The 142,026-nt window shown below is 48.8% G+C and overlaps 5 protein-coding genes across 7 annotated transcripts in view; 3 read left to right on the top strand and 2 right to left on the bottom strand.

The window, feature by feature from the left end:
- Nucleotides 1-4,061, top strand: part of CSPG4 (chondroitin sulfate proteoglycan 4) — an 82,110-nt gene extending 78,049 nt beyond the window's left edge. The window contains exon 10 of the mRNA XM_074966035.1: nucleotides 1-4,061. This exon is cut by the window's left edge and continues 473 nt beyond it. Coding sequence (XP_074822136.1) covers nucleotides 1-1,482 — 1,482 coding nt within the window. The 3' untranslated portion in view covers nucleotides 1,483-4,061.
- Nucleotides 1-12,091, bottom strand: part of CIMAP1C (ciliary microtubule associated protein 1C) — a 123,365-nt gene extending 111,274 nt beyond the window's left edge. The window contains exon 1 of the mRNA XM_074964735.1: nucleotides 11,913-12,091. Coding sequence (XP_074820836.1) covers nucleotides 11,913-11,920 — 8 coding nt within the window. The 5' untranslated portion in view covers nucleotides 11,921-12,091. The remainder of the gene's footprint in view (nucleotides 1-11,912) is intronic.
- Nucleotides 12,092-32,666: 20,575 nt separating this feature from the next.
- SNX33 (sorting nexin 33) lies at nucleotides 32,667-52,315 on the bottom strand. The gene is made up of 3 exons (XM_074966034.1): nucleotides 51,252-52,315; nucleotides 48,889-50,420; nucleotides 32,667-34,801 (listed from the first exon to the last, which is right to left on the bottom strand). The coding sequence occupies exons 2-3, from the start codon at nucleotides 50,321-50,323 to the stop codon at nucleotides 34,548-34,550; spliced, it is 1,689 nt and encodes a 562-aa protein (XP_074822135.1). The 5' UTR covers nucleotides 50,324-50,420; nucleotides 51,252-52,315; the 3' UTR covers nucleotides 32,667-34,547.
- A 5,253-nt stretch (nucleotides 52,316-57,568) lies between these two features.
- On the top strand, nucleotides 57,569-69,377 carry SNUPN (snurportin 1). Of its 3 annotated transcripts, none has more exons than XM_074966030.1 (9): nucleotides 57,569-57,655; nucleotides 58,987-59,152; nucleotides 60,062-60,218; nucleotides 61,814-61,918; nucleotides 62,321-62,417; nucleotides 63,164-63,261; nucleotides 63,470-63,547; nucleotides 64,951-65,031; nucleotides 68,366-69,377. In XM_074966030.1, exons 2-9 carry the CDS (start codon nucleotides 58,995-58,997, stop codon nucleotides 68,693-68,695), a joined length of 1,104 nt encoding a protein of 367 aa, XP_074822131.1. In that variant the 5' UTR covers nucleotides 57,569-57,655; nucleotides 58,987-58,994; the 3' UTR covers nucleotides 68,696-69,377. The 3 variants fall into 3 exon arrangements, with proteins under 3 accessions (XP_074822131.1, XP_074822130.1, XP_074822132.1); XM_074966029.1 differs by lacking the exon at nucleotides 57,569-57,655 and adding an exon at nucleotides 58,321-58,508; XM_074966031.1 differs by lacking the exon at nucleotides 57,569-57,655 and adding an exon at nucleotides 58,321-58,546 and having other exon boundaries at nucleotides 58,991-59,152.
- Nucleotides 69,378-74,163: 4,786 nt separating this feature from the next.
- Nucleotides 74,164-126,614, top strand: PTPN9 (protein tyrosine phosphatase non-receptor type 9). Its single transcript, XM_074966028.1, has 13 exons — nucleotides 74,164-75,076; nucleotides 101,658-101,801; nucleotides 103,143-103,232; nucleotides 104,210-104,334; nucleotides 109,879-109,984; nucleotides 111,398-111,508; nucleotides 113,690-114,018; nucleotides 114,835-114,928; nucleotides 117,196-117,265; nucleotides 121,684-121,762; nucleotides 123,158-123,308; nucleotides 123,901-124,108; nucleotides 124,832-126,614. Exons 1-13 carry the CDS (start codon nucleotides 75,044-75,046, stop codon nucleotides 125,044-125,046), a joined length of 1,755 nt encoding a protein of 584 aa, XP_074822129.1. The 5' UTR covers nucleotides 74,164-75,043; the 3' UTR covers nucleotides 125,047-126,614.
- The last annotated feature ends 15,412 nt before the right edge of the window (nucleotides 126,615-142,026 follow it).

The following is a 142,026-nucleotide window of genomic DNA, read 5'->3' as shown; positions in this document are numbered from 1 at the left end:
AGTTCCCCTGAAGAGGTTGAATACAGAATCCTCAAGGGGCCATCCAATGGCTTCCTGGCCAACACACACAACAAACAGGTGCCTATCGGCCAGTTTACCCAAGCAGATATCAATGCCGGGCACCTAATGTTCATCACCAATGGGAGTGGTTCTCCTGGGTCCTTAGAGTTCAGCATCTCCGATGGGCATAATCCACCCATCTTCACTTCTCTGGAGATTGAGGTTCTGCCTGAAGTGACCACAGTGATGAGCCAGATACCCCTGGAGATTCCCCAGGGCCTAAACATTGCATCGCTGTCTCGAGAGCACCTCCTGGGAGCATCACACCCAGGGGAACAAGAGGTACATTACACAATCACCAGGGATCCAAAATTTGGCCAGTTGAGGGTCAATCAAAGCCCAGCAAGAAGCTTTTCCCAGAAGCAAGTGGACAATGGTGAAGTGACTTTTACTTTCACAGATTTCACCTCCACCAGGGACGAATTCCAGTTCCTCTCAACGTCCAAAGGAGCAAACACATCAGGGGGAGTGAATGTGACAGTCAAGGCCTTGGTCAGGACACGGCAGGGGATTCAGTGGCCGAGGGGAACCACCGCCCTTCTGGACACCAGTGTCCTTGATGCCAGTGAGCTGGCCAACAAGACAAAGAGCATCCCAGCTTTTACAATCCTCAGAGCCCCGAAGGGCAGCCATTTTGTGAAAGTCTCAGGAGACAAAGAGAGTCAGCATGCACCCATTGATACCTTCACTCAGCACGACCTCGAGCAGGGGCTGGTTGGGCTGGAAGTGCTGGAAATGGAAGATGCTGGCCACCGCTTGTTGAATGACAGCTTTCTGTTCAAGCTGGCAGCTGATGGGGTGCCACCCGCCCTGGAATTTCTGGGGTATACCACAGAGCCATACAACTCCTCCACGCCATACAGAACCCCGTTGCTCAGAGCCCCCCACCTCCCGGAGATGAGTGACAGGCGAACGCCCCAAGAGGTGAGCCCCTCCTCACAAACACTGGCCACCCAGCCCCAGGGCTCTGACCAGCTGAGCCACAACACCAGCCAGCACGACACGCTTCCAACAGCCTGGCGGGGCCGCGAAGCTACCACGAGCCCCTCTCCCTTGGAGGGGGGCACATTCCTCGGCTTCATCGAAGCCAACATGTTCAGCGTGATCATCCCAATCTGCCTGATCATCCTCCTCCTGGGATTAATCCTTCCCCTGCTCTTTTATCTCCACAAACGCAACAAGACTGGGAAGCACAACGTCCAGGGGACAACTTCCAAACCCAAGAACGGGGCAGTGGTCGACCAGGAAACCTTCCGCAAGACTGACCCGAACCAAGCCATTCCTTTAACGACTGTGAACGCTCTGGAGGCCAAAGGATCAGGGCCTACGGGCAAAGGGCCGGGAGGGCAGCAGGACCCCGAGCTACTTCAGTACTGCAGGACATCCAACCCCGCCTTAAAAAATAACCAGTACTGGGTCTGAATGCTGGGCCGAGAGGCTAAAAGGCAAGACTGTCTCCAAGCAGAGCTCCTCGGCCTCCTGGATTGTTATGAAGTCATCCTGCCTCTTCCTCCTCCTCCTCCTCTCTGACAAACAGGAGGCAATCCCATTGACACAAGAGGACTCCTGGGGATGCTGGGCCTCCCAGATGGTTCCAGAGTCTCAATGGTATGACAGCAGGGAATCTCCCTGAAGGGAATAAATATCCTGACATCCCAGGTCTCCCAGTTGTTTGAGTGGGATGGGAGGGGGGAGGGAAAGGATGGCTGAAAGCCAGATAAATCCTGTGGGTGAATTAACTGTGCAGTGTAATGGACAAGGAAAGGTTGTGGGAATACAGTGCGCCCCCAGTGAATCCTTTCCAGGCAGATATTTGACAACCTCAATAGCTTATCTGCTCTGGGAAGGAGTTACAGATACCAATAAATCATAGGACAGGTAGGTCCTGGCTGGCCCATCTCGCTCAGCCCATGCACAGGAGTGTCTGCACTTAATCATTTCAGTGAGGCTGGTGGGAGGTGAGCTCTCTGCCAGGGTGTTTCTCTGGCACACAAGGCAAGATTAAGAGCAATTTGCACTCAGTCAGGGTGGACACAGAGCCCTCCAAATTCCCCAGGGCTAGGCGGGCTGAGGCACTGGCCCGTAGGGTCAGAAAATCTCCACTGCCGAAGCCAAAGGAATTTAAACGGTCCCCACCCATTCGGAAAAGCAATCTCTTTTTCTTTGAATATTTGTCATGTGTTGCATCAGATGGATTGAACAGTCATTTACCGTATTGCACAACAGGTGGAAGGAATGTCACAGATTACAAAACTGGAGCATGTTTGCAATGATTAGGGTCTATCAGGATGCCACTATCTGGGACGTCTGTTGGTGTGTGGAATATATTTTATGAAACAGATAACAAACGTATGGGGCCCAATCCTCAGCTGATGTAAGTCAGCAGAGCTCCACTGATTTTCACCAGCTGAGGATCTGGTCCTGTGCTATATCGGACCTGATTCTGCTCTCCCTTATGTCAGTGTAAATCAGGAGTAACCCCACAGAAGTCAAAGGAGATACATATGAGAGAAGAATTAGATCTGTTATAAGGACACTCCAGCAGAAGTACCCACAACAAAGTGCCTTTTCCAGGTGGATCATATGATCATATTGTTCTAAACAAACATTCTGATATTCTCCAGGGGGGATGCCCTCCAGACCTATTCTCAGCCCTGCTAGTTCTAGAACAACATTTGGAAAGAATGGGTCAAATCCTGGGTCTTCCTCAGTTTCTACGCAGGTAGAATTCCCATTGACATCAGTGGAAATTAACCTGAGTAAAGACAGAGGAAAAACTAAGTTATGAGCTCAGGCTCTGACCCAATAATAGTCCTTTGTAATGCTACAGCTGAGAATCTCATCTCTCATTGAGATTGGTGTAAAACTGGTGTAACTCCACTAAAGCCAATGTACACCATTCTAACTCACAGTAGAACTTGGCCTTAATTTAAATTTACTTTTACTGTTCCTTCCAAAACGACTGTTTGGTCCTGGGTCCCCTGTGATGTTCTATTATATCTAGTGTCAACGCAAAAATGAGACGTTTATTTTGCTGATGCTGAAGTTTACTGTGTACGTAGGGGTCCGAATTTTTAGAACTGTGGGTGCTAAATTGCACGTCGGACTCTTGAGATCCTAAACTCCAGTGTGTGTGTGTGTGTGTGTGTAAACCCTGTTTTGTGTGCACAGCTACCCGTGTGCAGAGACGAATCAGAGCATGCATACACTGGTATTTGCATGCTTAGAAATGCATGCGCAGTGTAGCATGCACCCTTCTGAAAATCTGGCCTCGGGGTTTCTATAATAACCAATACCTTGTCTCTGAGACTGCTCTTGTGCCATAGGACATGAAGGGCTGTAACAAACTGCAATGGAGTTGAGGGCTAGGTTTCATTCCAGCGGGAGGAAGAGGGAGGCAAAGACTCATTTCAAGTTCTCTTCCTCCTCATTTGCAGCAACGATGCAAGCTCCCTGCATGACACTAAAAACTTAGCACTCAAGAAAGTAAGACTGACAGCACTGCCTGGAGCAGGGTAGCGCAGGCTTCTCACACACAGCTCTACCCGTACAAATATCTTTGTTGTTCCAGTTCTGGCCAGGTCTGCGTGCAGTTTTGCCAATGCATCTCATTTCTGTCCTGCAGCAACCCTGCCATTCCAGTCCGACTCCAGGTGCATCTCTGCCAATACACTCCCATCCCAATAGGAGACACTCCTAGACCTCCACACAGCTCTGCCTACACTTCCCCATCTAGATTTTTATCAGCACATTAGTCCATTATCAGGACCCCACACAGTTCTGCCAAAACACATCAGCCCTGACCTGCAAAGGCCTTCTGCTGTAGGGAAGCAGTATGGCCTAGCGAAGAGGGCACTGGACTGGGACTCGGGAGACCTGGCTTGGCCATTGTCTTGCTGGGTGACCTTGGGCAACTCACTTCCCCAATCTGTGCCTCAGTTTCCCCATCTGTAAAAATTACAATATTGGTGCTTACCTCTTTTGTAAAGTGCTTTGAAATCTACTGATGAAAAGAGCTAGGTATTACTATTCCAGCAATGTCACAGCTAGCGTCAGAAGGCTTCCTCATCCTGCTCACATTCACATAATAAAAGCAATGCAAATTCTCCCCCTACTCCCATATTAGCCCCAGATTGGAATTTGGTACCTCACCTGTCTAATAACAAAGGAATCACTGAGTCAGAGACGGAGCCTTTGGGTGGGACGAGACATGTGAATAGTTCAAATAGCAGCAACAGTGTTTAAAGCTATCTTAAAGTGTTTGGTTTTATATTTTCCTTTCTATACATTTTGCTTCACAGCAGTGGATTGGATAATTTATAATAAAGTGACCAATTTTGTAATGATCATTGAAATAAACAAATTATTTTTAAAGCACATGGTCATCTGGAGACTTCCCTGTCGAAGGAAAAATCGAGCCACAGGACACATCAGCTCTACTGTAACCTGAGCCCAACCATATATCGGGCCAAATTCTGCTGCCAATTACAGTGCGATGTAAATCCAGTACAAGGCCATTGTCTTCACTCGGGTTACTCTGGATTTACGCCAGTGAATCTGAGGGCAGAATTTAGCTCAGCGCATGTCCCTGCACGGCCAAATCTGCACTCCTAGCAGCACATGCACGCCGATGCCCTTGCTACAGTGTCTCTCACCAGGGTGAGTCTTCCAGTATTTTTCCAGCATGGCTGATCTTATCCCACCTTAGAGGTGTCATTTACATAGGGAGGCCAGGTGCTCAGCTACTGTCAAACATCCGGAGCTGGGCGGCTCCCGGGTTGTTGTGCAGTGTGGCCGCTCTTCCTCGAGCGAGACTAGCTCCAGAGCAGACACGAGCATGGATAACTAACCCTGCAGGGAAGACAAGCCCAGACAGCTTCAGAACCCAACAGAGGAGCTGGGGGGATCCCGATCCCTTTCGTCTCACTGCTTGCCCTTTCTCTGATCGGTTGCCCAGTTACTGTTGTGTTGTGGAGGAGAGCTAAGCCGGTGTCCTACCTCCTGCATGACAGGACTCCTCCACACTAAGCACATGGCCAGGACAAGAGAAAAAGCAGGGGCGAGGAGACAATCTGGGTGGCATACATCAGGGAGGAAGTCCAGTGGACCCTGCTGAGAGGGAAGCGCCGTTCCCAAGCTGTGATCAGACACAGCTCACAAACTGTGGCCCTCTCTCCGGGGGTTGGCTTCATTAGGACAGAAGTTAACAATAACACAACCTGAAGAAACACACATGGGAATTCTGTAGACACATGTGCAATACTAATGCTTAGCACTTACACAGCGTGCTCACACAGGCACATGCCTATGTACGTCCCTACCCACACAGAACTCCGGTCATTCTAAACTCAGCGGGCCCTGTGATGTCGCAACAAAACACTGACTAGACCAGTCTCGCCCCCCACAAGGACATCAGCATTGTGAGCACCCACAGAGCAGCGCTCTAGAAATGACAGCATGCAGCATGCGCTTCCTCCCAGCAGGCCCTAGCATTGCCAGTTGGGATTCCGGCAGTGTGGGCTTCCCCTCCACAGTGCTCTGGCATTGCCAGCTGGGACATCAGCTGAGATCCATGAATGTGAGCAAGGATCACAGATCCCCATCCCCTTGATGGAGCCAAGCAGCTGCCCATTAAAGATAACCCCATGTGGCAGGGAACTAATGGGGCTTCTGTATTTCTAAGGCTACTTACAAAGGGACGGAGTGAGAAAGGTTGAGGTGCGTGGTGTGGGGAAGGAACAGTTGGGACTGTGTTCTGTGAGAGGGGGCACTCTGGGAAACGGGGTCCTGCAGGTCAGCTGTGGAATGAATGGAGTGTTTATTCCCAAGGGCTGACACTCCACAGCTGTCTCTGCCTAGCCACTCCACGGGCAAAAGGACAACAGCACGGTCCGAGCATCAAGTGACACAGAGCCCTGATGAGATCACGCAACGCTCGACATCCCCTTCCTCTGCTGACAGAGGAGTTCAATGTCCCAGATTACACACCCTCACCCTGCTCCATCAGTGGAGCTCAGTCTCAGCCAGCCCTGGCATTCACCCATGTGCGCTCACCACAGGGTCCACTCCCTTGCCTTGTGTCAAAGACTGGCCCCTCCTGGTGGACAGGGGAATTTAGTCTCCACGCTCCTTCATTCCAAGACACAGCTCCACCAGCGGATCCTATTTGGAAGAGACTACCTCCTGCTGGGGAGAGAGGGGAATGCAGTCTCCATAGGCATCCACTTCTGGCATCCTTCTCAGGCAGTCCCAGGGGTAGATCACAACCCGAACCTGAGCAAGACAAGCTGGTTGGGGAGGCAGCGTGGCTTTTGTTCCTTTGAAACAAAGGGAAAACCTGAGCAGGAAGCTGGGTGTCAGATAAAAGGTATTTGTTCTCCCTGTGGAATACGAATGCACTCGAAAGAAGCAGGACTATTCCAGAAAACAGGTGGTGAAGGGGGGGACGCAGTCTGCCGGTCCTTGCCCTCCTCCATGTTTTAACCCTGCCTACACGTCCAGTCTAGGCATGGAGGCCAGATACGCTCCTGTCTTGGCACTGCCACACACCTGCTGCATTATTGTCACGCGCCTGCACTAGCCTGGGGTTACAACATTAGCATCAGCCTCTCGAGATGAATGCTACCAGGCCCTTAGCTGCAAAACCTTTAATAACCAGCCTTGGCACCACTGACCCAAGGGCCTCAAAACCCTTCCCAACAGTCCCGTATGCCTTCTGTGAGCTTGGTAAGCGATATGGGTAGGGGTCACTGTCTCCCTGCGGGGTGCGCCATAGCACACGGCACCACACCCTATCTGAGGGCAGGGAGGGATGACCGCTGTATGCCATTGGAATTGCCTTGGGGATTGCAGGGAGGTAGAAAGGAGGAAACGGCCCCTGGCAGAACAGGGCCCCAGCCCAACAGGCCTCTGTAGACACTAAAGAAAAAGAAGAAAGGGAACCAAGTTGGGATTTAGACAGAACACCAGGGTTAATGTCCTCCTCTTGCCTGGGATCTCTACAGGCACACTCGTGGAGGAGCAGGCCACAGTGCTACTTCATACTGGAAAGACAGCACCTCCAGAGCCCCCTGCCAGCAGGTCGGAGCATTGGTTCAGAACTGGTTCAGAGAGAAGATTAGCATCTGTTCGGTCATCCACACCTCCCCTGTGGCACATGGGCTTTCCTTGGAGCAGGGCCCTCCATCTGCTGACCCAGCCAAGCTGCGCCTAGCTCGGCAGAACTGATCGGATCACAGCTCAGCGGGGTATGGCTAGAGGACCCCTTGCTTCTCACAGAGCACTTCCCCTGGACCTGCTGACCATCTCCTGAATAACACTAGGGTAATTCCTTCAGCTCCTGCCACATCTCCACTGGCAAGACATCTGGATGCTCTGACATGCCCTACTCTACCTGCAGGCTTGTCCTGATGCCGCCCTGTTTGGGATGAGTAGCAACACTAGCACGTGCACTGTGATCATTCCGTGTTTTAATTCTGGGCCAAGCAGGTGGACTTTAAAAATTAGCAGGTGGCCTCATTCGGTGTGTGAGTGTGTCCTGCACTTTGCAGCACTCAGTCCACAGCCAGCTGGCCACTGGAGACTGCACTGAGTGGGTCGCCACCGGTCTGTATTTGGCATAACTTACACCCACCCACGCGTCCTGCACAAATGTCCGAGAAGGTTATCCTGAAAGGACTCGGGTGCAGGATCTCCCATGCACACTTCTTATAGGACACTCTCCACTGGCCCAGTGACTGGGATCAGAGGGACAGGGCACCCAGGACATCCATTGCAGGAGGCTCCCCACGGATTTGGGGTGGAATTTCCACCCCACAGCAGAGCAGGACAGTTGGAGGGGAGGTTACACATGGCTGGAAGTGCAATCGTGGGGTGGAGCTGCATCTAGAGGAGTGGAGCCTTGAAATGATGCCCCCAAGACCCCGGTTCCGAATCCTCGACAGAAGGAGCCACTGCGCAGCAGAGGAGGAAGGAAGAGCTGCAAAAGGCTGACGTTATCACTGCTCCTTAGGCCGGCCTCTTTCAGATCCCAGGCTCTAAAGCTCAGGGCTGCCCTCCCAGTCCCCAGGGGCTTTCAGCCAGGCAGCTGGTTAGCGCGGACTTCTTTTTGCCAAGCCAAATTCCTTGGCTGCCAGCAGAGCCAGGGAGTGATGGGACTGCACCTTTAACTGGCAGGGAAACTCCAGCTTCAGTGCTCAGGCCCACTTCAAAGCTAACTGTGAATCTGTCCCCATAGAAACGGCAGGGCAGCATTCTCAGGCTAGAATGGGGCTGCGCTTCCCACCCGCCCTGGATCAAGCCGCAAAGGGAGGAGCTCACTGCTCGGCCCTGAACTCCTGCCAAGGAGGGGGGCTCTTAAAGGAGCAGCGAGCTGTAATCTTCCATGGCTGCCATGCAGAAAAGTGGATCTACTAGGCCTGCTGGATTCAGTCCCACACAGGGACACCTTTGTATTTCACATGCTGGAACTTAGCAGGGTTGTTCCATTGCTGCCTAATTAGGGTGACCAGACAACAAGTGTGAAAAATCAGAACAGGGAGTGGGGGGGTAATTGGTGCCTATATAAGCCAAAGCCCCAAATATCGGGACTGTCCCTATAAAACCGGGACATATGGTCCCCCTATGCCTAATCCAGACCATAACCTTCAGAATAATTTGCATTCATACAGCAACCTTCATCCCCTCCATCTACCTACGTACAGCACCAGGGAAATGCAGCCGCTGCACCCGGGATGGCAAAAAGGAGTCCGCAAAAAGTACACTGCACAAATCAGTGAGCTGGTGGGAGGAGAAAACCTGACTGAGAAACTTAGCAACTCCCTGCAGAGCTCTGATCTTTGAATGGGAGCCCAAAGGACTTGTCTAAGGCAAAGAAATAAATCAGCAATAAGAAAGGCATGACGGGGTCATTAATGTCCACCCAGAGCAGATGGGAGCTTCTGTGTTTCTGATTTCCTCTGAAAGATTAACAGCATTAATGGTGATGTTTAAGAAACCAGGGGCCCAATTCTCCATTGAACAGCGCATTGCATAGTCACTTAAGTCCAAGTGGCATCACCACGGTGATTTGGGAACATTTTAGACCTCCTTTGCACTCCCTTTGCACCAGCACACATTTCACATGCATATAAAAGAAAAAGATGGGGGGGTGTTTGTTTTTGTTAAGGAAAAAGCATATGGGGGGGCAAGGGAAGCACCTTCGCAAACCTCTGAGCTCTGCAGATGTAGAAAGCTACTGAACGATAGCATGTTTGTCATCTGCCTCATGTCACCCAGATGCCATGCGCTGGTATCCAGATACCCGAGCTGTGGTCGCCTGTCTGAAATTTGAAGAGACAAGGAGAACCACTTGAGCTAGATTCTTTACACTGTAAACTCTTTGGAACAAGCAGGGGCTGCCTTTTTGTTCTGTTTTTGTACAGCACCTAGTGCAACGGGTTCTGGGCCAGGATTGGGGCTGCTAGGCACTACGACAATATAAATAATTAATAATAATACTGTGCCCAGCAGTCTAGACCTACTACAGCAGAGCCTGCTGTCTTCATGAATCTAGTAGGAACAATGCATGTGTGATCCCACAGCTTTCGGAGTGCTCTGGGCCTTTACCTAGCTCCTAGCCTCTGGGATAGAGGTTTGCAAACTCCTACCCCATGAGGAAGCCGCAGGTGAACTCAGAATAGAAATGGGAAATGTCTTGAGTTCCTCACATTAGATTTGACCTCCAGGCTAATCAGCAGGAATTAGTTGTGCTAAGTTATGGCACCTTCCACCTGAAGATCTGAAAGCCCATTACAAGCAATAACGATTTAAGACTCATAAAACCCCATGTGAGGTGTGTACAGGGTCACTCGAGGTAGAGAAGAGACAGGACTTGGTTGTAATGGATATAAAGAGGATTATTTATTGAGGCTGCTGGACACAGACGAACCCTGTTGTTCTCTCTGTTCCCCAGACTGACTAATGCAGCCTTGTGCTGCCCAATTTCTCTCTAGAGCGTCTCCCTGAGTCCTGACCAGGGCTAAGCAGTTGTGGAGGGGGCTGCTGTCTATGCAACAGTATCATTATCCTCATTTCACAGATGGGGAAACTGAGGCACGGCGAGTAAGAAACTGCCAAACATCACAGGGTAAATCCATGGAGGAGATAAGAATAGAGCCAACAGGCCAAATTTACCCCTGTGTAACCCAGCTGTCTTCAGTGGATGAATTGGGCCTCAGATCTCCTGACTCCCAGCCCTGTGCTGTAGCCACAAAGTCATCTTTCCCCCCCTAAATTCCTTAGAATCGGTTTCCTCACAAGCCTGCCTACCAGCCCCAGTTACCATGGGTTTCGTTTAATCCCAGCAACTCAGCTAACATAGCCCAAGGACTGAGAAGCATTTGGACACGGATTTCCTCAAGCCATCCATTTGCGGACTGTTTCCACTCCACTTCCTGAGTTGGGGGGAGGGGAGGATCAAAATCTGATCCAGTGAAGTCAGAGGCCACATTCCCAGCATTTCAGGCAAGAAGAAGAGAAACTTGCATGTTCTTCTCTCAGAACTGAGCAACAAAGGCAGGGGAGCAGTGGGTGCAGCATGGACTGGCACTGGCATTTGCCTGTCTGGACTGAGAAGGAGGCAGGGCTGCACTGAGTCTGATGTGGAGGAGAGCTCTGTACACAAACCATTTCCTGCTCCATGTCCCAGCTTCTTTCTCCATTGGGCAGCTCAGCTCCAAGGCAGAGTCTCAGTGAGATCCTGCTGGGGTAGGGATGCGTTTCCAGATCTTTTCCATCTAATGCGGCCCTGAGTGCATGGTGAGTTGGTGCCACAATCCAGATTAGAGCTCAGTTGGGCTCCCGGTTGTTTGCTTTGGATAGTACAAAGTTTGCAGCCTCCTGGAGAGAAATGCCATGGTTCGAGGCAGCATCTCCAGGCACTTCCAGAGGGTTGATGAATATTCCGATCTGCATCTTCCTAAAATGTCGAGATGGAAGTTCAGGTCTGGACCCAGACCCAAACTCCCACAAAGGATCAGGTCCCATTTTAGCTCAACCTGTTTTAAAAACAGGAGCCAGATTTGAGGTGGAGGGGATTCGGATTTTGGGTTCAGACTCATCTCTGTTGGAATACCAGTGAACGCTTCATTTATTACTTCACTGCCTGGGTTTCGAAGGTGGTTTCTAAGGTCTTGCACAATATAGTTTGGTTTGGACAGGAACCTTGCAGCTGTCCCACCTTGGGAGCTCAGCAGAGTTAACAAACTAAGCAGGCTTGGGCTGGACAGGGCTTGAATGAGAACGCTCTAGAGAAAAGAGCGCTGCAGGAAGTGGTAGCGGTGCCCTCCCTGCAGTCAGTACAGAAGCAAAGCCCCAGCACAGAGTTAAGGGGGCACCGTGCTGCCAGAGGAATCTTGCAGATGGGACACAATTCCATCTATGCCTGGAATACGTGAGTTATTGCATAACCACTTGGCCAAGGAGCTGCTTGCCAATGCAAAAAACAACGGGGATAAAAGACAAAAATGAGGCTCTGGATTTCTATCCTCATTGTGCTTTGCCTCAGCAATCAGCCCCCTGCCTCGTCTGATCTGCGATAGCTCACAGATACAAGGCACAAATACAGAGGGAGAAGAGAAGAGAATTTTGCTTTATTCAGATGACATTCTGCTGTTCATCATGAAGCCAAATGCCTGCAGGCCAAGCTGAGGTCTTTCACCTAAAACAGAGATTCAACCTAATCTCCGTTTTCATAATCAACAAACCAAAGACAGTAGCCATTATAGTCAGAGATTGCCCACCCACAGGAATCTGTGATCCTGAGCCCAGCGTGAAGTAAAGAGGGCTTCCACTACACTGAAATAATAACTCACCCAAACATGAACTGCCCTGTAGCACAAAATCGACCTCCATCGAGCTGAACGCATTAAAACCAGATGTCCAGTTCCCCGGCTAACCTGAACACGCAGAGTAGGAGCAAAGCAGCACAGTGTAATAGTTAGAGCACAGCATAGGAGCCAGGAGAATGTTGGTTCTGACATTCCCCCTGCAGCATTGCACAGATCTTTAGAGGGGCGGGGTAAAGCACTAGACTGGGGGGAGTCAGTTTTATTCCCACCTCGGCCACTGACCTGCTTGAGCTCTTGGGTAAGTCAATTCCCCTCTCTATGCCTTTGTTTTACCCTCCATCCCTGTGTCTGTCTGGTCTTTTTAGATCATAAGCTCTTCAGCTGAACAGACTGTCTATTACTATGTGTTTGTGCAGCACCTAGCACAACAGGACCTGATCTTGGTTAAGGCCCTTAAGCGCTACACGTTGCACAAATAAGAAATGTCATTGCTGGGGCAGATATCAGACTACACGGGCCACTGGTTTGAACTGGTGTAGCAATTTCGATGCCCCCTTTATTCCTTGAAATGAAAATAACCTGCAGATTCCCGTCCCTTTTCCAGCACCTACCCCCAATACTCCCAACTTCTTTGCTCTGATCTCTGGATGTGCATTTCCAAGCTTCTGCAGGCCAGTAAAGCACCCAGAGGAACTGCTTTCTGAAACCTCAGCAAAATGCTATCAGGCAGCCCACCTGCATATCAGAGACCACATGCCCATACAGGAAATCAGCTTTCCAGGTACATCAATGAAATCAATCCCCTCTGTGCATGCCACAAAGATCAAAGTTCAGATGAGCACCGGGGTCAAAAGCACCGTAACTATTTGCGAACACACAAGAAAGAAATTGGGTAATAACAAAACATTTCCATCCTCTCCAGATTTTGCCTCCTGTGATACCCCAGCTACACGGGCACTGAGAATACTGACACACCTACAGCAACTGTCTCAGGTGTCCGGTAGTGCAACATTCGAAGAGGGGATGGGGCAGAGATTGCAGCAGCCCATGTCCGCATTTGAAAACAAATCACAAAAACCTCAGCAAAGCAGGCGGGCCTGAAGGATAAATCAACCATTCTCCATGCTACTCCCAACACCACAGAACAGCACCTAAAAGAAAACCAGGACGCAACATTACTGGATTTTATGCAACATGGATGCCTCTTCTAGGCGAGACAATATCCTCCACAATACACCTGCATATCCTCCACAATACACCCACTCAACCTCATGGAGATTATTCTCACAAAAGTCTTCTCTGCCCCAGCACTCCCCACCAAATGAATTCACAGGCAAGATGTTTCAATGGGACTAAGGGATTTTGGAGCAGCCAACTTGAGATCCCTGATTTCCAGCAAGTGGGTGCTCAGCACTTTCTGAAATCAGGCTGTCGCCAGCTAGGCACCCAAAAATCACTGATCCCTTTGGAAAATCTTTGGCCACCACCCCTGCTGGCGAGGACGTGGCTAAGCAAACTGGCCCCAGCACAAAATCTGAAGCTGCCCGTTTGGTCACACATACATCAAAGCCTCCAGAAAGCCACCAACATGCCCTTGGAAAAAAAAGAAAAGAAAAGCAGACAGGAGGCCGGTATATGCTGTCAGACCTAACCCTGACATTTACCAAACCGCAGTGAAACAGCGTTTCTCAAAATAGTAACACAAGCAGCGAGGAATGCCCACCACGTTACAACTCGCATGAGAAAAACCTTGCAATTACAACATGGCTACACAAAATACAGGGCAAGAAATGCCACAGAGGGATAGATCAGAGCCCGGATTACACAGTCCCAAGGCTGGGTTGAAGACCATGGGGCTTCAGCCAATGAATCACTTGTAGTGTGCAAAAGATCAAAGACACCTGACCTTGGGCTACAACTATAATGTGCTTTATCTAGAAAGAGGCCCATTTCTTATTTGCACACAGAGCAAACAGCATCTGCACGCTTCTCCAGGTGCCAACTCTTGAGATTTTGGTGTTTTATTATCGTAAAGCTTCAGAATTGGGAGAATCTCAGCTTTCATTTACAAAAATAAGTACATTTCTAGCTCTCATGAAGAAAAGGTGGAAAATGTAAACCAAGGGCTCTGGAAAGACTCAGAGACCAGAAGGCAAACAAACACAACCCAGAATTTATTATTTTGTTCTCTTATGATTTTTAAGACACGCTCATGATTCATTGGGGCCTGACTCCTGGGTTTTGAATACTTGAGGTTGCTAATACTGCTCATCCAACTCTAAAAATACCCATCACCGGCTACTTGGGACCCTGTCGAGCGCCCACCGGGCCCCCTGCATTTCTGTTCATCTAGAGCTGCAGAATTTGCACAGCCCCCACTCTTGGTTGCACAGCTGTGCTCTAGAATCCAAAGCTGTGTTACAAAACAACCCACGGCTGGGCCAGGCATGAGAGACACAGGTGCAGAGCAACTGGCTCTGAGCGTAGCTTAATTGCAGGTGTTGCCAAGGACCAACCACACTCAGCACTGTTTCAAAATTCATGGGTAGAACTTCCTGATAACCCCAACTGACTCTTCTTACCTAGTCATTCCAACGTCCCAGACTAGCAGCTAGAGCACTAAACCAGAAGTTCTCAAACTTTTGTACTAGTGACCCCTTTCACTTAGCAAGGGTCTGTGTGCGACCCCCCTTATAAATTAAAAACCCTTTTTTATATATTTAACACCATTATAAATGCTGGAGACAAAGCAGGGTTTGGGGTGGAGGCTGACAGCTCACAACCCCCCATGAAATAACCTTGCGACCCCCTCAGGGGTCCCGACCGCCAGTTCGAGAACCCCTGCAGTAAACTGTGACTCAGGAGACTGGGGGAGCCTAATCTTAGCTCAGCCCATGGGACTAGGATAGTAGCTTTTTGCAAACCTTTGCTTGTGCCAGATGATGGGGGGAGTGGGAGGGTGAGGCTCAGGGCTCTCAGGTGACACTGAGCATTCTCTTTCTTGGGTGCTTGGCTGACTGGTTCTTGCTCACATGCTCAGGGGCTCACTCATGGGCTCCAGGTGACCCGCTGTCTTGGGGAGGCTAGACCCTGGCCAGCCCCGCCCGTCCCGCCCCTCTTCCCCCAATGGAGCCCAGAGCCACCACCACCACCTCCGCCCACCTGCCTCTCCTCCCCCGCAATGCACTGGGCGGGTGGCACATGGCCCCCCATGGCTCCCGAGCACTGGATAGGCAGCACGGCCCCAGCGCTGGGAGACTCCAGCCACCCCAAGTCCTGACCGCAGGCCGGCTCTGGCCACCCTAGCCATCGCCCTAGCCCCAGCCACAGCACACTTCCCTGAAGAGGAGCCGCTAGCCTGCCTGGGCTGGGGCCAAGGGGAAAGGGCAAGCAGGAGGGGGCCTTCTTCTGGGCGGAACGTGGGCGAGGCCACGCTGGGCTGTTTGGGGACGCATAGCTTCCCCCAGCCTACGATATGTGCCGCCCATGGGCTCACTGATTGCCATAGGTGGGGTCAGGAAGGAATTTCCCACCCACATCAGATTGGCAGTGATCTTGGGGGGATTTCACCCTCCTCTGCAGCATGCGGGTGTCGGTCCCTTGCCAGGATTATCTGGATATATCTCACTGAATCATTTCCCTGCCATTGCAAGTGCCTCAGGCACCGGTACACCTGAGTCCATCCTATTCTCTGCCTGTGGCACGTAACAGTCTAGTCTCCCGTGAGCTGTAATGCAGTTTTGGTTGTTGACCATGTTGTGTGGGTGCTGGGTGGGGTGCGTGGCCTGTGATCTACAGGAGGTCAGGCTAGATGATCTCGTGGGCCCTTCTGGCCTTAAACTCTATGACTAAGTCTGGGCCCTTGGATGAGTCTGGCTCGGAGGCAGGTCATGTTTTATACCAAGAGTCGCATGCATCATTGCAGAGCATCCCTTTACGTAGCGGACAGCTCCCTGCACAAGTATGTGTGCTGCCTCTGTGGCTGAAGTGAACAGTACTCCAGCTTGGCCCAGCTAACGAAGAGAAGTCTCCCCACGCACCCGGTGTCTGTTAGTGCACTGAACTGGCACGGTACACCCCTTCCCCACGCCGATTGTTTCCAGCAAGAATCCTGTTGAGCAGGCGTATTGTGGGGCCTGGCTGGCGGGCTGCCTAGAATTACCTACCTGCCTTCTCTCTCTTTGGCAACCTTCCTCCATGTGTCAGAGGCCTCACGTTGGCTTCCCCCTTGACACACACAACCAGAGGGTGCCATCGCCCTGCCTGGGAACAGCATAAAGCCCCATTTGGAAAGCAAGGGGATTCTCTGGGGGTTAGCTAGATCATCTGAGTCTGGGACAGGGGATGGAGTGGGAAAGAGAGGTCACCAAACTGCCAAGCCTTGGGCCTCTGTAGCTTGATAATTAGCCAGCAAACAGGACGGAGAGAGGGCTCCCTGCACCTCCAGAGGGAGCACACCCTCTGAGGCTCAATGGAAACACTGGGAAAGAAAATGGCCCCTCTCTGAGAAGGGTACCTCGCCCCTTGATAAAAACCAAGCATTTTCCTGCAACCCAGGATGACAGATACAGCTCCTGGAGGGAGCCAGTCAGCCTAGGACACAGGATCCTGCATTATGTCTTACCTCCTGATATGCAAGGCCACCAGGACATCTCCCTACCCCAGCAGAGTGCTGGATGCCCCCTGGGGCATCTCGTCCTGCAGATCATCTGATCCAGAGATCTACCTAGAGTGTCTGATCTCCTACCCTCCCTGAGTGCAGGATTCCCCCAGGACATCCCATACCTTATCTGTCAGCTCGTAGGCAGCCTCATCCTCTACAGTGCCTGGTGCCCTGAGATATCTCAGATACCCGGATTGTTTTACTCCCACCAGCATGTCTGATCTCCCCCACCCCTAAGATCCTTCTTCCCTGGAGGTCTCCTCTCACTGGTGTCTGATTTCCCAGGACATCTCATTCACCAAGAGTTCTGGATGCCCCAGGGGATTCTCTAATGTGTCTTGGGATAGTCCACCCCTCTCGTCTCTGCCCCCGAATGTGGGATGCCCGAGGACTTCCCCGCCTCTGAGTGACTGTCCAGCTCTCCTAGGGAGTTGATCTCCCAGAGAACCTCAGCGTCTGGACCATCAGATGGCCAAGAGCACCTGATCAACAGCATTCCTGCTTCCCCTCCCATAACTCCACCTGGCTCCTTACAAAATATGCATACAAATTGCTCTGTTTTTTTTTTTTAAACATCCACTGTCCAGCCAGGGTGTTTGAACCAGTCCTAGTTATCAGAGAAAGCGAACGTCAATCCCAGCCACTGGGGTTGCCTGGATGGGCAGCTGGATACCAGGAAAGGAGTGATGCTGCAAAAAGGCTATTTCTGAAAGAAACAGATGGCACCAAACTGAAATAAACCCAGATTGTGGGATCGGGCGGGGGGAGGGGGGGGTGCAGAGCTTTTTCATTTGAACTGATGCAGCTTCTCTTCTTGGTGAGCAGGGTGGAGGTTCTGGTTCTGGACCCAGTACAGAGGTCTCCCGAGTCAGCATGCAGCACTGAGCACAGAACTACAGGTGTCCCAGCTCTGGCTCTGTAACGCTCAGCTGCTCGCGGATGTGGGCACAGCTCAAACCCTCCAGCTACTGCCAGCAGGGGGTTAAGCCTTTTCTTTGCCGAGGGTGTAACGCTCCAGGCCAGCTTGAACTCTTCTTTGTCTAACAGAAATCGCACACAGTGCAAGTCACTCCAGACTTGAATGCTGCAAGGAGCATTACATCAGAGGCTAGGCATGTAAGCAAGCAGGAACACAGCCACAAGCTCCTACATGCGCCACTGCAGACACCAACACTGGCAGCAAACCTGCAGCGCATTCTCCAACCCACACAAACGCCCCTTCCCATACACACACACAGGTTACCATACACCCAGGCAGACCTGCACATACATGACACTCCCTTCAGCAGCACACAGCAGTCCTGGGAAATCAGACACTGGTGGAAGGAGACCTCCAGGGAAGAAGGATCTTGCGGGGGGTGGGGGTGGAAATCAGACATTTTGGGTATCTGAGACATCTCAGGGCATCAGGCACTGTGGAGAATGAGGCTGCCTGCGAGCAGACAGATAAAGTCCAGGACATCCTGAGGGAATCCTGCACTCAGGGAGGGCAGGAGATCAGACACTCTAGGTAGCTCTCTGGCTCAGATCCTCTGCAGAACAAGATGTCCTGGGGCGGAGGGGGAGGGGGGAATTGAGCGCTCTACTGGGGCTGGAATATCCTGGGGCAGGGAGATATCTCCTCCTGCCCTGACTCCTAGCCTCCACGTCTCAGTGACTACTCCTGGCTCCACCTCCAACCTCTAACCCTGATTCTGGCATGCACTGCTACAGGCTGGGGACCGACTGGCTAAGCAGCAGTTCCACAGAAAAGGACCTGGGGATTACAGTGGATGAGAAGCTGGATATGAGTCAGCAGTGTGCCCTTGTTGCCAAGAAGGCTAACAGCATATTGGGCTGCATTAGTAGGAGCATTGAAAGCAGATCAAGGGAAGTGATTATTCCCTTCTATTCGGCACTGGTGAGGCCACATCTGGAGTATTGCATCCAGTTTTGGGCCCCCCACTACAGAAAGGATGTGGACAAATTGGAGAGAATCCAGCAGAGGGTAACGAAAATGATCAAGGGTCTGGTGCACATGACTTACGAGGAGAGGCTGAGGGAACTGGGCTTGTTTAGTCTACAGAAGAGAAGAGTGAGGGGAGATTTGATAGCAGCCTTCAACTACCTGAAGGGGGTTTCCAAAGAGGAGCTAGGCTGTTCTCAGTGGTGGCAGATGACAAAACAAGGAGCAACGGTCTCAAGTTGCAGTGGGAGAAGTCTAGGTTGGATATTAGGAAACACTATTTCACTAGGAGGGTGGTAAAGCACTGGAATGGGTTACCTAGGGAGGTGGTGGAATCTCCAACTTTAGAGGTTTTTAAGGCCCGGCTTGACAAAGCCCTGGCTGGGATGATTTAGTTGGTGTTGGTCCTGCTTTGAGCAGAGGGGTGGACTAGATGACCTCCTGAGGTCTCTTCCAACCCTAATCTTCTATGATTCTATGACCCTTGGTTCTAGCATTTAGTATTTGACCTCGGCTCTGACCCTCAGCTTCGATTCTTGGTTCTGACTCTGGCTTGAGCCCTAGCTCTGATAACCGACCCACAAGAACCTTCCAACACTCACAGGAGACACAACTGCCTTGCCCTGAGTCTGCAGAAATCAGAGGCAGAGTGTGTGAGCTCTTGCAAAAGGGGCTTTGTAATTCAGATGCAGGTTGTAAACTCCTGGGACAGGGACCTGTGTCTTGCCCAGAGCCAGCCGTGCTGCTGGGCCTGACCAACTAATCCCATGGAGTCACTCCTGAATCAGTCCAAACGAGGTTCTCTCTGTCTCTCACACACACTCCTCTCACTCACACACACACACATGCTCAAGTGATGGAAGATAGGCCATTGTCACCAGGAAGGGCTCAGTGCGGGAGCGGGGTGGTTCCTAAACCATCTGCTCCCCAGCATCCCCCCCAAGGCCATCAGTGCCCATCACCCAGAGACTCATGTCTGGGCAGTTTCAGCAGAGACCAAGGATGCCAGTGGTCTATGGAAGCCCCTAACCCTACTTAAGGAGGCCCTTCCCAGGTTGGGCGAAGGCACATTACTGGAGGATGAAGGGGAGGGCTGCTACTCCCCATGCCTGTCCATGGATAAATCAAGGAGTTCAGCCTCCAAGGCTGTGTCAGCCCCTAATCTTGCTTGCTCATGTTTCAAAAACTGCCCAGGAATGAGAGCAAAGGCAACACACACAGCAATTTTCACGAGCACAACAGTCCCCCAGGACATCATAGGAAATCATTAAAAACAGAGGAAAGGCTCAGTCATTTGGGTTACTTGGAAGAGGTCCAGCTCTGTCCACCGGCAGGCTGCAGTGTCGCCGCGAGCTGCAGCCACTCTCTGGGCTTCAGCTGTTGTCAAAAGCCAGATGAGTTCAGCGCGCCTCGCACACAGCAGAGCTCTCTCTTCTCGCCTGGCTAGATGATTTGCTTTTCCTTTGCTCTAACAGGAATTGGCCATTAAGCTATCTGGAACCAAATGCAGCCTTAGGGAATTTTGACTTCTGACATCACCTCTCCACGGTAACTAGCTGTGATGTCATCGATGCTAAGATTGTGAGGTCATAAATTTACCCACATGGAAACTGAGGATAGGAGGAAATAGAGCCATCCCATTAATTTCTGCATAACTGACTGGGAGGAAAGGTGATCTTCCTCCAGCAGTGCCCTCCTATCAACTGGCCTTGGAAGTGATTCAGAAAGGGTGATCCTTTTCACAGCAGAGCCTTCATACCAGGCAGCTGGGACTCCAGACTCATGAGCAGCTAACATTGCCGCAGGGAGCCTATCTTTAGAGCTGTCTCAGGCTTGAGCAGTGGAACTTCTGCCCTGCCACAGTCAGCTGAGACTCCAGAAAGGAGAGGGCCCTCTCCTCAGGGGCCTGGCAACGTGAGTTCAAACTCCAGGACTGCAAGCTTCCTCGCAGCAGTGTCCTGTCAGTGCCAACTACCACACCAGCACTTTGATCTGCCTTGCACCAGCGCCAGCTGGGTCAGTCCTTAACCTTGCTTGCACATGTTTCAAAAACTGCTCAGAAATGAGAGTACAGTAAAGGCAACACACACACACACACACACACACACACTCACTCTTCTGCTTCTTTTGCAAACCATCCCACTGGGCAAATGCTCACAAAGCAAGTCGTGTCACACAGGTGGGTTAATGAAGAAAAAGGCTCACGCAGTGACTTAAACTGTTCCACCCTAGATTCAGAACGTGAACTCCCCCTCACCCCACCTGTTCCTGCTTCCTCGTAACGGTGTTCAGTACACACCTGTGCCCAGGGAGCGGCTAAAGCAAACAGGGTAACAACAGTGTAACTCCAAACCGGCCAGCTAACAATCGGCAAAGCAAAGTTCAGCTGCTCTGGTTCCCTTGGCTCCCCCAGCACACAGTTGCCTAGCAGTATTTCTTTCAGTGCGGAAAACCAGAAGCCACTGATGGTGAGAATGTGAAACTGGGGCCCGTGGGCTCTCATCGCCTCCACACTCGCCCTCGCGACTATGTGTGGTCAGGCAGGTGCTCACCAAGGCAGTGGGGATGGCCGAGTTTTGCTGGAAACCAGTCACAGTTGAAGTAAGATATCTCAGCACATCCAAAGAAAATTCTAGGCTGGGGTAATCAAGTCTCATGCTTCAGGGCATCAGCTGATCACTACAAAAGTCAGGAAGGAACACTGCACAACTGACCAAGTGCCTTCAGGCAGTTGGGGATATTGCCTTCCCCTGAGACTATCTGTGCCAATGGCTGTATCTGGTGTAGCAACTCCAATGGGCCTATGAAATAATTAGAAACCGGACTCTGCAGTTTAACTCAATGCTCTACAACCTTCCACCTGCTTTGAACATCCATTTGAACATTTGCTCCAGAGTGCCGATCCCTGCTGTCCAACCATGTTTGGAAGGGCAGTGACGGCTTCTGGAGGGAGCTCCCAGCAAGACTTCATGGCCAGATTGATGCCTAGTGATGATGGGGTGGGGAAACAAAGGCACTCAGAGAAGCCACACCCCCACGGTGCTCAGCTGAAAACCATCAAGGGTATGACAGCCCAGGTCAGGCTGGGACATGTGAGAACCAGGTTCAATTCCCTGATCCACCATAGAGCTCCTGGTTACAATGTACAATAGGAATACACTGCGCTGTTTAACAGTCTATGTGTCTTTCCCCACTCCCACCTTCCTCAAAGAGGCTTTCCTCCTGGAGGGGGAACTTTAGCAGCCCTGCTCACCCGGTGTGGCTTCAGCCGTTTCTCGTGCTATATCCTGGCTGTTTGATCTCCTTCATGGCCCAGCTGCCCCATCCCCTTTATTCATCCAGTGCTGAAGTCAAAGCCCCACTTCATCATCCCCTCCATGCTGATCCACTATGGTCTTCATCTCCTCTCAGCCCAGGAAGCTACAAACTGCACTTCCCTGAGCCAGTGGTGCCCTGGCGGGGGGGATTCACCCCTGGGTGGGTCACCTGGGAGCAGGGGGATAGAGGGGCAGGTGTGTCCTCCTTTCAGCACTGAGAAGCAGAGGGAAAGCCCCGAGGGCAAAGGGGAACTGCTTTTGTCTCTGCCACTGTACCTAAGTTTTATGTTGAAGAATCAAACTGTTCCTGGAAAGACAGTTTGGCCTGGCAGTGAGTGCATCAGATCAGCAGCCCACATGTGGCAGAGAATGTAGGCAAGCGATTGGCCCCGAACTAAGGGGGAAACTGAGGAAGTAGCTGGCCCAAAGCCCATCCAGGTAGGTAGCACTGCTACACCCTCCTCCGTGCACAGAGTAGGAGCTCTATGTTACCCGCACGGAGCCTTTGATGACGCTGTGGTGCCCCAGAAGTGAACACACAGTAGCATGGGACTATAACTTCCCTGGGCGATCCAGCTGAGTAATAACAACAGTTAGCTCTCACACAGCGCCAGAACTGGGAACAGAAGCCAGTCCTCCTGCCCCCGCATCCTTGCCCTTAACCTCAGGGCCTGCCTCTCGTAGAAGAAGCTGCATGCGTGCGCGTGGTGTGGGGGAATCTCTAATCCAAACACACGTCTCTGCACTAACAGGAAAGCGAAATGCACTGGCTTCCCGGCAGAGTCCATTGCTTTGTGAATAAAGAGGCTCATTTTTCAGCCCAGCCTCGGCACAAAAGTCCCTCCCTTGTGCGTGGGGGGTCTTTGGAGAGATTCATTCCCAGAAGGCCTTTTGAGGGGTTACAACAGTTGAACTGGAGAATAAAAGCAGCTGAGCTTGAGTTTTTTGGCTGGTGGGGGAGCTGAGCGCAGGAAACAAGATAACAGGACATGGGGACTGCCAGACCGGATTACACCAATGATCTTGCCAGGCCGATCTCCTGTCTCCAGCCATGTCCAGTGCTGGGGGCTTCTGAGGAAGGATGCATCCGATAGCTGTATCCTCCCTCTTCTCTCTGACCTTGCCACCCTCCCATGTGTCACTCTGGTGCATTTTGTTCCAGCGGAGAATTCTTCAAGGAGGATTTTCACACGAGAGCAACCTTGGGAAGCTGATTTCACTTGAAGGAAATGTACTTGCCCCGCGTTCCCTGTACTTCCTTTGCACTCAACCTCATTAGTTTTATTTTACTTTGTGCTTCACTCCTTCCCTCAAGGATTTCAAAGTGCTTGACAAACATTATTGACCCTCCCTGCCCAACTCCCATGGTGCAGGAGTTAGCTCTGCTTTTCAGGTGGGGGAAACTGAGGGAGAGAGAGGTTACATGAAAAATTTAAGCGTGGCTAGAGCAAGGAATGAAACCAAAGTAACCTGTCTCCCAGGCCTGGTTATTAGCCCCCAGACCATCCTCCCTTCAGCCCATTCCATCTACTCCTCCTCCTAGCTTGCCAGCCCACTCCCAGGATCTCCCTCATGGGGATTCCAGGGTGCATGAAATAGTCTTCATGGGGGTCCCCCTGTGTCCAGGGAATGGGATAGTGTCATGGACATGGCTGAGCCAGGCCCCCTTCCACACAGAAGCAGGGAGATCTGCTGGCCAAGGGTCTCCATTTGCAGATCTAGGAAAGGAGGTTTGAACAGGAGCTTGGTCCATTCCTTCTGACTTGCCCTGCGGTGGAATCATAATTCCCTGTCTACACATAGAATCATAGAATATCAGAGTTGGAAGGGACCTCTGGAGGTCATGTAGTCCAACCCCCTGCCCAGAGCAGGACCAATCCCAACTAAATCATCCCAGCCAGGGCTTTGTCAAGCCTGACCTTAAAAACTTCTAAGGAAGGGGATTCCAACACCTCCCTAGGTAACGCATTCCAGTGTTTCACCACCCTCCTAGTGAAAAAGTTTTTCCTAATATCCAACCTAAATCTCCCCCACTGCAACTTGAGACCATTACTCCTTGTCCTGTTATCTGCTATCACTGAGAATAGTCTAGATCCATCCTCTTTGGATCCACCTTTCAGGTAGTTAAAAGCAGCTATCAAATCCCCCCTCATTCTTCTCTTCTGTAGACTAAACAATCCCAGTTCCCTCAGCCTCTCCTCATAAGTCAATAAGTTATACATTACAGTGTATAACTTTGCATCTCACAACTAATTATGTAAGTCCCCCGTGCCTTGGTTTCCCTGTATGCCACATGGTGATATTTACACAGGAGCTTGCGGGGAGACGGAGTAGTTCACGCACGTGAGTTAGCGCTTTCAGATCCTGAGATGGAAAGTGCTGTAGAAGTATTTATAATTGTTGTTATTTCTGCCGGGTTAAACAGGAGACAAGGAAGGGCTTTGTTTACTCACAATCACCTTGGGTAATTAGCCAGTGTGTAAAACCAGTTGTGAGGAACTTGAGCAAGATAAGCCCAGCCCCAGATGTACTGGGCTGCTTCAGCCTATCAGGGTTGCAGCTTCCTCCCTCCCTGCCAGCCTGATTAGAGCAGAAGCCAGGCAGCCAGATACTCAGGGGCTGCAACTCTCCACAGCCCAGGTGACTTTGATGAAGCAAAAGATCTAGCCCTGGAAGCTGGGACTCCAGGATTCTGTTTCTGGGTCTGCCAGTCACAGACTGTGTGAGCTTGGGCAAGCCACTGGTTAACATTGCTGGGCCCTCTGTTTCTCCCACTAAGGGACAAGGACATTTCCCTAACTCCCAGCTGAGGTTAGGAGGTGTTGTAGGGCTTGTCTACACGATTCATTAGCGCACACCCGTGGGGTGTAAATTCTAGTCTGTGCCAAAGGGTCACACACTAGCTGGCATGTATGGGCCTTGCTGGCACCCACTACAAGTGCCCCAGTGCATGTTGCATGACAGTCTCCATTCCAACCCCCTTTTCCCGTGCACTGATAACTCTCTGAAACTTTCACCTTTTAGACAGATATTTTCTAGACTTTCATCCATGCCCAAAGGGGAACTCTTTCGGAAAGTTTTGAGCCAAAACGAGGTAGGCTTTTTTAAGAACATGGAGCCTGGAAAATAAAACAACCCTTTTCCTCATTGTGAGAAAAAAACTGGATACTCTGCCTCTCCAGCACACCTTACCCACCTCCTCCACAGGCGTAAACTCAGTTAAGGAAGGCCAGGCTATGCATGCATGTGTGTGTCTAGCTGAGCTGTGACTGTACATGAAGCACATGAGGAACTTTGCAGCCCTTGCCTCAGCCACTGTGAGGTGCCTCATCCATCCCCTGAGCAGGAACCCCTACTGGGCTGTATCGCTAGGTCCCTTGAGGTCAATGGGAATCTTTCCAATGACTTCAGTGGGCTTTGGATCAGGCCCATACTACATCCCTTATAAGGACGGGCAGGCAAAAAGCCAGGGTTGCTTGGCGAGACCGTTCTTGGGCAGACTGGAAATTAGAGGAGCCGCTGAAATTGAAAACAAGCTCACACTGCCCTTACGTAGAGTTCCCTAAACGTCCAGCTTTTTGTGCAAAGCTGGATTTAGTTTCACTGGCTTTGGGGCAGCAAACTGCAAAAGTAGCTGAGCCGCAAAGCTAGGTGGGGCCTGCACACACCAGCATGTTTCTCCTCTTTACCCCATGATGTTACACTCCTCCTGGAGTGGGCTGCGTACGTACAGCTTACTGTGCACTTTTCCACACACATGCCTTAGATGGACTCTGACTGACGTACCTGGGTCCAAGGCTGTAGAAGCAGCATGTGATGTATCAAGAGGCAGTCTGGGCTTACGTAGTGAAAGGCAGTATCGTAAGGACACCTGTGCTCAAGGAGGGAGAGTTCAGTTTTAATGATCTCAGATTTCAGAGTGCTTAAAAGTGCAAGCTTAACATTCATGCAGCATTAAATTTACTCTGTGCAGAGGCTCAGCACTGTGCTTATGTGCTGCTTAAGTCCCATTTAAGCCTCATTTGGAGGGCTCAAGTGGGACTTGTGTGACAAGATGGTCTGGTTGTTAGGGCAGTAGCCTAGGACATGAAATTCCCTGCTCCTCCACAGACTTCCAGTATGACCTTAGGCAGGTTATTTAATGGAATTTTGTCCTGTTAATTCTCATCTAACCATACACGGGAGACCAAGCATCCTTTATTTTCACCAACTCCCCAGTGTAAAAGATCAACCATCTCACTTTCTCATCTCATTCCTCCTTTCCCCCACCTGAGCTCCCTCTAGTGTTCTAAAGTGTGTACTGCAGGTACTCATTCCTGCTCTATTCAGTAAACCTTAGCTAAAACAGGAGGGGGTGGCATGGATTAGGTTGGAAAGTGTGAACAAGCTGAGCTCTTGGGCCAGTTGAGCCCAACCTTGATATGCGAATCTGAGCTGGAGTTACTGATCTTGCACATCAACAGCTATTTTGCACTGTGCTGGTTTTAGCCACATTGAAATGTAATAGTTTCTAACCCTGCCAACCCAAACCAATGGGCATTCCCAGTTCCATTACTATGTAGGTGCAGACAGGTGAGATTCCAGGTGGAGTGGGTAGGGGTGCTACAAAGATGCACAAAGAGAAGATATCAGATTTTGTGGCAAGGATTTCCTGGAGATCACTAGATGGTCTCCCTGCACTTCCTACCCAAATCCCCTGCCCGACCTCTTCCCCCCACCCCCAAGGCAGCACATTCCTTTGCAGCGAGCTTTGAGGGGTGAAGAGAAGCAGAAGTGGATTTGTTTATCGTTTAATCAATCTGTTAAAATGCACACTCACAGGGCAGGGAGGGGCCACAGTCCTCACCCAAAGCCAGGCCGCAGACAGGGAAAAGGCAGGAATGTTAATGGGAACCAGGTTCGCTCTTCAGTTTCCTTTTCGTGGTCGCTGCTGGCAGCGCGGGCCAGATTCCTTGAGCAATCTGGGGCATATTCTTTACTGGAAGGTGGATCTTAGCTGATCCCTGAAGGGAGCTGGCTTTAGTCTTTACCCTTGCGCACAGACTAGGGAGCTTTGCTGAGGCCCAGAGGAGACACTCCTGGCACTGAGTGAATTAAGATTTCTCTGAGTGAGCAAGAGGCTACACGGTAAGGACAAAGATGAGGGGCAGAGCCAGACTTTGCAAGTGCACAGGCTTTCCTTGCCCATGGCTCCCAAAATCCTTTACAAAGTGGGTAAATATCATCTGTCTTGTGACAGCTACAGGAGAAACAGAGGCACAGAGAGGGCAGGGTCCAAATTATTAGATGTGGCCTCAGATTTGGAGTATGCCAGTTTTTGGGTGCCCAACTTGATCGTCTTTGGACTGAATCATCAGAGGCAGTGAACCCCTGTAACTACCATTGGCTTCGACATCCACAAAGCCACCATGTTATTTGAAATCCCTTCTCTAAACAACGGCACCCACGCACTATCCCTGCACACCTTCTTGTGGCACGGTACAGCACAGCAGGGCCGCTGCTTCTGTTTCCCTACTGGTTCCTCCCTGCTCCGCCCAGCCTCCAACACCTTCTGCATTGATGGGACCTAGCCAGAGAGCTCGGTCACAGAATAGTTCCACGCCTACCAATGTGCCCAAAGTCCAAAAGCAACACAAACACGTCCCTTCTCTCCCTCCCAGCCCACAGCAGCTGAGCTGGGCTCTTCCTTTTTAACTCCTCCCTCGAAGACACCAGCTTCAGGTGCTGCAGGGCAGTGCTGATTGGTCCCCAGCAGCCTATTAACTCTATCATGCCTTCGTACAGCCCATCACACTTTCCTTTGCTAAGATGCCCATGAATCACTCCCAGCTGGTGTTGGTCATGCTGGCAATCTCTTGTGATCCCTAAGGCCACTGGAGCCACTAACTTATGCTGTCACACCTGCTTCCACTGTTCCCTGGTCTCTTCCCTTTTGTCTGCTTAGTTCCCTGTTGCATCCTGTCTAAATCCTAGATTGTGAGTCGTCAAGTGCAGGGGCCATCTTGTGTTATTTGTTTATACAGTGCCTAGCACAAAGGGATCTAGTTCTTCTCTGCAGTCTCCAGGACAGGTCCTACCTCAAATAAATAATAATGGGTGTTCTGCACTTCCGAAAACCCAGAGCCTGGATCTGGATTTAAGAACTTAATTTTAGTCCCCCATTTTTGCAAATCTCAGCCCACATCACCTGGGAGAGTGTGTGTGTCCCTGGAAAGGGGGAGGTTGCAAGCGATCAGCAGGAACTGGGAACAATTCACAGGCAAGGTCTCATTTCCCAGAGCTGTACTAGGTCTCAGTTCCCACAGGGAGTTTTTCCCACAGCCTCTGCTGGGAGGTGGAGCTTATCCCTCCCCTCTTCCCCCCATGGAGGAGACAGAAAATCTAAATCAGAGGAGCCTTTCCGAGAAAGGCTGTTTCAGAATCAGGAATTGACGAGAATTTGTAATCTCGAAACCCCACTGGGTGGCCTGTGTGTGGAAACCTAGATCTTGAGTTACAGCCAGGCAGGACAAGCCACTGAGCTGAAGACCGCCTGTGTCAGGACTCAAATTAACATCAGAAACAGATGCCACACTAATGGCACCTCCAGCTCTCCATGGACCTGGCCCAAGTCTCACTGAAGTCAGTGGAAAGTTTCCTGGGAGCTGAATCAGGTCACGAGTGGGGAGGCACCAACGATATCTGTCAGCCGCGCATTGAGAAAGAAAGATGCCACAACGGAGGCATCTCTGTCTCTTTGCACTGGGACTGTGTTGGAGATGCCCAACTGGTCTAGAGCTCATTCAGCATCACTAGCAGTCTGCCGACTGGGGCAGGGGTACCCAGGGCAAAGGCGGTCCTACAAAAGCGGGACTATCAGTGTGTTCTGCTTCTCCGCCAAGGACTGCACCAGAATCAGCCATTCAGCAGAGAGACCCAAAGAAAAGGGACTATCCGCGAGCTCTGCTAGCTCAGGGCCGCTCAGTGTTTAAAGGGAGCAAAAAAACCTGGGGGGTCCTACTCTTTTCTACCAAAGTGAAAGTGACAGCATATCTGCCTGCCCCCTCCTGTTCCCCCACATCCGTTCTGACCCCTCATCTCACCTCTGCCCCCTCCAGCCCCCATCTGTTCCCCCCACATGTGTTCTGACCCCCAGACTCACCTCTGCCCCCTCGTGCCCCCACCTGTTCCCCCCACATCTGTTCTGAACCCCAGTCTCACCTCTGCTCCTCCTGCAGCCACCGGGGTTCTCCACCCCCACCCCCACCTGTGGGGTGGGGCAGCTGCTCCAGGAACCTCTTCACCCCTGGCCCAGGCTGAGTGCTGCAGGGGGGGAACAGGGGGGGAGCAGACTGACCCATTGGGATGAGGGGGAGGAGGGGACTGACCCATTACTCACAGGAGTGGGGAAGAGGGAGTGGAGCCACTCTGAGCTGTCAGGCTTCTTCTGCTCCCTCCTCCCTCCAGTTGAGAACGGTGTCAGCTCCTGAGGGGAGGGAGAGAGCTCTGCTCACTTCCTGGAGGCAGCTCTGATTGGCTGCTCTGCTGGGGGCGGGGAGCAGTGGGGAAAGCAGCGAATCAGAGGGGGTTTCCCTGGCAGGGTGAGGCTAAGCGCTGGTCAGGGCTCCGCAGGGCGCAGAGTGCCCTCACGGCGGGGCACCGTCCCACCCTGCCCTTGGCTCCCGCGGCCGGGGCAGCCTGGTGTCTCTGGGCTGGGCGACAGGGAGAGCAGCGCCTGGCTTCCCGCTCAGGGCTGAGGGGCAGAGACGGGGGACCGTCATGCCAGTGCCCCGGGCTCCCCAAGCCCCCTGCGACGTCTGCGTGAACAGAGCGAAATGGGAGGTGAGGGGCCCCAGCAGACATGAGGTGCTGAGGTCCCACGTTTCTCTGGACGGGCCAGTTCACGCTCCTCTTCCATTGTTGCACTGTCTGTGCTGTACCGGGGAGTAGCAGGCTCTCTGCTGTGGCCTCCGCTCTGAATCAAAGGGAGGGAGAGACCAGCCCATTGTGTGCCCGCAAGGATGAAGAATGTGATTCAATAGGAGGCTGGACTACGTGGTCTGGTCTCGGGACATCTGGTTTCAACATGTAGCAAAGACAAAGCTTTCAGCCGGCCCCTGCAAAGTAACTACCTCACACAACTCTGCAGCCAACTGGGACACAAACAAGTTGTTAACCCTCCTACCACATTAACAGCACAAGGCCAGTAAACAAAGCAGAGGGCAGCCTGCTGGATCCAGGGGTGAAAAATGGAGCTGCTATAGAATTATGTCACTGCTGCTCCAGGCCCAGGCTCTCCCTGCAGGAAATGCTGCCAGAGCAGGGGCAGGAGGGTGCTCAGAGCTACAGTAGTGCAGTCCAATCCCTGGAACGGTGCGGGAGTGCCAGCTCTAGGGAGGGACCCAGTAACTCCATCCTAGCCTCTCCCAGTAGGAGTGCTAGGCCCTATACTCTGGTACTAGGCTGCTGTTGCAGGAGTCAGGAAGGGTGTCAACCCACTGTGGAGAATGTAAGTGCCAGGGATCGCTGGATGTGAGGATGCAGCAGGCATGAGGGCATGTTCGCTGCACAGTATACAGCACTCACCAAGACGTTCATTTTTATTGAAAATTACGGATCAATCCTAACTGTCAAGAGGATGCAAAAACATGAACCAGCAGAACTCAATCCAAATGGGGACCAGATGCAGCCCCTCTGGATTCCCAAGGATGTTATTGTTTTAACAATATGCTGCTGGACCACATGACCCGAGTGCTATTTTTAACCCGGGAATAACTCCAAGCAGGCCCAACTTTCTTTCATTGCTGTAATTTATTCTTGACATTTCCCTTTAAAAACAAGGGCCCAGTGCCAGGTCCGTCTGCCGCCCAGTGCAGCATCATGGTAACTCTTCTCTCCTGTCTCCTAAGCCACATGCTGTTCTGGAGTGGCGTATGGTGCGTGGATTCTCCCTGGAAGTAATAGGTACCTACAGCTATATTCATAGCCCCTGCTTCCCAGAATTCTGCTGCTTAGACAAGAAAATTCAAAACTACCCCCTTCCCCCAACATGGGACATTTCTTTGCTGGCCTGAAGTTCCCCTTTCTTTCTGTTTGGCCCCAAGCTCTGCCCTGCCAGCAAAGGGTTAGCTCCACCCTGATGCTCCGCCCCTGCAGCAAAAGGATAACTCCGCTCCCAACCAAGGTATTTCAAAGACAAGGGAAACTCAGAGGAAAAAATTGTAAGAAGTGGGGGAGGGGGGGAAACCTGTGACAGCTGCTAGTGGAAGCAAAAGTCGCCACCATTCAGAGCCAGATTGCACTACCTCTTTGGACAGATGCGGCTTTCCAGGAAGGTGACAGAGAACAGGCCAACTCCGCTCTGCATCTCTTTGTGGCGTCCGTATTACCACAATGAATGTGGGGCGGGAGGGTGGACGCTGGTATTACTGTTGCAGCTTCTCCACAGAGAGTGGTGTCGATGCTCTTGGTGCCTTATAAAGGGGACTCCACTGACTGGGAGATGAGGTGCTTGTACCCCTGTGCTCTGCTACATGAGAGGATGGCTTCCACAGCAAAATGTATATGGTCTCAAGGCCTGATTGCTCAAAGAGCTAGGCAGCTGGAGCTCCGGTTGAAATCAGTGAGAACTGCAGACACTCAGCACCTCTGCAAATGAAGCCTTTAGTGAGGCGTGTACAGACTCAGCTCTCCAGCATCAACCAGGAATATCAACTGAACCCAGGGGGACCCAGGAACTGCAGCCTCAGAGCTATTGGGCCTCGTGGAGTCTGCACACCCTCTCGGTGCTCCAGGCCAAGCACTGGAGAACCCAGCCCATGCACTACTCGTATCCCTCTCTCAGGGAAGATATCAGTGCAGGCAAACGTGACAGTTGTTTGCATTTATTGTCGATACAAAGGGAGCATGTGGAAAATGAGACGAGATGCAGGCCTAGGGCTCCAGGCAAGGCCAGCATGGCCCTTGGCACCAAAATGTTTGAGCACATCGGCCTCCAGCACTCATCTAACAGGGTTAGTGTTGCTGCTCTTAAGTGGGAATGAGATCTATTGCAAGTGTGAGGCCAGCAGGACTCGTCTTCTGGCTGGAGTGTCCCAGCCCAGTGCTGGGGGAAGTGGCCATTACCTGCTGGCATCCCTGGACAGGAGCTGCAAAGTTCCCCTGGGGAAAGGTAAGCTAAGGCATCTTGAGTCACCAGGGACTGATGTGTTTCATACAACCAAGAGGGACTTGTTGAGCCATCTTGATGTCCTAAGGGTATGTCCTAGACCAGGGGCGGGCAAACTTTTTGGCCTGAGGGCCGCATCGGGTTTCGGAAATTGTATGGAGGGCCAGTTAGGGGAGGCTATGCCTCCCCAAACAGCCAGGCGTGGCCCGGCCCCTGGACCCATCCCCTCCCTGCTTCTCACCCCCTGATGCCCCCCCCCCCGGGACTCCTGCCCCATCCAACCCCCCGTTCCCTGATAACCCCTCCGGGACCCCTGCCCCATCCACCCCCACCCCCCACGCTCCCTGTCCCCCGACTGCCCTGGAACCCCCTCTCCTGACTGCCCCCCGCCACCCCATCCAACCCCTCCTCTCATTCCTGACCACCTCCCCCCCGGGACTCCTGCCCCATCCAACCACCCTGCTCCCTGTCCCCTGACTGCCCCCGGAATCCCTGCCCCTGAGTGCCTGCCCCCCGCCGCCCCATCCAACCCCCCCGCTCCTTCCTGACTGCCCCCCTGGGAAGCCTCCCCTTCCTGACTGCCCCTATTCAACCCCCTTGTTCCCCACCCTCTGACCGCCCCAACCCTTATCCACACCCCCGCCCCCTGACCACCACCCCGAACTCCCCTGTCCTCTATCGAACCCCCCCCGCTCCCTGTCTCCTTATTGCGCTGCCTGGAGCGCCGGTGGCTAGCGGCGCGACAGCCATGCCGCCCAGAGCACCAGGACAGGCAGCTGTGCAGCCCGGCTGGAGCCAGCCACGCCTCAGCGGAGCACAGAGCACCGGGTCAGGCCGGGCTTTTTTGCAGCTGTGCTGCCCGAGGAGCTTGCAGCCCCGCCACCCAGAGCATTGCGCCAGTGGTGCAGTGAGCTGAGGCTGTGGGGGAGGGGGAATAGCGGGGGAGGGGCTGGGGGCTAGCCTCCCAGGCCAGGAGCTCAGGGGCCGGGCAGGAGGGTCCCATGGGCCGGATGTGGCCTGCGGGCTGTAGTTTGCCCACCTCTGTCCTAGACCATAGTGCTGGGGAAGAGGTAAGGAACAGGCAGGGAGGATGGTGTCATGGCCAATATGACTCCGGGAAGCTTCATCCTTGCATGAATGCCTGGGAGGCAACTCCAGCTGTGGATGAAGGGCTCAGAGGAGGTGCGGGAGCAGAAGATGATGGGGACACAGGTTTAAATTCAGCTCTCGGTTACATCAGTGTAAATCCAGTGACTACAATTAAATTACTCCAAATTTATGCTGGTGCAACCAAGGGCAGAATTTGCCCCAGACTCTCTTACCAAGGCCGATAAAGAATTCTTTGCTTTTGGTGCTTTAAACCTGACTCAGATAACATCAAGTGCAGCGACGTAGAGATAGTGGGCCTGATTCTGCCCTCCCCGGTGTAAACCAGGGATGACTCCATTGAAGGCATGTCAGAGTAAAGCCTGTGTGAGATGAGTCTCAGTCCCAGTGGATTCTGGGGTGGGGAGCTGTGGCGAGAGGATTGGGGAGGGGATATTATTTTGTACCATATGTGTAGTCCCATCGCAACATTCACCTGCTTGTCTCGGGACTGAGCCATATAAAAACAACACTGAGATGGCTCCATAACCTTCCTCACTCTGGAGGCAGAATGATCTTTCCTGGGGCATTTGCTGTGTTGCTCTCTTATTCTGAGAGCGGGTCAGTCCAGGATTATTACACTCCTAGGGCTGAAAATGACTGGAGGGCAACCAAGCTAGATGTGGAATTTCCAGGAGTCAGTCTGAACATTAGCACTCCAATGCCAACTACCTTGTTGCTAGAGCTGGTCAAAAAGCTGGAAAAACAGTTGTACAGGAAATTTCACAACTGGTTCCATTTCAGGGGGGGGTGAAATGGGCCCATTTTCCACAAAAGTTTTGCCGATATTTATATAGTCAACCTTTTATTGAAAGCACTACAGAACATTTTTGGTAAACAGACACAGTCAATAAAGATTTCAGTCCCAATTTCCATAATGGTTTCTAGTAAAAAATTATTGGTAAAAAATCTCACAGAAACTTTTGTGAAAAATGGAAAATTATGACAATTTTAAAAAAAAGTTCCAGTTTTGAATAAAGGCCTTTTTTTCCCATCAGAAAAGCTTTGTGTGTGTAAACTTTTGACCAACTCTACTTGGGATGTAGTGTATTAACCTCCCTACTGTATGGAAACATGTTTCCAGAAGCTAAAGCTTATTGCAAAGAAAGTTAGCATCATAGAGTCAGTGTCCATTTCGCTTGTGAAAAGTACCTATGTCCTGCCCATAAACTCTGGGAGATGGAGTAGGACTGGTGGTCAGTCTATCAGAGAAAGAAGTGGAATGGTCAGCCGGAAGACACGAGTATAACAATTTCCTGCATATCTCTGCAAATTAGTTCCAGGAAAATGGGGAAAAGCCAAATGGAATTTGGACACTGGCATCATGAGTTTCCATTTGTTCTCAGTCCATTTCAAACAGGAAGGTCTGCAGGGCTCCAAGGAGCAAACCACGCAAGTCCAGATGAACAGTGGGAAGCAGATGCATCAGGCGTGGAAGGCATTAGAGGTTGTCATACATGTGTAAAGTTTTTTCCAGCTGCTGGCTGACCCTCTGGTAGAAGATGATCTGTTGTTTCAGGTAGGACTGCATCATTTTCTTGAAGTCCGCTATGCGTCGCTCATGGAAGTGGTTCATCTCTGCCTGGAGGGAAAAGCCGACCACACGGCAGCGCTTCCGAATCCCATCTGCCTCCTCCTGATCCATCTTCCCCTCGTCACTCATCCGCTGGCTCTCCTTCACCTTGGCAAAGGCTCCTGCGAGGGGGAGAGAAATGAGACACCAAGGGTTAGTAACATGTAAAGAGCGTGTCCCAGCACTCCCTCTCTCCAGGCTGTACTGTGTCCTCCACCCCAGCATCCCAAGAGAGACGAATGCTCATTGTGAGCAGCAGGAGAGCTACAAATGCATCATGGCCTGGTTCTGTTCCCCCTTGGCTCTAGACCCAGGTCTTTCCCTTCAGGTTCACATACCTACTAATGCCTACACATTCCTATGGTCCTGGAAAAATCCAGCACTCCCTCTGCCAAGCCACACAAATGATGCCCTCCCTCTTCATCCTTAGTCCTTTCCAGTCTCCCAAACATCTGACTACGCGGGACTGAATGAAAACAGGCATCTGGAAAAACTGCATCAATGCAAGGCCCTGAGTGTCGCTTCACTATACAGCCAAGGTACTGGGAAGGCACCAGCGCACTCAAATGTTCCACAGAGAGCTCTGGACAGCCGTGCTGGGAATCACACCCCAGGGGGGCAATCTCTGAGTAAGTATGGCTCCCTGCACAAGAGAAGGAATGGATCCACTGAAGGCCCTGTGTGCTTTAGAGAAGCACAATACTCTAGCACCATTTGCTCTGGCTTTGTGGATCAGACAGAGGCTACATTTTCATCAGGGTATGACACAGTTTGGCCCTGCCATGTGGCTAGATCGACATGTGTTAAAACGTTGCTGGGCCACTACCAGGTTTAACAGCCCACTGTTTTCAGAACATACATGGGGCTTTAGTGGATCCTGCACCATCCAGTACATAGTGCATCAGGTTGATCATCAAAAGACCTGTGCTGTGTCTCCAGTTTTCCCATTGTCTTGCTATGTAACCTTCAGCAAGTCACCTAACCTCTATACAGAATCATAGAATCATAGAATATTAGCACTGGAAGAGACCTCAGAAAGTCATCTAGTCCAATCCCCTGCTCAAAGCAGGATCAACACCAACTAAATCATCCCAGCCAGGGCTTTGTCAAGCCGGGCCTTATTCCACCACCTCCCTAGGTAACCCATTCCAGTGCTTCACCATCCTCCTAGTGAAATAGTGTTTCCTAATATCCAACCTAGACCTCCTGCACTGCAACTTGAGACCATTGCTTCTTGCTCTGTTATCAGCCACCACTGAGAACAGCCTAGCTCCATCCTCTTTGGAGCCCCCCTTCAGATAGTTGAAGGCTGCTATCAAATTCCCCCTCACACTTCTCTTCTGCAGACTAAATAACCCCAGTTCCCTCAGCCTCTCCTCGTAAGTCATGTGCCCTAGCCCCCTAATCATTTTCATTGCCCTCCTCTGGACTCTCTCCAATTTGTCCACATCCTTTCTGTAGTGGGGGGCCCAAAACTGGATACAATACTCCAGGTGTGGCCTCACCTGTGCCGAATAGAAGGGAATAATCACTTCCCTCGATCTGCTGGCAATGATCCTACTAATACAGCCCAATATGCCATTAGCCTTCTTGGCAACAAGGGCACACTGCTGACTCATATCCAGCTTCTCGTCCACTGTAATCCCCAGGTCCTTTTCTGCAGAACTGCTGCTTAGCCAGTTGGTCCCCAGCCTGTAGCGGTGCATGGGATTCTTTCTTCCTAAGAGCAGGACTCTACACTTGTCCTTGTTGAAACTCATCAGATTTCTTTTGGCCCAATCCTCCGATTTGTCTAGGTCACTCTGGACCCTATCGCTACCCTGCAGCATATCTACCTCTCCCCCCAGCTTAGTGTCATCTGCGAACTTGCTGAGGGTGCAATTCATCCCATCATCCAGATCATTAATAAAGATATTGAACAAAACCGGCCCCAGGACCAATCCCTGGGGCACTCCGTTTGATACCAGCTGCCAACTAGACATCAAGCCATTGATAACTATCCGTTGAGCCTGACAATGTAGCCAACTTTCTATCCACCTTATAGTCAATTCATCGAATCCATACTTCTTTACCTTGCTGGCAATAATACTATGGGAGACTGTATCAAAAGCTTTGCTAAAGTCAAGATATATCACATCCACCTCTTTCCCCATATCCACAGAGCCAGTTATCTCATCATAGAAGGCAATCAGGTTGGTCAGGCATGACTTGCCCTTGGTGAATCCATGTTGACTGTTCCTGATCACCTTCCTCTCCTCCAAGTGCTTCAAAATGGATTCCTTGAGAACCTGCTCCATGATTTTGTCAGGGACTGAAGTGAGGCTGACCGGTCTGTAGTTCCCCGGGTTCTCTTTCTTCTCTTTTTAAAATATGGGCACTATATTTGCCTTTTTCCAATCATCCGGGATCTCCCCCAATCGCCACGAATTTTCAAAGATAATGGCCAATGGCTCTGCAATCACATCAGCCAACTCCCTCAGCACCCTTGGATGCATTAGATTTGGACCCATGGACTTATGCATGTCCAGCTTTTCTAAATAGTCCTTAACTTGTTCTTTCACCACTGAGGGCTGCTCACCTCCTCCCCATACTGTGTTGCCCAGTGCAGCAGTCTGGGAGCTTACCTTGTCTGTGAAGACCGAGGCAAAAAAAGCACTGAGTACTTCAGCTTTTTCCACATCATCTATCACTATGTTGCCTCCCCCATTTAGTAAGGATCCCACACTTTCCCTGACCTTCTTGTTGCTAACATACCTGTAGAAATCCTTCTTGTTACCCTTCACATCCCTTGCTGGCTGCAACTCCAATCGTGCCTTGGCCTTCCTGATTACACCCCTGCATGCTCTAGCAATATTTTTATACTCCTCCCTAATCATCTGTCCAAATTTCCACTTCTTGTAAGCTTCCTTTTTGAGTTTAAGCTCAGTGAAGATTTCACTGTTAAGCCAAGCTGGTTGCCTGCCATATTTGCTATTCTTTCTGCACATCGGGATGGTTTGTTCCTGCGCCGTCAATAAGGCTTCTTTAAAATACAGCCAGCTCTCCTGGACTCCTTGCCCCCCCATATTAGCCTCCCAGGGGATCCTGCCCATCAGTTCCCTAAGAGAGTTGTGACAGGGTCGGGCCAGATGGCTACAGGAGAGTAATCCTATTGGGATCCGGGCTACAGGAGAATAATAGAAGGCAGATATATTAGCCCCAGGTTAAGTAGGTCCCTTTTCCCTGGGTAAGGTAACAGGGAAGGTTCCAGAACAATCAGGAACCTTCTGTAGACAATTAAGACAGGCTGATTAGAACACCTGCGGCCAATCAAGAAGCTGCTAGAATCAATTAAGGCAGGCTAATCAGGGCACCTGGGTTTTAAAATGGAGCTCACTTCAGTTTGTGGTGTGCGTGTGAGGAGCTGGGAGCAAGAGGCACTAGGAGCTGAGAGTGAGAACGCGGACTGTTGGAGGACTGAGGTGTACAAGCATTATCAGACACCAGGAGGAAGGTCCTATGGTGAGGATAAAGAAGGTGTTGGGAGGAGGCCATGGGGAAGTAGCCCAGGGAGTTGTAGCTGTCACACAGCTGTTCCAGGAGGCACTCCATACAGCAGCATTCCACAGGGCCCTGGGCTGGAACCCGGAGTAGAGTTGCCTAGGTTGCCACCCACTTCTACTTCCCCTACCAATTCTTCCCTGTTTGTAAGCAGCACGTCAAGAGGCGCACGGCCCCTAGTTGGTTCCTCCAGCACTTGTATCAGGAAGTTGTCCCCGAAACTCTCCAAAAACTTCTTGGATTGTCTGTGCACTGCTGTATTGCTCTCCCAGCAGATGTCAGGGTGATTGAAGTCCTGCATTAGAACCAGGGCCTGTGATCTGGAAACTTCAGTTAGTTGTCCAAAGAAAGCCTTGTCTACCTCATCCTCCTGGTCTGGTGGTCTATAGCACATGCCCACCACGACATCACCCTTGTTGCTCTCGCCTCTAAACTTAACCCAAAGACTCTCCACAGGCTTTTCTCCAGTTTCATACTGCTCTCTTACATACATTGCAACTTCTCCACCTTTTCTCCTGTACCTGTGCTTCCTGAACAATTTATACCCATCCATGACAGTGCTCCAGTCATGTGAATTGGCCCACCAAGTTTCTGTTATTCCAGTCACATCATAGTTCCTTGATTGTGTTAGGACTTCCAATTCTTCCTGCTTGTTTCCCAGGCTTCTTGCGTTTGTGTACATGCACCTAAGATAACTAGCCGATTGCCCTACTTTCTCAGTATGAATCAGGAGACTTCCCGTCTTGTACCCTCCTCCTTGTGTTTCCTCCCGGTAATCCCACTTCCCTACGTGTGTACCTACGTGTGAAAAGGGGATAATCATTCTTACTCACCTTTGTAAAAAGTGCTTGGAGAACTACTGATGAAGCGAGCTACATAAGGGCCTATTATTCGATTATCATAGACTAGGAATAAATCTACATCACAGCGACCCAGAATGTTAAAGCTGCTAGAAGAGGCAATAAATTAACAGAAGGAAGAAGCGTCAGGTTTTATACAGTGTCTCAGAGATCTCAAGACACCCGACAAAGCAAAGGGTTCAGTTCTAGTAGTGCAGTGACCACAAAGGTGAGATCTGCACATAGCAATAGCTTATGCACCTTTGGATCTGTGGCAGGAGGGATGGGAAAGAAGGATACTCCTGCTGCTTCTTCCTCTTATTGCAAAATGACATGGGGCACTTATCTTCCTCCTGGACAGTCACCACAGAAGGATAGAACAGACCCCAGTTCATAGATTCATAGATTTTAAGGCCAGAAAGAACCATTATGATCATCTCATCTGATCTGCTGCATAGCACAGGCCATAGACTCTCACCCAGTAATTCCAGCATCAAGCCAAATTCTCCTCTGAAGGACAATCTCTATAGCAGTGGAGCAGCTCCCGCATATGCAGTGTGATCAGTGGGTACAGCAGGCCCAAAGTCTTCAACAACCTTTCATCTCCCAAGTGCCAGGTTCAAACATAGATTAGGTTGCCTGCTCTAAATACAGTAAATTCACCATTGTCCATAGCGGAAGTTTGTCCTTATCACAACAGGCTTTTCTGCTAGATCCCACCATTCAGGTGGGCCTCTCAGGGATTGTTTAAACCTATTCCCAATCATAGTAAACTCTGCTGATATAAGTCACTCATAAACCAAAATAAGATTATGCACACAGGAAGGAGTTTGCTCAGTTGAATGTAACTGGTTTAAAAACCTATTTAAGTTAAACTAGTGCAACTTTCTCATGTGGACAACCACTTCCGGCAATTTTACACCAGATTAATTCCATTGATTTCAGTGGAGCTACTGCTGATTTACACCAGTGAAAGTCAAAGGACATTCAAGTCCTGTGTGTTGTGTATTCTGCTATGTTGTACCTGCTGTGCCTTTATTATTATGTATTTCCATAAACATGCACGTGACGCAGAAACCAGTCATGTTTTGACACACTTCACCTGTGTACACCAATGGCACTATATAAATAACAATTACCACAAAAGCACCACACGGTTTGTTATAATAAATAGACCATGGCAGGAGAGGCCAGAAGAAGATCAGCACAGGCTGCTTAGTCAACACCGAGGTGCATTAGCAGAACAGTGCCCAGAACTGAATAGCAGGAACTGCATGTCAGGATGAAGATGCATTGGCGGAGTTCTGTGGGGTCCCAGAGCAGGAGGACTGAAAGGTCAGGATTCGTATGTACTGGCAGAGCTGCATGAAGGCAGCTTCCACACCACCTGTGTGTCCTATGCTTGGCTCTAGCAATTGCTATCAGGAATTTCCACAGGTACTCTATTCGCCTAGGCAAAAAAAATTAAAACCTCTACTGCCCAAAGAGCAAGGTTTGCGGGGAATTAAAGACTTAGCAGCTTAGGAGGACCAGGCATGCCTTTTTGAGACCCTGCTTGAAATCTAACTCGTGTAAGATGTCAGGGGAATCACATCAGCTCCTAACAGAATTTGATACAGTTGTGAAAAATGCTCTGTATGTCTTTGCACTGCTCCAGTACTGCTGAGGAGCATTGCTCTCAGGGGATAAGCAATGTTTCCCCTATCTTATGTCCTATATCATGCTTGTTCTTCCTCTCCTGTGCAACCCCATGTGCTCCCTAGTGTCAGAACTTGCCACAGGACCCACTCACTATGCTCCAGAATTTCATATTTCATGGGGAAAAAAAAAAGGGGGGGGGAGATTTTCAAAGCCATGAGAGGGGGAATTGGATGGGTGCCCAATTCCCATTAATTTTAATTGGGTGTCCAAATCCCTTAAGCAGCTTTGAAAACCTCACTCTGAGTTTCTGGCCCTTACAGTTGTGAAGAAAACCTTCCAAACGTGAACAGAGCGGAGCGGAGCCAATGTGTCTGCTGAGTCTTCACAGAGCCTGAAGCAGTAGCTCAGAGAAGAGTGAACTGGCCCATTTAAATGTCAACATTATTAACTATTTCACTGCTGACTTTAGCAGAAACAGCCAGCTAGAGTGCTCATCCTGCATTCAAAAACCCTTCAACCCTTCCTCAGCTGCCAAAGCTCCCAGATTCTTCCCCAATGAGTGTTGACATTCACCTGAGGCTGCCATACCATTTCCAGCCTGCAATATTAAACCGCCACGGAATCAGAGCCCTTGGCACAGAATTTAGGGCGAGTTTGCCACAGACTACATGGGGTCTGGCTCACATTCCCCACAGATCCTCAGACAACCAGTTAAAACACTTCACTCACCCTGCCCCACCAGCAGAGTCCAGCCATACTGCAGAGAGGGCCATCAGCACTTTAGATACCAAGTGGAGGGAGGGAGGGATTAGGCTGTGCCTTTACTCGGTGCCTTTACATGGAGATAGCTATCTCCGTGTAAAACGGTAATGGAGACTAGGCACTATGGTCTTTACCCCAATGGAGCTAGTTGAGGTAGACCCCAGCTGGAGGAGGAGAACTTAGTGTTGATCCCAGATATGGTTCATCAAGGTACAACTCCCTGTGCCTTTGTCTCCACTAGGATTTTACACCCCGAGAGCGATCTTGAGTTAGCGATCTTGAAGTAAAAACACACCTGTTTCTGCAGTGAACACCTAGCACTAGACAGATCAAGCCTGTCCAGGGATCAGAGGTTAATTTAATCCAAAGATTCACAGCACCTCCCCACCCTTTCCCAAAAATGGCCTCAACCCAACCCTGGAGGGAAGGCATCTAACTACACTCAGGATCACTAAGTCATCCCAAACCAGATCCAATACCATCCAGCTCCTCCAAACACCCTCCTGTTTTTGATTGCTCAGGTATAGCTACCTAGGAAGGAGAGCAGAAAACCACGTGTTCTCACTTGGGGAAAGAAGCCAAGAACCAGGCAGGACTGTGGCTAGTCAGAGCCTCCCTGGAGGGAAGGCAGACCGGACACTGGACTGTTTGGGTGTATTGGAGACCTGCTGATGCCATGGTAGAGGGTGCCTCACCTGAGGGGAAGGGTGGGGTCTGACAGCTCAGCCACAGGACAGGTGGCCCATTAACCTCAGAGGGACTGAGAACTAGGACAAAGATTCCTTTATTTTGTGATTATTTGGGGACTGTGACTTTAGACTCTGCTACTTCAGGCGCAAGGGAGCATGGGGCGGGGGTGTCAGTGTTTGAACTTTCATAGTGAAATGGACAGAGAGCTGAGCCACCAGAATGGGCTGAAAACCCCATTGGGGAAACTGAGGTGGAGCGAGTGCAGCACAGGGGACAGTGATCTGATAACAAAGACAATCCCCCCAAACTCCTCAGACTTTGAGATGTGTTAGGTCCCTAAAGATCATTTCCACCTTGTCCCCAGCTGAGAGCAAGAATTTATCTGGAAGATCCTAGTCTCCTCAGACACATAGGGAAATCCTTCCCAAGCAGCAATACACACACACAGAATCACCACCATTTCTCATTGTATCCTTTGTTTCCAATGAACCTGGAGGACTACTGCAAAGGAGAATGCATGAACCTCCATTGGACTGCCCAATGGCTAGATGGTTTGACCTTGTTTGTCTGCCCTTATTATTCACTATTAGTAAATGCTCTGTGAATGAGATTTTGTTTGCATGAATATTAACAGATTCAGTGCTCGTCCTGTAAATACGGTTATTTGTATGGGAATGGGGTCATTAGTAATTCACTGATAGTTACGCACTGTACAGGGGTCAGCATCACCATGTTGCATGATGGACACTTGACAAAATTACTGGACTTAGTGACGGACATTGGCGGGGGGGGGAAGGGCGCTCCCGGCTGAGGTAGGGGGTCGGGGTGTGGGTTCCGGGGTGGAACCAGAAATGAGGGGTTCAGGGTGTGGGAGGGTGCTCCGGTCTGGAGCAGGGGGCTGGGGTGTGTGGGGGCTCCAGCTGGGGGTGTGCAGGCTCTGGAGTAGGGCTGGGGATGAGGGGTTTAGGGTGTAGGAGGGTGCTCCGGGCTGGGACCAAGGGGTTCGGAGGGTGGGAGAGGTATCAGGGCTGGGGCACGGGAGTGGGGCACGGGGGTGTGTGTGCAGGCTCCGAGCAGCGCTTACCTCCAGCAGCTCCTGGAAGTAGCAGCATGTCCCCCCTCCGGCTCCTATGCGGAAGCGTGGCCAGGTGGCTCTGCGCGCTGCCCCATCCACAGGCGCTGCCCTCACAGCTCCCATTGGTCGCGGTTCCCGGCCAATGGGTTGGGAGCCGCAGAGTCAGTGCTCGGGGATGAGGGGCAGAGGCAGCATGCCTGCAGAGCTGCCTGGCGCCTGGCCGCACAACAGCAGGGATGGGGAGTCACTTGTGGGGAGCCGCCCGAGATAAGCACCCCCACAGATCTCAAAATTTTTACCACAGACACTTGTGTCCGTGTATGGACACATTGCCGACCCCTGGCTCTGTACTCCTGTTTAAGAAGTTTCAGTCCTTCTGATCAAGGGAGCAGAAAAAATCCCATGTGACCAGACACCATGATTAGTCAAACAGAACAACTTACAAACAAGCCACATGTTTGCACAGCCTGTTCAAAGAATCCCCAGTTGCATATGGATTCGAAAAATCTAAGTCTGTTTAGGAAAAGAATAAAAGGGTAAATTTTCAATGAATTCTGGGCCTTACTCTCCGCTGGCTTCTTGTGCCAAGTGGATGTAATGTAGAGCTCAGCAGGAACCAGAGTTTATGTTTTGTAGGACATTCCACAATTTCAATTTTTCTCCCCATTCTAAAATGGACAACAAACTAAATATTTCCTGTGAAAGAAAATCCCCCTCAAAAAATTGTTTTGGAGTCAACAGAAATGTTTCCTTTCGATAAAATCAAACTATTTCCTTCCAATTTCAACCATTTAATTTTTTTTAATTTTTGTTTTTAATATGAAAAACAATAAATTTTGTTTCAAAATGAACAATTGAAATGGACCATTTGGGAAATGTCAAAATGAGACATTTCGATGTCAACGAGAACCTTCATTTCATTTCTTTCTAAAGAAAATTTCATCAAAATGACACATTTTTCAAAACATGTTAATTTTAACCAAAATAGCAATTGTTTGTAAAAAAAAAGACATTATGATTAAAAATTTCCAACCAGCTCTAGTGTAAAGTGCTGCCAAATCAAGATGATAGTGTTTCACCCTCACTTTGCAGTGGGGTAACTTACTGCAAACCAGAAGAGTCAGACTCATTCTTAGAAATGAACAATTCTACCGGCCTTGATTTTAAAATGCAGTGATTGCAAAGGATAGTGCTCTGTGTCAGAGGCAAGTCAAAATGGGCTTCACAAGGCACTTTATTATTTATATCACAGGAGTACCTCGACGCCTTGATCAGGACCCCATTGTGCTAGGCGCTGTACATGCATATAACAAAAAGTCAGTCCCTGCCCCAAAAAGCTGACAGTCAAGTAGCCGCTTCACGGGCAAGAGTCCTCTTTCAATTTTGCTTTAGCTTCTGAGGGTTGAACTAATAGACAGAGCTTTTCCCTCTCTGATTTCTGACTTTTAGGCCTTGCCTAGCTTAGAATGTTTGGTCATGTTGTAGCTCTGTTTAATTGATCGCCAATTCACCTGAGCTAACTAAGGCCTTGTCCATACACAGAAGTTGTACCAGTTTAACTGAGGCCTTGTCCACATGCAAAAGTTGCAATAGTTTCACTGAAATCAGTTTTCAGACTGATTTAAATGAATGCAAACCCCTTGGTGAACCCTCTAATTTTGGTTTAAGGTGGCTTATTTCGGTTTAGCTTAAAGCTGTTCCTAATTGACTTGAGTTAAATCAAAATAACCCTGGTTTAAGCCAAAATTAGAGCATCCACATAGCCTTTTGCACCAGTTTAACTAAATCGGTTTTAAATACACAATCAATTCAATTGCTGCAACTTTCTCATCTAGACAAGCTCTAACATGAGTGTAAATGCAAACGACGGCACTCCACCTATGTTTAATCTTGTGCATGATTCACCCTAAGGCTCCGGGAGGGTCAAAGGAAAAATGATGCAGGCAGAGAAACAGGTCTGAAAGTCATAATGAGCCATAAAGTGAGCCACAACCAGGAACACTTTCTGTGGAATAACAAATTTAGCATTTACACTCAAGTTGACTGGAAATTAACTAGCTTACATGACACCATGAACAAAAGTCACCATCTAGACAAGTCTTTGGGGGGGCGGGGGGTAGCTGATGCTTGTGGGAAAGGCTGTTTCTATTTTTTTTTAAATTCTGTGAGAAGGAATTCTGTTCAGCTGTTTGCTGCATTCCTCTCCCCCGTTCTTGAGCTCTAAGTCTATTTGCATGAAAACAGAATCTCTCCTTCCTAAGAGTTTCTATGAAGGCCAGCTGCGTGCGCCTGACCTGAGGTTAGAGACCTCTGTTTGTGACAGCACAGTAGGCTGCCAGTGGAAGTTAACGTGATGTCACAAACAGGATTATGACTCCTGGTCAGGATGTAGCAGGAACAGAAGCTCTCTTTAGAAACAAAGGTTCTAATCTAAGCCAAACCCTGCCCTTGGTTACAGCCACAAGCCTCGCTCAGGGCAGATTCTGGGCCCTACTTTCATACAAAAGTCCTTAGTAATAAAGAATGAGTGGAAAGAAGTATAGAAAATCTTGAAGGTTAAATTCCATCTTGGGGTACAGCTGAACAGTGGGATACAGTGAAGGCAGCTGAGTGACACCGAAGAGGAATTTGGCTCCCAAGGTTTAAGAAGAATTGTTTCTAGCTGAAATCTATTATCCAGGTTTTCTGGGGGGTGGCAGCTGCTCTCCCAGGGGTAGATTCTGCCATCCTCACACACAGAGAGTAGCACTTTACTCCGTTAGTAGTGCCATTCATTCCAGTGGAGCTACTTACAGTAGCAAGGTTCTTCTGAAGCCACATCTACACTACAAAATGTTGTCAACCTGACTTACGTCGGCATACAGCCACCGCAGTTATTAAATCACTTGTGTGTGGACTTGGCTGCTTGTGTCAGCCATGCACGTCCGCACCAGGAGCGCTTGTGTCGATTGTATTGTCAATGTGGGGTATTGTGGGACAGCTCCTGAAAGCCAGTAACAGTCAATGTAAGCAAGGCAGTGTCTACACTGACACTGCATCAACCTAATTACGTCGACCATGACTCTCTGTCGCTCGGAAAGGTGGTGTTACTAAATCGGCACAACTAGGTCGATGCAAGGCAGCTTACGTCAAACTAACCCTGTAGTGTAGACCAGGCCTCAGTTTAAGGGTGGCTCTCAGCATTTAGCAGGACACTTCCTCATGAACACATAAGCATTTTTTTTTTTACCTGCAAGCCAGGTGTGACTCACCGTTCTGGTAAGATAAACCAGATCCCACCCATAAGCCGCAGCCCTTCTGTCCGTGCTATGGCTTCCTGGATACTTACAATGGCATTGTAGAAAAGCACCTAACAGCCCAGCCTTCCTGCCTGTACCTTTTACTGGCAAAATATTTGCCCTAGAGTGAAATCAGAGCTGGATCCTCTTGCCAGCTTCCTCCCCTTGGATGGAAATGCAAGTCAGGGGGGCTGGCAACCCCGAAGGAAGACAGAGAGTCTATGGGTAGATTTTTCTCCAGTGGGAGTTAGGTGCCTGTGCTTTTGGAAATCTATCCCTCTGTGAAGGACAAGGCTGTTTTCTCTTGAGCAGGCATTTTGTTCCTGCAGCACGTCCAACCTGGGCCTCCTGGAGTTGTTTACAATGCAGTACCTCTTGTTTTGCCACATGTCCCCGAAACACCCAAATGTCTCACTTTCGCCAGGCCACATATGAACAGAGGAGGGAGCCTGGCACAAGCAGTTGGACTTCTGAGATTGAAAGGGACTGCCTTTCCCCAAGTGCACTACTTTCTATAGTGATTCTCACAACTCTGCTGCTAGCCAAACACAGACAGAAACAGTGTATTCAGGAATCCAGGCCTCACCAAGACTCTGACGCCCGCTACTCTGACAAGCAGCATGCCAAGACTTTGTGCTGGCCTTGCTACTCCCACCTCGCCAACGATCGTCTCCTGTTTCCTGCGCACTCTCTGTCCTCTTCTGGGATAAGACAAGATTCTCCAGCTCTCTGGCCCAACGGGGCAGCCAGCTCTGCACTGACAGACATGGGGCAATGAATTTCCAAGAGGTCTTGCTCTCTGTGCTCTGAGGCTCTCTGAGAGGAGCTAACAGAGGCCTTGGGCTTCCCTAGAAGCAAATGACTGCGTAGGCTCAGAGAAAACATGATCCTAGCCACCTGCAGAAGGTGCCCTGGGCTGCTCCCTGCAACCAGCATCGCAAATCCGAATGCATCACAATCAGCTCTGCCAGTGTGGGGAAACGGGGATTTATCTGTCACTAGATTTCCTTTCCACACATTACTGGAGAGACTGAGGATACTTAATCAAGGTCTCATTATCTTAATGTAGGAAATGAGAAAGGAGGAGGAGGAGCTGTCTGGTCCTGGTCATGAGGTGATTCCTAAGCAGGGTTCATTCAAGAAAGTCCCTGTCAGGGCTGAACTCCCCTGCGAGGAACCAATCACAGGGCTGCCAAAATGCACTCTGCTTCCCCTTCTAAGTGTGAGTCGGCGGGAGGGAAATTAGGCCTGGTGCCACAGCAAGAGTCAGGTAAAATGTCAGGCGGTCACATGGAATGCCAAGAAATATAGGGCATTAAGCAAGAGCACATCTGACTTCTGCATAAGGCGGATCCTGGCCCATATCCTGGTCCCAGAGATTCAAACAACCCTTTCCAGAGGCAGCATGGTCTTGGACAGTGGTTCTCAAAGCCAGTCCGCCCTTTGTTCAGGGAAAGCCCCTGGCGGGCCGGACCGGTTTGTTTACCTGCTGCGTCCGCAGGTTCGGCCGATGGCGGCTCCCACTGGCCGCGTTTCGCCGCTCCAGGCCAATGGGGGCTGCGGGAAGGGCGGCCAGCAAGTCCCCTTGGCCCACGCTGCTTCCCGCAGCCCCCATTGGCCTGGAGCAGCGAACCGCGGCCAGTGGGAGCCGCCATCGGCCGAACCTGCGGACGCGGCAGGTAAACAAACCGGTCCGGCCCGCCAGGGGCTTTCCTTGAACAAGCGGCGGACCGGCTTTGAGGACCACTGGTCTAAGAGACTGAATATGAGGCTGGGAGAAACAACACTTGAGCTCTGCCACTGACTCACTGTGTGCCTTGGGGAAGTCACTTAGGCCCAAATTTCCTAAAGTGGCCTCTAATATTAGCTGTTCAACTTTAGACACCTCAGCAACTTGCAAAGTACGGCGCATCCATGACTCCAGGTGAAGTCCCCAGGGGCAGGAGATACTAAGGTCCTCTGAAAACCAGGCTCTGGACCTTTCCAAATTTGGCACCCAGAAAAATGAAGCACCTAAAATTCCAGGTCCCCGTCGAAACCTTGGACTCCAATTTAATTGTTCTCAGGTTCCCCAGATGTAAAATGAGAGCAATAATGTGCACCTGCCTCCCAGGACTAACAGGAGATTGAATTAGTTAATGGGGGCACAGCACTTTTAAAGGCAAAGTACCGTGAAACTTCTATAAGAGGCTGCCTACCTCCTGTCTTGAGAGGCCACCCCAGATTGTCCCCAAGGGAATGCAGTCCAATCCTGCTCCACCTTCAGGAGAAGGGCACCTCCATTAAACAGCCAAACCTTGCCTTTCCCTTGGGCAGTCTCCTGAGACAGGCTTATCATGGCAGCAACTGAGGCCCAGAGAAAGCTACATCTGGGCATGGCTTACCTTTCTGAAGATGAATGATGTCTGGGAAGTTGGAGAGGAGACCTTGGTATAAGGAGAGAGTGTCCAGCATGAGGAAAAGGTCGTTCTTGGGCTGCTCGGCGAACATCTCCCCAACGGTCTCGTACGTCTTGCCTGTGTGCGAGATGGCGTTGTTGAGCGCGTCCGAACTGTAGGGCGGGTCCATCTGGAAGGAGTAGCTGATGGCTTGGAAAGCGTTGCCTAGCTTCTGGAACTCCTTCCGGAACCCCCCCACATGCTTGCGCACCAGCTCCGAGGCCACGTTGGTCAGTTGCAGGACGCTGTCGTCCATCTTCTTGCTGAAGGCCTTGAAAGAGTCCACCCGGTCTTCCACGTCCTGCAGGTCCTGGTGCTCTGTGGGGATCTGAAAGGTCAGCAGGAAGCTGGCCCCCACCATCTCATCCTTCTCTGCCCGCCGCTTGCCCATCTTCCACTGCTTGTCATCGCGGCAAGTGAGGAAGTGCTGGAAGCCCTCGTACTGGGACAGCACCGGGTGGCTGGTCATGTGATCCATCCACAAGATCAGCCTCCGCTTGCGCTTCTCGATGAAGTCCTCCTCGAAGCGCCCAGTGGCCTGCTTCTCGGGCAGGTGGGGAACTGAGATCACTGTGAACTTGTTCAGCAGGCGGTTGTACAGCCAGTCAAAGTGCTTGTACCGCCGGTAGACCGGCGCTTTGATGCTGCTGGGGGTCAGCTTGTAGGAGATGTAGCTCTTGATGCCCTTGAATTTCGTTTGCTTGGTGGGCTCCTCCACAGAGCAGATGAAAGGGTGCGGGTTGGCTCTCCACTGAGGGCCCTTGGAACCCATCTCGATGGTGTAGGTCTCAGCGATCTTGGACATCATGGGCACATCTCCCAGGATAAAGGCCTCCACCCCAGAGCGGACGAAACAGGAGAAGCGGTTGAGGTTCCGCCCCACCACGCTGCCCCTCTTGGAGGAACTGATGCTGTCCTGCCTCTCCAAGGCCGGCTTGGGACGATAGCCAGCATTCTGGTGGGGGTACGCCGCAGGGTACTGAAGGCTAGGGGAGGGGTGCCCATTGGTGCCAGGGCTTCCCTGCGGCTCTTCCACCACTGTGCAGCCATCATCCCAGTCGTCCCAGTCATCATCATCATCATCCTCAAAGCTGCCCTGGTGGGAGGTGTTGGTGTTGGAAGGGGGAATGTAGAAGGACCCATTCCCAGGGGAGCTAGCTGGACTGTTTGAATAGTCTGTATAACTGGAGCTCGACCGGGACCTGAGGATCTCGACGTAAGAGGCGGGGAAGATGCCAGTTTCTCCTCGGCTGTTCTTGCCCTGCAGCCACCCGTCCAGGGAGTTTTCGCTGAAGATCACCAACTCCTCATTCTCCTGGATGCTGATCTCTTCTTTGTTTTCACTCTGGAAGTTGTAAAGTGCTCTGGCTTTCAATGCCATGACTGCTCCCTGGAGGACTGTATAACTTGACACCCCCCAGCACCACCACTAACCAACACCTCAGATGCTTCAACAGTCAGAGACACTGTCTTATAATCTGTAAAACACCGGTTTATAATCTGTAACAGTGATGTGGAAAGGAGTTTAGTTGAATTCACCTCGAAGTAACAAAAATATATATGTTTATATTTTTTTCTAAATTTTTTTAACTTCAAGGCCTATACATTCACACTGCCGTCTAAATTCATCGGTTAAAAATGGAATTCCTAGGGCAATCAAACATGTTTTGCACCCTCCATTTAGGTGATATAGGCCTCAGTCAGATGGACACACATCCATAAAGTTGTCAGCTCCATGTAGATTTTATCTAGCTGGCAGTCTGTCTCTGCGCTGTCCACCTTTCGTGTTTGAATTTACATTAAAAACATCCCCAAAATAATCTTGCTCAAATGCAAGAAATCAAAAATCCCCCCCCCTTTTTTTTGCTGGAATTCTCTTTTTTAGGGATTAAGAAAAAAATTATAAATCTTGACCCATCTTCCAAAAAGCAAAAGTACCGTGAAAAATACCTTTAAAAAAAGGCAAAACAAAACAAAAGCACAACCTTAAATGATCCCAACACAAGTATTTTGCAATTCCTGATGGGGCTGATTTTTTGAAATCCACAAACCTCCAGGGGGGTGGAGGAAACTAAAAAGCCAAAAAGCAATCCAAGCTTGAATGTGTCACGCCTCTCACACAGTAATAACAACACAGTCGCCTAAAAAACCCCCACCCTCTTCAAGAAGATGTTAAAAGTTCACGCGAAGTTTAAAAACTGAGACAAAAAGAGAAGTAACTGTGCTCTTCCGGGATAGGGAATCTTTAAATCACGTTTACAACCCAAATTGGCAAGTGCTAAGTAAAAAGGGAAGGATTTGCCACTCACCCACCGACACAACGTTAGACAACCCCCTGATGAGGGCTGAAAGATTTTAGAGTCAGATCCATCGATTCCGTCTGAATCCTGTTTGGCAAAGGGGTTTCTTTTGTTGGGATTATTTCCTGACCAGTTCCTCTCTGCGCCCTGAAATTGATAGCCAGAGCAAATAATAATCCAGCCCTTTGGGGAGGAAACAAAAACCAACCATCAAAAATGTGGCAAATTCCCTTCTCTTCAAACGAGCTGCACACAAAACCCACCGAAGTTCCTTCCAAACGCTGCAGTGTTTCCAGGATGAAAAAACAAAGCGCCAGGCAGGGAAGCAGCGATCCACTGGATCCCTCCTTCGGAGCACTCCCTGCAGCTTTTGGGGGGGCAACAATGAAGTTTCCCAAGTCCAGTGATTGCAGGGGAGTGGGGTGGGGATGCGACTCCGTTTTCTTGTGTCCGGGAGATGAAGAGCGGGGAGGGGGCGGGGAGGAAAGCTGCCTGAAGAATTCAGCAAAACAGAGGCACTTCCGTTTGGAGAGACAGATAAAGCCAGGAGACACACTCTCTCCAGGCTGCGCTGGGCGAAAAGATCTCTACTCTGGTCCCAGTTCTGGCTGCTGGAGAGCTGCGCCTTGCGGGGAGACCTGGAGGCCCAAATAACCACATGTGCCCCTTCAGACCCCCTTCTCCAGGGGCAAGGACCGGTCACCTCCAGGAGAGCTCTCCTCCCTTCTCTCCATCTTGCCGAGCCGCCAGCCGGGATCAGCTCCAGCCAAAGCTCTGCGCGCACAAGATGATCCCGGCCTCCGCAGTTCTTGCGCAGGGCGCTTATTCAGGAGAAGCCCCAGCCTCTGGGCTCCTCCTCCCGGCTCTGATCTCCCAGGTCCCGCTAGTGCCGCGGAGTTTTCCTTGTTGATTCCTTCCTGCGCCTGCTGTTTTGGGGAGCTGCCTGTTGCAGCCTGGGGTCTCCCCCTTTCCCTGTTGGCTCTGCCCCACACGTGCCCCTGGATTCCTCTGCCCCGCTCCACAGCTGGGTCCCTCTCACACTCCAGCCTTTTCCATGACGCAAGGGAGGGAGGCGAAGCTCGAAAGTTTAAAAAGCCTTCAGGCGAACACAGAGCCAGGCAGCGGGGAGCCCAGCTAGGTCACAGGCTGCCCTCTACAGGCAGCCAGCACAGCTGGCCCAGCGGGGCTGGGTTTCTTATCAATAGCGGGCATTTATCTTCCTGCGCATCAGAGGGGCTGATGCACAGCGGGATCGGAGCTCTTCCAGAATTCAGGGGTGTTCAGAGCTGGGGCGGGTAATACTTAGCTTTTCACCTGTAGATATCAACCTGCTTTACAAAGGAGGTCAGTATCATTACCCCCCCATTTTACAGATGGGGTAACTGAGGCACAGATGGTGACGTGACTTGTGTAAGATCTCCCAGCAGGCCAGTGGCAGAGATGGGAATAGAACCCAGGTCTCCTGACTCCCAGTCCAGTGCACTAGCCACAAGGGCACACTGCCAGTTCCCTTATTATAAGTCAATAATTTTAATAATTATTGTTATAATAAAAACATACAACCTAGAGCTTGATTTTCTGTCCTTTGCACAGGTACAAACAAGGAACAACTCCATTAAAGTCAATGGAGTCACACCGATGTAAACCTGGAGTGAGTGGAGAATTGGACCCCTAGTGTGTCATATCTCCTCTGCCTAATTGGGACTCCAGTCCTGCAAGTTGCTCCCCATAAATGAACGTGGTCCCACATGGAGCCCCACTGGAACAGCGTGCAGGATCAGGGCCTTAGATTACATTTCACTGGTGCAGGGAGTATCTGTATTTGAGGGCTTGTATCATGCCTGGCACATTATCGGTGCTTAAAAATAGTAATTAATTAATGTCTACATTTCCCCAAATAGGTACTGGACCCAAGGGCGTCACTACAAATAACTGCAGGAAACACTGGTATTTCCATGTGCCCTGTGTGATCGCAGGAACAGAACATCACGTGAAGACTGAGGCTCCTTCTACTTAGTTTTTGTTTACTGCTTTATCATTTTTATTGAACGCAAAAGCTGGTGCGTTCACTGAGACACATGGAGCTGAATTCAGACCGTGTGCAGGAGGCAAAATGCAGAGCCAATGCAGCTGCTCCTGCTGACTGGAGGTCTGAATGCGGTCCATACTGTGTTAATTTCTAGTGAGATACCTGAGACTGTAAATACAAAGAAACAGGGAAAGGGGGGAGTTTCTCAACTTTCTCAGCTCATCCACTCATCCTACTTTATAGGAAGTAAACAAAAGTGAAGTCTGTGAGGACCTAGCCAAGAGAAACAGTGTGCTCTCCTTTAATCAGTCCAACACCTATGTTTTAATACACACATTTTCTGGCTTTATACATCCTAGCTTCAGGTACTAGTTGTTCTTTTGTTTGTTATCACCTTCAAAAAGCTTTATTTTTATAGGGTGGTCTGTGCTGGTTGCTTCGCTATGATTTCCACAGGCAGATTCTACATTAGATATTTTCATACAGTATCATTGCAGGGTGGTTAATAGCTGATTTTTAGATCTCTGCTCCCAAACTTCAATCCTGTCAGCTTTAAAGGGCCAGATTCAGCATTACCCAGCACCTTGTTTAGTCATTTGCACCTTATGCAAATTTTACACCGATTCTGCGGTGGTGTAAATAACTACAGAATGCCCTTTGTCTCTTTCACCCGCTCCCAACTTCATGCCTTCACCACTGGACCAATCAACTTTCACTCAGGGCCCAATCTCACAAGGTACTGAGCACCTTCAACTCCTATGGAAGGTAGTGTGAGTGGTGGCATCCAGCATCTCCCAAGAGGAACTCAGCACCTTACAGAATCCGGCCATTTCTTTTATCATTCAAATCACTCCTAAACAAGAGCTGGCCAAAAGTTTTTGGTTGAAAATTTTTGCTGAAAAATGCAAATTCAGCTACACCAAAACATTTTGCGAATTCATGCCAGTTTTGAAGTTTGTTTCCAAGAAAAACTATTCTGAAAAAATCAATTGGTATGAAAAAAAAATTGGTAAGAAATGACTTTATTGTTTCAAAATTTCCTTTATTTTTTTCAAAGTTCAAAAGTGTTAAAACATGTCTGAATTCTAAACAAAACATTTTGCTTGACCTGAAATGAAATAGGTTTTCACATAAGAACGGCCATACTGGGTCAGACCAAAGGTCCATCTAGCTCAGTATCCTGTCTTCCAACAGTGTCTTCCGCCAATGCCAGGTGCCCCCAGAGGGAATGAACAGAACAGGTAATCACCAAGTGATCCATCCCCTGTCGCCCATTCCCAGCTTCTGGCAAACAGAGGCTAGGGACACCATCCCTGCCCATCCTGGCTATAGCCATTGATGGACCTGTCTTCCACGAATTTATCTAGTTCTTTTTTGAACCCTGTTATAGTCTTGACTTTTCAATTTGCCAAAAATTTGGAAAATGTTTGTTATTGGTCTGACCCGAAACTAATTTTTTTTGGACTTTTTGAAATTGCCACCCAATTGAAATATCCCACAGCTCTGCTCCTAACAATCCACTGGTCCCACAAGGCCAAAATGTGCAAGCATTGCAACCCAACGCTGCTGTCTGCTACCAGAAAGGAGTACTTGTGGCACCTTAGAGACTAACAAATTTATTTGAGCATAAGCTTTCGTGAGCTACAGCTCACTTCATCGGATGCATTCAGTGGAAAATACAGTGGGGAGATTTATATACATAGAGAACATGAAACAATGGGTGTTACCATACACACTGTAACCAGAGTGATCACTTAAGGTGAGCTATTACTAGCAGGAGAGCGGGGGGGGGGGGCATTGGCAGAGGGGCATTGGTCAAACTGGACAGTCTCTATGTAAAAGAATAAATGGACACAAATCAGACGTCAAGAATTATAACATTCAAAAACCATTTGGAGAACACTTCAGTCTCTCTGGTCACTCGATTACAGACCTGAAAGTGGCAATACTTCAACAAAAAAACTTCAAAACCAGACTCCAACGAGAGACTGCTGAATTGGAATTAATCTGCAATCTGGATACAATTAATTTAGGCTTGAATAGAGACTGGGAGTGGATGGGTCATTACACAAAGTAAAACTATTTCCCCATGTTTATTCCCCCCCCACACACACTCTTCCTCGGAGATTCTTGTCAACTGCTGGAAGTGGCCCACCTTGATTATCACTACAAAAGGTCGTCCCCCCCGCAGTAATAGCTCACCTTAAGTGATCACTCTGGTTACAGTGAGTATGGTAACACCCATTGTTTCATGTTCTCTATGTATATAAATCTCCCCACTGTATTTTCCACTGAATGCATCCAATGAAGTGAGCTGTAGCTCACGAAAGCTTATGCTCAAATAAATTTGTTAGTCTCTAAGGTGCCACAAGTACTCCTTTTCTTTTTGCGAATACGGCTACTACTCTGAAACCCACTGTTCCTCAGAGATTCTTGTCAACTGCTGGAAATGGCCCACCTTGATTATCACTACAAAAGGTCCCCCGCCCCCGGTAATAGCTCACCTTAAGTGATCACGCTGGTTACAGTGTGTATGGTAACACCCATTGTTTCATGTTCTCTATGTATATAAATCTCCCCACTGTATTTTCCACTGAATGCATCCAATGAAGTGAGCTGTAGCTCACGAAAGCTTATGCTCAAATAAATTTGTTAGTCTCTAAGGTGCCACAAGTACTCCTTTTCTTTTTGCAAATACGGCTACTACTCTGAAACCTGTCTGCTACTAGTGTCATTTACACGGTATCTATTTGTGCCTTTACAAAGTCTGCACTGGAGGCCCAGGATTATGTTTGCTGTGTATTTTTCCTCCTGCAAAGGAGCATATGTCTGTGGTGCTGTACATATAATAAAGTAAAGAAGGGCAAACCTGTGTGGAGAGGCATGACAGGCCAAATTTGCTTTAATTATGACTCATTTAACTTGGACATTTATTATTAATCATTATTATTATTCCACTTTTGTGGAACCTGGGGCACATCACTGTCTCTTCCCTTAAGAGTTCAGCCTATGGGCCAGATCCTGAATGTTCTTATGGACATATTTAAGAGTAACAGCCGTGTTAGTCTGTATTCGCAAAAAGAAAAGGAGTACTTGTGGCACCTTTGAGACTAACCAATTTATTTGAGCATGAGCTCATACTCAAATAAATTGGTTAGTCTCTAAGGTGCCACAAGTACTCCTTTTCTTCTTATGGACATAAGCAGCCTTGAGTAGTCTCACTGACTTCAACGGGAGAACTTGCACAAGCAAAGCTACTTAGGTGATTAAGCATTTCCAGGATGAGGCCCTATAAAATGAACCAGAAATGGGACACATTAAGGATGCCAGGGTAAGTATTATTTAGGTCTCGATCCTGCAAATGCTTTAATGGCAGAATTCTATTTTTTCTTTATAATTTCAACAAGTAATATGCTTATTTTTAAGCATTTTTTCAGATTTGTATCGATTTAAATTTTCACAGTTGCAGATTACGGGAGGCTTGGATGATGGGGTGGGGAGGTCAGACAATTATCTAATGACAGTAAAGGCTGAGATTCAAAAAGAATGCTTTAGAACCCTTAAAACACAAACTGTCAACATCGCATGTCAAAATACACAAATTAAAGATCCTTAAACACAAGTTCTCAAGCGCCATTCGCCTCACTTTGCCTATCTGCAAATTTCCATAATTGTTGATGGGAATATTGTGTTAGCAGTTTGTGTGTGTGCGGTGAAGCGGACATTTAGTGATCACAATGTAACCCCTTTCCAAGCCTATTTAAGCTGCACCCGTGGCCTACTCACGCGCTCTACGGCCCAGCGCCCCAAAGGGATTTAGGTGCTAGAGCCAATGGGCGTAAGGCGCGTGAGCACTTCGATGGGGTTGCAGGATCGGGGCCTGACGCAGCAAGCGCCGTGGGGCCAGGTCACAGCAGCAGCCGCCGCCCCGATTCGCGGCTGACATCCGAGGCTGTTCTTTTCTGCGGCCTCTGCCCGCTGCCACCCCCGGGCCGGCTGGAGCACGGTGCAGGGCGGGCTCCGGCTTGTCTCCTCGGCTGGGCCCCTGCAGCGCCCTGCGCACAGCAGCCCTATGGGGGGGCGGGGGCGACACGGGCACCCACAATTCAGCCCCCTCCCCCGAGTAATTAGCCGCGGAAAGCCCGGGGAAGCGGCGGCTCCGCACCCGGCCCTGTCCGTGCTGGGCCTAAGCCCGGCCGCCGGCCTCCCTCGGCTCCGGCGCGACAGGCCTGGCAGCGCTGCAGCCTCCCCCGCGGCCCGGCGGAGGCTCCGCAGGCAGCGGGGCGGGGTCAGGCACGCCGGGCAGGAGGCTGCTCGGCCCCGCCGGAACCTGCCTCGGCGGCCTCGTGGCGGCGGCGGCTCGGCTCGGCTGGAGCGCGGCCCGGTGAGCGGAGCTTCGGGCTGGGGCGGGCCGGGCTCTGCTGCCCTGCGCTCTGCGCCCGCCCCGGCCGGCCCCTGATCCCAGCCCTCCATTCCCCGCTTCGCTCTCCTCCCGTCCCTGCTTTGCCCCTACCCACCACCCTGCTCTGATCCCATCCCTCCCCCGCTCTCTTCTTCCCCATCCCTCCTTCCTCCCCCTGCTCTCCTCCCGTCCCTCCTTTCCCCCTACCCATCCCCTCCTCTGATCCCACCCCCCCCCGTTCTGTTCATCCCCATCCCTCCTTCCTCCCCCTGCTCTCCTTCCGTCCCTCCTTTCCCCATACCCATCCCCTCCTCTGATCCCATCCCTCCCCTGCTCTCTTCATCCCCATCCCAACTGTCCCCCATCTCACCCCTCCTTCTTCTTCCACCCCTCCATTTTCCACTACCCACCCCCCTCCTTCCCCACCTCTGTTCTCCTTCTCCCACCCCTCCATTCCCTGCTACCCACCCCCCTCCTTTGATCCCATCCTCCCAGCTCTACTACCCCTTTCCATTCCCTACCCCTGTTCCCATTTCTCTCCTCCGCTCCCACCACCACCTCTGTCCCCCACTCCCTGTTCCCCTCTCCTCCTCCATTCCCCCTGCTCCACTTCTCCCCTCATCTCTCCATCCCTCTCCCCCATAGAGCCACAGCATGGTCCAGTTTAGTGGGCAGGGCATGGGGACTCCTGGGTTCTGTTCCCAGCTGCACCTCCTGAGCCCACATTTCCAAACTTCCATTGTCCTCCATACTGAAGCACCTAATTAAATGGTCGGGTGTCCTGAGGGGCTGAGTACCAAACATAGTCTCCCATCGAGATCCATGAGAGTGGCAGGTGCTCAGAACCTCTGAACTCTCTTCACCTTTATGTAGGTGCCTGACAGTGTTGGCTTTAACCTCTGTCCCCACAATTTCCTGTGACGTGGGAATGCTATTTCCTTACCTCCCTGGGCTGGCTGGGAGGGTTAATTAATATTTGCACACTGCTTTGACAACATGAAGAGTTAAATACTATCCTGCCATCTCTCCTGGCCCCATCGCCAGCTCTCCTCTTCCGTCTGCTACACCCTCTCCATCTGTGTGTTGTGCTCCCCTTCGTTCTGTTTGTCCATCCCCACCCCCTTCTCCTAACCCATCCTGCAGTCCTTTCAGCTGGGTTGTAAAACACCATGTTCTTTCCCTCCTCTCCAGCCAACCGTTCTTCTTTCTGCTTCCTTTGGCTGCTGAGGGTCTGGGGAGCCGTTTCAAGCTGCTCAGGCGGGAGGAAATAAACTCTGCCTAACATGCCACTCAGTTTGCTTTTTCTCTCCCAGGTAGTAAAATGGAGGAGTTGAACCAGGCACTAGCTTCCAGCTTCGCAGTGTCTCAGGACCTGAACAGCCCAGCAGCCCCTCACCCCCGACTGGCACAGTACAAGTCCAAGTACAGTTCCTTGGAGCAGGCAGAGAGGAGACGGCGGCTCCTGGAACTTCAGAAATCGTAAGGGTCCCATAACTGATGGCATTTTCCCCTTGGCTGGTGATCCTTTTAGAGCTACTCTAGGGGCTTGTCTCTGTCTGCCCCGATCTTGTAGGCCAGGTGTTTTATCCATGGTGTTTTGATATGTGGCATCTACTCCCTGTAGTGTCCTGTGAGTGTGAAGGCTGGCCTTGGTGTGCCTCCAGCACTTACCCAGGGGTTGGCGTGTTCGAAGGGTGGCACTAGTGCTATCACGTGTAGCTGCTGGGCTGGGAGATGGGGGAAGGCTGGTACCAGTGGGTCAGGAACGGTCCCTTGGTACTGCTGTGAGAATGTATAGTTGCTTAGAATCCACGGAGCTAGAAGAATAACTCCACATGGCGTGTCCGAGTGCGTAGCCTATATGGCAGTTTGCATGGAGGGGAGGGGAGAGCATACATGGGAATCGGAGCAGATATGGAGAATGGGGCATCCCTGTGCCGTCGGGAACGTGCTCTGAGGTGCAGCTTTGAGGATGACCCACTTGGGTTCCTTATAGCTGTGTCTTTCCAGAATAAGAATGCTCTCTGACAGGATGTGCGATTACTGTGTGTTCTACTCATGCTTTGGGTATGTTAAGGCAGAGGCCAAATAACTCCGGCACTGAGCTGTGTAGGGGGGGATAGACGCCGGAGCTCCACAACCCACAGTCTGTTGTTAAAGTTAGAAAACAGTTGTTGTTCTGGTATTCTGGCTGGCTCGTGTGCGGATGGTCTCAAAGGGCACAGCTGAGAATCCTGATTGGCTACGTGTATGATTCCCTTAACAAGCGCATGTATTCAGCGCCTTGCTCACTGGACCCAGATGCAGCATTCCAGGGTGCGTGGGAGGGCGGAAATGGCCATGTCTCCTTTCAAAGAGGGAAATGGGTTTCTCTGTTCTCTCCTGCAGTAAGCGATTGGACTATGTGAACCATGCCAGGAGACTGGCAGAGGATGACTGGACTGGAGCTGAGGAGGAGGAGGAGGAGGAGGAAGGTGAAGATGCAGGCAATGAGGATATGGACGTTGACGTGGGCAAGAAGTTGCCAAAACGCTATGCTAACCAAGTGAGCAGGGATACATAGCACAGGGAAACGATGGGCCTGCTACTGGGAATAAGTGTGTGCATGTGTCTGTGTGGGAAAGTGCACGCATGGGGTGAGTGTGGTCTGCATGCAGGGGTGAGCACTGCCTACATTCGTGCACAGTGCTTATGGGCAACAGGTGAAAGCTCATCTGCAGTCAGGGCAGAACTGCAGGGTTGGGGGAGGTGTGTGTGAATGAAAACTGCAAGGGTAAGTATGCGTGGGTGGATGCCCAATCCAATGGTGAAATTTTAGTAGGGATGGTACGTAAGGTAGAGTGAAAGTTTTAAGAGTAACAGCCGTGTTAGTCTGTATTCGCAAAAAGAAAAGGAGTACTTGTGGCACCTTAGAGACTAACCAATTTATTTGAGCATAAGCTTTCGTGAGCTACAGCTCACTTCATCGGATGCATACTGTGGAAACTGCAGAAGACATTATATACACAGAGACCATGAAACAATACCTCCTCCCACCCCACTCTCCTGCTGGTAATAGCTTATCTGAAGTGATCACTCTCCTTACAATGTGTATGATAATCAAGTTGGGCCACTTCCAGCACAAATCCAGGTTTTCTCCCCCCCCCCCCTTTTTTTTTTTTCAAAAAACCACACACACACAAACTCACTCTCCTGCTGGTAATAGCTTATCCAAAGTGATCACTCTCCCTACAATGTGCATGCTAATCAAGGTGGGCCATTTCCAGCATAAATCCAAGTTTAACCAGAACGTCTGGGGGGGAGGGGGGGGGGGTAGGAAAAAACAAGGGGAAATAGGCTACCTTGCACAATGACTTAGCCACTCCCAGTCTTTATTTAAGCCTAAATTAATAGTATCCAATTTGCAAATGAATTCCAATTCAGCAGTTTCTCGCTGGAGTCTGGATTTGAAGTTTTTTGTTGTAAGATAGCGACCTTCATGTCTGTAATTGCGTGACCAGAGAGATTGAAGTGTTCTCCGACTGGTTTATGAATGTTATAATTCTTGACATCTGATTTGTGTCCATTTATTCTTTTACGTAGAGACTGTCCAGTTTGACCAATGTACATGGCAGAGGGGCATTGCTGGCACATGATGGCATATATCACATTGGTGGATGTGCAGGTGAACGAGCCTCTGATAGTGTGGCTAATGTTATTAGGCCCTGTGATGGTGTCCCCATCCGATGAAGTGAGCTGTAGCTCACGAAAGCTTATGCTCAAATAAATTGGTTAGTCTCTAAGGTGCCACAAGTACTCCTTTTCTTTTTAGAGTGAAAGTGTTTCCCAAAGTAGCAACACATTTCCTTACCCCTGTTATAAATCCACTCTTATAAATGTTTTAACTGACTGACATCCACAGCTTTCAATTCACTGTGAGACCTTCTGTCATTCCCTATGGGACTGTTCAGTGCTATTAAAAAGAGGTCGGATAGCCACGTAAGTGTCCATTTAGATGCATGGGGCTGTGAACTATAAGTCACTGATGCAGTTCTAGGCCTAGTTGGAGAAAGCAGGGCCATTATTTGTGTTTCTTGACCTCTAAGTATTTGTTCAGTTCCCAAGTGTCGTCATGAACAGTGTTGTTATGTAACCCTACAGCTAATGCTATCCGAGTGGCTGATTGATGTCCCTCCCGATCTGGAACAAGAATGGATCCTGGTGATGTGTCCCATGGGGAAAAGGGCACTGATTGTGGCATCCAGGGTAAGAGATCATAGTGTGTATGAACCACACAAAGCACAGTAGTGGAACTCTGTGTGTGCGCACATGTGCGCCCATCCGTCCATCCTAATAAAATCAGATATTTGTCCATGAATTCTGGTAGTCATCTTCCTGCCAATGCTGCAAAAAGCCCAATCCTGCTCCTAGCGAAGTTTTGCTACTGATGTCGGTGGGGGTATATCTAAAATCAGCTATGCTGTGGGGCCTGGTTTCAATACAGTGGTCCCCAGATGCTGTTAAAATACAGTACCGTCTTGTAAGGTACATGGGACAGGTCTGGGGTTGTACCTGGATCTGTGTTTTAAAGCCTTGAGTACAGTCAGACCCGTGGCTTGCAGTGTAACAGCAGCAGGGGCAGTTTTGACTTTCTCCATTTCCCTGCAGGGCTCCACTGCAGCTTACACCAAGAGTGGATTTTGTGTCAACAGGTTCCCCTCCCTCTTGCCAGGGGGAAACAGGCGCAATTCGGCAACTGGGAAAGGTAATGATTTGAAGAGGCCTTCAAAATCGGTATGAGAGACCTGGCCTGCTTCTCTGTGTGTACTAAGTCATGGGCTGCCCCAGCAGGACTAGGCTTTCCTTGTGGCTAGAGGGTAACCCAGCCTCCGTGTCTATCCATTTACATCATGATGTGAGATGTACGGGGAATATTTTGAGTATTTTTTCACTATTTTGAGATCAGTTTCTCTGGGAGAAGTGTGATATTGGTTGAACTCAGGCTCACAACCTCCATATCCTTTTCCCACTTAAAAGCCAGAGCTATCTCTGTGTTAACACAAGTCCCTCTGCACTGGTAGGCTGTCTCGTATTCCCATGGGTAAAGTGTGTGTCCGTCCCCGTAACTTGCCCTTCGTAATATTACACGAAGTTGCATTGATCCTGTTATTTAAGAGGGGTTGTGAATGCATGGAAGTCTTTTCCAGTGGATCCATAGCTTCCTCATTACAGTTTGGTTCCTCTGCCTAGCAGTCTGCCCTGCATGTTCACTGACTCCAGTCAGCAGAATGGTGTCTTTCCTGTGCCCCTCTGAGCTAGGTCAGTGCTGGATTCGATTGCAGTAGCTTCCAAAGCTGGAATGGGAGCGAAGATTGCTCTGCATATTTTGCTGTGTTGGGCAGAGTTCTTCCAGCCCAAGCCGTAGTAAAAGTCGGATAGTGTCAGAGCTGTAGTATGTAGTCCTGAGTCTGTAACACTCCATGCATGGATCACCTGTGTTTGTATGTACAGACTACACGATCTTGGACTGTATCTACAGCGAAGTGAACCAGACGTACTACATCCTTGATGTGATGTGTTGGAGGGGGCATCCTGTTTATGACTGTCAGGTACTGGACCTTTCCTCACCCTAGCCAGTGCATTCAACCCCCCTCCTTACTGGAGGGAGCCTCATTGTATTGTTTGTTCTCTGAACCGTGTCAGATATCAGGGATTCAGTGGAATCTGCAGTAGGTGGATGCCGTGAGGCACCGTAGTAGACTCCCTAGTGTTTGGGATGGATGATCACTACCTCTGTGTGTCTTCTCCCTTCTCCAGACAGATTTCCGATTCTACTGGCTTCATTCTAAGATACAAGAAGAGGAAGGGCTGGCAGAGAAAAGCAGAATTAATCCAGTAAGTCCTTTGTATCCAGAGCGCAAGGAGAGTGTGGGTTTAACTCTCCTATTCAGAATGGGCTGTGTTTTGGTATGTTCGTTGGTTTGATCCTCCACATGTCACCACTCGGTCACTGAAATGTTCTTCTGATGAAATGAGATACACAGTCAGGATATAAAGAAAACATTTTAAAAACACTAAACCTGCACTTTCCACCCTAAGTGCTGGAGGAGATCTGGGCTGCAGGGTATTAACTGACTGCAACGACACTTTTAGTCTCCCTGACTGAAATGCAGATGTAAAGGAAAACCAGCAAGGTTTCCCTAGGGACAGCATTAGTGCGCATTTCCTCTCCGATAGGAATCCTCTTTTGATGTTAGCAGAGAGCCTCACCTGCTCTCAACAACTTGCTTTCTGTCTGAGGGGTTGAGTTTGAGGCAGAACCAGAGATTCATAAAGCACCAGCCCTTCCTGTACTGAGCTGTGCTGAATGCATGAAGTTGAAGGGACTGAGGCTGTGATGAAGCCAGTTTTTGTGCAGTACAGAGTGCCCTCAACTTTCACTGACTCCAATGAGAGATGATGACAACACATCAAAGGCCCCTGATCACTGAGCTGTTATTTTGAACAGTTGTTCCTGAATACCCTCACTCTTGAAATCCAGGGAGCTACTCATGAGTTTAAAGTTAGGCATGTGGTTAAGCACCTTGTTGACAGAAGATCTGTTCCCTGTTCTATTAAAGTGGTTACTGCTGCATTTGTGAGCCATGGTCTAAAGGAGGTTAAAAAAAACCCAAACCCTCCGCCCGCCCAGGTCTCTGCTGAGCAAACAGAAACATGGAGCTTGTTCCTATAAACCCTTGCTACGGGGTGTAGTGCTCACCGCCATGAGTAATTCACTTCAGTAGGGTTTCTCAGGGGGAAGTATTGTACCCGGTAGTAAGTCTTTCTAGGATTGAACCCATAGAGTGTAAGCTCTTCAGAGCCGGGAGTCTGATTTATATGGTGCCATGCACCCCTGTGGGGCTATGAAACTAGTAACCGTCAACCAGGCGGAGCTGGTTGTGCGATCAGTGATATGCTCAGAGAGCGATTTGGGGCTAAACTCACTGCAGGCGTAAGTGGGCACATCTCTGTTGATTTCACTGGATACGCATCTTATGTCAGTGGCAAATATGTTCATCGACATTCAAGAGATGCTACTTGTGCTCATGCTGAAACAGGAGTAACAAAAAGATCATTGGGCTGGTTTTCAGAAGTGGTGGGCACCTGCATGTGCTATCGACTTGAACTGCAGGTAATCGACACCTCTGAACAATTAAGTCCTGTCGCTTTATCTCCAGAACCCAAAGCTTTGCAACACTTAGATGGCCAGTGGAAGAGAATGCACTAACTGCTCTAATTTTCTCTTACTCTTTCAGTTTAAATTTGTGGGCCTGCAGAGTTTCCCCTGCACCCCAGAGAGCCTATGCAAGGTGCTGGCCATGGACTTCCCCTTTGAGGTAAGAGGCTTTCTGCCTTCGGTGGAGGGACTGGAAACTTGGGACCATGCTGTGGCTCAGTGACAATGGAGCTGTGTGTTGTATAGGGGTTTGGGGGGGTGGCTTTAAGGATGTATTGTAAGAAGAGAATCTGCATTTGGGGCAGCATGTCTAATTTTACTTGGGAATTGTGGCTCCTGCAGATATGCTGGAAGCCAACTCAGCTGCAGCCTGGCTCCCATACAATGGACCAACAGTAAAGAATGGTCTCCTGGTTAAAGCACTAGACTGAGACTCAGGAGACTGCAGTCATTTCCCAGTTCTGCCACAAAGACCATGTATGACCTTGGACGATTCACTTAATCCATCTGCATCTTTTCTCCATCTGTAATCAGGGATAACCCTACTTCCCTGCCTCGTGTGGTGAGGACAGATTCACCTGTGTCTGAGATGTTTAGATGCTACAGTGATGGTGACCATATATGAACCTAGATAGATAGGGAGACAGCTGCTCTTCTCAAGTACCCCAAGCCAAATGCCTCACTGACTCTCAACTGCATCTCTTGAGCTCTCTAGGCCCATGTAAGCAATTACAACAAATGCAGACTGAAACATACTGACAAGCAAATGCTAGATTTGCTGGTAACAATTGACTGTCTGATGCCTTCTTGTTAAGGCAAAGATAGTCATCAGATTTGGTCAGCAAGTCTGAGTCCTCTGAATGGCAGTGCCAGGTCTTGTGCTGGAATTGTACTAAGCAAAGAGCAGAATGCACAGAACATCTATTAAGCCTTTATGATTCTTCAGCCAGTAGGCTCTCTTGACTGCTGAAACTTGAAGAAGCTGGCAGCCTCAGGGACATTTTTGGCCAGAAAGCTTAATTCTGCCTTTAGACATCTCCCCCTGGAAAAGAGCTGTAGAATGTAACCCCACCGAAGGAGGAGTAGAAAGTACCAGGAAGACACTGAAATTCTCAATAAATCCAGAGAGGGAAACTGAGTCTATCAAACTCTCATGTACCCCAGTCACAATTTTCCCCCAGGTTTCCAGCCGTGAAAGGCTAGTGCATCAACATGCTGGGTCATCAAGCTGACTCTTGTCTAATTTGGCTCTAACTGTAGCTCTGAGTTCTCTTCCTAAGCCAGTACTGACACAGAAATAGGTCACCAAGCATTCACTAAAGAAAACTGAATGAACGACTATGTTAAATTTGCCACCAGAGGGAGCTCATGAAGTCGCTGTAATGAAGCATGGATACCATCCATGGGACAAAAATAATTAAAACTTGCATAAGGGCTACAGGTGGACCAAGCCTTCTTATGGACTGCATCCTGTGAAAACCAAATTAATTTGCTATGTTTGGCTGCTTCAAGAAAGGAAAGGTGAATTTTCCCCATTTGTTAATTATGGAGGAGCATATAGTGCTCATGCTATTTGAATGATTTCTTGAATGTGATGGCAGTGGGTTTAGCCAAATTTTTCAAACCTCTGTCCCTGAAGTGAAGCTTCTGACCCCAAATTTAGGGCCTGATCCAAAGCCCAGTGAGGTCAGTGGGAGTCTTTCTGTTGATTTCAATGGGCTTTCGATCAGTCCACTGGCCTCTTAAATAAAAGTGATTTATGAGTCTGTTTTTCAGAGATGCTGAGCCTGCACAAATCTGATGGAAGTAATTGAAAATCCTATTGAAGTCAATTGGAGCTGCAGGAGCTCGGCTCTTTGGAAAATCACAAGCTTCTTTTACTTGAGTGCCTCAAGTTAGGTTTAGACTTTGACACCTAAGTTTGAAAGTGTTGGCCACAAAAAAATAAAATCTCTCCTTGCCAGTTTCCTATCAAGTTCAGTCTTGTGCAAACAGTAACATTAACCTTCTTTCTGAATTGGCTGGCGTCAGGACAGTGATTCAGTGTAGAGACAGACAGCAAATTAAATTGGCTAGAATGAAAATAGAAACTGAAATAATTTACAGAAAATACTCTTGAGAGGACATGACTTGTCTCAATCTGTCTGATTCTTGGCCCAGCTTATTGAGACTCTCCCCATGTGCTGCAATCTTGAAATAAAAGGAATGCAACTGAAGGAGCTTCCCTGGGTCCCTACCTAGCAGAGTCCCAAAGTTACTTAAAGACTCTCCTACTTTGGGTGGCTAGTATGGCCTCTTATTGACAGCATGCTGTGCATTATCTGGAACGTTATCTGCATGGCAAAGTGTGGTCACAGCAGGAGCTCTCTTTTTCCTGAGTCATCCCTTACTTCCCACATGTGTGGGTTTGCAGTCGGAATATTCAGGGATCTTGCCCAAGCAGAATATGAATCTCATTGCTTTGGTTCATGTTTGATTAACACAGAAGTCCCCTGTCCATGGGATTTTTCTGCCAGAGCCCCCACAGTGATCGATAACCAAGTAACCCTCTCTCTTCCCCAGTTATTCTGCACAGCCTCTTTGCTCACACACAGATTGCCTTTTAGAGCTCAATCGGCTTTGCTAAAAGGAGCCCCCCCACCCCAAACATTAAGAAATCCCAAGGTAAGGTCTAATCTGACCAAGTGCACCTATGGGAATCAGTGGAAGGAATAATCGAAAATCCTTAGTGTGCAGGGTAAATCTAAATGGAAAAGAGGCTAAAAGGTAACATCAGCCAGCTTCAGTGCTTGAATTGCAGTGGTAGCAAAAGACTTAGGGCCTGATCCTTCAAGTACAGAGGGCCCTTAACTGCCATTGATTTGAGTGGGAGATAAGGACATTCATTACCTCCGGGATTCATTAAGAATTTATTGAGCATGAGGAAGCTGAAGGAACAGGAGCGGAGGACAGATCAGGACTGGTTGGCATCACTGCCTCTGACTAATCACTTCCAAGATGTCCTATTCCTTAATTTAAAAACAAAACAAACAAACAAAAAATGCTGAAATGTTCTTTCTGTGAGGCTGCTTTCTTAAAAATCAGCCTGAGTCTCTTCAGTGCAGGAGCATAGCAACCAAACCAAAACCACTGATATTAGCTGATCAACTGACATTAGCCTAGCTATTTGTTGTGTTTCTCTAATGATCTGATGGACGTGACCCATTCAGCATTTAACTGTATTCCTATCAAAAGGGGCGCTAATCTGATAGTATTGGAACTCTTCAGTTTCCACTTTCCTCTTCCTTGGTTTATCTCATTGTCTGAAATAATCAAATAAAATGTCTGGTGGTTTTAGCTTGAAAGTGAAAAGAGATCAGTAAAGCTGGGAAGCATCAAAGTCAAATGTATTTGCACACAGAGAGATCTGAAAGCATACTTACACCTGAAATGCCTCTGTCCCCTGATGTAAATGCTGCCCATTCCTTGTCTCTCTATCTCTCTGCCTCTTACAGATAGATGGGCTCCTCTTCTACCACAAACAAACACACTACAGCCCTGGCAGCACCCCACTGGTGGGCTGGCTCCGACCCTACATGGTATCAGACATCCTTGGGATGACTGTGCCAGCTAATCCACTAACTGCCAAACCAGACTACGCCGGGCACCAGCTCCAGCAGATCATTGAGCATAAGAAGAGTAAAAAGCTGGCAGGAGAGGAGGGATGCTTGAGCTCCAAGGAGGTGGCTGAGAACGGACGTTACGAGTTGGAACACTTGTCTACCCCTCGTCCAGCAGAATCTCCCAACAGCCAAGTTGAGACAGCAAGCCAGATGGAGAGCTAGACTACTGTAATGAGTTGGTTTTATTGAGACGGTGAGGGGCCACAGCGCAGCTTTCTTGTTTTCCATTGCTGCTCATACTGGCTGGGAGGAGGATAATGATGATCATTGGATGGCTCTGTTTTAAGTGCCTTTAAGGGAAATAGGTCAGCTTTAACACAGTTTTTGCAAGGACTGTCAAGTCTGTGGAGATGCTAAGGATTAGTCCTACCTGCTGAGGAAATCTGCTCTTGGGATTGCAGCCTGTGCCAAACTGCATGGTTACTCATTTAGAACCTGATCCTGTTCCTATTGAAGTCCATGGCAAAACTCCATTCTCGGAACAGGATTCTGATGCCTGTTTGTAAACTGAACACCAAATACCAGGCCGCAGACACACCTTATTAGGCTGAAAGTCTGGGGCATTTCCACCTCCAATCCAGTGGTTTGCACTTAAGGCCCTTTCGATGAAAGTTTTGTGGTCAGTCTGATTCTAGTTTCAGAAGGTTGCACTATAAGCCTAAAATCTGAAGGCTTTATGTTTGACACCCACATGTTACTGAGAAACAGAATTTCCTTGCATCGGAACAGGCCCCTGTATCCAAAAAATGGCCGTGTGCAAAAAGAACTCAGCATAATTTTATTCTCTGACCCTTTTTTGCAGTAGGGGAAATGCCCGAGTCAGGCTGAATTTTTTTGTGTGTGTGGTTGAATGTGTAGAATAAAATGTTTCACAAAACAATTAACTCTTCAGTCTCTCTTACAGTACGGATTATCATTTAGATAACTGGTATCTTTTAAATTTGTATTTAAAAATTGATTATCTTTGGATCAGGCACTTTATAGCACTAACTGAAACCAGGAAAATACTATGTATGGTTGAGTTTCACAACTCTGTCAATGCACCTTAGTCCTTATCTCATGCTCTCACTGCTATTTCAGTCCCAGCCCTCTCTTGTATACAGACTTTCAACTGCATTGATATGTACCAGGGTATGTCTACACTTGGTACTGCAACAGAAGGGTGTTGTCTGTCGCTATATTAAACCAATCTCCTTGAGAGGTAGCAGCTAGGTTGATGGAAGAATTCTTCCATCAACCCAACCGCTCTGCGGTAAAGGTTAGGTCAACATAACTACGTCGCACAGAGTATGAAGTTTTTCACAGCCCTGAGCCATGTAGCTAGGTGATCTAATTTTTAGGTAGACCAGGCCCTAGTTTTATGATTAAAATGAGTATCTGCTAGGGTGAGACCACCAAACTCAACTGACTGGTTATCCAAACTAGGTTTTCACTGGCGATAAAAGGCCAGTATGCTAACCCACAGGTTTGAACTCTTTATTATGTTATGTAGACAGCAAACGAGTTATGGTTCCAGCCAGCCCACTCAAGTTAAAAGAGGTGGATGAAATTTCATACTCTAAATACTACTGCAGGTGATGTACCTGATTCTCCATGATGATAGTTCTGCTTGGTTATGAAGAGAAATCGCATTATGGACTGTAGGTGATGAGCACCCTGATGCTAGGAATGATTCTTTATGTGTAGATAGTAGATCAATTTATATACTCCCCCACCCACCCCCATTTTCCCCAGAAAATGCTGGTTTCTATGCCAAGAGTGTAGGTGGCTTGTAGTGGTTTGATTGTACAGCTGATATTGATAATACAAGTGGGCAGCAGGAACTGTAATAACTATACTGAAAACTCAGCATGGAAGAGAATGTTGGCCTATTATCCCCCTTCATTCACACACACACATAGGAAATCACGCTCTGGATGTGTGAATGAATTTGGTTGTTAACATGTGGCTTGAATATGCTACAGACTTCTTCAAACTGCTGTTTGTTATTAGTGTGAAACAACTCGGTGGGAGGGCTGTACTATCCCCTCCTTCCCCCCCCTTCCCTGCACAGTGAGGGATGGAGAAAGTATGTGAGGTAATGTGTCCTAAGACCTGCTGTAGCCTAAATCAGTGACAGGCTTATGAAACATAATGCCGTTGCTCTCTGTGAATCTCAGATTCTGATGGCAAAATCCAACTGGTTGGAGGACATTGGTGCAAGAGTCACACTGGAAGCCTGGGTCCCTAATCAGGGTGCTTTTCAGATGCAATAAAGTGCTAATTTATTTAATCATCCAGAAATCTGAATCTAAGGCTAAGCATCCCTGGCTGCTTGCTTTGGGAAGGGGAAAGCTGCAGCTCCAGTTACTATCTTATATGCTGTCCTTCACAGAGCTTTCCAAGGTCCTCCAGCAAAGAGGGGAGTCACCAGTATAAAATACAGTAGGAAGAAAAAAGCCTTTTCTCTGATAGAAGGGGGAAACTGAAACTGTCTTTATATGTTGTAAAGGATCCCTTGCCGATAGTGCTGCATAGTTCTGCTTTAAAAATATTAGCAGACTCCAGGAGTAAATCTTTACGTTACAATTAATGCTGAAAATGAAAGGGTGTGTTTGAGGAGAAGGTGTTAAACGAAAGTCCCTGGCTGCAAAGCATTCTGTTTCCATAAACTCACAGCTGTTGGGTGAGATGCTGGTAACAGAGCGCTCTCCACCCTGCTCCAGGTGGAACAAGCAGCTGCCTCCGCTCCTTGTATCTGCGCGTGGCAAAGTAAGTTACTGCCAGGTGCAACAGGAACCTGCTGAGGCAGCGACAAGGAGATAGCTGGGCAAGTGGGGAGAGCTTGTGAGGATGTAATGCCAAAGCCCAGTATAGCAGAACTAGCCAAAGCGTGGCCTGTGGGTTTCTAGAGGTGTGCTCATCTTTAGTGTGGAAAGGCGGCCTACAATCAAGCCCCAGCTCAGACCTCTGTAAGCCTGCAGGATCTTCAGCCTCCACAGGCCTTGCTTCCATGGAAAAGATGGAGATAGCTGCCCTGTGCTCCATTTTCCTGCAAGTTAAATACCAACCCTCCGGCTGCAGGCAAGTTGCCAGTGCAGCCCTTGTCAGCGGAACAAAATGTCCACCCCTGCCACAGCCACTGAGGCCAGTTGGGGTATAGCTTTCTGAGCAAGCCCTGTTGCAGTACCCAGACGTGCCCCCCAGAGGCAGTGTGCAGCGATTAGCATGAAAACTGCTCTGAATCAAAGCTTTGAAGACATTTTTTAAAAGCCCTTTAGCACTCGGCTGTCCCACTCCCCACTAGCAGCAGCTACTGTTCAGCTATATAAGCAGAACTATCTGCCCAGACTTTTAAGTGGCTGTCGCTGAGGTGGAGGTAGATCTAGTTAATGGATTCGGGGAAGTGGTGACCACACTCCCTTTCCTTGGAAATGGGACCTGTAACTTGTGACATGGTGAAATGGTACAGAAAAAAATGCGACCGCTGATTTAGTTCATTACTGGTCTTGTTCCCCTACAAGGGAATCGATCATCTATCTATCATTCTAGATATGAATATTGTGCATATCAGTGTGGTAACTTACACAGTGTAAGTGAACTGGAGAGGAGGATTTTTGCTTCTCTCCATCAACCCCTAAGCCAGTGAGAAATTTAGTAGGTAAATATTTATTTTTATTTCATATATAATAATAGTGACCACCCCCCATCAGAACATGCTACAAGGAGGAGGTGTGGCTGATCTCTTTGACCACTGCTTGTTGTGGATCCTGATATGTCAGGTAATTGACAAAGTGTGTCACTCCGACCCCAAAGGGCAAGTGCCAGAGAGGTCAGTGTAATATACAACACAAAAATCACCATTAAGGGCCATTGGTGGGCAAGGCATTATACACTTAGAAGACCAGGCCCCTGCTCTGAGGAGATGAACATCTATGACAGATATTATTTACTTGTATACTGTAGCTCCCAGGAGCCCTAGTCATGAACTTGAACTCTGTTGCGCTAGTGCTGTACAAACACAGAACAAAAAGATGGTCCCTGCCCCCAAAGAGTTTACAATGTAAGTAAAGACAATGGATTGTGGTAGACAGGAAAGGGGAAGAGATACATATAAACAATGGGAAAGAACTAAAGCTAAGCTCTTGTAATCACAATACTTTTTAAGGACAACATAGTCTGTCTATCTGCATTGTCTCTATAATGGCCAGATGCAAGAGTGGGAGTAGATAAGAGTGGACTAGGGGAAGGTCTCTGATATCTGGTGAGGGGTGATCCTCAGGGATGTGGAGTGACGCAGACCTTGGAGTCTGGGCCATGTCAGATCTTGGATTGCTGAGTCTGCAATAGTCCACCCTAATCACATCTCTTTGTGAACGTATTGGACTGCTCAAGCAAGGGATTCGAAAAAAGAAGCAACTACATTCTGGAAGAGAATTTGGACATGAGGAAAACAGAAGGGGAGATTTACTTTAAAAACCGTAGTTAAATCCAGATTGGATTACAGGAAACAGCCACAAAGCAGGCATCTGAAGTTGAGATCAAATGAGCTAGCTCTTTAGGCCCAGCATGAATTTCCCCTGATCAGCAGTTCTTTAGTTTCTCATGACCTTCCACTCTTTCCTCCTCAAAAGGCACTTTTTCACATCTGTTCAGCTCCAGGGGAGGTAGGAAAGGAAGATGGGAGCTCTAGTGTAGATAAGGTAGCAGCAATCACTGCCATTTTAACCACCATGTCATGTAGATTTGCTCTGGCTTAGCCAAAATGGTAGTTAAAACACCAGTGGCTACTGGACTGTTGTTTACCCCATGCTAGTGCTCCCAGGGCTGCTACCACAGATAGGGCTGCACTGGAAGGAATAAGAGTGGGAATTATTTGCAAGGAGGCCTTTTAACCCTACACCATTCACCTCCACACCCATGGGGCTTACTTGAAGAAAGCATCCATAATTGTAAAACATACTACATTTACCCACTCAGTCACACTGTCTTTTGTTCTCTTCATCTTGCTCATCATCCCAGCATCTGAGCACCTTTTGTAATTCCCTTCCACCTCCCTTTGACTGCATGTTGTTTATCTGTGGCCCGATCCTGCCACTGGATCCCCTCAGGCAGATCTTTCCACCAGTGATCTGCAGGGGTGCAGGAGCCCCACCTACATTAACCTGATTGCCGGATCCAGGCCTTAGATTGCGTGGGCTAGTTCTTGCAAACAGCTGTGCCCACAGTGTATCAGGCACTTTACAAACACATAAGAGAACAAAGGTCTTTTGGGGCAAGAATGTTGTTTTCTGATCTAGCTATAATGTGCTTGGTAGACTAGAGGTGATAAGGAAAGAATTTACACCTCAACTGGGTCACTTATAGGCAATGAGGGAGAGGTTGTTGAGCTAATAGACTGTTCACAGGTATGCAGAAGTTCTCTTGCAACAGGGTGACTTCTAATATCCTCTGTTGTATGAATCTCTCTCCCTCCCTTGCCTAGATTCCTCTTTCTGTTCGTTTTTTGCCCCCTCCCTGTATCTCCCTTGCCCCAATGGATAGCTTCCTGTTTCTCCTTCTTTTGGACGAATGCCTCTCTTCCTTCCCCCTCCCCTTTCTGCTATGCAGATCTCTCTGCCTTCCTCCTTCCCTTAGATTCCCCTCCCTGGCTGTCCTCTGCCGCTGTTTGTGAATGAGACTCAGTTTCTGAATGGAGTTGCTGGGGGCTCTGGCTGGCTCATCAGGGGAAGCAGTATTGGCCATGAGAAGGGGAGGGGGACGGGTTGTCTTTGCTTCCTTCCTCCCTCTCTGCTGCTTTTGAGGAATAAGGACTGTGAGACAGACAAGCGAGAGATGGAGGCTGCAGGAAAGAGCTTCATTCTCTAAAAGGAAAATACAAATGAAGAGAGAGAATTGATGGTCTCCTGCTAACTATATTCAGGAAGCAACAGCAGGGGGATCTTGCAAAGGCAGAGAAGAAAAGCCCAGGCGGACTCAGCCACAGTCTGGAGAGATTGCAAGCAGATCTTGTGGGGGGAATGAAACTTCCAGAGCAGCTGGATTTTTTACCCCCTTCTTGTGTGTGCAATTTTCTCTAACCTGCAAAAGCTTTTATGAAACCGAGGAAGAACTAAAAGAGCGTGACGTTTGCAAAGAAACCAAAAGAATCGTTGCAATTTAAAAGGGAACAAAACTGAACTTTAATTTATTTTTTCTTGCAAGTTGCATCAGCTTTTCGGGGGAAGGGATCACTGCATTAACCTTTCTCCCTCCAAGTGTGTAGCTAATCTACAAGAGAGACTAATGGGTGCTCCCTGGGAGCTCAGGAGCAGCGTCCCCAGTTGAGCGGGGTGTTTGAGGGGCCCCCGGCTGGGAGGGAGGCCAGCTGCCTTCTCCGGGGTGTTGGCTGGGGGAAAGGGGGCCGGTTTGCTGCTTTTGAGTCAGACTGGTCGATGTTTGAAAGCCCTGGTTTAAAAACTCCAAAGAAGCAAGCAGCAGCCGCCGCCTCCTCCTCAGCAGTTTGCAAGCAGGAGGAGCTGCGGCAGCAGGATGGCCGCAGAGCTGAGCCCGGAGGAGGAGCAGGTAAAGCCGTACCCCCACACCGGGCGCCCCAAAGCAGGGCGGGCAGGGGGTGGGCGCGCGCACATCCGAACTGGGGGATGAGCCTTGTGGGAGCAGGCAAGTGGGGGGCACATACTGCTCCCCGTGTTTTCTCTCTGAGCTCTGTGGAGATGTGGGTGCCAGCGGGGGGCTGGTGCCTCGAGCGGCTGGATTAGTGCCCCCGATGCCCCCCACGTTCGCTACATCCCCTTCATTCTCCCCTCTCCGCCTTGAACTGGGGGGCTCCCCAGCCCCTCCGATTGGGAAAGGGTCGGGGTAGGGGGGACCCCATAGTCTAGCCTCCCCCTCCCTTCCGGGGGGCTGGTTCCCTTCCGGCGGTCCCGGGGCTCTCTCCCCTAGGGGTGTTATCCCCTCCATGGGAAGCAATGGGGGGATCACCCCGATTTGGGGCCAGGGGCTCCAGGGTGCGCGGGGGCGGGGAGGAGGCGGCGCGGGGATGGTCTGGGGGAGCCGCGGCCTAGTCCCCGGCCTGGCGGCTGGGCCCCATGCGGACCCCAGCGCCCCCACCCCATAGGGCTCCACGCAGGGGGCGCCGCCCCGCCCCAGGACGAACAGCGCGGGGGGAGGAGTTGGGGGCCCCCCTTGTTCCGGTGGCAGCCGCCGCCCAGGGGCCCGAAAGGCAAAAACGATCGGGACCATCCGCAATCGCCCGTAGACCCCCAGGTCCCCCGTTGTGCATGGGGTGTGTAGGGGGACGATGGGGGGCCAGCCCCCCACCAGGGGCTGCTGTAGGAGGGCTGAACCCCCAGCCAGATGGGGGCCTCAGTGTCGGACCCGGCGGGGGGACAGGCCCGGGGTGTTTCTGGGGTTTCCAATCTGTGCCCCTTTCCACCTTTTATCCCCCCACCCCACCCCCAAAATCATCCCGGCCCTTTTTATTCTTTTGAGTGGGGGCGGGGACGTGAAACTGAAAATTGTGCAGAGAAGTTTCCCCCTCCCTTCTCCCTCCTTCTTCTTCCCGTAATGTTTTAGGGAGTGGGGCGGGCGAGAAAAGACTCAACTCTCCCCCAGGCCGTGTGTCCCCAGCTGCTCCAGGGGCTGCTGCTCAGTAGAATCTGCCTCCTGTCCCTGTCAGCTCCCGAGAGATTCCGCAGGGCAGCTTGTGCTCAGGGAAGCTGGTATCTCTTCCTGGACTTGCCTCAGTGTGTGACCTTGGGAGGGAGTGGCTATGCCTTTGTGCCTCAGTTTCCCCGTCTGTAGAATGGGGCTGTCCACCTCGTCAGGTGTGCTGCGAGCCTTACTGGATATTTGTGCTGTGTTGCGCCCCCCCCCCCCAGCAAATATGCTGTGGCAGTGGTATGGGGGGATGACTGGGATTATTGCCTCACTCATTTTAAACTGGGGCCACCCTCTTTTCCTGTTTTGCCCTCTTCAGTTCACTCTCTCCAAGGCTGGATTTAAGATTTTATGCTTCCCACGCCCCATTCCTCCCTCTGACGTTTGTATCTTCCTGTCACTGGGTTGCATCACTGCAGGAGGATGTTGCATACTTATAAATATAGGGACTGTGCTGTGAATTTTATGGGGGGGGTGTTAACCTCATCCTGGTTATGGGGGGAAGGTGGGGAAAGCTGGTGGGTATGGGTCGTGCTGCTGATTCAAGCCAGCTCTGATTTTCCCATGCTCCTGTGCTCTTTAAAGATGAGAACTCTTATAGTCTGTATCTTTAACACTTCTATGTCCACAGCTTCTGCCTGCTGTGCCTGGTGCTCTCCCCTTCCCGTACCCAGCTGTCTTCGCCCCCCCCCCCTTCCCCACTCTTCTCTGCTACCGTTGTGGACTCACAGCAGCTCCTTTTTCTGCCCAAGCTTAGACCAGTGTCCTCTGAGCAGTCCAGAGTGGTCCTCAATCCAGCCAAGGAAATATCTCTATCTGGTATTCCTGGGAGCAGAGGAAGGGAAATGCAGCTTCCAGCACAGATCTATAGATCAGATCTGCTTGGTTTGGAGCTGTAGAAAATCCAGGGCTCTGCCAGGTTCTGGTTTCAGTAAAAATAAAGCCCGGTGCCCTACACTTGCAGTGAGCTCCAGGCAGGCAGGTAGACCCACTGTGCTGAGCCCCACTGAAGTCAAGGGCATGGGTCCTCATGGACATTCATTACAAGACCACTGATCATTACAACATGAAGTTAGCCTCAGCAACTGGCTTCTGTATAAGATCAGAGTAAAACACGATAGCTAGGTTTTAAACAGTGGGGAAAGGGGGCTTGGATTTTTTTTTTTTAAAAAAAGATATACTTTGCTTTATATTTTAAAAGTGTCTTTCATAAATCAATCCTCAGAACACCCCTGTGAAGTAGGAATTGTAATCACCATTTTACAGCTAGGGAAACTGAGCCACAGAAGGTTTGAGTGACTTGGCTCAAGGCCGCAGGAATCAATATAAGAGCTGGGACTAGAACTCCACAGTTCCTAGCTCCCAGACATGTGCACTCACCACAACGTTCTCTCTCCTTATAGGTCACATGAGAGATTTGTAGTGATGAAATCTAAGTGAGGTTAATCAGATCCCATGCAGGTTGTTCCTGCAGGGGTCAGATAGGAATTAATTCCCCTTGTCACATCATTGCGCAACTTGTCTGGGGCATTATTATTATTGGTCATCTTCTGAATCCTTCATTAGTGCCTCCTGTCTCAGACAGGGTGCCAGACTTGAAAGACCAGTGCTCCAATCTGATTTGGCAGATCTTTTGTTCATAGAGTCATGATTCTAAGGCCAGAAGAGATCATCTAGTCTGAGCTTGTGTATAATACAGGCCAGAGAACTTCCCCAAAATAAATCCTAGAAGAGCATATATTTCAGAAAAAACATCCAATCTTAATTTAAAAATGGTCAGTGATGGAGAATCTACCCTGACCCTTGGTAAATTGTGCCAATGGTTAATTATCCTCACGTCTTACTCCTCCACTATCTCCGAGTTCCTGGCTGGTTCATCACCTGTCTAAACTTCATATTCTCTTAAAATATCATGAACTGCTCTACAAATCAAGATGATTCTTGGGTTATTATTGGCAAAGAAACTGAAGTAGACATCGATCCTGTGTAAATCAAGGCTCCACATTAAACTTGATATAGATTCCTTTTTCTTAACATCAAACTCTACTGTTGCGGAGGAAGCCTGGTTTGCACTGAGAGTCACAGGTAAACTCCTTTATCCCAATCTCTCTGGTATTACCAGATTTGCCCGTTGCTTTGGGATACACTAATTTATTAGGGTTACTCTTCTGTGGAGGGGGGAGGTTCTGTAATTCTATCAATGTACTGCTTGTGTCACTTGTGTTCTCATACGGAGCTCTACTTCTCCCTGCTGCAAGTTCCCTCCCAATGGAGCTATCTTGCAGGACTTGAGTTCCCCAGGGCTGGGTTCTTCCAGCCCCAGAATCGGACGGACGAACACACACATTAACAGTGCACGTCTGACAGGACCGGGTTAATCAGCACTCCCAAGCTGACCCCTTATATGTCCCTGGACTCAATAGGGTGGGTCGAGCAACGCTTCCATGCTGTCACCCTCCTATGCCATGGGCACTGCACTGGAATAGAGCACGCCTGAGCAGGTTGAGTCAAGCAGCACTTTCAATCTGCCACCCTCATATGTCCCAGGTTCAGCATGTCCCTATCGCCACTTTCACATTACAAGGGTACTGGTAGTAACCCACTTGATGAGCAAACCCCACAAAATTTTTGGGCGCTGCAGGGATCTTTAGCTTAGGTAGGAGGAGCGTTGCTGCAGAGCGAATGGGGAAGCCAAAAAACATCCATGGGGGGAGAGAGAGAGAAGCTATCAGCTTAACCATGAGTTATTTATTGCCAGGTAATAACCATACAAGGAGTGCCAAACAAACAAAACAGTTATCATATTAAATCTAACTTAAATTTGATTATAAAAGTCAGGTTTAGAAAACTGTACTGATAGGGTGAGAAGGCTATACCTAGGGAGAGAGGGTTGGGTTCTCACCGCTCCTGAAGCTTGAATCGATCAGGGTTCCCAGGTGGTGGTGGTGGTAACTGAGGGTCCAGAGTGCTGGAGACAGGCAAAGCCCTCACTCTGCATGATCAGTCAGAAGAAAATGAAGTCCGAATGGAACTGATGCAGATGTTGGACACAGGCATCAGAACGCTTACTTGAGCATGGGTAGGGGTTTTTGTAGGGAAAGAACGATGGTTCAAGGGAGAACACTAGATTTGTTTATGGATAAACTGATGGCTCAAGGGAGTATACCAAAGTTGTTTTGTTCAGGCTAGACAATGGGAGCTGATCATTCCTGGCTATGGGCGGTGTTCCTTGGCGGAAACTCACAATGCAATTAGGGAGCTTCACTATTTTGGATACCAATAAAGGATTTATTACTAGAATTGGTCTGATAACTACTGAGCTGGGTGTGTGCAGGCGTGGGTTCATTAACATCTGGAGCAGAGATCCCCGGTCATACAGTGCTTCCCTCCTTTTCTGATCCCAGAGTTTCATTTGGTTCTTGCCTTGGAATCTCTGTTCTCCATTCTGTATGCTAATGGGGATGCCTCCCTGTCCCATCTTTGATGCAAATGTGGCTAGGGGAGTTTCCTTAATCCTATCATCATTGTCCGGAGTGGTTTAGGTGTGTCTTCCAACTGCCATTTCATTGCTTTTTGTAAGTCTGTCTTCTGATTGGCTTTGGTTCAAGCAGAGGCTGTGGGTGGGGCACGGTCTTTCACGAGTCAGACAGACTGGACACTGTGCCCTGGTTCCCCAAGAACACAGAGCTGCTAGGTAACACGGGGGAGACATCTGAAACCTTTGTTTACTAATGTTGCACTGAGGAAGCAGAAACAAATACAATACTCATGGCTCAAAAATCCAAGCAGAGGCCTTTAGGGGGAAAGAACTAATGGTTCTTCTGATGGGGGGGAGAGGGGGGAGAATTCTTCCAGTTTTGACCTTGATAGTTTGTCTAAAGATTTTATGCTAAAAAATCCTGTATGCTTGTTTATTTTTAAGAGCCGGTTACACAACAGTCAAGGATGGTCTAGATAATACTTAGTCCTGCCATGCATGCAGGGGACTGGACTAGATGACCTTCCAAGGCCCCTTCCAGTCCTACGATTCTATGATTCTATAATTTCTGTGCAGTGATCTATGGATGCTGTTTAGGCTACAGTAGAAATGCTGGGTAGTGCTATCATTGCAACCCATTCTCTCCACCTGTCCTCATATAAATGGATATTACCATTTTGATCCCCCCCAACCCCCCGGGATTTCAACCTTCTACGTCCCGTTAGTTTGGAAGGGTTCTAGTCTTCCATGTCACCTCAAGCAAGCAAGTAAGCAATAGGAACTGTTTATATGACCAGTGCCAGCTTTTAGTTCTTTCCCAGTGTTGCTGCTATTCTGGATGCACGAATCAGTATGTGGGGACAAAATATTCTTTGCTGTTTCCTCTGAAAAAGAAATGGCCACTGTGGTCAAATAGGGGTGACATGGCACACTGGAAAACGAGGTAGTTGCAAAGAATTGTTCAGTCAGTAAGGACCGGAGATCTCTGAGGTCTTGTCCACTAATGTAATGTGGATGGATCAGAAGTGCTAAATCCATTATATCCTGATGTAATTTGTACGGAATATATGATCTCCCAACTTTTTGTTGAGAAGATAGTGGGGTTTCTTGATGTCACTGGATACGCCATCCCTGAAAATGGGTGGGCTGATGGGCCAGGGCTGCAATGTTCAATTGCACAAATGTCGGGCAGTGCAATATTCTGAGAGTTATTGATACTTTTTTAATTCCACCCTCTTGCAACGAGGGACTTCTGACATAACCACATAAAAGGCATGCAGTGATTAAAAAATTCTGTGGACAGTTTCACTTAAAGCAATATTGTCAACTTAATAAGTCAGACTTCTTTCTGAAAATGTTACCTACTGCCAGAAGTAATGCTTAAGGCCCTGATCCTGCAAAGACTTAAGGACGTGCTTAAGTTTAAGTGTGTGCGTAATCCGAATTGAATTCAATGGGACTACTCACAGTGCTTAAAGTGAAGCATGTGAATAAATCTTTGCAAGATTGGGGCCCAAAATGATGCTGATTTAAAGAGTTTAGCAACAAGAACGATTTCCCACCCCCACCCCCTTTGTCATTTGTTTACTTTGTGAATTTGAGCACTTTGGTCCATAGTAAGTTTTTTATTGTTTCCCTTGTAGGGTCAGTTTCCCCGTTTGTTTATTTGGGTCTTTCACACAGCAACAGGAAAAGACAAACTCTTAGAAAGAGATTTTCTGGAGCATTCAGTGTTGTCCTAACTCTGCTTCCGGTGAAGGCACTGGGAGTTTTATCACTTCAGAGTGGAGCGGTTAGACTAGCGCCGTGAGCCCTCTGAAAATCCTACCCTTGGCTAATATTAAAACACAACTGCAACCGTGACAGTTGTCAGGAGAACTGAGGGCAGGGCAGGGCAGGTGGATTGGGGAGACCTGAAATGACTTTACCTGCTATTTAGACATGATTAGATTTCAGGATAATGGTGTCCCTGTACAAATCCAGGTGAAGGGGCAGTTTCTACATAAAAGAACACAGGTGCAGGCATATCACCTTGTGCTATGAGCCTGCCATATCTCACCAGCTAAACAGGGTCAGCTTTGTTTAGTTAGCACTTGGGTGAGACATCTTAAGAAACAGCCATGTGCTGTCTAAAGTGTTGTTGATTAAGGTAGTATTCTTCCCTCTGAGTCATTTCTGAACCAGTGATCTAGCTTGATACTACAGGGCGCTGCGCTTCTGGGCGCGTCACTTCCCAGACGAGAGTTAAAAGCTGACAGCTTGTGGTCACTGGAAATCTTGGGGTACCTTTCACAAGAGTAGGGAAGTTAATTGTAGTAGTCTGGAGAAACTGACTAATTACATTCTGTTGACCTAAATAACTCCTGGAATTTCAGAAAAAATTATTTTTCACTTCCTGTTCTAAACTAATGTGCAGTCATAAGCATACCATTGAAGAGTTGCTGTATTTCACTCCAGAAGTGTACAATTCACTCTGTTTACACGGATTTTTTTGAGGAACAATGTAGGGAAAAATTATTTCTCTTCTGTCATACTGTTTGACTATCACGTGAGTCTCTAATTTATGGCCCTGTAACATAAGACCCTACTGCAATGCGTAAAAAAGGGGTACAGTTACAAGTACTACTTACACTTCAATTTTTGATTCCCTGATTCTTGTGCCATTAAAATGTCAACACAAGTATGTTTTGGATTTTATCTTCTGCTGAAAAGAGAATGCTTTGGAATGCTCTTTCCAAGCACGTCTGCAAAGCCCCTACCCTCTTCTTATTCAAATTTTGTCCCCCAAACTTTGCATCTGCTCTGATGTATACAAGAAATTAGTCAGCTAATTTGAAGTGCAGCTGGGAGTAGATTAGTCATGGCAGGGTTGGGGAAGAAGGGAGGGAAGATGAGCTTGCAAGTGAGTGCTGGTCATTACAGAGACCTCTCTGCCTATCCTGTTGCTCCAGCCATTAATTCTGTCTCTCTTAGATATATGGACCCTCATCACCATAATATGGGAGTGCCTCACAATCTTTAATGTAATCCTGGTGAGGTGGGAAATTGAGGCACACAGAGACTTAGTGACATTCCCATGGTCACACAAGAAGTCTGTAGCAGAGCAGGGAATTGAATACAGATCTTCCGTGGCCCAGGATAGAATCCTGGCCACTGGAACATCTTTCCTCTCTTTGTTTAACTCTCGGATTGTCTATTTGCTGGAGCAGGGACTCTGTCTAGATTAAAATCAATTTTTTTAAATAAAAACATTTTTTTAGGATCTAAATTAAATACATATTTTTCTTAATAAATGAACATATTTAAAATTTATGACAACCCATATTAAGCCCTAAATTTACTTTAAGTTATTTTAATAGATTATACTAACAAAATTCAAGCAGTCCATGTTTGCTGCCAGTATTTTAAAGAAAATCAAACCACTGAACTGGTGGAAATCATTGGCCAAGCACCTGGAACCAGAGTTTGCTAAAAGGCTAAACCAGCTTTTGACATCAGTAGCCTCTTCTGTAGGTGCAGAGAGAATATTTTCTTCATTTAGCTTTATTCAGCTATTTCCATTCAATGACTAGTTCATTCAAACTTGAGACAGCAATTGGGAGCTGATAAAGTAAGAAAGCATGTTTTCTTCTAATCTGTGAATAAAAATGAAGTGTAAGAGGATGAGATCTACTAGTTCTAAAATCTTGAAGGACGTGGTGACCTGAAACAGTATGTTCAATTCACTAACTACAGGTTAATGAATACTTCCTTTGTTTAATAAAGCAGTTACTTTTAAATGCAAAACATCTTTTGATAAATTTATATTTTCTGTTGTAGTCCAGCATAATTGAGATAATTGTCTTTAACTAATAAAAAAATCAATTTAAAAATGCTGGTTTTGTGCATTTTGAGTTGAATTCAAATTTCCATCCAAATGCAGCTTGACACAAATCACAAGTACAAAAGTTAATAATCTAGTAAATGAGAAATGCATCAGTCACTGTTGTCTAATGTAATAAAAATGTAAAAATTAAGAATCTGAATAAATGTAAGTGAAACTATTAAACTGCTTAAATAAACACGTATAGATATTTTGTATCTTCCTGGTTATCAAAAAGAAGCACCAAATGTAGTGTAAAGGCTGTATTTAGTTGCAAATCGACATGTTTTAATGGTTACCAACCAATGCAAATTAACTGTTCTTTAGGAAAATAATTAAAAAGTACAAATGCAAAACAAGATTAAAATCAGTTTTAAATCAAGGATTCCTGTGCTTGCTGATTTTAAATTACCCATTTTAATAATCATTTAATCCCTTTTGATTTAAATCAGTCCACCCCAGTCTGTACAGCACCTACCACATGTTGGGAGCTACCACCACGTGAATAGCATGTCAGTAATTATTACATTTTTTAAAAAATCCCATCTGTTTCTATTGGCTGCTTGAGGCTCAAACATTCTAAATGGATTATTGTGTTTTAAATGGTAATGTAGCAGAACTATAATAGAAGACTCCATATGCATGATAGAGATCGCTTGCTCCAGGTGAGTGATAGAGAATGATAATCAAATAGCACATCTCTCCAGGTTAGATGAAGTCCATAATATATTTAAAATTATGGTTTTATTTCTTATTTTTGATATTAATATTACTGTAACCCAGGTGCTAGTTTAGATCAATGGTTAGGACATCTGAGGTTTGTAATACTTGGGAGTAAAGGTCTGAATTGCAAAACATGAAACATTTTATGTCTTTAAATAAAAGGTGAACATGTTTTCTTCAAACTCGTTCCCCCCCCCCCCCCCCAAAAAAAAAAAAAAAAAAGTTCTTGCCTTTAGGATAAGCCCTAAAAAAGTATGTGTTTTGGAAAGTTATGAGATCGTGAAAGTGAAGCCTTAAGGGCAAACAGGCTGCATAATCCCTAACTATAAATAAATGCAAATACACACGTCCTAATGCTATGCAAAGGTTGCAAACTTACAGCGAAAAAGTCAGGACATACAAAAGCTAAAGTCCTTGTAGCCATGTTTCCCCATCTGTCTTTGAAAATGGACCAAATTTTCAAAAGCTGGCCTTCACCATTTGCATCCACACATAATTACTGGTAAAGTTTTAGGCCTGCAATTATTTGTGACCACAATTTCTGTCACTTGGACATCTAAGTACCAGTGCTTAGGTGTCTACAGCCCCAACCTGCAAATGATTGTGCATGGGAGACTCTAGCAAGATCCAGGCCTATAGGACTTAAAACTGTGCCCAGAAAATTACATTCACAAAAAGGGGAGGCCCAGTTAGGGCATGGTTGCATATCTAGCCTTCTCTGTATTAAAGTATTAAATTAACAGCCTCCATTGTAATCCAGATTTCCTCAAGTACAACATTGGTGAATTAACTTTACCATTACAACTGCATTTCCTGACTGATATAAGCACCTACCTAAGTTAAAGCAATGATAGGAATTTTGCATTTAATTCCCTTGTTTAAAAATAGCCGTAGCGCTATGGAATTATGCAAAATAGAACTGCACAACTCCATAAATTCCAGCAGCCTGTTTGTCATTGTCTGCATGGGAAAGTTATACCGATAGAAAGTGAGGCATGAATTTAAAGCGCTATAGTAATATCTGCATATTTCCCCAGATACACGCTCTTATGCCACAAGAGTGGCTATTGCCAGTTTATCTTATGTCACTTTGGCAGCAGTTTAAACTAAGCCCCCCCCCCCCCCCAAAAAAAAAAAAAAAAAAAAAAAGGCAAGCTACTCTTACTCCAGAATCAGAGTGTTCAGATGTGGAGTTACATTGGAGTTTAACTGTACTGGCCTAACTGGAAAACTTTCCTGTGTGGACACGCCCTAACTCACACAGTGTCATTTTTCTTGCAACTCCACAGGTTTTATACCACACCGGTATATGGATACAGAAAAAGCCCAGATGCAGCATTGTGTATGTTTCAGAGTAACAGCCGTGTTAGTCTGTATTCGCAAAAAGAAAAGGAGTACTTGTGGCACCTTAGAGACTAACCAATTTATTTGAGCCTGAGCTTTCGTGAGCTACAGCTCACTTCATCGGATGCTGTAGCTCACAAAAGCTCATGCTCAAATAAATTGGTTAGTCTCTAAGGTGCCACAAGTACTCCTTTTCTCATTGTGTATGTGTAGGCTTGGACAGGTTAGATTTGCATTGGTGAATGTCAGTCAACATCAAGTTCCAGGTAGACACACAAACAGATGGAAAAAAAATTTCCATTGATAATAGAAATTTACAGCTAGGTAAAAATAAGAAAAATGCTACTTGAGAACTTATTAGAGACTGTCGTTAAATAATTGTCTGACCCGTCCGCATCATAATTTCCCGTAACTGTGAAAATTTAAATAGATATAAATTAGGAGAAAAAAAGGGTTAAAAATAAACATTGATCTTATCCGTTGAAATGATTAAAAATGCAAATTGAGTTCTGCGAAGCTAACATGCGTGCATGAAAATTAGGGCTTGTCTCCACTTGAAATGCTATGGCAGCACAGCTGCAGAGCTTCAGTGAAGACACTACCTACGCCGACGGGAGGGGTTCCACCTCCCTGAGAGGCAGTAGGTAGGTGGTGGAATAATTCTTCCACTGACCTAGTGCTGCCTTCAGGGCTTAGTTCAGCTTAACTTTGTCGCGCAGGGATGTGGATTTTTCAAATGCCTGAATGACGTAGCTGAGTCAATGTAACTTTTTAGTGTAGACCAGGCCTTAATAGTGAATGATGTCCAGTTTACTGTGGGAAACCTTCTATCAGCAAGGTCTAAGTGTACATAGAGCAGGATTTTCAAAAGCGCTCAAGAGTTGGCCTAACTGTGCTGCCAGAGTCCATTTAAAAATTTCCAGTGACATCAGGCCAATGCCGAGTGCCTTGGGAAATCCCACCTGTGCACTGTTAAAGTTCAGCTGGTTTTGACTTACTTGTTCGCAAGATGTCCTTTTTTTTTTTTTTTTTTTTTTTTTTTTAAATGGACAAGTTTTTAACTCCTTGTTCCTGTAACTAAATAATGGCAGAACAAATTTTGCTCTGAGAAAAACACACACAGCTACACCTAACATCAGCTGCAAGGGCAAGATTTGTCCCAAAGGTTGAACTTTGCAGAGAGCTGTGAGTGAAAGTAGAGGGTGTTATCCTGGAAGGTGAATTGGCACCATAAGTGCAGTGTGTGCAATTTGAAAACTATAATCAAAATGGAGAGAAATTCACTATTGCCGGAATGCACTACAAACTGCAAAGCATGATGGGTACAGTGGAAAGCAGAAGAGTAGCAGGCTGCACAAACATTGAGTAATGAATTAAATAGATCCTTAATTAGAAGGAATCTATTTCAGCAAGAAATTACCCTGGGACCTCTGTGTCCAAAAGCGAAAGGTGGATCTATCTGAGCTAAAGGCAAACCGGTGTTGCTGTGAGTAGTAACCCTATGTGAGGCCCTTAAACAGTTCAGTGTGCAATAGACACACATGTCCAGACTCCTTTTTCCCCCTATGGAAGTCTCCATCCAAGTGCTGCCTAAGCCCAGCCTTGCTGGAGTCTGAAGTCCTCTGTTTAACCCACAGCACTGATGTTGTAGAGCAGAGGCAAGGCCAATGTCAGCTTTCCCCACACTGCTCTGCCAGTTAGCCTCAATCGTGATGTGGAGGGATCGGCTCTAGCCTTGAGAAAACAGTTAATTTTCCATGTCCATTCACTCTGTGTTCTCCCCAGTTTGCTAGCCAACAAGGCTGTCATTTGTGGTGGGGGCTGTCTTGTGATGGCCCCATCTCCTGGGAATGGAGACCACTGATTTTTTTCTCAGAAATTACGTATCCATTCTGTGACTCCCGTAATTTATTCATCCCAGGATAGACTTATACAACTGCTGTATCATCTGAGTTTTCTTACACAACTAATGTTACAGTTTAAAGTCCCAAACCTATAAACACTTGCATAAAGTAGCTTAGTTCAAACCAGTGATTCTCAACCAGGGGTACATGTAGAGTCTTCCAGGAGGTACATCAAACCATCTAGATATTTGCCTAGTTTTACCACAGGCTACAGAAAAAGCATTAGCAAAGTCAGTACAAACTAAAATTTCATACAGACAATGACTGGTTTATACTGCTGTATGTACTGGGGTAGCCCAACCGTGGCTCGTGGAGCCCCTCATGCCACCCCCATTCTCCATCTACCAAACTGTGTGGGGAGCTTGGGGCTTCTGCCCAGCTGGAGAGGGTGGTCTAGGGGCTTCTGCCCTGCACAAGGCACCTGCCAGGGCCGGGGGCTTCAGCCCTTGGGGCACACCTGCTGGGGCTGGGGGCTTCAGCAGGAGCGGGGCTGAAGCCCCGGACCCTGGCAGTTGCCTCCTGTGGGGCTGATGCCCCTAAACCACCCTCCCCAGCTGGGCAGAAGCCCTAGCCTCACCACCCCGCTGCAGGGCTGAAGCCCTGAGCCCCAGCAGGTGCGCCCAGCTCTCAAACTTCTGAAGATTATCGTATGCGCCTCAGAGGGTCAGTAAGTTTGGCCACCCCGGCATAGACGATACACTGAAATGTAAGTACAATATTTATATTATATGGTAAAAATGAGAAAGTCAGCAATTTTTCAGTACTAGTGTTCTCTGACACTGATTTGTGTAAGCAAGTCGTTTTTAAATGAGGTGTAACTTGGGGGTACGCAAGACAAATCAGACTCCTGAAAGGGGTACAGTAATCTGGAAAGGTTGACAGCCACTGTTTCAAACCACCGCTCGTCAGTTACAGCTTGAGGGGGTTAGGAAAATGATCTCCCATACAAATAGCTTTGCCTTCACGTAGAGCAACACACGCAAACATGTGTTTGACTCGGTGAGGAAAACACTGGGCTGAGCATGCTCAGCAAATAATTTTCAATTTGCTTGTATCTTAATTTCCAAAGCAACTTTCCTAGACCAAGTCAAAGCCCTAGTCTTCATTCAGGGATGAACTTCTTCCAAGTTGTTTAGGGTTGGACAGCATGGTCTGCTCTGCGAGAGACTTGGAGCAAGACATGAGCCCAGAATTTATAATCTGAGTTGACGGACAACATACTCCAGGGATGCAATTCACTGGGAGATCAGGGAAACTTCCTTCTGAGAGTGTTTAACAAACATTTATTATTGATAAAGTGCCTAAGGTACTTCATAAGAAATAAAGTCACAGACCCCTGCCTTGAGCATTTTACATTCTATGGGCCCCATTCTTCAGTCCTGCTCCTACCGAATCCCCCAGCTCTTAGAGGAGTTGGGGGGAGGGATAGCTCAGTGGTTTGAGCATTGGCCTGCTAAACCCAGGCTTGTGAGTTCAATCCTTGAGGGGGCCATTTAGTGGTCTAGGGCAAAAATTGGGGATTGGTCCTGCTTTGAGCAGGGGGTTGGACTAGATGACCTCCTGAGGTCCCTTCCAACCCTGATAGTCTATGATTCTAGGAGTTCCTCAGTTGATGCAGAACCATCCTTATAGCTAGGGCCCTACCAAATTTATGGTCCATTTTGGTCAATTTCACGGTCATGGGATTTTTAAAATCATAAATTTCATGATTTCATCTATTTAAATCTGAAATGTCACAGTGTTGTAATTGTAGGGGCTCTGACCCAAAAAGGAGTGGGGGGGGGCAAGGTACTGCCACCCTTACTTCTGTACTGCTGCTGGTGGGGCGCTGCCCTCAGAGCTGGACGCCTGGCCAACAGCCGCTGCTCTCTGGTTGCCCAGCTCTGAAGGCAGTGCAGAAATAAGGGTGGCAATACCGTGACTCCCCCTAAAATAACCTTGTGACCCCCCCCCCACCCTGCAGCTCCCTTTTGGGCCAGAATCCCCAATATGAGAAACACTGGTCTCCTCTGTTAAATCTGTGTAGTATAGGGCAAAAGCACACAAAAGACCAGATTTCCTGGTGGGAGACCAGATCTCACGGTCTGTGACGTGTTTTTCATGGCCATGAATTTGGTAGGGTCCTATTTATAGCTCTAATCTGCCTTCCCCTCATGCCTCGCTGTATGGGAGCAGGGAGTGGAAGGGAAGAGGTGTAGTAGCATGAGCACACTGCACTCCGGCTATCCTCAGCTTGCAATCAGCATAAACTAGAGCAGCCCTGAGGCCTTAGGCTAGGGGTTGGGCAGCCCCCCTTGGAATTCAGGAGGCTGAAATGACACTTAAAGCCAGTGTTGTCCCTCTTCACCCAGTGCTGGACTGGAAGGTCAAAAGAATGGCACTTTTACTGACTTGTTTAAGTCTGAGTAAGCTGGACACAAAACATCTGTTCTCCTAATGGCTGAAAAAATGCCATTTCCTTCCCCACCCAGATATCTCAGAAATAACTGAAAATGGTTTTTTTTCCCTTCAAATTTTCCATCAAAGTCACTGCTGGTTGGAGCCCAGAGTGTGATCAGTTTCAGGTAATTTACCTGAGCAAATGCCAGAGCTGGGGGGGCGGGGGGTTGGAATGAACATGCCCTCTGATGGAGCTCTGACGCGGCAATCTCTCTTCTTGTGGTTGTGGTGCCGTGGCTGGCGGGGACTGTGCTGCTGAGTTGTGTTATGTGCTGTGTGACTAGAGGTTAGAACCAAGGCAACCCTTTCCCCTCCCCTGCTCCTCCTCCTGCTCATGCGTTATGGTCCCTTCAGTATCCCAAACACAAGTACCATCTGCTGGAAACAGGATGTGCCTGTGTTAATAATTGCATTAGAATGTGACACTTCAGCACCTGTTTGAGTCCCTGGTGTATTTAACAAGAGAGACCAGCTGAGATCATTTTGTAGGCGGTAGAGGGTTTACAGGAAGGAAGGACAAAGCACTGCAATTCCCCGGGGAGAAAAAGAAATTGGAACAGGGATCATTAAAAGAACTGATGGCAAGAGGGTGTCTTAGCACTTGATGGCCATTGCAAATGGCATCCCCTGGAGAGATGACTTCATGTTATCTGAAAGAATATTGAGTGTGGCAGGATGCAGGCTGCTCTCCTACAACCTGGAATCTCAAGGGGACCCTGCCAGGGAGCTGCCAGAAGCCTTGGCTGGGATGGGCATTGCTCATAACCTTTTTTTAGAGAGCTCAGACTGCTGGAGTAGTAGCTGCTGTTGGTCAGGCACTGTTCTGAGAAGTTCACACTGCTGGAATCCTAGCAGGCTTTGATAGGAAACCGCTGTGCGGAAGCTCACGCTGCTGGAGTCCTAGTTCAGTGCTGCGAGAGGGCTCGGCTCTAGGTAGATCTGCACACTGGGGATTGATGTAGCACAAAGAAACTAGTTAATTACAGCCTGTGTGGCCATGCCTACATGCACGGTGGGAAATTCCCCCCCTCTCTAACATCGGCATAGTTCCGCCAGCAATAGCAACAGTGGGAGCTCTAGCTCCAGGCTCCGAGCAAGACTGTGTTTAAAAGCACTGCCGGCTTTGTTTGTGCAGCCCCCAGCACGAGGGGTGGGGGTGGGGGGATGACTTTTGATTGGCACCACTGGAGTGCAATTCATCATCACCTTGTCTATGCAAAGGTTCCCGCCTGCTGTTGCTACCTCTGGTGGGGAGCTTTCCCCTACTGTCCTCGCTCAGGCAAGGCTCTGCTGGGAGTGTGCGGCTGTGGAAATGGTGGTGTTAATGGATAACTTAAAAGCCGCCTCGTGATGGCTGGTGAGATAACAAGCTTCATCATATTAAAGCAGCCAGTGCAAATGGAAGGGACGTGGCAAATATCCTGCCCCATTAGCTGGAATCATGAGGTGAAGCCATACATAGGGGCCCAGGCCCAGGCCCGGGCCAGTCACACATGGCTGGTGAAATGCTGATAAACTCAGGCCCTTCACTTCCTCCCGTAGGAAGTCATTAACACGGAGGCCCTTTTCATGCTGACTAGCTCCGAATCATTCCAGCCGTTCTGCCTCGCTGGGAGCTGGCCGGCTCCCCAGAGCAGCCGGACACCCTACACCGCCGCTTTGAGCTTCCAAATTCTTCCTGTTCCCGCTGCGACGGCGGCATTTCTCGAAAGCCAATCTTAGCTGCCTTTGCTTGCTGTTTGTTGCTCTTGCACAATGCTGGGGATAATGGAAAATTCCTTCATTTCAGAACGGCTCTTCCTGTTTTATGTCACGGGCTGGGTGACTTCAGTTCTTTGTCTGTGTTCGTTTGGCTGTATCCTTTCTACTGGGGTTTGTTTGAGGAGAGGAGGGGTAGAAAGCCTAGTTTAAATCCTGAACGGTTTACTAAAACACACCCCGCCAGATGGTCTCTAGCTTAGAGCAAAGGAATTGGAGGGATTGGGTGTCCTTTGTGTGTGCACCTTTTAAGCAATGAAACGGTGTTAAAAGCAGTACTGATTCCTCTCTCTCTCTCTTCTCATCAAGTTTTCAAAACAGGAAAATCACATGCTGCTATATGAATAAAACCTTCACATGACTGCACACTGGAGTCTGATAAATACATGGCATTACAAAAATGATAAAGGAAAAATGATAAAGAAAACGTTTGTTTTGAAAAAAATTCATTTAATTGAAACCATTAACCTTTAATTATTTCTTAAACTACAAGAGACCCAATTCCCTTATCATGAGTTATTAAAACAGACTTATTTGTACAAAGAAAATCCTAGGGTAAAGATGGAACTAGAAAGAATTCCAGTTTTTAAAACCGGTGCCTTTTTAAAAAATTATTATTATTTAACCCTTTAGGCACAAATCAAAACTCTGTCCAGCCCCTCCAGCTGTTGCTTGTGGCTCCTTCCTGGCTTCTCCAAACCTAAAAGTAGTTTGGCTGGCTGGGGGAGGTTTGTATTTACAGGTGGATCCATGCTGGCACATTTAACAGGAATTTATACGTGTCCACAGCGAGAAATTCAAAGGCTTTTAACAACAAATCCAATAAGCTATTGAAGAAGGAGTTTGGAGACCATGTGAGACAGACAGGTGTCTTAGGAAAAACTTGAGGTGGATACTTAATTTTAGCTGGGTCCAGTAGATCAGTGGTTGGTTCTCAACCTCTCCAGACTACTGTACTCCTTTCAGGAGTCAGATTTGTTTTGCATACCCCAAGTTTCACCTCACTTAAAAACTACTTGCTTACAAAATCAGACATAAAAATACATAAGTGTCACAGCACACGATTACTGAAAAATTACTTACTTTCTCATTTTACCATATAATTATAAAATCAATCAATTGGAATATAAATATTGTACTTATATTTCAGTGTACAGTATATAGAGCAGTATAAACAAGTCATTGTATAAATAACGAGGAGTCCTTGTGGCACCTTAGAGACTAACACATTTATTTGGGCATAAGCTTTTGTGGGTTAGAACCCACTTCATCAGATGCATGGAGTGAAAATACAGGAGCAGGTATAAATACGTGCAAGGATGGGGGGTTGCTTTACGAAGTGTGAAGTCAGTCTAACGAGATAAATCAATTAACAGCAGGATACCAAGGGCGGAAAAATAACTTTTGAAGTGGTAAGAGAGTGGCCCATTACAGACAGTTGACAAGAAGGTGTGAGTAACAGTAGGGAGAAATTAGCATTGGGAAAATTAAGTTTAGGTTTTGTAATGACCCAACCACTCCCAGTCTCTATTCAGGCCTAATCTGATAGTATCCAGTTTGCAAATTAATTCCAGTTCTGCAGCTTCACGTTAGTCTGTTTTTTGACGTTTTTTTTGTTGAAGAATTGCCACTTTTAGGTCTGTTACTGAGTGACCAGAGAGATTGAAGTGTTCTCCTACTGGTTTTTGAACGTTATGATTCCTGATGTCAGATTTGTGTCCATTTATTCTTTTGCATAGAGACTGTCTGGTTTGGCCAATGTACATGGCAGAGGGGCATTGCTGGCACAACCCCCATCCTTTCATGTATTTATACCTGCTCCTGTATTTTTCACTCCATGCATCTGATGAAGTGAGTTCTAACCCACGAAAGCTTATGCCCAAATAAATTTGTTAGTCTCCAAGGTGCCACAAGGACTCCTCGTTATTTTTCCTGATACAGACTAACATGGCTACCACTCTAAAGTCATTGTATGAAATTTTAGTTTGTATTGACTTTGCTAGTTCTTTTTATGTAGCCTGTTGTAAAACTAGGCAAATATCTAGATGAGTTGATGTGCCCCTGGTTGAGAACCACAGTAGCAGATAATGCATTGGATTGGGAGTCAGGAGACTTGCATTTTTTCTGGCTCTGCCACTCACCTGGTTGTGACCTGGTGCAAATCACTTCATTTCTGTGTGCTTCCATTTCACCCATTGTCTGTCTTGTGTACTTTGGCTATAAACTCTTCAGGGCAGGGATTGTCTCTTACTATGTGTCTGTACAGGGCCTTGCACAATGAGGCCCCCATCTTAGAATCATAGAATATCAGGGTTGGAAGGGAACTCAGGAGGTCATCTAGTCCAACCCCCTGCTCAAAGCAGGACCAATCCCCAATTTTTGCCCCAGATCCCTATAGTTGGAGTCTCTTGGTGCGACTGTAATTTCCTCCTACTAATAGATCCTTTGAGTCATTATAGTGTGTAATATTGATAGCTGAGGTTAGTTATTCTGAGATCGCTCAGGGGACCAGATGGGCGCTTTCCTTACAAACAGAAATAAATAAAATTCTGTCCTCTCCTGTGCGGTCCGCTCTCATTGACTTTAATGGGAATTGTACATGCATGGCTCATCGCAGAATTTGGCTTGAAATCATTCGGATAATACGTGTGTAGCGTTGAAAGTACAAATAAAGGCATTGGAAAAAGGAAACTGAAATATTTATTTCAACCTGCCAAGACCCTGGTTCAACAGTCCTTGTGTTTCTCCTTTGAAAGCAGATGACCCCACTAGCCCCTTAGTTCACAAAAGGGAGCAGCCCTTAAATTCTCAGCTCTGGGGGGCGGGGGCGGGGTTGTATTGTCAGCATCTCTCGCATGGGAAACAACAGAATCTTGACCATGGTCTTGGCAGGTAAATGAAGGAGGAAATGAATTGCAAATATTTGCTTTAATAATGTATTTATAAGCTGTAAGTTCACCCCTAGGGTCTGAGAATGGTTTAGGCGCTTAATTTTTTTGTGTGTGTAGTTATAATGGATTTTATACTTCTCGGCTGTTGGAGCTGCATGGACTGGACGGATAGCGCAACTGACCAGGAATGCATGTTCTTAGTCAGTGTTCATGCCACTGGGAAAGTGCTTATGCCCAGGAGTGTAGCGCTAATCCTCTGCAGCTGCTGACCCAGCCTTAAAACAGTGCCAGGGGACACCCAGAGAAGGCTAGATTCTAGCTGATTTACGCCAGTGACAATCCTGAGTAATTCCACTGAAACAAATGGTGTCACTTTGGATTTTCTGGTTCAGAGCCCCTCTTCTTTAACTACCTTTTGGTATCCTAACCTAACTCTTATTTGTAAGTTTTTGGTTGTCTCTTCGGCTGCTACCGTGTAAAGCGACTGCTTTATCCGATGCATCCAATGAAGTGAGCTGTAGCTCACGAAAGCTTATGCTCAAATAAATTGGTTAGTCTCTAAGGTGCCACAAGTACTCCTTTTCTTTTTGCTTTATCCCAGCTGATGTGTGTGATGGGGGCTTTAGTGAGATGGATGAAAGAGCTACAGGATGGTGCAAGATTTCTACCAACCTGAAAAGACCACACCAAGGAACCCCAAGTGGGTAACTCGCGCTGTATGCATATGGAGTCTTCAAACATAAAAGGGCCCCTGGTGTACAAACTTGCAGTTCCATAAGCAAAACACAACGAGCAAGTTCTCAGTCTACTAACTAGTTCAGCCTCGGTCTCTTTTTGGATCAGCCCTTCAATATCTATTCACTTTACCAGTTGATTTGCTTTTTCAGCACCTAACCTACTATGAAGTTTCAACCAAACAAATCTAAGGCCAAGATCCTACAAATACTTAGGCATATATTTCAAGTCAAGTGTGCGTGCGCTTTTTGCACCCTACAAACATTTCCTCAGCCAATGTTGAGCTGCTTGAACCGGGCATCTAAAATTGACACAGTATTAAATTGAGTTGTCTTGTCTTCCTTTTGTTTCCATCCACTCTCCATGCCCCTGTCTCCGGTCAGTAGCAACTCCACCCATTTCCCTTCTAGGCAGTTCTGTGACTTTCTTGTTGTGCCTAGTTGGAAACAATAACTTTGTTCTCATCACTTCCCGTGTAACTCAGTAGGATCAAAGTTTTCATTCTCAGATTGCAAGTCGACTAAAATTTCTACTATCTAAAAGCTTTCCAGTCTATTTCTGTCCCTGGATGTGCTTTTGGAATGATGTAGAATCATATCAAAAAACCCAAACAAACAAACAAAACCATGTGCGGGGGGGAACCTACTGGGTTGGTTTTAAGTTTATTTCTCAACCTTTAAAGGCTGCTATCATGACTTGTGTTACAGGACTGCCAAGAAGCAGCAAACACTATTGGGACCCCATTGTGCTAGGTCTGTATAAGCATATTGTCAAAGACAGTCCCTGCCCCATAGAACTGGGCTGGTTGCATCCACTCTCCCTTCTATTCAAAGGGACGGTTCAAAAACTAGAGAGGAAATTGCAAGACTGATGCTGCTGTTGCTAGGGATGGAGCAGAGCAAGTGGCATATTTGTATCTGTCATATCTATTAAGATCCCACCGTTATATAGACCAGGTTATTCTCACAAGGACCAATATCCAGGCCAAATCCGAAAGAACTGTTCCTATGCTCTGAGCCAAGAATCACATCCTGGCCAGCAGGAGGCAGAGTCCAGCAATTGCCCCCTGGAGTTGAGGCCATTTCAGAGGAGGAGCTAAGTTTAAAGAGATTATTGTTATTTGATGTTTGTGTTCCCAACGGGCACAGAGGCCAAACCAAGACTGGGGCTGCGTCATGTGAGGTGCTGTATAAACACCTACTGAGAAACAGCCCCAGTCCCCAAAGAGCTCCCCATCTAAACAGACAAAGGGGAGGGGGAGAGAAACAGAGGCACAGAGAGGAAAAGACACTTGCCCACTGTCATAGAATCATAGAATATCAGGGTTGGAAGGGACCTCAGGAGGTCATCTAGTCCAACCCCCTGCTCAAAGCAGGGCCAATCCCCAATTAAATCATCCCAGCCAGGGCTTTGTCAAGCCTGACCTTAAAAACTTCTAAGGAAGGAGATTCTACCACCTCCCTAGGTAATGCATTCCAGTGTTTCACCACCCTCCTAGTGAAAAAGTTTTTCCTAATATCCAACCTAAACTTCCCCCACTGCAACTTGAGACCATTACTCCTTGTCCTGTCATCTTCTACCACTGAGAATAGTCTAGAACCATCCTCTCTGGAACCACCTCTCAGGTAGTTGAAAGCAGCTATCAAATCCCCCCTCATTCTTCTCTTCTGCAGACTAAACAATCCCAGTTCCCTCAGCCTTTCCTCATAAGTCATGTGTTCCAGACCCCTAATCATTTTTGTTGCCCTTCGCTGGACTCTCTCCAATTTATCCACATCCTTCTTGTAGTGTGGGGCCCAAAACTGGACACAGTACTCCAGATGAGGCCTCACCAATGTCGAATAGAGGGGAACGATCACGTCCCTCGATCTGCTCGCTATGCCCCTACTTATACATCCCAAAATGCCATTGGCCTTCTTGGCAACAAGGGCACACTGCTGACTCATATCCAGCTTCTCGTCCACTGTAACCCCTAGGTCCTTTTCCGCAGAACTGCTGCCTAGCCATTCGGTCCCTAGTCTGTAGCTGTGCATTGGGTTCTTCCGTCCTAAGTGCAGGACCCTGCACTTATCCTTATTGAACCTCATCAGGTTTCTTTTGGCCCAATCCTCCAATTTGTCTAGGTCCCTCTGTATCCATTCTCTGCCCTCCAACGTATCTACCGCTCCTCCCAGTTTAGTATCATCCGCAAATTTGCTGAGAGTGCAATCCACACCATCCTCCAGATCATTTATGAAGATATTGAACAAAACCGGCCCCAGGACCGACCCCTGGGGCACTCCACTTGACACTGGCTGCCAACTAGACATGGAGCCATTGATCACTACCCGTTGAGCCCGACAATCTAGCCAACTTTCTACCCACCTTATAGTACATTCATCCAGCCCATACTTCTTTAACTTGCTGACAAGAATACTGTGGGAGACAGTGTCAAAAGCTTTGCTAAAGTCAAGAAACAATACATCCACTGCTTTCCCTTCATCCACAGAATCAGTAATCTCATCATAGAAGGCGATTAGATTAGTCAGGCATGACCTTCCCTTGGTGAATCCATGCTGACTGTTCCTGATCACTTTCCTCTCGTGTAAGTGCTTCAGGATTGATTCCTTGAGGACCTGCTCCATGATTTTTCCGGGGACTGAGGTGAGGCTGACCGGCCTGTAGTTCCCAGGATCCTCCTTCTTCCCTTTTTTAAAGATTGGCACTACATTAGCCTTTTTCCAGTCATCTGGGACTTCCCCCGTTCGCCACGAGTTTTCAAAGATAATGGCCAATGGCTCTGCAATCACATCCGCCAATTCCTTTAGCACTCTCGGATGCAACTCGTCCGGCCCCATGGACTTGTGCACGTCCAGCTTTTCTAAATAGTCCCTACAAACATACAGCATACAGCAGGGCACTGACTGAGCCAGCGAGGGAACTCAACTGTCTTGAATCCCACCCACCCGTGCGCCCTATTCACTAAGGGTAAAATTTTCAAAAGCAAAAACGGGACTTAGACGCTTGAAAACGTTACCCTAGATCCCACTGCCTCTGTGGTGACAACTAGAGCTGTCTAGCCAAGCCTCAAAAATCATCTCACGTTTTTAATGAAAGCTGAGAGTCTCCTACACTTACGCGATTCCCGGTGCTGAGGCTATGAGGAAAGCACCAAATATCATGAGTCTTGCACTAAAATGATGAGCGTTGGGCAATGCCGCTATTGCTTGAGGAAGGCAAATAGTGTGGATTAATCATACATGTGGTTTATTTTATGCAGAGCCATCTTTATATCTTGCCGGGTGATGCACCCCATTCTGCAGAGGGTTCTAAGCTTCTTCTATCTAGAGATTTATTGTCGGTTATTTATTTTTGAAATGATTATCAACTCAGAGGGGATGAAAAGGTCCTTTGTGTGTTCTCACAGCAGAATATTTGGGGTTTTGTTCTGCTAGGATCTTTGGAGGATCCCGTTAGGAGCTTAGCAAAAAAAAGTATTATCTTGGCTAGAAAAGGAAACCACTATCTCAGGGAGTGCTCAGTGGAACTGACCCTCATCCAGCTCCTGCCTGTGGTTACACCTGTGCGATCCTATGGATATGCTAGGTATAGCGGAGAGCAGCATACTGCCCTATATGTTTGGTTGTGGTTTAATTTCTTCCTTCCTTTGCCCTGGGCTTTGTTTGTTCACCTGGCCTGGGTTGTCCAAGGCAGCAGTCTGTTTCCTTCTTGGTCACTGTGATGTTTGCTGTTTCAGTCCTCCTTGCGGTGCTAAAGCTTGTTTCTCTGGTTTGGTGCTAACTGGTTCCCAGCCAATGTGGTATTTAAAGCAGGTCAGGGTATAGCTACTAAAGCCATGGCTGGTGGTGACCTTTATGTCTTTGTCATCCACCCTCCTGTATGGAGCGCTCTGGTATCTAGCCAATGTTGGTGGTCTCTGTCAGCTTTCCAGGTGGGTTTTGCAGGAAGGAATGCCTAGGGTAGGGGCACTAACAGGTTCATAGGTATGGCTGGTTTTTAACTCTGAGTTTCTTCTCTCTGGGAGAATTGCCATCAGCAGCTGTCTCACTGTCATATTTAAAGGCAAAGACCTCGGAGGTTTCCTTTCAAACACCATAGAAAGCCCTCTTGCTGGTACACAACAAAGCTCATGTTCTTTGAACATACTCCTCAGCCTGTCAGAAACCCAAACCTGCATCCCTGCCTGTCCCTCTAATTTCTCTCTTTGGATGTTTTGCTGCTGCCTCAAACAACTCAGTATATGCAAACCAGAGCTTGTATTTCCCGCAGAATCCCCTCTCTGCTCTAATTCTTTGTCTTATTCACAGAAGCACCATCGTTCACCTCATTCAAACCGTGAGACTCCTCTTCCCTCTGCCCCCACGGCTAGGCTTTTGCCAAACCATTTTGCTTCTTTATCTACAACAGAATTCATCCTCCCCCTCCTGTCCATCCCAGTCACCAAGATATTCCATCCTTCGCCAGCCTCCCACCCTGGCAGCTCCAACTCCTCCTTCTCCCTTGATCTCTGCTCCATCCCTCCCTGGTACTGTTCTTCCATCCCAAACTCTGCTACTCTGACCGAACCCCCCTTCTCCTTGTCTCTCTCCATTGGCTTCACCTCTTCTTCCATGGCAAATGTCCTCTCCTGGCTTCCAGAGCTCTCCAAAACTCCTCCCCTCCCTGTGGCTTGGCATCACCTGCTCTCTGTGCTATGCCCGATCTCCTCTCCAACTGTTCTGTTTGTCTTCACCCTTTGCCTTCTCTCCCTGTCAGATCACACCAAGTTTGTTCTTTCTCTCTCTCATAAACCATGCAAGCCTTTGCCTATTCCACAGTAACCACTAGCACATCCCATGCTGTGTGTATTCCATCATGGATTGTACCTGCTTTTGCCTTTTGGTTAGAGTGTAATCCCTTCAAGGCAGAGGTTACAAGTTTGGCATTTACTGTATGGAAATGCATGTACTTACTGTGCTGCATAAATAACTAATGTGGGACAAAGACCCAGCTTGAGCCAGACAAAGAGGACTGGTAACTAAGGATGCTTTTGCCTGATGTGGAATAAATTTAATAGGTTGATAGATTTCAAGGCCAGAAAAGGCCATTATGATCACCTAGGCTGACTTCCTGCATGCGACAGGCCTTGGAATTTCACCCAACCATATTTCTGTCTCTCCCGGAATTCCTTCACTGTAACTGATCTACAACCTCGTTATCCCAGTCGGAACTGTCGCTGTAGATAACTCAGGGAAATAGCGAGAGAGCACGAGGTTGGTGTTGGAAGGAAACGAACCTGGGTCTAAAGTAAGGAATGTCTCTCTAGTGAGGCATAGCTGAGACAGTAAGAGACCATGACTCTGGTAAGGTGAAGGCTGGTGGGATTCCAATGTACCTGGCATCGTCTGGAGATGGTACAGTTCATTCTCAGCAGGTATCCAGCAGTGCGGAGGCTAGGAGGTCTAGCTCCCTTTCTCTGGATTGCCAGCTATCACGGTTTCCAAAAGCACTGGGTGGCTTTCCAGATTCAGTCTCTGAGGCTTGTCTAACTAATCACACGTAGCTATGACCCAGCACTCTTATGGCTTCCGGATGCCTTTCATAGCTGCCATGGAAAGCAATATGCAAACTCTGGAGGCCTGTGTTAAGTAGAAAAGTGACTTGCTGCTGTAGCTAACAATGCACCAATGAATGATCCCTGTTCTTTTATTGCTCAATCAGCCAGAGCTCGTTTGTTCCCACCGCTCTCATTGGCTGCTGGGATTGATGAAAAGAGTGAGACTGAGTGATTGGTGCATCATACTGTACAGCTTCACTGCCAGCTATCCAATCATTCCATCTCTTTCTCTCTGCCGATTTGTGCAGGCTGCTTTGAGCTGGTGATTTGCATCTCTTTTCTCATTTCATTGTTTCTGCCTTACCATGTGTCACCTACTTATCTGATCCATCGAATGCTTTTAGATACACAAAAAGAACAGGAGGACTTGTGACACCTTAGAGACTAACAAATTTATTAGAGCATAAGCTTTTGTGGGCTACAGCCCACTTCATCGGATGCATAGAATGGAACATATAGTAAGAAGATAGATAGATAGTTAGATACAGAGAAGGTGGAAGTTACCATACAAACTGTGAGAGGCTAATTAGTTAAGATGAGCTATTATCAGCAGGAGAAAAAAACTTTTGTAGTGATAATCAAGATGGCCCATTTAGACAGTTGACAAGAAGGTGTGATTAGATACACAGTGGGTTAGAGTGGATTTCAGAATAGCTTCTGTACCAGATTATTTTCCATCCCTTGGTATTTAGTATGTGCAAACACTAATGTGTCTCTTCCCTCTTGCCTTACCATGCATGTCTCTCTCTCAAATAGGCCACGAAGCAGTTCCTAGAGGAGATTAACAAGTGGACTGTGCAGTACAATGTATCTCCGCTTTCCTGGAATGTGGCCGTCAAGTTCCTCATGGCTAGGAAGTTTGATGTCCTCCGAGCGATCGAGCTGTTCCACTCCTACAGGGTACGTGAGCCGGAGCTGTCTTGGTGAAGGGGGGAGCTGGAGTCAGGCCGGGCTTTTCTGTGCTGCTAAGTGATGTGATGCATTGCAAAAGCTGTTCTCGTTTCCAGGGGAACAGTTATGCTCTCAAATGCTTTTTTTCTCAGATATTTTTTTGCTTTGGTGAAAAACCTACAAGCGTATAAATCAGCCATGCAAAATCATTGTGAGTCACCCAGGCACAAAATCAATTCAAACCACCCTGCCAGGATGATGATAGCAAAAAAACCTAGACAATGTTTTAAACTTGCCCATCCCCCAAACTTGTTCTCTTTCAGACGCTTCTCGTCTTCCCCTGCTTGGTCACAGGTTTTTTTACAGGAATGTGTCCAAGGAATTATTGAACTGAGTAGTTCTAGGCCATGCCAACATCCAGCCTTCTTCCCCATCCCTTTTCAGGAACAATATTGGATTCTGTTGAGCAGGGGTTCTCAAACTGGGGGTTGGGACCCCTCAGGGGATTGCAAGGTTATTACATGGGGGGTCGCAAGCTATCAGTCTCCACTCCAAACCCTGTTTTGCCGCCGGCATTTATAATGGTGTTAAATACATTAAAAAGTGTGTTAATTTATAAGGGGGGGGGGTCGCACTCAGAGGCTTGCTATGTGAAAAGGGTCACCAGTACAAAACTTTGAGAACCACTGCTGTAGTGGTGGTTATTCCATGCTTATCACCATAGTACCCAAATGCCTTCTGGTCCTGCATTAAACAACTTCACTACACATCTGTTCTAAGCCTCTTCAGGCGACACTGTTAGGAGATGTTCACAGCAGTCTATGAAACCTGAACAAACATTAAATTGAGAATCGAAGATGGTTTCTCTATGGATTCTCGCATACACCCATAATCCTTTGCCCTGGGATCTGGCTAGTGGGTTAACCACACCCACAAAGGACACAATGGCAGCTAAACTCTTAGTGTGTCTGTCCCCCCTATATAAACCTAGGAACTACGTCACAACCCCAGTTTGCTGCTTCTGTGCCAGACAAGCTGGCTTGCCTCCCATCCTCTCCGCCAGCCCCAGTCCTGGGCTAGCTGGCTAGATTTGGTGGCCCAGACGGGGAATTGGTGGTTCTGGCCAGCCTCAGGGATGTGAGAAGGTGGCCCAAGTTTTGAAGCCAGATCTGGAAATTTGTTTGGGTTAGATGTGCATGAGGCTTGGTCACTGAGCAGGTGGGTGGTGATGGTGGCCATATACCTTTAATGATTCCCAGCTGAGCAGGAAATAGTAATGGCAGCTGATTGGAAGCTGCTTCCTGTGCTGTCTGCTGTCCCTGTGATTGTTGTGTGCCTCTGAACCCTTAGGAAACTCGGCTGAAGGAAGGAATTGTGAAGCTGAAACCTCACGAAGAACCTCTGCGCTCTGAGCTGCTCAGTGGGAAGTTCACCATCCTGGTAAGTGTGGGATCACGTCCTGGCCTTTCTCTCCCACGGGCCTGGTTTGTGCAAGAGGAGCCCTCTCCACGTCCAAAGGGCCTGCAACCTGGAGAGAGAGCTGGGCAGCACTGGGAAAAACTAAGTGTGCACAGGTCTTGGAAGGTGATATACAAGGTGGTGTTTGTAGCATTGTGTCTCATGAGATTGTAACCCTAAGGCAGGGATTCCAGATTTTGGGGTGGTCCAGCTGGGATCCTTGAAGAAGTGGGGGCTGTGCTTATTCACCCACAACAGCTGTTTTCTCCTCTTAGTTTCTCCTTTTCTCCCTCTCCCATTGGCTGCATCAGTGAACTGCTCCTACCTCCACGCTGAGCAAGATGGCAACGTCTCAGAGATGCTGTTAGCTCATCACTGTCCTGAGCAGTGGGGGTCCTAAGGGAGCCCCTGGGCCAGCTCTCATGCGCAGCAGTAGTTGGCGTTAGCTACTCCTTGGGCTTATCCCCTTCCCTTGGGCTATCTGGTTGGTCTGGGGAAAATGCCAGCTAAAGATGATCAGCTTTCGGGGGCTCCTCTGGTTCACTTTAAGGGTGCAGTAGACTAGTGGGAGGCTCGTAGAATGGAATGAGTAAGGAGATAGAATTGTCTTCTTCTCCATGGGTGTAAGTCATGCTTTTCTTGTCCCCCAGGGATCAGAGCAGGAAAGCTCACAAGTTAATGAACATTGTGAAAGGGGAAAATAGTCTCCCTAAAATAAATCCGTTCTGTATGGGGTGTCCTGCACATGTCTGCTACATTCACGCTCGCAGTTCTGCATCTCCAGTTGGCTGCAGCATGAAACCTCCATCATTACTATTTATTTGTAGTGCAAAGGTGTTGTACAATCACACAAGTAGACCCTGTCCCTGTCCCAAAGAGCTCTGTACCATCCATGGTCTCTGCAGAGACTGTTCTGAAACCTGTCTGGTCTTTATGCTTTTCCCCTGATTACCTTCTAGAGCGCACGGGACCCCTCCGGAGCCTCGATCGCCCTCTTCACCGCCAAGTTACATCATCCCAATAAAAGCGTCCAACATGTGGTGCTCCAGGCGCTGTTCTATCTGCTGGACAGAGCTGTGGAGAGGTGAGTACAGACGCGTGTGGCACGCAGCTCCTGTCTGCTCACCTTGCTGTTCCTAGATGGGCTTTAATACCTGTAATGCCCATTGCAATCTAGGCGGGGTGGTTTTCCCTGTCCTGCTGAACTCCACAATCCAGGGTTTCCATCAGTACGCGCTGCCCGGCAGGAATTTGAATTTGTAGCATGGATTTTGGGGGGAAATCTTGGCTTCCCTCCCCTCCGCCTCCAATCCCTGCAGCATTTCCAGCCTCTGTCTCTTGTTGTAGACAGATGTGAGTGCATGCAGGACTGGGCCTGGGGAGGGTTTCTTTTTTAAGCCCTACTCCAGAGTTCATGAGTCTGTCTCTTTCAGATCCCAAGCTATTTGGGATAAGAGAGCAAACCTGAGCTGATTCATCTGAATGACCTTGGTCTGTCTCCTACAATATAAAGGAGACTTGCGTATTAGATGATTTTCCAGGCCTACGGCAGAGCCTGCCTGTCTGAGCAGCTGCTGGTGGAGGCCCACGGCACTCAAGGATAGGATTTCTGTCCAGCGGGAAAGTGCAGTGGGGGCCTTAAGTTGTATTGGCCACATGATTGGTGATCACACAGTGGGTAACTGCTGCTACCTTGGCTGATTTTTCCCTTGTATCTCATTGTGGTGTTGATATGATGCCGCATGATGGAATTTCGTTTTTTTCAGTTTGCTTTCTTAAAGACCTACGAACTTACACACACAAAAAGAACAGTATTAAGGTTGCAAAGTCCAGCACGCAAAAGAGGAAATGCCAGAATTCAGGTAGCCTGTGAAACTTTAATTTGGTCCCTTTGTGCAGCTGCATTATGATAGGTTTCAGAGTAACAGCCGTGTTAGTCTGTATTTGCAAAAAGAAAAGGAGTACTTGTGGCACCTTAGAGACTAACCAATTTATTTGAGCATAAGCTTTCGTGAGCTACAGCTCACTTCATCGGATGCATTATGATATGGGCTTTGGTGTCATGGTCACATGCTATTTTCCCCACAGGGCCTCTGCCTCATTCAATGCACAGGCAACCATCATTCTGGCATTCCCTATCTCTTGAGTGCTTGACTTTGCAACCTTAGCAATGTTCTCTGAATGTAGTTTGCATGTGTGTTATAACTACGTATATGTAGGAGATTACACTAACAGCTACACAAGCCCTTGATTAGTTTTTGAAGATGCCCCATAGATGGTTTATGTCCTTGAATTTGCCTTTGAAGGGTCTGTAAAGAAGAGAAGTCAAGGGGCGTTTGGCCGAAATGCTGAGGAGTATTAATTGAATCGGTGCTGTTAAAGTAGGGATTTGAAATCGCCAAGCTGTAATTGTGGTACAGCTGCCCCCCCCACCCCCCCGGCAATATAAACTCTCCTACACGAGGTGCATTAATCTGTTGAATTATAGGACTTTGGGATATCTAGTTGAATCCCAGCACTTGGCTGGTTGAATGTCCCTAATGCTGCTGTTTGTTTGTTTGTTTTTCATCGAGCTTTCAAAATGAACTCTGTTCTTCAGAGCTGTCTGTGCGGGGCTCAGTCAGAAAGGCCAAAGGCCTGCGAAAGAAAAGCTTGCTGCCCTTCAGTAAGCTTATGGAAAATCCCTAGGCCCAGCTGGCTTCCCTGAGAAATTTGCTAAAACTCATAAAGATCTCGCACCCCTGATGCTTTCGACTGTATTCGAGGAAGCCGTGATCTCTTAATCCCTGAGTCATTGGCTCTGGTATGCTTTAAAGAGCTAAGAACCATGGTCTCCCCTGAAGATTTTCAGGGAGGATTTTTGGTAGGGGGACGAGGCAGGATGTTATCTGGGCACGCACATTTGGAAGCAGGGAGAATACTCGTTTTATATGTAACAGTATCATTCTTTGGAGCAGCTCATATGCACAAAGGTTAATGTAACAAAACAGGGAGCGTATTGTGTGACACATGACAGGCTGACCCACTTTCAGGGCTTTGATTTCCTGATGCAAAAGTGAAAGGAAATTCTCAGCTATTCACCCCTTCCCCACTCTGCTTGTCCCTGGGGTCTGCAGTGCGTAGGGCATGGGATGATCATTCTGCGCTGCAAGAATTCTGAATCCAATAAGTTGCAGTGTCAGAACGTAGTGGAGAAGGCTGAAACAAGAGCTACTTTACTTCTGAATTGTCTTGCTTGTCAGGTGCTCCATATCAGTGTTTCTCAACCTTTTGGATACCAGGGACTGGGCTTGTTGCCTTCTTAAACTGTGTCAGGGAGATATCAGGGACTGGCCTGTTGAGAAACACTGCTCCATACAACATGAATGCATTTTGTTGGTATTTAAATACAAGGCTAGTTTGGAGTGTTACCATGCCTGATGCACCCTCAAGCCTAATAGTCTACTGCATAAAGTTAAATTTTGAAAAAGAAGTGTGTGCTTTGCTATAGAGTGCATAGAGGAATATGCATTCATTATCCTAAGAGCTTATCTTCTCTTTTGGGCAGACACGCAATTCAGACTTGTACCCTAAAGGACTGGGGATTGAAAGGTCCAATCTCTAAGCAGTGCAAAGATTGCTTTTTGTTGGGGTTGCTCATGGATTCTCCTCAAGTGTCACAGAAAAGGATGCATCGTCCCTTTGATTATCATTGTTCATGACTTGTATTCCAGTAGCACCCATGATGTGGTTAGACACTGTTGAAACACACAGGATGACACAGTCCCCACCCCAAAGAGCTTATAATCTTTGGCCAGGTCTATGCTTGGAAGGCTTTGCTGGTATAGCTATAGTAATATACTAGATTGGCAAAGAGCCACGGTGGCTGCAACTTATACTGGCAAAACTCATCACACCCTTGATGGCAGAAGTCTGTAGTGTAGACATGGCCTCAAAACCTGACACTTCTGCAGATGTGAACCCCAATCCTGCAAATGGATCTGTATAGATGCAAAGGACTCCCAGTGTGGATTCAATTTCAGGATCAGGGCCGCTGTCTATAAATGGGCAAGTAGTTGCACCTCTGCCTGTGAGTACATCTAGTCAGCTACCATTTGAGATTATAAAACATGTGGGCTGACCTGGGGGAATGGCTCTGGGGTGCTAGTGAATTTGGAGTGCCATGCGTACCTATGGCACTGCAGAAATAATCAGCATCAGAATTTTCAGTGAGTATAAATTGGGTTCTAAACTGAGTGAAAGTGCTTGTAAGTTTCAGAAATCAGGAGTTACTGAAAAGAGCTCAGCTTGGAATTCTTTTATTTCCATTTGCTGTGACTGAGTATGCGGGGAATAAATTGGATTGGGAAAGTACTTAGTGAAGGTTTAAATTTCCTTTGGATAAAAGCGTTACAAAGTTGAAATAGATCTCAGCTGGCAAAGCACTGGAATTATTGTTGATTTTCTTTTTGGCTGTTTTTTTCTCACTATTGTAATTAAAGATAGATTAATTAAGATGCCTTTACACAGGCTGAAGGCAAGCGGACCGTTAAACTCACAGTTTGAAGATGCTAGCAGAGCTCCAAAAAGGACTGGACACTGCTGTAAATAACAAGAGCATCCAGAGTTAATATTAGGAGGGTTAAGGAACATTTCCAAAAGTCCCTGACAGACATAAGAAAATCAGTGGGACTTAGCCCTCTTCATCAGTGAGGCCCTTTTGAAATCTTTACCCTTAAAAGAATTTTGGAAGGCAGAGGAACACGCCATTATTTATTATGTGTATTGCCAGAGTATCTAGGAACCCTGGTCATGGCCCAGGGCCCCACTGGACCAGGTGCTGTACAAACACACGACAAAGAGACGGTCCCTTCCCTCATGTTTCAGAGCATAAACCTGTCTCTTATCAAAGAGGGGTAGGTAGAAATTTTACCTTCAGGCAGGTTATCCCATAACAAGAAACCTGGCAGTAGCTGGTGCTGGCCTGATCTAGACTGGCATTTTTTTGTTGTCGTTCTTATAACCGCCCAGCAACATACAAATAATCCATATGGGGGAGGAGGGACAGATTAACTCAAGGAGCCAGTAAATCAAAGCAGCAGAAAATCCCCTTCCTTTTCCATTCCATCCAGGAGCCCCAGCCTCCACCCTCCCCAGAAACCCTATAGAAAAGATGGCTTTTGCCTTCTGCCTAGCAGGCCAACATTGCACGTTCAGTTTAATTTCAGTTTTGAAATAATTAAATACGTCCAACAATAAGCGAACGAGGTAATCAGAAATACACATTTAAAAATCTTGAGAGGACACTGTAAACTCCGTTTAATGTACCAAGTTCTTAGCTATGCCCGATTCGCCATGCACCCTACTTCAGAAACATCCAGTGTGATCTCAGAGAGCCCCAGACAGAGGCATTGTCTCGTGCTGCAAGTAGATGTGTAACTGAAGCCGTATCTGCCTAGGTGCATCCTGATTCCCCATCTCTGTCTCATGCATTGCAAAAATGAGAGAGAAGGGGTCACATTGATCTCTGGTTTACAAACTTCCTGTTTTCAGCTGAACAGGAATTCTGGTTTCAGCATGAATGGAAAAAACAGGTTTTCACCTGTTACAGGTTTTCTTTTTCGCTGCTGAAGCTATTGATTGTTTGAACCAAGAGGCAAGAAGCTGTTTGTACAGGGTGGTGCACATATTAATTACAAGCAAGGTGTAATTAACAAGCAACGGGCACCTTGATCAGTTTCCTCGTGCACAAACCCGCCCCAGGCTTTTTTAATCTGCCGAGTGGATCACTTAGCTGCACGACATTTAGACCAATGATTTTTTTGATGTGCACCTGGCACTTAGGCTGCAGTTCAGAAAATAACGGACAGTTTGTGGGCACAATTTGGCCCCCTTACGTCGGAACTGATGCATTGCAGGTGTTACATTTCTAAGCTATTTTACTGGCCAGATCCTGTTTAAAGCAACAGGGCCAGCTCCCCCATTCATTGGACCTCGTGCTTCTGTAGTAGAAATGCTACATTGAAAGTGCCATTTCCAAACTGCTTACAGGGAGAGGATTACACCACTTGATAGCCCAGCATTCATCTTGTTTTTATTCTCCTTAACTCTGAATGCTCGATTACTGGGACTTGCCTGTAGTAAGGCCCCAATACAGCAAAACTCTGTAAGCATGCAGTTGAGTCCTTTGGACGTCAATGTGAGTTCAGTGAGGAGTAGGGTGACCAGATGTCCTAATTTTATAGGGACAGTCCTGATATTTGGGGTTTTATCTTATACAGGTGCCTATTACCGCCCCCCCACCCCCGTCCTGATTTTTCACACTTGCTGTCTGGTCACCCTAGTGAGGAGTTTGCCAAATTGCCATCTATGCCAAGAATTGATAGTGCAAATACCCTATTTGAGTTTCTGTGATTTTTTTTTTTTTTTTTTTTTTTTTTCCTGTTCCTAAAAACCTGGGGTCAGAACCTCAATGAGCTGAGTGTCTGGCCTCTGTTGTTCAAAGTGAATATCCTCCTTCATGCATTGCAAAAATAAATAATCGTGGTACTTAAGGGGTTAAAAGAATCCGTGCTTTGCGTGACTCTGTGCGCCAGGATTCCACGTCACCGGCGGCAAGTGATTTTTTCTTTCTGCCCCGTGCACCCAGCTTCGAAACGCAGAGAAACGGTCTGGTGTTCATCTATGACATGGCAGGCTCCCACTATACCAACTTCGAGCTGGACCTGAGCAAGAAAATCCTCAACCTGCTGAAGGTAAAGGAAACGGTGCGGGGGGAGCTGATGGGAACAGAGGCTTTCCCCCCCTGCGTATTCTGAGACTCTGCAACCTATTGTAGGGGGGTAGAAAGGATAGCGCAGCGGATAGGGCACTGGACTGGGACTTGGGAGCCTTAGATTCAATTCCGCAAACTTCCTGTGTGAACTCGGGCAAGTCCCTTAATCCATCCTGTGCCACAGTTCTCCCTCTGTGAAATGGGTACAGTAGTGCTGCCCTACCTCACAGAAGTGTCATGGGGATAAAATCCATTTTAAAGACTGTGAAGAGGGCTCTATATGTCCCTAGATAGAGACTGCAGAGTGAAGCAGCTCTCTTTGAACCCCGCTTTCCCTTAGACCCTGAGAGTTCAAAACACATGTCTGTCTCCACTCTTCATGGTAGCAGGAGTCAAAGCCTTTGCCAGTGCTATAAATAGAAAGGGTGAGAGTACTTGTGGGAAGTCACCATCTCTGCAGTGACTTCTTTCAAACACTAATATCTCTGCTCTACTTACTTTGCTATCCAAAGCTATCTAGACTGTGAGGCAGTGCTGTCTAGTGGGTAGAGCACAAGACTCAAGATTTGATTTCTAGTCCCAGCTCTGCCACCGGTGCACTGTATGGCCTTGGGCTAGTCAACCTCAGTTTATCCATCTGTAAAATGGGGAGAACAGTAGTTCCCCATTTACCTCAAAGCGGGTATTGTGAGGATCAGTTAGTTAATGATCATAAAATGTTTTGGACATGTAGGGCCTGGTCTAAAACCCACTGGAATTGGTGGGAATCTTACCACTGACTGGAGCGGGCTTGGATCAGGCCTGTAAGTACTATATAATGTGAAGGGTTTGCTATTAGAATGTCTCTGCTTCATGGTTCAATGGCTGAGAATGTTTCAATTAAAACAGAGCCAAGGTTTTTTGACTAGTTTTGTTTTTAGTATCCTGACAATTACTGATTTCCCAGAAGAAAATATAAGAGAAATAAGGAAGCATTACACAGGGAAATGTTACCACAAGACTTTCCCTTTCAACGCACAGACAATTAAACTGTAACCATAATGCATTTTATGTATATACAGAAAAGTTAAATAAACCCGAACAAATTAACTCATGAGCTTTAAGGAAAAAAAGATCCCCAAGTTCCAATTGTGTGTTAACACAGCTAGGCATTTATAATGCACCCATCAGCATGGCCTCTGGGCTCCTCTCCTGTAACTTCCTAAAGAGCAAAGAGTCAAAGCAGCTTGTTCTTTCCTCCAGTTAAATTGCCTCTTGCTGTTGGGCCCCTTGCCTAATTTCTCTCCAGGCATGTGCTGTATCTTCCCCCTGCTGGCCGTGAGCGGGGAAGGCAGGAAAGAGAAGGCATGGGTTGAGGTTGTGGTTTTAAAATGCATCCGTGTGCCATCCACAGGGAGCCTTCCCGGCTCGTCTCAAAAAGGTGTTTATTGTGGGTGCCCCGATGTGGTTCCGAGTACCCTACTCCATCATCAGCCTCCTGCTGAAAGAAAAGCTCCGAGAGAGGGTGAGTAAAACATGGGCCGGGGTGGGGAGGTGCTGGCACATGGAAAAAAGCCTCGAATCAGAGTCCCTGCCGTGGGGAAATTCTCCTTAAACAGGGTGTCACGCAGGGAGACTGTGAGGCAAAGGCTGATGTTGCATGATAGATAGGTGATCTCATAGCCTCTGGTGCAGCCCTTTTCATACACGCTGGCCAATGCGTTCCAGTGAGGGCAGCTGGATATTTTTCCCAGGGTTGCTAAAGAAACATGAGGCTAAGGGCTAAATGCATGAAGGGTGCAAACAGGAGCAGCTGCATTGAAGCCAGCTGGGTTGTGTCCATCACACCCAGGGTTGACTTAGCCCTGAGCACTCAAAAACGGGCCCGACTGTTGAACTTGCAAGACTCTCCGCTCACTTGTGCCTGCGTGTGTCCACACCAAAGTGCTTTTGTGTCTGTGCAAATGGTTGCACCGTTACCCTGCTGGCACAGCGACATGCTCTCTTGCAGCCAAAGCTTCCGAGGCTGCACTTGGCTGAGAATCTCCGGTTGGACTCTCTTGTTATTGTTAATGTGTATGATAGCTGTGGCTGCTGGCCCCAGTCCCATTCAGGGCCCCGTTGTGTTTAAAGGGGAAATTAAATGTTTTTTGTAACATGTGTGGGAGGGTGTATGTAAAAAAAACAACCACCATCTGATTTAGGTCCCAGTGCAGCAAAGCAAGTAAACATGTGCCTAACTTTAAGTAGATGAATAGTGCCATCAAAATCAGCATAACTACTCAACTGTACTTGCTTTGCTGGTCTGGGGTCTACCAGAACTCATAGGTAGCCTTAAATTAAAGGCCCAGTCCTGACTTTTTGGGCGGGGTTTAGGGCACTCGGCGTATTGCAGATCATACTCTAACAGGCTAAATGGAAAAGGCTTTAATTTGCAAAGTCCTCTGATCAGGACTCTTCTGGGCTTTTCCTGCAAAAGTGGATTGTATCACATCCAGCTACTGTCTGTCTTAGGTTTTCACTTTTCATTTAGCACCACAGAATCTACAAGTAGTAAAGCAAAGCAGGGGTTTGCATTCCTTCCAGTGGTTCGGGTGTTTATATTGTCATCAAAATGTAAGGAGTGCAGCTTCCTGCTTTTGCTTCCAAGAAGGGGTTGAGGTACCATCGTCTCACTCCGAAGCCTGACCTTGGGTATTGGCAAATAAAATTATTTTTTAAAACAATCCTTTCTTCACAGTCCATTTCCAGGGCTGCCCATGAGTTCTGTTAACCATCTAGGGTCTGAAACCATTTCTTCCTTTTTGGAAAATAAGGACAGTTTTTTAATTCCCTTTTAATCATCAACCAAGAGATCATATTCAGACCTTGAATTTGGGCAGCATTTTAAAGTAAAGGAATTTAATCAGAGTGTACGGTCTTTCTATGGCCCCCGGAGTCTGCCACGCTCTATAGACCAAGTCCATGCCTGGAAGGGGTCCTCTTTCAGATAACTAGCAAAATGATGACCATAGTTTGAATGTTTCTTAACCAAAGAGGATATACAGCTGGAAACCTCATCAGTATCCTTAAATAACTTCAGATGGAACCATGTCCTCAGAGTTTAATGCTCCCAGGTCCTATAATGGTGTGGCTTTGAATTGCACCTGCCCTCCCCACTCCTCCTGATTAGAGCAGGAGACTTGTATGAAAAGCATCCACCTGAAATGTGGACTTCTCCCCAGTAGTCACAAATCGAGCCTTGTAGTCGCGGAAAGGGAGCTGTTTCTATCCAGACGGTTCACAGACCAGATCTCTGTTCTGCTCCAGCCGAGGAAAGGCAGACTCCCCCTACTGGAGTATGTCAGAACAGCTCCATTCACTAAAGAGAACAGATTTCTAAACAAGAGAATGGAGGGGAAAGGGAGCTACTCAAAGACCCTTTTGTGAGGAATTTTCCAGGCCTTGTAATGGCTTCAAGAGGGAAGTGGATCAGTTCACTTCTTAGCCCCAGCCAGGCAGACTACATCCCCTTCTACAAAAAGAAAAGGCGTACTTGTGGCACCTTAGAGACTAACCAATTTATTTGAGCATAAGCTTTCGTGAGCTACAGCTCACTTCTACGTGTCCACTGTCTCAAGCAAGCCCCCCTCCCTTCACATACAGGCTGGTCAAGTCCATGCTCGGGGTGCGTTTCACCCCATCCCATCTCACTCTGTTCCCCCAGGTTCAGATGGTGAAGATGTCAGAGCTGAAGGAACACCTGCCCCGGGAATGTCTCCCTGAATACCTAGGGGGATCCCTCAAGCTGGACCCTCTCAGCTGGAACTGCCGGTTCCTCCCCCAGCAGAATGGCCACCCAGACCCGTTGGATGAGCTGATCCTGGTACCGCTGGTTTCACCGCGAGATAACGGCTCGGTGCATGTTCCTGGACCAAAGTGCATGACTGTCCATCAACTGATGGACCATGTGAACCGAAAGCAGAAGCGGGGAATCTACGAGGAGTACGAAGACATCCGGCGCAGGAGTCCTGCAGGGACCTTCATCTGCTCCCTGTAAGTATGCAAGGAAAGCCGCTAGGCACAGAGATGGCGGTGTTGGAGGGATAGATCACCAATGGGTCTGCAAAATCAGAACCACAGCTGGGCTTGCTTGACACAATCCCTCTCTTTCAATGAGGAAGCTGCTTCCATTCTCTTCATCCTGGGCTGGCTAGTCCGTGCAGCGGCAGCGGGTCTGACCTGAGTCTCTTTCCTCTCACGGCAGCAGGAGACGGAGGGCAGAGGGATGGTTTAGAAATCAGCAGTAAGATTGAAAAAGGGACTCCTCAGACCAGGATGCATTTACTGTGCACGTGTCCACGTCTTACTGGCCTCGCCGGGGGAGAGCAAACCTGGTTCTGCTGTGCGCCTCTGCATGCAGAGAGCCACCAAACCAGCCCCTTCCTTTGTGGCCGAGCAAAGCCGCTGCTGGAAGGAGGCAGTGCCTCCAGTTGAGAAGGTTGCCATTCTGCTGCGGGTGCTGGTCAGGTGCATTGGGATGGGTGATCCCTCGCTCTAGCTGCCCGGGAAGATTCAGCCTGGTTTACTATTGGATTGCAGACTTACCAGTGCTGTCCAAGAGCATGAGGGAGAACAAAGCAACCCTCCTAACATCACGATCCAGCTTACCAGAGACGAGAAGTGGGTGTCAGTTTTACCATAACAATCTGCTAGACGGGCCTTTCCCTAGATGAGGAAAGCCCTGGGTCTGATTGACGGCAGAGCCCAAACTCGGGCACCAGGCGCATGGTGTGATCTAGAACAGAGTCCTTTGCTGCTTCCCGTCCGCTCTCTCTTCCTCACTTTTCCTGCCTCTTCGGTGCCCCACAGGGCTCCGTATAACCAGGAGAAGAACCGATATGGGGACGTGCCGTGCCTGGACCAAACTCGAGTGAAGCTGACCAAGCAGTACAGCCGCTCGGAGGTAAGCAGGCAGAGTTTTCCCTGGGGCGCTGACTCTCCACCGTCTAGACGGCCCCTCACCCTCATTCCTGGGGTGGCAGTCACATGCTGGACATGCCTGTGTGCTAGGGTGAGTGATTTGCCAGCTGGGGCAGTGTGAGAGCCGTCCGTGGCCTGGTGTTCTGAAAGCACCGCGTAAAACTGTGAGGGTGGGTTTATTTTGGCTGGGGACTCCTCTCTCCAGCCCAGAGACCCAGCCCACCACCTGCTTCAGGCTTTCATATGTGCCTGCTCCTTCACAGCAGGGTCTCTCCTGGGGCAGCCAGCTCTGAGAGAGCAGAGGCTCTGGAGGGTGGGACCCTGAGGTGCTTTTAGGCCAGGTCCCCAGGAGAGGCTGGCAACTCTCTCCCCTCTTGCCGCTCCCTCCCACCCCTGAGGAACGTCCTTGGGTCCTGCCTTACGCTCCTCACCAGGTCCCTCCGTCTCCTACGCTGTGCACTCAGGACATAGGCAAACCCGCAGGCCAGTGTGGCTGGCGGGAAGAGGCCTCCCTCGGAGTCGGGAGACACCTCTACATTCTCTGCCAGCCTGTGGTGCCTCGAATCAGAGTCTCAAACCCACATCTCCCACCTGGTCGTGCATTGCCCTGTGCTTAAACAACAGCACAGGCCCTCCTCGTCCCTGTATCGGAAACCCCAGCACCGGTTACAGCAGTAGTGGAGAATTCTCCTGGACAGAGCCACATGCCTAGCAGTGCTGGGCAAGGGGAACCCTGAGGGCCTTGGCCATGCTGGGGTGACCGGAAAGGAGCACCCCATGTCCCACCCTACTTTAACACACGGAAGAACGTAGGCCTTTAACATTAAGGGCTGGATCTTCATCTGAAATAAATCTGCCTAGCTCCATTGACTTCAGTGAGCTAACACTGATTTACACCTGCTGAGGGTCTGGCTCTAAGCATTAGCTTCTCCTCTGAAAGCAAGAGGGGAACTCGTTCGCCGGGTACGACGTTGAGCCCCGACAGCCAGCCAGCGTCTCGCGCTATGGGCTGTGCTAGCTGGAAGCTCCCAAATGCCAGTTTCAATCCTCTGTTGTCGCTCTCAGCGCACGTGCTCCCTGGTGAGAAATGCCTCCTGCCAGAGTGAATGTGGGGGGCACTGAGCCAAACAGTGCGCTGGGCTGGCTGCTCAAGGGGCAGCAGTGTGGCACTCATTAAAAACAATAGCTCAGCCTGTCGAGCTCTGAACCCGAACGTAGCACACGGGGAGGCTTCGGAGTAACTGCGGCTGCGTGAGCATGCAGCCGAAAATTGCTGACGAGAGTCTCGTTCATCTGCCCAGGCTGGAGTCTAGGGGACGCCACTCCTAGAATGGTCGATTATGACACTAACCCCTAAATCCCTGAGAGATACAGCTCTGGGCACCACTTTGGGGTGCGTGTCAAGTTTTCAGTTGCCCCAGGAGGAACACAGACCCCTGAGTGCACCAACTCGGGTCCTTGCAGAGAAAGGGATCTTTGTTCCTTTAAGCTTCCGGCATGTCTGAGCTTTCTATGCGAGGAAGGGAGTGAAGAGAGTCCATGTCCGGAACAGCCCTCTGCGTCCCTGGGCGACATGGACAGCAAGGCATCGTGGGAGGTTATTTGGGGGCTCTGATTTGAATCTGGTCAGACTTGACAGTTTCTCTTCCCTGCTGAGTTCGTTACTTTAAGACGCCTCCAGGTGATCGGAAGGGCTGGAGTTTCGCTCCATCACATTTCACTCCCTTCCCCTGCTTTTAGTTGCTATTTGATCTCTGCGGGCATTTGGGCTCCCCTCTTTCAACTGCACTCCTTCCCCCCGGTTATTTGTCAGGGGTATTTGGAAATAGCAATAGCCTAAGCTCCACCCAGTCTGGTGGGAGCAGGTTGCACGTCCCATGGCACTGCTGCCCCAAGTGTAACTGGCCTGTGTGGTGGTAGCGTAATTGTAAACAGCATCATGGCTGTGCAATGGGCCGTGGGCGGATTTTGTTTTAAAATAGGCCAGTGTCAAAGTGTTTTAAAACGGATGCAAACCTGAGCTCCCTCCCAGAACGGAAGCTGGGTTGCAGGAGATGCCCCAGATGAGGTTCAGGGATCTGGGAACGCATGGTGCCCACTCCTCTTCTATCTATCCCAACCTGCATACCTCAGACTCTTTCTGTTGCTCAGCTGACTAACAGCTTTCCCCTGCCCTTGGGCATTCCTCCTCCAGCATGTTGTGGTGTTATGCTCTGCGTGGTAACGGTCTGTGTATCTTTCTCTCTTCAGCTGACAGACTACATCAATGCCAGCTTCATGGATGGCTATAAACAAAGGAATGCTTACATTGGTACTCAAGGTAAGATCATACTCTGCTTAGAATGGGGTCAGTACGCCACGACGTTGGGCCCACTGGTAGGCAGTGTCGGGGCAGTGAGCTGGCAAGTTGCTGTTCATATGCTGCCGACGTGGCTGGCTGGGGGAGTCTCGGCACTGTGCTCGTAAGAGTCCTGTAAAGAGTGATTCTTGCCTCTGGAGGGGCTGGAAGGAACAGGGTGGAGCCATAGGCGCCGACTTCCCCTCTTTCCTGTGGGTACTCGACCCCCGGCACCACTCCACCCTTTCCATGAGGCCCCGCCCCAACTCCGCCCCCTCTCTACCAATATTCCAACTCCTTCCCCGAATCCCCACCCCAGCCCCGCCTCGTCCCCAGAGCGTGCCACCTTCCCGCTCCTCCCCCCCCCGCCCCGAGCGTGCGAATGCTGCCAAACAGCTGTTTGGCGGCAGCCAGGCAGGAAGCGCTGGGAGGTAGGCAGAGGAGCGGGGACGCGGCGCACTCGCGGGGGCAGGCGGGGAGCTTGGCTGCCGATGGGTGCAGAGCACATGCTAATTTTTCCCCGTGGGTGCTCCAGCCCCAGAGCACCCACGGAGTCGGCGCCTATGGGTGGAGCTGCGGTGGTGAGGTGTTGGAAGCATCCCTAGAGCATGGCTGCTTGTGGGAGGAGCTCACTCAAAGGGGTGAGGAGGGGAGATATCGCGTGAGGGCTTGATCCAAAGCCCATTGGAGTTCATGGAAAGACTCTCTCGTTGATTTCAGCGGGCTATTCGTCAGCTGTGCGTAGGACGAGTCTAGGAGGTGAAGCAATAGTTTAGACAAGTCACTTCGCTTCCCTGGGCCGGTTTGTTCCCCTTCTGGAGGGTGGCATGCTTATTTCTCGGGCCCTACAAAATTCATGGTCCATAATTTCACAGTCACGGGATTTTTAAAATGATAAATTTCAAGATTTCAGGTATTTAAATCTGAAAGTTTGCGGTGTTGTAACTGTAGGGGTCCTGCCCCAAAAAGGAGTTGTGGGGGGGGGGGGGAGGGTTTGCAAGGTTATTGTAGGGAGGGTTGCGATACTGCTTCCCTTACTTCTGCGCTGCTCCTGGGGGCAGCGATGCTGCCTTCAGAGCTGAGCAGCTGGAGAGCGGCGGCTGCTGGCTGGGAGCCCCGCGCCAGAGGCAGCAGCAGTGGAGTAAGGGCGGTGTTGCCACCCGGTCTGTGCTGCTGCTGGTGGGGAGCGGCCTTCAGAGCTGGGCGCCCGGCCAACAGCTGCCACTTTCTGGCTGCCCAGCTCTGAAGGCAACGCAGAAGTAAGGGTGGCAATACCGTGACCTCCCCCCCCCCCCCCCCCCGCGAACTCCCTTTTCGGTCAGGACCCCCAATTTGAGAAACACCGGTCTCCCCCTGTGAAATCTATATAAGACGGGGTAAAAGCACCCAAAAGACCAGATTTCATGGTCCGTGATGCATTTTTCCTGGCCATGAATTTGGTAGGGCCCTACTTATTTCCCTAGCAGCTGGGTGCTGTGAGGGTTAGTTAATGTCCGGAGAGCTCTGTGCAAAGATAAAGTGCTGCAGAACTGCTTCCTGCAGAGTGGAGGAGCAGCACTGGCCAGGGACACCAGACATCCCTCCCTGCAGGCTGGCACAAAGCCCAGAGGGCCGGGGGAGAAGCTCGGCCAATGCCCATTGAGAAGGAAGAGCAGGGATTTTGGGGGGTGGGGGAACGAGAAGTTTGGCAGAGAGGGGGTGTGACCACAGGCGATCCAGAGGCACAAATGCAGCACGTGTGGACGTACCTGAGCTAGCTAGCCTGTGAGAAACAGCAGCATGGCGGCAGCTGCGTGGGCTGGCCACCAGAGCACGTACCGAGGGTCCCCGGCGGGATTGTACTCAGGCAGCTAGTTCATGCCCCTGCCGCTTCGCTGCTATTTTTAGCGAGCTAGCTGGATCCGAGGTAGCACGGGCACGGCTGTGCGTGCTGCAGCTGTGCCTCCCAATCGCAGCACACACATACCGTTTGAGGCTGATATCTCAAAGGTGCTGACGCCCATTCAAGTCCAAGGGGAAATCAGGCTAAGTATCTGTAGGCCCTGCGGGCAGGGAATGGGGTCTGTCCTGAAACATAGCTTCCCTCTCCCATCAGCCGTATGAGCGTACGGCAGCCGAAGGTCTCACCCAGTACTGATTGCCTGTTTGGAAACGAGCGTCCTGGCTAAGGCAGATGCCCTCTCCTGGGAAAATCACAGCCTCCGTCTCTACGGCACTTGGCACCACGTACGTTGGTTCCTTTCGAATCAGGGACCTGCCGTGCGAAAGAAGCATCCGTCTCGCTGTGCTGGGGCTTGCAGAGCATCTGCCTGCATTTAAGGAATGATCCAAGGCCCCTTTTGCCAGAGCTCGTATAACTCTCATGTGCCCTGGGGTCTCAGGGAATGGAACAGTCCTGGCAAATCATCTCGCAGGAACCTCCCCCGTTACTCCTCTGGGGAGCAGTTGAGCCATTGGTCAGGACAGAGCAGGGGTGGGACAGACTGGCTGGTTTTATTTGATTTGTCCATGGTCCAGCCATGTGGTCAAACTTTAAAAAAAAAAAAAAAAAAAAAAAAACCCTTCCACAAATTATTTGCCCCCAAAGTATGTATCAAATCACTCAGTGCCGTTGCCTAGTTACAGAGCACGCTCTCTCTCTCTCGAGTACGTACATCCCTGTTGCTCCCCAAAAAGTGTTTCAATAGGACCACATGGTCTCCTACCAGACAAACAAAATCCCCATCAATATTTCCAACTGAATAGGGGCGTAGCAGCATAAAGCTCCCCCGTCAAATCCCAGTGAGCTCACAAGGTGCCTGGTGTGCATGTGGCAGCAGAGATGCTGTCTGTTGTGGAGCAGCCCCCCTGGACTCCCCCATTTTGCAGCAAGTCGTGGCCTGACAGAAGCATCTGCCTCAGTTTCCCCTTTTAGAGTCCCTCGAAACAATCCAAACGCTCTGGTGGGGTTAATTCATTACAAAAGTTCCATGTATATGCATCATAACAAGTCCCATAACCATAGTCCAGAATTCCCCAGCATTGTCCAGACAGTACATGCAGTATACAGCCCTGGCATCTCTTGCCACACCCTGGCTGTCCGGCGCAGCCTCAGTGTCCCTCGCTATGCCCTGGATCTCCAGCGCAGCCCTCTCCTGGCCTTGTAGCAAGCCAGCCTCCCCAGCCTTCCAGCTGGAGTGCAACCCCTCTGTTGCCAGCTTCCCCACAGCCTCTCTGCTGGGAGCATCCCTCACTACCCCAGGCCCTCTCATGGTTCCTCGGGAGATGTCAGCAGGTAAGGTCCTCTGCTGCTCTTCCTGCCTTCAGCCTTCTCTGGCCCTGGCCAGCCAATGAACCCATCTTGCTGCTCTTCAGCCTTCTCCCAAACTTGCCAACTCCTCCCTCTTCCCAGGGAGTGCCTGCGGAGAGCATTCGGTAGTTGTCCCTAGAGATCCCCTCCAGTCTCCTAAACTTTCCTGACTGACTCATTGGGTCTCTCCCTGATCTTTTCTAGCCTCCAGGTGCTGCCCCACCCTCTTAATGGCCAATTGGGAGTACCGCTCTGTCACAGGCACTGGACCTGCCTCATTTACACGGGCCAGCCCATCCCTGACGCAGCAGCGTTCTACCACAGAAGGCTCAGCTGTTTTGTTGTCAACACCTTTCTCAATGTTTACACAAAACCACCATGGGGTCTAGGGTACACAGCAAATTCAGAACCCTACCTCCAGCTCTTCCCAAAAGCTTTTCATGTCACCACGTTGCTCTTCACAAACCTCCCCGGGGCTGGTGACATGCAACTGAGACATGGCCAGCAGCTAAGCGGGGCCAGAAGAATGGGGTGCAAACCTGTGGCAGACATAGCCAGCTAGAAATTTGTCGGCCATTTTAAGCACTTGGCCTGTATCATGTTTGGTCTGCAGGAGGAATGGGTGTAGTGTTTACAGTGGGTCGTTTTCCTCAATTTCTTCCTACTCTAGCCACGTTCTCCAGCCATGTGAGCTGGCTCTGGTACCAGTGACAGCAACTGTAATGTGGCTGGGAGGGGAAGGGAACTAATACCAACCACCCAACCATTAATAATCACACAGGAGTGCTGGGCAGTGAAAAGCAGGAGCTACCATATGTGCATTTAGAGCTAATACTCCTAGAAGCTCCATGTAGCATCTCAGCGACCCACATGATTTGATGAGGCAGCCCTAGGGGATCTGTTGTCATTGTTAGGTGCTGATTTGCCATACACCAATGGTCCAGGTGCTGCCTTCTTCTTGGGTTGTTCCTGAGGGTGTGGCCAGAGCGGACTGGCTGGAGCAATCCAATGGGAGGTGCAATTTGTGCATCCCCACGTTCACTGGGATGCTGGATGAGAATTGATGTGTCCAACACCTATAACCTTTCTCATGTGTGATCTGTCCTGTCAGGACCTCTGGAAAACACGTATTGCGACTTCTGGCGCATGGTGTGGGAGCAAAACGTTCTGGTGATTGTCATGACAACCAGGTGAGTGAGTGTGCGTGGAGAGCAGAGACCCACTCAGCCTCTTGGATGAGAGGTCCTGGCCATTTGGGGACGTTCAAGATCCTATGTCCCTTTTTACAAAATGAGAGTTAGTGCCATGGTGCAGGCTGAAGTCTGGTTTGGGTGACCACATTTTGTTTCCTTAAATCTCTACTCCTGGGACTTGAGCAGACAGGACCGGATATGGCATAGCTTGCTTTCTTCTTCACTTGCTGCCCTAAACATTTGTAGAGGTGTTGTGCACTGTTAAAGCATCTGCCATATTCTGCCCAAGAAGTGGCTGCATTTTGGTTGTTGGTGGCCATAATTTATACATGTATATATGTATAGGAAAAGTTCATGTGTATATGTGTATACGAAATGCCATACAAATTTTATATATATACATACACGCACACTATATATATATTCACTGTGTGTGTGTGTATATATATATATATATATATATATATATATATATGCAGAGAGAGAGAGTTTGTATAGTACTTTGGGATCCTGTTTCCCATTTCTAAAGCCCGCTCCTTCTGTGACCTTGGTCAGGTGATTTAATCTCCCTGCCTCAGTTTCCCCATATGTAAAATCAGTCCATTAATATCTGCCCCCATGGAGTTTTGAGTCTCTTAATATTTGTGAAACACACTGAAGATGTGCGAAGCATTATGATTATTTTAAGTGTGGAGTCTGATTTTAGCATTCTGGGGAATAGCTGACATCAGTAGGTCTCTGTTTTTTCCATACCTGGAAGGGTAGGATGACTGCAACCTCTGATGCTTGCTGGTGTCCACCACTCCTGTTGAGAGCCCCTGAACTGTTGTTAACTGCCCAGTCAGGCAGGGCTCACTGCATCCAATTATGCTTTGATCAGGTTTACAAGGTTCTCTCCACAACCATTATGGCTGGAAATCTTTTTTTTTTTTTTTTTTTTTTTTTAAATGAAAAGGCAAGAAACCTGAGTACCCCGGTGTATGTCGAAATGACCTATCAGATTGATAGGCCCCTGTAACGATGGATTAAGTGGCCCAGCTGTTTGTCTGAGTGTAGTGTTTACCAGTCTGACATGTGGCTGCCCAGCATTTGGGGAATACTGTCAGGTCACTGGTAAACCTCAGCAGAGCAATTGTTTCTAAGGTGCTTGGCTCGTCACGTCCTTCACCCCTCCTGCAGGGGAGGACTGTGTCTCCCATTTCCCTCCTCTCCCATTACCAAGCAAGGTCTGAGTATAGGGTATGGGCAGGTGCGAGCCCGCCAACATGTCTGTGACCGAGCTGCCCTGCAGGTCGGTAGGTGGCTTGGCCGGGATGGAACAACCTCCCCGATCCGCTTCAGGGAGGAGGCAATGAAGAACCCACCCTTCTCCCCACCCTTCGTATATTACAGGCTTGAGGAGGGAGGCAGGAGGAAGTGTGGCCAGTACTGGCCACTGGAGAAAGACTTCCAGGTGTGCTACGGATCCCTCACTGTCACCAACCTTGGGGTGGAGAACCTGAACCATTACAAGAAAACCCTTCTGGAGATCTATAACACTGAGGTAATCCCCCGCCCCTCGCTGCAAGGAACCTCTCCAGAAAGGGGCCAGAGGACTAGGCTCCGTGGGGGAAGGAGGCTGCAGTCCTCACTGGTGCCCGTGAAGGAGCAGGCAGCGTGGGTGAGCCCCAGCTGCCGTCCTCTCGGCTGCCTGCGGAGAATCGCAGCTGCGTGGGGAGAGGGGTACAGCCACCTCTGCGGAAGGGAGAAACGTGGGGTGGAGCATGGTGTCTCGGCAGCACTGTGATGTGGGCCATCTGGGCTCGGGACCCCACTGTGCTGATGAGCTCTGCTGGCTTGGAGAGAGGTTGTGTCTGGGTTGTTTGGCATTGATGGCGGACTCCTGATCCCAGCTGGGAGACGGGACCCTTGGAAATGCTGTATGCGGGTGATGTGACAGGAGAAGGGATGGGCTGGGTGAGGGAAGGCCCATGCTGCTGGGCTTGCAGTGGCTGGTGTGCAGCTGCTCCAGGAAGAAGAGGGAATGCCTGGAGTCCCACCCTGTACATTGGGAGGAATGGGGCGCTCCCGGGGCGGATGGGGGTAGGGGAGTGGAATGGAAACAAAAGCACTGATGGTGGGGCTTTCGCACACAGCACAGAGAGAGGCGTCTGGTGTCCCATTTCCAGTACTTGAGTTGGCCGGATTACGGAGTCCCTTCTTCAGCTGCCACTCTGATCGACTTCCTGGGGGCAGTCAAGCAGCAGCAGAGGTTGGCGGCCAGTGCCCTGGGGCCTCGCTTCAAAGGTCACGCAGGAGGGCCGCCTATGGTGGTCCACTGCAGCGCTGGCATCGGCAGGACAGGTAATTCTCTCCAACTCCGGAGAGCAGGCTGCCAGGGGAGCCCCTGTAAATAGGAGACAGAGAGAACAGAGTGAAACCCTGCTGGTGTCATTCCTAGTGAACCCCTAGGAGGCGCCGCAGTTCAGAGGGAAATAGCTCTTCTTTCTTCTTACTGTATTTCCCCCGCATGGGATGCTCTCCAGACCCACTGTGAAGCCACAGAGACTGTCACCCTCCCCCGGTACTTTCCAATTCCAGCTCCGTGCCCCACGGGGCTTTTTGCACACTGAGGGCTGGCTGCGATTTGTTTCTGGTTCAGGCAGTCCTTAGTCCCTTCCCGGGGGGAGCCATGTACCTTCAGCCTGAGAGCTGGGATCCCGAGAGCGTCTCTTTGACATGGCAGATTGCTCCCAACTGGGCTGGTCCTTCATGGGAGACTCAGGCGGGAACTCCTTTCTGTGGAATCCGCCTGGGCACATTGACAAGGACACATGCACGCCTGGAGCCTTAAATCCCTGCATGTCCTTCAGGGATGGAATTCCTCCCTCTTGCAAGAATTCAGTGTTAATCTGTGGAGTTAGGGCAGGCAGTTCCCCAAGGGTAGCTGAGATTGTAGGACTCCTGAGGACAGTAACTGGGAGTCTACGAGTGGCAGTGGGGAGCGGGATTGTTGGGTGTTTCTGTGGGGTGGTGCTGCTGCAGTGGCAGTGTTTTGATGGACGGCCTGTTTGTCCCCTCCCTCAGGTACCTTCTGCGCGCTGGACATCTGCCTCTCTCAGCTGCAGGACACGGGCACGCTGAACGTGCCCCAGACGGTGATGCGGATGAGAACGCAGAGGGCCTTCAGCATCCAGACCCCCGAGCAGTACTATTTCTGTTACACAGCCATCATTGAGCATGTGCAGAGAGAGGGCCTGCTGCCCCCCACTCCCACACGGGCAGGCCAGGAGAAGAGCTAATGGGGACACAACCCAACCCGATGGCAGGGACTGGCTCTCCTGTCAGTCACGACCAGCCCGCCTTCCTCACGACCAGTCTGGATTCAGCAGAGCCTTCAGTAACCAAACTCCTTTGTCGTAGGGCTCCAACCTTTCCTTGGCTAGCTGGTTCTGATGAATCACAGCTAGTAGCCACTGACTAGCGACTCGTGGTCTTAACTATTACCACCTGCTGTTGAACTGTGCCTTATTCAAACCAAATTGTGGCTGCCACTTGCCAGGGGTAACTAGAGATAAGTGGGAAGAGGATCTGCTCCTCAGTATGATTTTGTTTTTGTGGGACCACCTGAAATCCACCTGGAGGACTTGACTTAAATAAATATCCATTTCCAGTACCACCCAAGCCTTGGGCTTGGAAAAGGCACATACGTCAGTCTTACCTGCCACTAGGTGTGTGTGTCCGTCTGTATGTATGTGTGTATATAATATATACTCCATGTGTTCAAGTCTAGCCTACGAAAGTATTATATAGATACATATACACACGCACCTGGTTCTGGCTGCTCCTGGGGCTCAGTGTTGTAATGTTGTCTCACTGCTGTGATCTCTCGAGTGGGGAGTTATAGCCTTGCATTGTTAATGGCGCTGTGATGTTACTGGCTCTGTTTTGTTTGTTTGTTAGTTTTCACTCCTCTGCTGCAGCTGTAGAAGACGCACACTCGGTAGTACACACGCACGTCAGTGTACGGACCATGGCGTGTGTTGCGCTGATGCATTCCTGTTGGATCGGAGTGGTGCGGAGACGCTGCGCTAGGCCCAGCTAGATCAGAGCGCATGTTACATCCCCATGCCGGGGTGCCGTGCAGGGGTTACACAGTCTTACCTGTCTTTTATTTGGAGGAGGGGTCCCGGGGCCCATCTTTTCCCTTGAGTGAGGAGTTGCAGATCTTCACTGTGATGAGGGGACCCTTCCTTCCCAGGCTGGAGATGACTCACCTGCTCACTAGGGGGCAGCGACGGGCGGCAGTAGGTACGAAATGTTGCAGGGCAGAGGGCTGTGAAGTGCTGTCAGAGTAACTGGGCGTTATCAAGGAAGTCTGAACTCAACTGATGGTGGTAACTTCTGCGCTAGAAGCGGTGCTTTTCCAGGGAGTCCCCCTCCCGCCTATCTCTGCCAGGCAGACATCATCGGGATGAGCTGCGGCTGCCAAGTGCCAAGCCAAAACCACCTTAAGGTAGAGAAGCCAAAAACCTGGAGCAGCTGCTTACCCCTTTCTTCCTGCCCCGGCGGTGCCCGGCCTGCCATTCAACGCACAGACTGTGCAACCCCAGCCCTCCCAAGTGCTGCTGAGCTATCTGACCATCACACCCCTCCTTCCCCGCCCAGGGAGGTGAGGTTGGCAGCTGAACAGACCCTCAGTACCTTTATACTGTAATAAGCTCTCTGAATGTACATTCTTATTTTTACAACCTTTTTGGTTTTGTATTTAACGTTCACTTGATCGAGCCAGAGCTGGAGATCATTGTAAATGTTCCTATGCGCTGTCGCATGGTGAGACAGTTTTTGTATTTACGTATAAATATACCTACAGACGATCCATACGCCTTGCTTCGTCAATGCAGCCGCTCAGGGAATGGGAGGAGAGTTGAAGTGAGGGAGTCTGTGGACGCAGAGCGAAAGAGGGACTGGGTTAGGATTGTGGGTCTTACAGTCTGAAATTTAGCTTTGTCCAGGGGGACCCAGGCTTGGTCCAGTGTCCAATGAAGTCAGTGGGAGTCCATCCTTAAGTCCAGTGGGGGCAGCATCAGGCTTGCAGGGGGTTAACCGGTGCAGACCTCTCTTTCGCTCCTGTTGGCCTCAGCGGGAGTTTGTGGCTCCATGGGAGAAGGACCTCCTAGGTCAGGAGTGGGCAAACTTTTTGGCCCGAGGGCCACATTGGGGTTGCAAAATGGTATGGAGGGCCGGGTAGGGAAGGCTGTGCCCCCGGAAACAGCCTGGCCCCCTCCCACTTCCCGCCCCCCTCAGAACCCCTGACCCATCCAACCCGCCCTGCTCCTTGTCCCCTCACCGCCCCTCCCCCTGTCTCCTAACTGACCCCCACCGCCGAACCTCCACCCCATCCAACTGCCCCTGACTACCCCCCGGGACCTCCTACCCCTTATCCAACACCCCTTCTCCCCACCCCCTTACCATGCCGCTCAGAGCAGCAGGACAGGCTTATTGGAAAGCCTGGGAGGTGGGCGGGCGCAAGCCGCACTGCCCGCACGGCTGCAGGGGAGGGGCTGGGGGCTAGCCTCCCCGGCCGGGAGCTTAAAGGGCGAGTAGGACGGTCCCGCGGGCCATAGTTTGCCCACCTCTGTCCTAAGTAGACCTTGGACTCAATGGTAGAACTTCACACAAACCGTTCGTGGTAGCAGAGAGAGACAGAGGCTGCTGCTGTTGGTTATGCATGCTTTAATTATGGATTAATTTACTGTGCTTCTCATGTATACAGTATGTGCCTAGATAATCCCTCAGGATGTCTGTTACTTAGGGCCACAGCCAGCCAGAAAAATCACAGGTAAATGAGTCTCTTCTTACTTTCCTGTTGTTTGGCTTTGCGCTAAATAGCCTTGTTGAAAGAGGTCAGGCACAGCTGTTCGTCTGGGCGTGGCTGGTGGGGTTTTCCTTTCACAAAAGCTAGCTCTCTTTTCTGTAAGCGATGGGTTTGGCCCAGACACCTCTGCCCCTTCACTATAAAGGAAAAGGTATGTGCAAAGTCCACTGACCCCGCCCCCTGAGCTCTGGATGAGAAGGCTGACAAATTGTGTGTGCCTCTTTAAGGGTTTCGTTTGCTGATTTTCTGCACAATTTAATACAGACGCCTCAATTATATAGTTAATTACAGCTCACTCAACAGGCTCAATACAAAGGTGGGGCAGGGTTTTGAGCTGCTCAGGTAAATCGGAGACACCCTGACACGTATTATTTATGTCCATTATATTAGCACGTAGAGGGTCCCACCCCTGATCAGAGCCCTCTTGTGCTAGGTGCTGAACATACACATGATCCCTCTGCGGACGAGTTTACAACTGAAACAGAGGAGACAAAGGAAGGGGAGGGGAAACCAGCACAGCGAAGGGAAGTGGTTTGCTCATGGTCACCCAGCAGGACAGTGGCAGAGCCTGGATTAGAACCCAGCTCTCCTGGCTCCCAGTCTAGTGCCCTATGCATTGGACCACGTTGCCTATCTGACACACACATGCACAGCCTCCCTCCTCAATCATCATCATCCGAAAGATGATGTCAAAGAGCTGCATGTCTTACAGTTGTATTTATGCACCCAGTCCAATGAAAGCAACAGGGACAGGATTAATGGTACCTGTTTTCCTTGGATGCAGAAGGTGCTTCTGTATGCATGGGGATACAGATGGATAAAGGTATATGCTTACCTACTGGAGTATGCCGAGGTGTGTGTACACATAAATCATCATGTACGCATAAACATCAGACACCCACATATTGGGAGAGTGTCAACCGTGGGCCTTCAACCACTGAATCCCTGCTATCCAGTATAACCACGCTACTTGAAGGTCCATATTGCTTTTATTCACTTTTTTAAATATTTAAGTAGGAGGGTGGTTAAAAATCTGTTGTTGTTTTTTAAGTGACTATTTTTAATTCTGTCCCCTCCCCCCCGTTGAGGTACTACAGCCACCAAGTGTTTCCCTCACTGCTATTGTTTCTTTAATTTAAGGCTTCTAACATCTGTAGCTGCTTTTTGCAAACCCGGTGCTCGCTGTTGATGCCTGTTCGATCCCGTTTCTGTGGAAACAGTCGCCACCAGGCCAACAGGTGCTAGGACCCTGCAGAGAGCTGTAGAGTCATTCTGCAGCCTGACAGCCAGACCAGGTGGGTCTCCTTAGCTCCAGCTCAGGAGAATACAGGTATTGAGAGCTTCCCTATGGCTGAGGGAACTAGGGGCAGGGCCAGAGGGGGCTGTGTAGCAAGGAGCCCCAAAAATAAGCAAGCTCAGGAGGAAGCTCACTTAGATGTATGTCCTGAAGAGCGTACAGTCTAAAGAAACAAGCCAGGCAGGCAGCGGGAGGGGAAGTGACTTGCCCATGGTCACTCTGTAGTCGAGCTGGGACCAGAACCCACATCTTCGGAGGCCCGATACAGTGCTCTATGCACTAAACCGCACAAGGGATTCATTAATTAAAAAAGCCAAAACAGCTTAGGTGACATTCTGGTCCCTTGTCCCATTGTCGTCAATGGCTGTTTTACTACTGAAGTCTATGGAGCCGGGATGATCACCCCTTATCTTATTTTTGCCATTCCGATGCCCCTTTGCTGTAGAAAGGGAGAGAGCACCAGCAGCTCCATCTGCAGTTGGTCAGCTCGTGATTCTGTTGAATTGAAATGGACGCTGGATCAGTCCAAAATAGGAGACTTTAAATCCCTTGGTTTGCTGGTCCCTCCTTCTTCCCTTCACAGGTGAGACTGGAAAGGCAGCTGGCAGCTGAAGGACTGCAGCAGCTGGCTGTCCACTGAGTAAGATAAATCCTGATTTGCAAAAACAGCTTTAGCCTTTGGGATCCTTGGAAATGGGCAGTAAGAAAACTCTTCTGCCCTGTGGGCATACCACCCCCAAGAGACACGTTCTCAGAGAAACCCAGAGCTGGACAGTTACAAGAGCAGCCAGAGCCTCCTCCAGCCAGTTGAATGCCTCCTTTCCTGATGCCATGTGTGTTTATACGGAGGCAGGACCAAATTGTGCTCTCCGTTACACCTGTGTGAATCTGGGGTAACACAATTGGCTTCATTCGTTACCTGAGATTTACACCAGCGTGACAGAGAGCAGGATTTGGTCCAGGCACCGTGTACACTTAACAGTGAGCTGCAAAGCTCGATAAATATACATATCTACACATTCTGATATCATGGAACTAGGAAGCCAGTTCTGCCATCCTTGGGCATCCAGATCTCTCCACTGATTTACAAAGGGAGTAAACAAGGGCCTAGTAGCCTGTGTTATCAGAACACTGTCTCCTTCCAGTTCACCTATTCTTGTGTTACATTCTAGTGGGGTTTTGCTCTTGACTTATCAGAGTGAAAGTTGCAGAAGAGTTTCCATTCCAATCCCCTGTTTTCGGTTGCTCATAATTTTTTAGGGCTGAGATTTTTCTAGGCGTGGTCTCTAAACTGAGTAAACCCATTCCGCTGGGTTTGAGTACAAGGAGGTGGGCGTGCGTTTCCCATTCTAAAAAAAATCATCTTGCAACTTTTTGTTTGTTTAACACAGCCTTGCAGTCAAAATGACAGATGTGAATGTTGCAATTTGGTCTGGAACTAGCCTTAAATGAGGAGCAGTGTGCAGCCTTCTTCCCAAAGGTGACAGGGTTTGATTTTAACTGTGTTATGAGCGTTTGAAACTCGCATGCTGAGCAAGTGCTGTAGGTTGTTTTCACTAAGTTCACTAGGGCCCCAGTCCTGCCAACACTTATGCACATGCTTGACTTTAACCACACAAGTAGATTCCATTGATGTCAAGGGGCTGATGGAGGCAGCAGGAATCTTGCACTTGACTACAGTGAGCGTTGGATTGCACCTGAAGTGCATACCTGAAGCAGGCTGCTCTGTGCACAGCTGCGTCGGGCTCCTGGTTAGTGTTCTGTCGCTGAAATTGGCAGGGAGAACTGGAGCTGAGAGAAGAGCTCTTGTAAGGCGCACGGGGACCGAGGCAAATGCAAGCTCCTCGCCACAGCATCTGTAGATCTTGCGAAGCAGAGCCCTGCAGTCCTGTCTCTGGTGTGCAGGAGGGAGCCCTGCTTTGATGCATCTCATCACCTGTGTCAATGATCAAAATTCAAATCCCCTTCACCAGCTGTGGACTCCCTAAGGTGCACAGGCAAGGACAGAGCTCCTATGAATTCTCAAGGCGCGTGGCAGGGATGCTCGCTCTGGCTCACTGTGGGAACTCAGCAGCTGGGTGCAGAGTTCCTGTGGGGCACAGGTGAACACCCTGCCTCCTCCTAGGGTGCCGGGGCAGGGGCCTGGGGCCTTCAGGTGGGGTCTCCCCACATATTTCTCGGTGACGGGATTGACACTTACTTACCGTGGTTTTGGAAAGTCTGCAGAACATGCAAGGGCTGGAGACTCAAGTGCTGCTTTTTTCTGTATAAAACCTAAGAAATTTTATTTTCAAAAAAGCTTGTTTGGAGAACAGAGAGGAGGCAACAGAGAGGCATTCTAAAGGCAGGGAACACCAGCACACAGCTGGCACCCACAACCTTAGCTCTGCCCCAGCTTTAATTACACGATCAGATATAATGTTTTCTACAATACTGTTCATGTTAACATCTTGTTAATACCTAGCTCTTCATCTGTTGATCTCAAAGCACCTCACAAAGGAGGTTTAGCATCATTAACCTCATTTTACAGATGGGCAAACTGAGGCACAGAGCTAGGAAAGCGACTTGCCCAAGGTCACCCAGCAGGCTAGCAGGAGTAGAATAGAATCCAGGTCTCCTGAGTTCCAATCCAGTGCACTATCCACTAGGCAACACTGCCCACTGTACAAAAAATACACAGTAAAAAGTACACACACACACACGGTAATCTGTATACAGTAATTGTGACAATTAGCTAGCAGATATAGACCACCAAATGAGCTTCTAGTCAACTGTTTCATCCCCTGAATTGCACCCAAGGAAGTCGGTACTATTGGTTGAAAACAACATTGTGTAGCTGTTGATTAAATTCTTCCTATGTACATTAGAAAGGTGAACTGTATGAAAAGTCTGATGATAAAGCGATACTGAACTATTATGACAATAAAATTAGTGTTAGGATTAAACATTGGAGGAAAAAAGTGCAAGCTATGTTACACCTATGTAAGGATGTGAGGCAAAATGTCTGATTACACTGCATTATTGAAAAATTGGAGAATCATAGATTTTTAAAGCAAAAAGGGACCATTCAATCATCTAATCTGCCCTCCTGCACAATATAGGCTACGTAAGGCATGGACATAGAAGGAACGGTCTTATGGATTGAACACTGAACTGGTATTTGGGAGACCTACACTCCTTCCCTAGATCAGACAGACATCCTGTGTGACCTCAGGGAGGTCCCTTAATCTCTCTATGCCTCGGTTTCCCATCTGTAAAATGGGGTTAATAGTAATTCAGTAGCACTGTAAGAATAAAATCCATTGATTAATGATGACTCTTAGTTATTCAGATCATTTGGGGAAGAGGAGCTATACAAGGACCTAGTTAGATGAAAAATGAGGAAGTGCAACCCTAACTCTGCCCTTGTAGAGGGGTTATCTGCACAGTCTTAGCATTCATTGAATGTTTGTTTCTTTTGCGGGGGGGGGAATCCTGGGAGAATGTGACAGCATTTTAACAGGAAGAACCTTATTCCCACGCCCTCCCGCATCATGTTTTAGAGAACCAGGGAAATGGGATGCTTTTAAATCTCTCCGTGATCTCAAGAGAGTTAGTAACCATGGGATTTTGACCGCTGGAGAGGACTGATCAAATTTGCGTCATTAAGCCCTTTGCCTGCGGCACTCTATGGACTAAAATACTAGAAAACCGATTCTGGGTCTCTCTTGCACTTTAAAGAAGTCATCTAACAGCTGTGACCCCTGGTCCTTGGGGGTTGTGTCACCACTTTGAAAAGTGGCCTGTTTCTATCCTGCCTGGCAGGGGCTCGGGTGTAAATCAGTGGAGATGTAAATCTTTAGAAAGCTCTGTTCAGGCCGGGGCTGCTTGCCTCACCTAAAGCGACAGAAAAGCCAGGCGTGCTGATGAGCCAACGTGTTGCTAGAATCTCCAAGCTTGCAGTGGTGGGGGGGCTAAGGACAGAGTTCAGCCTGACATTCCTCCCCCTCCCCCCCGCTTTTTTTTTTTAAATTAAACATTACAGGGTTTCTTTAAATATTTAAGGTCTCTTATCACAAATAATATTATTTACAGTACAAACTTGAGGCCCCAATTGAGATCAGGGCCCCATTGTGCCAGGCCCTGTACAGACACCTAGTAAGATACTGCCCCATCCCAAGATGTTCACACGCTAAATAAAAAGGCATAGGGTGGGAGAGGAAACACAGGCAAAGTAAGTGATTTTGCCTAAGGTCACCCAGCAGGCCGCCCTTCCCGCAGCCCCCATTGGCCTGGAGCGGTGAACTGCAGCCAGTGGGAGCCGTGATCGGCCGAACCTGCGGACGCGGCAGGTAAACAAACTGGTCCGGCCCGCCAGGTGCTTTCCCTGAACAAGCAGCGGACCGGCTTTGAGAACCACTGGCCTAGCGCATTTTGAACAATGTGCTGGTTAGCAACGAATGCTCCCCACCTGAATATTTCCAAAGAGGGGTTTCCTCCCTTAAATATTTTCTTTTATTACCTAGCTCAAAAATATTTTATTCATAGATTCCACAGCCAAAAGGGACCATTGTGTCTGACCTCCGGTATTACACAAGCCACAGGACTTCCCCAAAACAATTCCTTGAGCAGCTCTTTTAGGCTATTATTTATGTAGCATCCAGAACAAAATATATGAGGCATCTCACAAACATGATAAGAAAACAGGGCTCTGCCCAAAGATGTTTACAAATCCCCGAGTTTAAAAAAAAACCAAAAAACCACACACACACACTTTGCATGACCCTCTCTGCAACTAGTACATGTAACATCACAAATGGAGCATTCTGACTTCAGCTGGGGGATAAGCAGCAGGTGCAGCAATACAAGATCAATGTGTTTCCGATCCAGAGGTGATGTGCCTCATGTATTTCTGGATGCTACGTAAATAATAACCATCACAAAGCAGACGAAAGCAAACAAAATACTTTTTTTTGAGCGAGGTAATGACAGAAAAACTTGGAGCCAATGTAATTGGTTATGTCTGTAGCATAAAAACCATCAGCAGCAAAATGCAGTGGGTTAAAATCATACTTCCCTCTAAAAAAGCTTTAACCCACTGTTGCTGTAAGTAACACCTGAGATTACTGTAACAGAAAGCGATTAGAGGAACAAGGGTCTGTATTTATTTCCAGGTGGCAGTGCTTTGCATATAGTCAGGTTCCCTTGTTGTTTGTTAGGGTCTCTCCTGCAGTAACAGAGGAGGTAAAAACACTATTCTAAACCCACAAAATTTGGCAGGAGGACTCCAAGGCAGGTCTAGAGGCCTGCTTTTAACTCCCTGTGTGAAACTGACCAGATTTCAGGTTGGTGTTGCTTTACTCTGTAGCTCTGTTCTGAACAGCTAGTGCACAGATTTAAAAATAAACAGAACAAAACCGATCAAACGAGATGGCCTCTATCTTTGATATGACTCCCTATGTTATTCAGGTCTCTTAACCTGCATTTTATTGCAAAGCCTTTAAAAAAGGAAAACAGAAATCTCAATTTTATACTAAGTTGAGGAATTTTATTTAAAGGGAGAAGAAACTTCTGTCTCCTTAGATGTAAATATGGCAAAACTTTATCCCTCCCCATTCTTCAGACTGTTCCTTAAAGGCAGCGGCCATAGAAATTAATGTTCAAATAAAAATAATACATAGCTCTTACATAGCACTTTTCATCCATAAATCTCCAAGCACTTTACAAAGGAGGTTAGTATGACATCCCAGTTTTACATTTGGGGAAACCGAGGCACATATGTGACATGACTTGACGTTTTGTGTCTGTAAGTGTAATCAACAACTCGCCCTTCTTTAAGATGCTCTTTGGATTTATAGCCACTCCTTCCTGTAGTTGCCCTGGCAGCTTTTGTAGTCTCAGCCAGTGGTGCACATCTCCAAACTGGCCTTTAGAGGTGATTAAAGGGAAGCAGAGAGGTTGGGGACATAGGAGGTGGAAACAGAACGGTGACTGATTAAGATATCTGACACATATGGGGAAAAGCTTGTCATATGAAGGTAGCCTGTTGCAGGTGCATAGTAGTTATTTGGATTAAAGCTATTTTTCCCCTCTTCCCCCCCCCTGCCCCCGGAGGATAGGAACTGGGCTATAGGCTGGGCTGGAGGCCTAGATTTTCAGAAGTGCACAAGCATTTTGCTTGTGTTCGACTTGTCCCTGTGCAATGCACATGGTGTGAGTGCCCGCATGGGTATGTGCATAGTGTGCACACTAGGGATTGCACATGGACAGAAGCATGCACACTTTGAACATTTGGGCCATTTTCTTCCCTCCTGTATACAAGCACCATTCCCCGTAAGGCCAGTGGGAGCTGCACATGTAATGGTAGCTAAAGGCAGAATAAGGCCACTAGAGAGGAAACTAGATGGGTAACTGCGAGCTAGGTGGCTAGCGAGAGAGATCCATTCTGATCACATTGTGATCAGCACAAGAGTGAAGTGTGAGTGACTGGAGGTGTCTGTAAGATATACAGTCATGTTGGGCCTTAACATTTTCCATGCAGTGTTCAGACCACAGGATGTTAGCCAGAAAACCAGAGGTGTCATGGCAGTGACTGACTGCCAGTATCTTAACCCAGGGTCCCAGCTTCCCTAGCCAGTAATAACCTCTGCGTCCCAGCTGTACATGTGCTGCAGAGAAGATGGACAGGGACGGGGCAAAATGTCAGAGGCAGGGAAACCATCCTAACCTTCCTTTCAATTCATTTCAAGAATTTTACCAAGTGCCTCCTGCCACACGTCATGGTTTGATGGGCATCCCATCAAAGCTGATCTATTCCCCCTTGCTCTCTTTGCTCCCCCTTTCCTGGCCATGGCTCCCTCTAGCCCCTGCTTCTGGAAGGGTTGCTGGTGAACTAGATAGTTCTTTCTCTCCATACGATGCATGGGAGCAAGGAAATGTTGTCTTCACAAGAGCACCTGTGCTGATTGATCCCTCCTGCCCGCTGATTTTTGTAAGTGTCTGTGCAGAATGGGAGAGAAACGTTGGGGTTTTCTCCTTGCCAGCTGCCCTTGTTGTTGAGGGCAGGAGGCCGCAGGGCAAGGCTGCTTATGCAGTGGCTACAGGACCCGTCGTGCCAGGGCAGGCCAGTCACTGCTCAGTAGGTTGCGCACTCCTGCGTTTTGTCCTCTTTTTTTTTTTTTAAAAGAGCAGTGTGCACTCCTGGCAAGCATGTGACACCAGCTTGTGTGCTTACCAGATGGGCTCTTGGCCATGCCCCCTTTCCAGCAGTTCTTGTCAGTAACTTGCCTATCAGCCACACCCTCTTGTAGGGATTCTGCCTTGCTGGTGGTGAGGAGAAAATGCTCCTGTCGTGCTTTGCCCCCCAGTAACTGGCCCTGGCAGTCAAAGGCAGGATCTAGCCCTCCGATTGCGAGACAGTGCTGAACAGCTGATTGTTGTGATGCCAGAGGTAACACAGCAGTTGCCATGCAGCTGTTTGCACATTGCAGACCTGCTGACTACAACTGCTGTAGGATTGGGCTTTCCTTGCGCTAAAAAAGACCTTTCATGGCTATAATCCTTCCTGCTGTGAAATGCAGCCCTCTGCCTCCCTCGTGGCAGAGACACATTTCTCTCCCTGTCAGCAGTGGGACTGGCACTGTTGAATGTATAGACACAAGCGATGGTGTGGCCGTGCAGTGCCCTTTCTCCCAGAGTCAGACGGTGACCCCACCCTAAGGCTGCTGGAAATACGCATCACGCGGCTCCGCTGATTCCGCTCTGCTCCACCTGGAAAGAATGAACCCTTGTGAGTCAGAGGGCGGCTTGGAGCAGGAAAGGGATAGTCGATTCTGAAGTCTAACTGAGGAAAAGACAACAGGGTCGAGCCCCATCCAGTGGAATGGAGCCCAAGTGGGGGCATCGCTGGGTTGGGATGCAGCCTCTTGGAAGCTTGGGTATGGGAGCGTTGAGACAGCTGGAAGGGCTGGTGCAGCTTCCTCCCTGTTTTGCAGCAGCTGTGCCAGCACGAGGGACAATTGTTGCACGATTTACTTACTAAAATAAAATCTCCACCAGCTTTGGGGGATAAACTCCCTGTAGAAGCTTGAATCTGTGGATTCCCAGCAGCCTTTCGCAATCCCCAGAACTCATGAGCAGCAGAATTCCTCCATGCACTTAATATAGTCTGGTGAAATACTACAATTCATTGATCTGCACCTGTATGGGTGGGAAACTCCTTTATCTGTAGGTACTATACATCTGCTGAGCTACTGAACACTTCTTTTGAGAGCTGGAGCTTCAGAGGATGCCAGGACATGCATTATCCAGCCTTCAAAGTGGAGCTGCCCAAATAGATATATCCAGCCGTGTCCTAAGGAATGTGTAAGCCAAGAGTTGATGGACCAATGAAGCAGCAATCGCTGAGAGGGGCACATGGTGAAAGCTGCACGCTCAGAGCAGCTATGATGTTGCAGAGGGACCCAGCTAACTTCTTCACAAATGTGCTCTCTCCTCTTGGTCCATGTAATATCTTGTATCCATTATATGACCACACGGCCATACAGTCATATGAAGTAACAGTCTGTGGTCCTAAAGATATATGCACGCCTTGTGGGAGGAGTACAGCAGCACTCTCTAGAGTAAGTTATTCCACTTATAAAATTGTACTTTTTTTAAAAAAAAATAAAACACATTAAATGGTTAATCCCCTCCACCCAGGGCATGAGTTGTATTTTAAGTGTGTGCGTGGAGGAGAGGAGATTGCGTCCATGGCCATGTCCAGGTTTTATTGTCAGATGTTTGGTAGGGGTGGACACAAGCTGTGGTATTGGCGGGAGAATGAATGAGACATTCTCGTGGCTGTCACCAAATGCCCCAATTCTGGAGGGTTCCAAAATCCACCATTATCAGGGTGACGGACCAGTCAGGGGCACATCCTCATGGCGACGTTCAGCTGAACTCCGATCACAGTCTGTTGCACTTGGGTGCAGCAGTTTACTGGGAGCCGGAACAGAGTAGAAGAGACTCCCCTTCAGAACTTGGAGGGATTCCATCCGGACTTATCCCTGGAAGCTGCAACAGGTGCATCTTACACGTTGATAAGATTCATGTATTTAATCAGTTAAACCTTCCTCTGTGATAGGCAACATTCCCAGAACATAAGAACGGCCATACTGGGTCAGATCAAAAGTCCATCTAGCCCAGTATCCTGTCTTCCGACAGATACCCCAGAGGGAATGAACAGAACAGGTAATCATCAAGTGATCCATCCCCTCTTGCCCACTTCCAGCTTCTGGCAAACAGAGGCTAGGGACACCATCCCTGCCCATCCTGGCTATAGCCATTGATGGACCTGTCTTCCATGAACTTACCTAGTTCTTTTTTGAACCCTGTTATAGGCTTGGCCTTCACAACATCCCCTGCCAAAGAGTTCCACAGGGTGACTGTGCGTTGTGTGAAGAAATACTTCCTTTTGTTTGTTTTAAACCTGTTGCCTATTAATTTCATTGAGTGACCCCTAGTTCTTATGTTATGAGAAGGAGTAAATAACACTTATTTACTTTCTCCACACGTCATGATTTTAATAGACCTCTATCATATCCCCCCTTGGTTGTCTCTTTTCCAAGCTGAAAAGCCCCAGTCTTATTAATCTCTCCTCATATGGAAGCCGATCCATACCCCTAATAATTTTTGTTGCCCTTCTCTGAACCTTTTCCAATTCCAATACATATTTTTGAGATGGGGCGACCACATCTGCACGCAGTATTCAAGATGTGGACGTACCATGGATTTATATCGAGGCAATAGGGTATTTTCTGTCTTATTATCTATCCCTTTCCTAATACCCAACATTCTGTTCGCTTTTTTGACTCCCGCTGAACATGAAGGTGCATCCTCCTTCTCTACTCTGATTGGCAAAGTTTGCAGACTGGTTGCATTGTATCATTTGCCTTGGGGGCTGTAAATTGGGAGCAGCACCCTGTTATGCAAGGACAGGCTGCACATAGAGTTCCTGCCCCCAAAGAGCTTACTGTAGGAAGGACATGGCAGGAGGGTAGAGTAGGTGGATAGAAGCGCATGGGGAAAGCCTGAGTGGACGGTGAGCCAATTGCAATCAGCATGATTAGTAGGGGTCATTGCACGCCAGCTGCCTAGAGTGTTTAGTAAGCATCCCAGCAGAAAGGAGTCTTAATGAGGACAGGGCGGTGGCTGTGGACTTTTGAGGAGCTCCTTCCGTGCCAAATGGGCAGCACAGAAGAAAGGGCAAAAATACTTGTGCGCAGACTGACGCGTGAGAGCGGCTGTCATCACTGGCAGGGTGGAGGCAGGAGGGGACATCGTGGTGGCATGTATGAGGCGATAGGCAGGCAGGAGCTAAGCTCTGAAGGGCCTTGGCAGTGAAATCACGATAATACCTGGCACTTCTCAGCAGCAGATCTCAAAGTGCTCCCCACAGGCGGGCAGGGTCACTGCTACCCTTTTGCAGCTGGGGAAACTGAGGTGTGGCGATGGGAAGCGACCAGCCCAAGGTCGCCCAGGAGTAGAGCTGGGAATGGAATCCAGCTCTCCCGAGGCCGTCCACTGCTCCGCGCACTAGGGCACACTTGGTCCCTCCAGGGAGATTGTGTTGGATGCGGTGGAGAAGGGGGAGCCGGTGGAGGGATACCAAGAAGCGGGTGACATGGTTAGAGCCCCAAACCAGGAAGAAGGCTGCAGCAGCAATCTGACTGGGTAAGAGGGGCCGGAGGGCATTAGTCTGTGACAGAGAGAAGAAGATGCAACTGTCAATCTGTGTGCTGATATGGGCCTAGGCAAATTGCATTTCTTTCCATCTCCCCTGCAGGGGCTGACTGCAATGGATTTTCCCCACGATGGGGGGAAGGTGTGGAGGCAAGGGAGTCTGTTTCCATCCCAGCGAGTGGTGGATTTGCAAACGGGGCTGCAGGCTGGCAGAGGTCTATCGAGCATGTCTAGCTGGTCTGCAGAGCTGTTCGTATCACGGCGATTACACCTCTGTGGCTCTCCTTGCTAGCTGAGCTTCACTCCAGAACTGGTAGGGTGGCCAGAGGCTTATTATCACCCGTCCAGATTCAGTAAATCCAAGTGCCCCTCTAGCCACTGGCTTCAGGTGTTGCCTTGGGGGGGAATTCCACCCTGGTCCAATTTGCAGGGGTCACCAAAAGAGGAAGAGCAGCCGCAAACAGCCAGGCCAGAGCCAAACCGCAACAGTGGCCAGAGAACGGGGAAGGCTGCATGTAATGGAGGGCGCCTTGGTCCCAGCGTGTACAAAGTGCTACAGCCGGCAAGAGGAGAGAAAAAGCCCAGCTACAGCTGAGGGGTCTAGCACAGGAGCCGTGCCCACCGCATCAGAGCGTGTGGACTGCCAGCGGGGTTCTAGGATGCCATTCTGATTCGCTTCCAGGGGCCGGGCGTGGGGACCCTCCGTGTTGAACACTGTCGTACCAGAGCATGTCTCCTTTCTCCTGCCTGGTTGAGAAGTGGGAGCGGACCTGCCATCCAAAGCATAGTCCTCAGGTGAGCAGGCACTGTGTCTGCCTAGTCCTGGCTGGCTACTGGCAGAGCTGGTGGGCTCAGCATTTAGGCAGCTCAACACCCCTCTTCACTATCTGAGCATGTGGCTGCATGGGCCAGTGGACAGGGCACTGAACTGGACTTCGGGAGACCTAGGTTCTAGTCCTGCCACTGCTCTGCTGCATGACCATGAGCAAATCACTTCCTGGGCTTTGTGCCTCAGTCTCCCCTCTGTCTTGTCCATTTAGACAGTACGCCCTCCAGGGCAGGGACTGGCCTTACTGTGTGTGTGTACCGCACCTAGCACAGTGGGGCCATCCTCTCTGTTGGAGGCTGTTGAAATGCAAATGATAATCAGCAGCGTCATTATGAAGTGACTGATTCTGGGGAGAAGGAGGATCTCACCTAACCAGAGTCTCATGTGGGAATGCCGTCCCTTTGAAACAAACAACTGGTCAGTGCCAGCCACTGAAGTGTTTGCTCAGCTGCAGCCTAGTCGGTGCTAAAAGGTGCTAAAGTCAGCAAGAATTGCAGCATTTTAGGCACACACTGAGAAGCATCATCTGTGCTCGAGAGGGGGAGAGATCTGGCTGCATGAGACAGTCCTGCAAAAGGACTGGAGCCAATGGAGCTGAAAGCGCCCAGCAGGAGTGAATCCCAGAGTGGCAGGGATGAAAGGTGTCGGGGCAGTTCTAAAAGGCCACTGGCAAGAAAATCCGATCCTCTGATTGATTGACTGATGCGTAGGGCTCTGAGGATCGCAGATGTCACAAAGTAAATAGCTTCTGACTGGTGCTCCTCCTCCTGCTAAAGTCAACACAGCCAGTAACGTAGGTGTTTTCTTCCTTTGGGGAACATGGAACCAGAAGGCGCTCCAGGCACCAGACACTTGGCTCCGGGCCTTACAACACACCTGAAACACGTATTCTAGGAGACCATCCCACCACATCCTAGGCCTGCATATAAAGCCCAACAAAGTCAAGGGGAATCTTTCCACCAGCTCCACTGGGCTTTGGATCAGGCCCTTCCTGCATCCACCATCCCTTTCAGAGTCTTTCTTACATCCTCTCTCTGGCCCTGGACATGCTATTCCCCACCCCCCCAGAAGTGTGTGTAGGTTTTGTGTTGTGGTTAACGAATGGTGCGAATGGCTCCTGTACTGTAAGCAGTGACGTGGCTCACGAGTGCTGCTTTGTGCAGGACCCTGGGCTTGCCTTTAGCTGGGTGCACTGTTCCGTGAACTACCTCCGGGACTGCTTGTTCAATCTCATCTCATCTTCTTCTGCCTGATCCTGTGTGTGAGGATAAACTGTACAACTCCTGAAGCTCTCCCCATCCGGGAATCAATACATCTATTGCCAACCTGCAGAAGAGGAGAGTGGAGTTGAGATGAAGCTACTAAAAGGTGGGTGCATAACTGCATTCCCAGAGAGTAGTTTGAGTGGTTCACAGTCATGCTGGAAGGGCAGATTGAGTGGGGTCCTGCAGGGATTAATTCTGGGTCTCGTTCTGTTCAATATCTTCATCAATTATTTAGATAATGTCATAGAGAGTATGCTTATAAAATTTGCAGATGATACCAAGCTGGGAGGGGTTGCAAGTGCTTTGGAGGAT

The sequence above is a fragment of the Natator depressus genome, chromosome 10 (genome assembly GCF_965152275.1).
Source record: "Natator depressus isolate rNatDep1 chromosome 10, rNatDep2.hap1, whole genome shotgun sequence".
Classification (NCBI taxonomy): domain Eukaryota; kingdom Metazoa; phylum Chordata; order Testudines; family Cheloniidae; genus Natator; species Natator depressus.
The sequence above is the reverse complement of the archived record's forward strand: the minus strand, read 5'-3'. Positions and strand labels throughout refer to the sequence as shown.

Excerpts from the sequence above, each read along its gene's own strand:
- SNUPN (XM_074966029.1), top strand. The coding sequence starts at position 58,442 with ATGGTCGGGTGTCCTGAGGGGCTGAGTACCAAACATAGTCTCCCATCG. Across the intron at positions 63,548-64,950 it reads AGAAAAGCAGAATTAATCCA|TTTAAATTTGTGGGCCTGCA; the intron begins GTAAGTCCTTTG and ends TTACTCTTTCAG. Across the intron at positions 65,032-68,365 it reads CCATGGACTTCCCCTTTGAG|ATAGATGGGCTCCTCTTCTA; the intron begins GTAAGAGGCTTT and ends TGCCTCTTACAG.
- PTPN9 (XM_074966028.1), top strand. The coding sequence starts at position 75,044 with ATGGCCGCAGAGCTGAGCCCGGAGGAGGAGCAG. Across the intron at positions 104,335-109,878 it reads CTGGACAGAGCTGTGGAGAG|CTTCGAAACGCAGAGAAACG; the intron begins GTGAGTACAGAC and ends CCGTGCACCCAG. Across the intron at positions 117,266-121,683 it reads TGCTTACATTGGTACTCAAG|GACCTCTGGAAAACACGTAT; the intron begins GTAAGATCATAC and ends CTGTCCTGTCAG.
- SNX33 (XM_074966034.1), bottom strand. The coding sequence starts at position 50,323 with ATGGCATTGAAAGCCAGAGCACTTTACAACTTCCAGAGTGAAAACAAA. Across the intron at positions 34,802-48,888 it reads CATCATTCATCTTCAGAAAG|GAGCCTTTGCCAAGGTGAAG; the intron begins GTAAGCCATGCC and ends TCCCCCTCGCAG.